Here is a 144,179-nt window from a genome sequence, read left to right on the forward strand (position 1 = left end):
TATGCAGGGATAAGAAGTCTATGTCTGAACGTTACATCTTAATAAAGACTGATTTTGAGCAATTATATGCATATGTGCCTTGTTTATTAATTTCCATTAAGTCTATGTATCTTCACTCAATGATCTATTTTGTGTGACTTAATGCTTTATTTTTGCACGAAATGTATAGATCTATAATATTTATGCACGATAAGTATAGTTAACCACCTTCACGGAGATTGAGAAGTTGTTAAATAGATCTGCTATAGTTAACTGTTTGAAAAGGGTAAATCTACGTGATGACAGATCTAGGTCGTAAGGGCTTTTAAATATATAGTTTACTCCATGAAAGTAGTAAATTTGTCTCTTTTATGCATGTTAAGTACAAGTAAATACCTCTAGGAAGATCTAAAGGTCTATTCGATAAAGTTGCAGTAGCAGACAATTAGAAGGAATAGGTCTACACAAAGGAAAATCTAAACTATAAGGACTTTGAGAAGGCCATCACACAGGCCTCTCGATGCAGAAACCTAGTTCTTGCATCCCCCAATACTGCTTCGGGTGAGAGTGTAGCTAACGACATGTAGGTTGTTGTTGAAAGGGCCAGTAGTTAAGTTTTTGTTGGTTGGCATGAATAACTCTGAACTTGGGTCAGGTCCCCTTAAGCCAACAAATAGTTCTATTGCCGAGACTAGGATCAATCTGAGGAATGTGTGATGTCGAATAAGTGATTCCCTACCAAGAAATAAATTGAGAAGTGGCTTGATCGAAAGGAAAATGCATTTGCAGCTAAGGAGAACATAAATCCACGGTTATCCAAGGAGCAGTGGTTGAATAAATACCTATACTCAGACGAAACTGAGAACTTCTTTTGTTTCTTCCCTTGCAAATTGCATGAGCGGCTATCTAGATTGGCATACAGTCATGGTATGTGGAGACTTGACGACCATATAGTGTGGAATCCAGAGCTGGTAAGGCACTTGGAGGCTTCACAGAATAACATCGCGTGCTTGTTGATCACTGGATTGATCGAGCACTCAGATCATTTGTGACTGAGCTCACGATTGATACAACTATCAGTTACAGTGAAGCAGAGCATAGGCTCTTCAAAGGACCATGAGGTAAGTTCTTACGATCTCTGAAAACTTGGATTAAGATGTTTTTGTCTGAAAAACAGGTTATGCCATTACTTTTATGTTTAGGACTATGCAAAGTGGGAAACCTTTCAAAAGCAATGGAGAATCATGTTCTAAATATAGTCTGCTATTGGGATCCTCATCAAGTGATGACGAGGGAGCTATTTTGAATACACCGTGAAGTGCGTTACGGTTGGTATGTCAAGGTATTCTATGGATACCTCATCCATCCACTCTGCCTCCACCTCCACCTCCAACGCATACACCTACACCTTCAACTCCACCTCCGCCTCCACCTCCACCATTCGACATGGCGAACACAGGCAAAATGCCAGTCTTCAAAGGGGTAGGGAGCAAAGAACTCTAACAGTTCTGGTTCATTTCATATGTTGGGTGGAACACGCAACAGATCACTGGTGATATATAAAGAAAGCACAACTAGTCACAGCACTACAGGATAGAGTGCTAACCTGGTATATCAAGTACTCTCAAGATCACCCTGTCGTGATGTATACAGATACTAAGCAAGCATTGAATTGTGAGTTTAAGAAGCCTAAATCTCAGGCATTGTCTGTTACAGATTTTAAGGAGATAAATAAAGTGGTGAATGAATACTCGTAGGATTTCAATAAAAGGTTAAAATGTATGATCTGGTAACCTAATATGAACATCACAGACGAGCAACACAAATATTGGTACATTTCTTCATTGTTGCCCCACTTAATATTACCATTGTCACAGGAGAAGATAACAACACATGCAGAAGCTCTGCAAATATCAATGAGGTTGGAAGCTTCATCAATACAGGATATGAATATTGGAGTACGACATATTCACTGGCAATTGGAAAATCTGCACCTCAAGTTGGAGATCTTGAAGAAGGGAAAGGAAGCCTAGCTTGAGGTGCACACTAAAGTTTGGTGCTTGAAATGCAAGGGACATGGATATGATATGGACCATTTCCTAATTTATCAGAACTATCTTATTGGGGGGGGAATTGTCCCCCGGAAGCTGGAAATTACCGATGGGATGAGCATGGGAGAAGTGCCATGGTGCGTTATTTGTCAGGTTATAGGACATGATGTGATAGACAGTTGTCATCTACTACAGAAGTTTGTACATACCCCTCAATTTTTTTTTTGTAATTTCTGCAAGTTTGTATGTCATGATGAGTGCCATTTTCAAAGTTATGAATTAATAATGGATAAGAACCCTACCTATCAAATGCAGGCAGAAACTCGACCTCAGGATCAGGGTGTGGGTGCAGCGCATAGAGGATTCCAAGGCTGTGGAAGAGGATGAGACAGAGGGGCTGGTAGAGGTCATGGAAAAGTGATCTATTATAATTATGGTGAAGCTGGACATTTTGCACGTGACTGTGAGAACCTAATGCATTCGTCTTATCGGTATTGCAGACAATTCGACTATGTGATAGAATATTACCTGATCCTTATAGCAAATATGCAAGAAAAGAAGACGTTGACCAAAAAACCTACACAAATTATCCAGATGATGAGGGTGGAGCCTCGCGAAGAAGATCATAATGTCAATATCATAACGTGTAGTGGTATGGCCACAGGTGTAGATAAAGGAAAGCAATTAGAGACCGAGGGATGGGTGCACAAGGCTACTGAAAAGGAAGTCAGATTTGACCTCAATTGGGCTAAAGAAAATTTTATGGAGGCCAAAAATAATTTTGTTGAAGCTTCTACATCCGCGAGTCAAGAGAAATCAATCAGGAACAATGAAGTGCAAGATGTGGATCCTTTGCTGTTAGCCACTTTCCTAAAGACCTGTATTTACTGTGTGATAAGAAGGTAGCAGAAGGGCTCGAAGAGCTAATAGTTAATTGTATGGGTAAGGTTAAGGTCCCTTCAGAACAATGTGCTGTAAGGAGGCTAGGTAAGCATAAGAAGCAGACAGGGTGCGAGATGAGGCTAACCACGCAGATAAGAGAGTATGAAATGAACCAAGTAATCTTGGATCTGGGTTCGAATGCAAATGTGCTGCCTAAAAAAACTTGGGAAAGGATGGGGAGACCTGTGCTGCAATGGTCTCCCATACAACTACTTATGGCCAATCAGCAGAAGATTATTCCCATGGGGCGCCTGTATGGGGTAACAGTTGATATTGAAGGAGCAAGTGCTCTCGTGGATTTTGAAGTAATAGAAGTAATATATGACAACAATCCGTATCCTGCGCTACAAGGAATTTATTGGGCCTTTAACATGGATGAGGTGATTAACTTGGAAAAGAGGAAGATGACATTTGAGAGGAGGGCACTCAGGGTTATTGTGCCACTATACCCTGCTGAAGGAGCACGCTATACTGAGCCTGTTCATGACTTTGTGGAGGATGATGATGATCTAGACTAGATATATAAGATCATGGTGTGAGATGAATATTGGATCAATCCTATGGCTGATGGACGAATTACGTGGGTTAAGGATAGTTCCTATACCTTGGACTTGGATCAAGATCTCAAGCACTGGCATTATCGGTTGCATGAAGTATCTACATTGTGTTGCAATATGATGACCAAATATCTACAGTGCATTTTTTCTGAGGTAAGAAAGATTCCATATTATGATGGCTTAAATGATGTTAATATATTTTTGGATGAACTTGAAAGGGAGGTTCCCGAGAAACACTGATTCTAGGCACTTGGATTGGCACTGTGCGCTACGCCTACCCGATGGTTGGGTACGCATAAGGAAAGCTTCACCGATTGGAAGGAATACAAATGGATGATGAAGCTAAGGTTTGGGTATTCTAATACCCAGATGAATGCATAGTATAGTGGGAAGGATGACCCACGCGAACATCTGGCATGGTGGACTAAATCTTGGGGAGAAGAGTCACAGCGAGAGTGGGTGCATATTTTCTGCCATACCTTAGACAATGTTCCCATGAATTGGTATTTGGAAACAAAGCTACACCATGGAACGACTGAATGGGATATTCTGCGGGAGAGTTTCTTACTAACCTTCAGTTTTGAGGACGAATTTGAACGAATTGATGAAGAGCTATAAGAGATTAAGGTCATTATCTTTAGAATGCCTAAAGAACCGGTAGAATGGGTACAACCGGATTGGAGTACAAAGTTGTGCCATGGACTGGAATCCTACAATATGACTGCTAAAGAAGAGGATGATGATCCAAGAAAAATCAACATTCCCTAAACTGAAGGGCAGTGCGAGGTTGAAGGACCTTAGGTAGAGAACCCTGATGCAACAAATTCGTTGAAAACTAGGAAAGTAAAAATTGGATATGAGGTAGAGCCTAGTTCGTGAAGATAGGAGACTATTGGGATGAAGATATAGTCGATAAGGTGGCCGAATTGCTGCGTGAATACTAGGATCTATTCCCAACGAAGTTGTCAAACCTAAAGGATATTGTAGGAGACTTGGGTGTCATGAAAATTACTTTGAAACTTGATGTGAAGCTCGTCAAGCAGAGACCTTATCGGCTCAATCCGAAGTATAAAGAAAAGGTGTGCAAAGGCCTTGATAAGATGCTGGAGGCTGGAATTATTGAACCAGTTGAAGAATATCATTGGGTGAGCCCCATGGTGGTTCAGGAAAAGAACCAGTGGGGTGAAATTAGGATATGCGTAGATTTGAGGAAGTTGAATGATGCAAGTGTGCATGATCCATTTCTGACACCATTTATAGATGAAGTGTTATAGAATGTTGGAGGACAGGAGGCTTATTCATTCATTGATGGGTTCTCAAGATACCATCATATTAAGATCACTCCATAGGATTGCAACAAGACAACCTTTGCAACAGAGTGGGGTTTCTTTAAGTATACAATAATGCCATTCTGATTGAAGAATGCACCCACAATCTTCTCCAGGGTAGTAATGGTGACATTTAAGGAATTTTTTCATGAATTCTTAGAGGTATATTTTGATGACTAGATTGTGTTCGGATTGGTAAAGCGCCATGTTGCAAGTTTGTGCCTTATGCTAGATGCATGTTGCAGATACCAAATCACGCTAAACTTGAAGAAATGTATATTATATGTGCCTTTTGGAAATTTTATAGGCCATTTAGTATGCAAGAAGGGATTGATGGTAGACCCTATGAAGATAACAGTGATTGTGAATTTAGAAGCTTCCAAGAATGTTAAACAGTTGCGTGCAATGTTGGTCCACACATGATATTATAGGAAGTTTATCAAGTCTTATGCGTAGATAACTACGCCAATGGAGAAAATCTTAAAGAAGGATGTTACTATTTGTTGGGATGAGGAGTGTCAAAAGAGTTTAGATGTGTTAAAGGACAAGATGGTGACTCCGCCCATCTTAGTATTTCTAGATTGGAAGAAAGAGTTCCATGTGCATGTGGATGCCTCATGTATTTATTTGGGTGAGGTATTGATCCATCCAGGCAAAGGTGATATTGATCATCCAATAGAATTTGCTAGTAGGAAACTATCAAAAATCTGAAAAGAACTATTCCACTACAGAGCACAAAGGGTTGGCGATGGTCTACACACTGCAAAATTTTCGACATTATTTGTTGGGTGCACACTTCAAAATGTACACAGATCACTCCGCTCTCAAATACCTGGTCAACAAGCCTGTGTTGTTCCTATCTCCAGAATATAATTTTGAAGTGATTGTGAAGCCTAGATGGTTGAATGCAGGACCAAATCATCTATCTAGGATTGAGACAAGTGAAGAACCAACCAATTTGGAAGAGGGATTTCCAGATGTGCAGCTCTTCACTGTGCACATTGCGGATGATCATTTTGCAGATATAATTTATTTTCTAACTAATGGAACAACTTCGGAAGGATATTATACTTAATAGAACAAGGAGCTAGTGGTCCGCGTTGCTGATTTCTCTGTTATAGTGAGACATTTGCATAAGATGGGAAAAAATGACATATTGCACTGCTATGTTCCAAAGTTTGAGCATGCTAGTATCCTTGCCGAGGCACATGAAGGTATGATGGGAAGACACTATGCATGTAGAGAAACCGTACAAAAGATTTTGTGTGGAGGGCTGTGGTGGCCAACAATGCATAAATACTCTAAGGTGTTTTTTAAAGCATGTCATGCTTGTCAAAGGATGGGCAAGCCTTCATGAAGAGATGAACTGCCCTTAAACCCTCAGGTTTCATTACAAGTATTTGAAAAATGGGAAATTAACTTTGTAGGCTTGATACACCCACCAGGAAGGAATACAAGTGCACGATATATTATTACTGCAATAGATTACTTAACCAGATTGGTAGAAGCACAGTTGGTCAAGCATTTTACAATTGCTACTGCTATGAAGTTCTGGGTTGAATACATCTTAACGCAGTTTGGGTGCCCTAAAGTATTGATGAGTGATATGGGTAGTCATTTCCTGAACGAAACAATTAGCGTGATGCATGAAGAATTCTAGGTATTCCATCAAAAGAGTATGCCCTATCATCCCCAAGCCAATGGTATAGTGGAAGTGTTCAATAAGATTCTCGAGAGTGCATTGACAATGGTTCACAACACAAAGAGAAACGATTGGGATGTATGCATCCTGGTGGTTCTATGGGCATATAGGATGAGGTGCAAAAAGCTGACAGGCCAAACTCCATTTAGGTTGGTCTATGGGATCGAGGCAGTGATTCCCATGGAATATATTTTTCCAAGCCTACGTATTGCGGCTTTAACATATATGATAGATTGCAAGGCCTTGGAGGAATGGCTCACATAGTTGATGGAGTGGGAATAAGATTGATTTCTTATAGGATTTCACCAACGAGTACAAAAGGAATGTGAGAAGGCCTAGCATGATAGGCATATTAAGTTGTGTAGGTTTAAGGTGAACGATTTGGTTCTACTCTACGATAGTAAGCTCACAAAGTTTCCGGGTAAATTTCAAGTGCATTAGTTGGGACCCTATGTAGTCAAGGAAATCATGGATGGTGGCACAGTTCAGCTCACGAACCTGAATGGAGAATTGTTCCCTCGAAGGGTGAATGGAAGTCGACTGAGGTTGTATAGAGGGGATCCTACCCCTGCGCAATGACTACATGGTAGAAGGATAGTCTTAGCACTCTAGGTGGTTGCAAAGAATTATCCTTGAACAAATTTTTGCGCTAGTAAGTTCTGAAGCTGCTTGTAGGTTTTAACCCCATACAGAAATTACCTGCATACGAATTCTAAAACACAGAAAATAAATAATGCGAGCACAGAACACATAAAACACATATACACAAATATTTTCCCCTAGATCCCAAAACCGGGACTACCAGCTTGATTTTTCATTATGTTCCTTTCAATGTTATAATACATATTTATACATGTTGAAGCATCCAATAGCATGGACTGAAAACCATCGCGTCTAATACCATGGACCAAAAACCATCATGTCCAAAAAACATGTGTGAAAATCATGCACAAAACCATAGGTCGGTCCGCCCAACCTAACATAGGGTCCAAAACCAAAATTTTCTGGGGCGCTACCACGGACCCCATAAAATGGGGTTACAGGTGCCCCTCAAACCCCCTGTTAACTATGTGGAAAGAATATAACACAACCCAACATTCTCCCACCTGTTGTTTTCTTTCCATAGGGGGCCACAAGAGAGCTTAGTCCTTTTTCCAGCCTTGAAATACCCATTGTCTCTCTACACCAAGAGAACTTTTCAGATCTCACAGATTTTGTCAATGCATCTGTAGTATTCTTCAAAGTGTCCACCTTTACCAGCAACACCTTTTTGTCTTCTATCATATCCCTCACAAAGTGATATTGATCATCAATGTGCTTTGTCTTTGAATGATATTGTTGTGGGGAAAAGTATCCGATGCGGATGACCCTATCCCTACTCTAAAGGTGACAGTCTTTAGCAACAACTGAAAGTAAAGTTTTGATGATTTCCTTTATGAAAGTACAGAGAGAATGAAGAAAGATTAACCAACCTGGTGTCTTTCGCTTAGTCGATCCTTGTCCTCTCTCTTTGTCTCTTGTTCCCAGCTCCTTGCTCTCTTTGCCAGTCCAGCTACACACAGATCCTGCACAAAACAAGAGAGCAAACTACAAGATACATGTACTCATAACTGAAGCATGGATTAGGATGAATCAAATATACATGTAAATACAATACATCAATGCAATACAAGTATATAGGAGAACATGCAAAACTTTATTGATAGAAGTAACAGGGTTCTGAGAAGGTTACAACCAATGATGGCTCCAATCCAGCAGCACCTCCCCAGCAGCAAGAACTCTCCTCTTCACCTCTAGTAAAACAATCACCCAATAGCTCTAACTGTAAACCAAAAGCACCTCCTTGCTTTACACAAAATTCCAGCCTCCTTAGACCTCATAGAAGAGCTCTATATATAGGAGAGAAGAAGAGAGGATGAGTCAGCTTGAGACTGACATGAAGCTGCCTTGTGTCCTCTCCCTCTTCAGTTAAACTTCAGTCCTTGAGTCCACTTGGAGATCCTTGCTTACACATGGTGATCAAGTACCTCTTACTCATCACAGGGCGAATCTCATGAACCAAGTGTCAGTTTGGAAGCTTCCTGGGCAGTTGACACCTTGCAGGATGACTGTGCCACTTGGCCAATCTCGCCCAACGCAGGTAGCCTTCATTAAATTTGACTTCCAGCGCAGGTACAAGGAGGGACAGTTGCATTCCAGCGCAGAAGCTCAGTGGAGCAGCTGACATGATCCAAAATAAGCCTGTTTTGAAGTGTTTCCAGGTGGAGAACTGATTGGAAGTGCTGTTGTTTGATGACCTTGTTCTTTTAGGGGTAAGAACAACATGTTTAGGGACTGAGGATCCCTGTGATTATTGACATTTCATGCTCCATCATGTGAGGCACAAAAATGTCTATAACAGTTGCCCCCTAAAGTATGAGGCCGTTTATCGGGTGAAATGCTTTATCTAGAGGGTCCGAAGTTCATTCCAGTGCTGAGGAGGCGCCCTGTAATACAATACAATACAATACATTATTTTTCATTCTATTTTCATGATCTAGCTGAGGCGGGCATTCCCATGCTCAGCTTCTATAAATACATTTTGGTACATATGACAGACGATCGTCTGAAGGTAGACTGATAATTTTCTGCTGAAATTATCATCCTTTGAATAGGATGATCATCTGTTGCAATGATGTACATGACAAATGCTTTTATATTTCCTGAATATATATCGCAGCCCGGATGGATGAAACTAGATCCGGGGTCTTCAAACTCGTTCGATCTTCACTCTAAGTACAAGTCGATCCATGTGAGAATTGCGCTGAAGTCGAACATGGAAAGACATCGCTTGATTACTGGTCAATAATGAAAACCGTTAACAAGCGCGAGAGGAATCACCAATAATGACGATGACCCTCAAGGTACTGCAGTACAATTCACGTGGCGTGAATAAAGGACTTGGCGTCGAACGCCACGCAAAATCTTCTGGTCGAAGGTCATTGATGTATACCTGTCGCCGGAAGTGAGAAACTTGCCATTGAGGCATGCAAGCTTCAAAGTACTGATGGGGGTGTTCCTAGATCAACTTCTTGGATAATGAGCTGAAGTCGACAAGAAGCGATCCGTCAAAGGAGGGCCTTAATGAATCCCACAACAATGACACGGAACGGAGCTAATGACTTTAGTGGAGGTGAAAACAAACTGTGACATGTGATTCAGGGTGGCGATCATGAATGGATGAAGGATAATGTATGGCAGTGGATGGGACACGGTTGACACTTTCAGAATGACCCCTCTTGAACATATAACGACACTGATGCGATGGATCGGTAGCATTACCCCAAATGTGGATGGTTTGGCGAAGACCATGGCGATGAGACCGGTGAATGAAACAACCCAACCCGATGTGGTACGGAGGAAAAGTGTCATGTTCAAGAGTGACTTGCTACCATTAAATTTTGATGTTCTCCCAATTTTTCCCCAGTCATTTCTGACCAGTACCTCTTTATTTTTGTCAAGCTTGAGGAGGATAACATATGCTTGTTCTATAACCTGCCCTTCGGGCAAGCCCATCGCTATGATTTAACGAGCCTAGCGATAGGGAAACTCGTTCTCGTCTAAAGACAAGTTTGTCGCTATTTAATCATTTTAACGAGTCTAACGACAAAGAAAACTCGGTCCTTTTCATTTTTAGAGAGTCTGAAAAGGTACGGAAAGTCAACTCCATAATTCCTTTTTCGTCAGCAAATCCCTTAAGTCCGAAAAAGTATAAAACAATACAGAAGGGATGGCTGTTCGGTACTTTTAACGAGCCGAACAAGACAAGCGCTCGATCCTTTTGTGCAATAATTCCTCAGGTCCAAAAAGATTAAAATTTAGAGGAGGGATAGCGTTCCGGTCATTTAACGAGCTGGAAGGCCAAAACTCGGCAAACTTTTCATATTTTACGAGTCAGTGAAAAGAGCTGAAAGAAGACTCGTCTTTTGAGGAACGAGTGATAAACAGGGATAGCAATTGATTCCAGGTACAAATTGGAATTTTCCAATCACGGCAGTGTTACGAGGATGGCTAGGTGGAATCACTCTTCGCAGCTGTTTCTCAAAAGAGGTAAACACACAAATGGAAGTGAATGATCGGCCAAATGAACGGTGGAGGTGATGGATGACAACACGATCAAGGCTCTTATGGCTGATGAATTCGCGATCTCAAAAGGTTATTTACCGGTTCATTTTTTCCATGAGCTTGAACTCTGGGGGAAACTTTTGCTCACACTTTTCTATTTTTTAACGAGCATAAATTCAGTCATAAAACTGCTCGGACTTGCGTTTATTTTTTAACGAGCATGAACTATATGCTAAAACTGCTCGATATACCAGTCATATGAAGAACGCCTCTCGTAAGGACCAATTTTTTATAGAGCTTATGCCTTACCACAGCTATGCTCTAATTTTGGCAAATTTTACTTCTGCCCCACAGGCTTCCTTCATGCAAGTTTGGAAACGGCTAATCTTAAAACCAGATAAATAACCGCCCCTAGCTTGCACTCCAGAAGGTTTGCATGCCCCCAGGTATAGGGTAGAATTTCGAGACTGCCTCTTTATCAACGAGGTTTGTCTCTTTCTTATTATTCGAAGAGGGTTCAATTTTGCTGCCGCAAATCAATCCCTTCCTTCGGCGATGTCTATCATTGGGTTGTCCAAAGATGGTTACCCTCTGTCACAACAATATAGTCCCCTTCTTTGTAGGCTGCCCCTGCTTATCCTTCAAAACACATGTTTCGATGGGCGAGGCTTGAATTCAAAGATGTTCACTACTTGTTGCAATAAGGGAATTCCTACTCGGGCATTGCCCACTTTTTTAGACAAAGGTGAATGATTCCCAGACACATAACTTTAACAAAAGATTATTATTCCAGAACAACCCCACTTCCTTCCACGGACGGGGTACGGACTAGTCATATTCTTTTGCGGAAATTCTTCCTTATACCCGGGGTTTCTTCTGCCCGAAGCAGACCAGGGTGCATGCCCCCTGGGTTCCAGTCTTTCTTTCCGAATCACTCGCACTCATCGGGAAGAAGGACTGGGGGTGGAGGTGAATCTTGAGTGAACAGACCATTTAGGAATGGTATTTGACTATTTGCGAGACCATTTAGGAATGGTATTTGACTATTTGCGATGCGAGATCCCGGAAACGAAAGTTGGTCTACGAGCTTGACCACCCTTCCTTCGTGTGGAAAACACATTACTCTAAAGAGTGAGGAGACTAATGCTCCCATGCAATAAATATAGTCCCACCCAAGGAGTAGGTTATAATCCAAAGGTCCTTGGATGACCATCACGTTCATCTCGACGGTCTTCCCTTTCAATGTAACAGGTACATTGGGGAGGATCCCTAATGGTCGACTGGTTCCTTTATCAAAACCTGAGAGATTTCTCAACTCAGGTAAAAGCGCTGGGGAACCCAGTGCTTTCCAAGCAACAGAGGAAAGGATACTCACAGACGCCCCTTCATCAATGATAGTACCAGCCATAATCATTCTATAGATCTGGACAATGATTCTGAATGGTACACTGGCTGGTAACCGGGGTCTGCCTAGTTGATTCCAATCAAAGGATACAACCAGGTTGCTTGGTGGTGGGACCGAATATACGGCCGGATATGACTCTGATGATGTTCCTTCCTGCGATAAAGGAATGGGCGCATTGCCCTGACGCTCATCGGAGTCGGTGCTGATGAAAAGAACCTGGATGGTGTCATCCTTATTCTCTTCAGTGAGGGTGTCGCATGAAGACGACTCTTCGGCGACGGTGTCATTTGAAGACGGGTCTTCAATGACGGAGTCATTGGACGATAGAACCTCTGAAGGAAGAACCGGGTCAACTGCCATTTCGACCTTTAGACTTTCGTCTGGTCTGGATTCAGTAGGTTCATTCTCAATGACCGACACTTCAGCTGACCACTTGAGCGGGCCAGCTGGATTTTCAACTATCGAGGGATTAGGCACGAGTTTTTGGTATCCAGGAGGAAGTCGTAACGGTGATACCGGACGATCTTCCAAAACTCTCTTTGCCTCATCTAAGAATGGACATTTGTGGATGGCATGATTGTCTTCACACAATAGACAGGGTGATCTTGGTCCCCTTCTTCGTCCTTCACTCTCATTAGTCGACGGATTGCAATCAACATGACAACCAGAGGTTGATGCTACCGGATTGTGCAACCTTGGGGACCAGTCCCTTAGTATCCGGGGAATACAAGGACAATCCCGATGGAAGTGGATCCCTTTGCAAATGACACATGGCGATTTAGGCCCGGTCGGTGCAGTGTGTGGGTTTTTGTCAGCTTTCTTCTGCTTGCCCCCAGTCGCCTTCGCCAGAGGCTCCTTCTGCTTCTTTTCTCTCTTCTTCTTTTCCTTCTTCTCCTTGGGAGGCTGACTTTTGCCAGCTCTACCTTGGGAAGATGAAGGATCAGAGGAAGTATCATAAGAAGTGGAAGGCTGGTGGGTAGTTCTAGATTGTTCTGACTGTTGATTCGACTGCTCAGGATTAGTGGCGATCTGGACTACATTAGTTGAAAAGAGCCATACAGGGAGGCCGATTGTCAATCCTGGAAGTGACAATGTAGCCATATGAGGCGCACCAACATCTCCCCAAGAGGAGAAGGGATTTGGACTTCCGCCAAGGTTACTTCCTTGGTTGGTGGGCTCCATACTTTTCAACTGAAAGATCAACGTGGGAATAACAGGTGATTATGTTCTGCTTAAAATAAATTTTATTAACGACGCTTTTAGACACAAACTTGCTTTTTCATGTTTTAAGAGTCGAGAAAAAGCTAAAGATGACTCTAGTCGCCTTCGATGTTTTAACGAGCCCGAAGTGACAAATGCTCAGTTGGACTTTTTCAGTTATAGAGTTTGAAAAATGCCAAAAGAAACTGCTCTGGAGATCTAGGCAGAGGGTGTGCCAAACCTTTCGCGAAACCACAGAATACGTTTTACGGTACGGGTGGTCGATCTTCGTGAATGCTGTGTTCACTGCATCGCGATCAGTAGGGCAGCCGACACGGTTTCCTAAGGATAAAGGATAAAAGCCTATAGGGGTCTCCCAATATACGCGACGGTATGCGGGAGCTCAAGTCCGTGTTAGTGCCACTGACTCTCAGGAGGAATCACCCACCTTCGTAGAGATCGACAGTCACTATGTTTAACGACGCCGGAACACGTCTCTACCTAGACCTCTAGATGTTTGCGTTAAATTCCAAAGCGTTGTTATGTAAATTGAGTTTATTTTAATGTTGATCTTTCTTAACAGTTTGCCTTTCAGGTTCACCACGAGATGTATATATACAACTTCCTATATGAAATCTAAGAATGAGAAGCAAATCTTTTCAATCTTTCAACTTTGAAAACCTTAATCTACTTGAGGGAAAAGAAAGACACAACTTTTTCCACAGATCAAAGAACACACACTAAAATGCACATCTTCCTAAATCGTCAAGCATACAGTCAAATGCAAAATGCACAATGCATGTATTTCTTTTCGTTATCCTTAATGTTGATGCTAGACAGAAAGGAAACTGTTGTATAATTTTGAATCTAATTTCAAGTAGAAATAAACAAGCTTGTCCACAATCAAAAAGACACCTTATGATAGACTTGTTTAACACACAGGAAATGTATAGATTCAAACCATGAAATGAAAAGCAAACAAACTCAAACAGCCATGAACAGTAATAAAACTAGCTCATAAGATCACAAAGACACTTTTACAGTTCAGGATCTAAGAGGCCACAGCTATACTGGTTTGCTTTTCACAATGGGAAACTGTAACTGAAGCAAGAAATACTGAAAGAACATTCACAGTTTCATCACACAACTGAGGCGGAATAATGTCAAGGAGAAGTGGTTTACAGCAAGTACAATGACCAGCAAGCAATCAGCAAAAAATCAGTGAAAACAGGGCTCAGACACAATGGGAAAACTGAGCAAGACAATGGCTAACTGGACCAGCGCAGGTTCTAGTCTGCCAGTTTGACTCTCAGCGCAGTTCCCGAAGGGAGCACCTGCGCTGTAATGCAGACTGCCTGTGGACAGCCTGCACTGACTCACGAGAGTTTCGTCTACAAAGAATTCCGGGTCATAAAAAGCTCAAAAATGCACTGTTTTTGCTGAAATAAAAAGCTATAGGTCAAGTACAGGCTAAGGGATGATCAAGAGGATGAAAAGCTATCACAAAGAGTAAAGAGTCTTTTGTAGATAAGCTCTTCAAATCTTGAATTTGCTCAGCAAATGAGCAAGAGTAATAGACCCTCTACTTCGCTTTTGATATAGTCAAAAGCTTTTCGATTTGGTACTCTTTTCTTCAAGAAATGAATAGCAAAATACTACAAACACCAACAAGATACTAGGCTCCCCAGCGGAGTCGCCAGTTTGTTGTGGGGAAAAGTATCCGATGCGGATGACCCTATCCCTACTCTAAAGGTGACAGTCTTTAGCAACAACTAAAAGTAAAGTTTTGATGATTTCCTTTATGAAAGTACAGAGAGAATGAAGAAAGATTAACCAACCTGGTGTCTTTCGCTTAGTCGATCCTTGTCCTCTCTCTTTGTCTCTTGTTCCCAGCTCCTTGCTCTCTTTGCCGGTCCAGCTACACACAGATCCTGCACAAAACAAGAGAGCAAACTACAAGATACATGTACTTATAACTGAAGCATGGATTAGGATGAATCAAATATACATGTAAATACAATACATCAATGCAATACAAGTATATAGGAGAACATGCAAAACTTTATTGATAGAAGTAACAGGGTTCTGAGAAGGTTACAACCAATGATGGCTCCAATCCAGCAGCACCTCCCCAGCAGCAAGAACTCTCCTCTTCACCTCTAGTAAAACAATCAGCCAATAGCTCTAACTGTAAACCAACAGCACCTCCTTGCTTTACACAAAATTCCAGCCTCCTTAGACCTCATAGAAGAGCTCTATATATAGGAGAGAAGAAGAGAGGATGAGTCAGCTTGAGACTGACATGAAGCTGCCTTGTGTCCTCTCCCTCTTCAGTTAAACTTTAGTCCTTGAGTCCACTTGGAGATCCTTGCTTACACATGGTGATCAAGTACCTCTTACTCATCACAGGGCGAATCTCATGAACCAAGTGTCAGTTTGGAAGCTTCCTGGGCAGTTGACACCTTGCAGGATGACTGTGCCACTTGGCCAATCTCGCCCAGCGCAGGTAGCCTTCATTAAATTTGACTTCCAGCGTAGGTACAAGGAGGGACAGTTGCATTCCAGCGCAGAAGCTCAGTGGAGCAGCTGACATGATCCAAAATAAGCCTGTTTTGAAGTGTTTTCAGGTGGAGAACTGATTGGAAGTGCTGTTGTTTGATGACCTTGTTCTTTTAGGGGTAAGAACAACATGTTTAGGGACTGAGGATCCCTGTGATTATTGACATTTCATGCTCCATGATGTGAGGCACAAAAATGTCTATAACAGATATGCTGGGTCCTTTGCCAAGAAAAATTCACTTTAGCTGTCATAGTCTATCCTTATAGCTTCCTGTACTAACCCCATACTTGAACACAATCTCTGCAACCAAATTGTTTCCTTTCTTGCATGAGTGGCTGCCTTGTATTCTGCCTCTGTAGTTGACAATGCCACTACAAATTGTTTCTTACTCATCCAACTGACTGCACCTCCAAATAGGTTAAACAAATACCCACTTGTAGATCTTCTCTGATCCAGATCTCTAGCCCAGTCTTCATCAACAAAGCCATGAATATCCAACACTCTGTCCAATCTTGGTCTTCGTTGGTAGCAAAAACCATAATCACTAATTCCATGTAAATACCTGAAAACCCGCTTCACTGCTATCCAATGCTCCTTCCCTGGTTTTGACATAAACCTGCTCAATACTCCAACTGCATGTGCAATGTCTGGTCTAGTACAGACCATTTCATACATCAGGCTACCGACTGCACTTGCGTATGGAACATGGGACATGTCCTCTTCCTCTTCTTGTGTCTTGGGACACTGTTTAGTAGATAACCCCACACCTACAGGAATAGGAACCTTCATCAGTTTACTATCCCGCATATTAAACCTCTGTAATACTGTCTCAACATACTTCCTCTGGTTTAACCAGAGCTTCCTCTTTGCCTGATCTATTTTAATTTCCATGCCCAAAATATAGTTTGCAGCACCAAGATCTTTCATGTCGAATTTGGAGGACAATTTGGTCTTCAAATCCTGGATAACTTCTTTGTCATTTCCAACAAACAACATATCATCCACCTACAAGACCAGATGAATAACACGATCACCAATTAATTTAAAATACACATAGTGATTTTCTTTGCTTCTGGTGAAGCCAAGTCCTCGTATAAATGTATCAAATTTCTGATACCACATCCTTGGTGACTATTTTAACCCATATATAGACTTCTTTAACTTACAAGCTAGTTCTTTCTTACCCTTCACCACAAAGCCTTCAGGTTGCTTCATGTAGATCTCCTCTTACAGATCCCGCGAAGAAATGTTGTCTTCACATCCATCTGTTCTACCTCAAAATCAAAAGCAGTAGCAACAGATAAAAGTAATCTAATAGAAGTTACCTTGGCAACAAGAGAAAAAATATCACGAAAATCAATTCCCGACACCTGGGAATAACCTTTTTCTACCAACTGAGCTTTGTATTTCTCCACTTTTCCTTTTGCATTTGTCTTCTGTTTGAACACCCATTTGCTGCCAATGGGTTTCCTTCTAGCTAGAAACTCCACCAGATCCCAAGCCTCATTTTTGTGCAAAGATGTCATTTCATCAACCATGGCCTCTTTCAAGAGTTTTCCATCCTCTAAATCCACTGCTTCCTTCACAGTTATGGGATCATCATCAGTAACAGACAAAGAAAAATTTGAATAGAAAGTAAATCGACTATACCTTTCTGGCTGCCTTCTTTCTCGAATTGATCTTCTCACAGCCGGAGTTTGTGGCTCTTCATCTTCTGATTCCTCCTCTGCTATAGAGTTTGATTCTTCCTCCTTTAGCTCAAACTCTATCTTCTCAGGTTCCTTTGGTTGGACTTCATGTTTAATGACATCTTTCACCTCTCTGAACACCAGATCTTGGCTGTACATAACCTTCCTTATTACTAGGTTCCAAATCTTATAACCCTTTAAACCATCCTTATACCTAATAAAGATGCACTTTTTAGATTTACTATCCAACTTTGTTCTTTTCTCCTTTGGAACATGCACATATGCATCACATCCGAATACCCTCAGATGTGAAAGAGAGGGTTTCTTACCATTCCATACCTCTTTTCGAGTCTTATCCTCCAATGCTGATGAAGGTGACTTGTTGACCAGGTAACATGCAGTATCCATCGCCTTTGCCCAGGATTCCTGTCCTAACCCGACACCACTGAGCATGTTTCTTACCCTTTCCATCAATGTCTTGTTCATTCTTTTTGAAACTCCATTTTGCTGAGGTGTATATGGAGTAGTCTTCTATCGTGATATACCACACTTCTTGCAAAATTCTTCAAATTCCTTACTGCAAAACTCTCCACCATTATCTATCCTCAACACATTTATCTTCTTCTTTGTCTGGTTTTCCGCTAGAGCCTTAAACTCTTTAAACCTATCAAAGACTTTAGATTTCTCCTTAAGGAAATATATCCATGTATTCCTTGAGAAGTCATCTATAAATGATACATATTACACAGACTTACCCAGTGATGGAACCTTCATAGGTCCAAACACATCACTGTGCACAAGCTCTAATATATGTTTCGCCCTCTTACCACCAGAGGGGAAACTCACCCAATTCTGCTTCCCATATACACAATTTTCACAGAAATCAAAATCCAGAAAGCTATTACTCATACCTTCTACCATACCTTTACCATGAAGTATTCGAAGGCCCTTCTCTCCATTATGTCCAAGCCTTTGATGCCACAACATGGTCTTTTCTCTAGAGACCACTAGATTTTCTGCTCCACTTTCAAGAATCACGGAACTATTGCACCCATCAACAATAGTGCTACCTTGCGGCTTGTACAGAGTTCCAATCTAAACTCCCTGCATCAATACTAGTGCTCCCCGAACCATCTTGCAGGTATCTTTCTCGAACACTGTTTTTACACCTACATCATCCAGCTTACTAAGAGAAATTAGATTTCTGGCTAATGCAGGAATATGCAGAACACCCGGAAGTGTTCTAACCCTTCCACCTTGCAGCTTCAACTTTACTTTTCCATGACCAATGATTCTAGCCTTCCTTTCATCCCCCAAGAAGACATCACCACCATCATATTTCTCATACTCACAGAACCACTCTCTATGGGGAGTGAAGTGAATGGATGCACCTGAGTCAATCAACCATGCCTCATGATCTACATGTGTACTTGAAGAAGCCAAGTACACATCCCCACCTTCATCTGAGGTGGTTTTCGCCTCTACAGAAGGAGCCTCATTAGATCCCTTTACTTTGTCAGGAGCTTTAGATTTACAGTCCCTTTTGAAGTGGCCTTCCTTTCCACATTTCCAGCACACCACCTTTACGGGTTTTCCTGGAGATTTATATCTCCCTCTAGATTTAGATCTCCCACTAAATGACTTATTTTTGTTTCTATTCTGAAACCGTCCCCATACAGACAAGGCATCACCTTTTTGGCTCTCCATATTTTTCCGTCTCATCTCCTCTCAGCAAGGTTGAGACTATTTCATCAAGCTGCAAGGGAGTTGCATTGTTACCTATTGCAATAACCAGACTATCCCACGAATCTAGTAGAGAACACAACAAACTGATGCACTTATCTTCATCTAAAATTTTAATATCAATAGATGCTAACTGACTTACCATAGTATTAAATGCATTCAAATGCTCTGTCACTGAGTCTCCATCTTTCATCCTCAGGTTATACAGCTTTCTTCGCAGGAACAGTTTATTCACTAGAGACTTAGATTGGTACAAAGTCCCTAACTTGTCCCGCAAAGCCTTTGTTGTAGCTTCCCCTGATACATTCGGCAATACTAAATCTGAGACACACAATCGTATTGTGCTCTTTGCCTTCTGATCCAACTTCTTCCATTCTTCATCGGACACTCCCATTGGTTTAGTACCTGGATCTACCATGATCCACTGATCTTTATCCACCAACAGATCCTCCATCTTGAGTTTCCACAACTCAAAACTCTGACCATTAAATTTTTCGATCTCTATCTTTCCACTGCTCACCATCTTCTTTCACCACCAGAATTGATCTCGTAGATCTCCCATTGAACAAGGTCTACCACAGGCCTGAGTGAAACCCCTTAGCAACAAAGACGTCCCCTTGAAGCCAAATCTTCTCTGATACCAAAAGTAGGTTTTAACCCCGTACAAAAATTACCTCCATACAAATTCTAAAACACAGAAAATAAATAATGCGAGAGCAGAAAACATAAAACACATATACACAGATATTTTCCCCTGGATCCAAAAACCGAGACTACCAGCTTGATTTTTCATTATGTTCCTTTCAATGTTGTAATACATATTTATACATACCGAAGCATCCAATACCATGGATTGAAAACCATTGCGTCCAATACCATGGAGCGAAAACCATCGCATCCAAAAAACATGTGCGAAAATCATGCACAAAACCATAGGTGGGTCCGCCTAACCTAGCATAGGGTCCAAAACCAAAATTTTTCCCCTCAAACCCCCTGTTAACTATGTGGAAAGAATATAACACAACACAACACTGCTATCTCTCAAGCAGAGGCCCCTAAATTTATGCAAACGGAAGCTATGCCATCTGTGCCTACAACGCTGAGGTTGCCTAGGCCAAAGAAATCAGCTGCTAAGGAGAAGCATAAGAAACCAAAACCTGTACTCGTGAGGCAGTCATTGAGGAAAAACCCCATGGAGGTTCAAGAAAATGAGAGGAAGGACAAGGCAAAGAAGTCGAAGGAACCCGTGGATTTGGATGCAGAAGAACTCCATGATGGAGTTGAGGAATTGGATGTTTATGACAGTGAGCCTATGACTAGGCTATATCCCTCAACAGAAAGGGAAATAAAAGGTAACGAAGGACCTGTATTTAGGAAAATTCATGGTATGTACACCACTACTTCTAGAAGAAGTGGTGTTTGAAGGCATTCTCTTGGCATGTATCCCATTGTTAAAATTGGAGGATTTGGATCTCGCCGACCACAAGAAATTTCCTCATTTGGACACCAATAAATACATGACCAAGATTTACTATGAAGAGATTGGGGTCACAAGGCTATAACCGATGAAATGGGTAAAAGGTGTCGAACAGTCCAGGTTGCTCCATATGCTGTGTGTGCCACACTTTCACAGATCAATTATCAATACTGTCTGTGTGCGCAAATTTCTCGTGCTGGTGCATGATGGGTGTTTGTGGTTAGGTGAACCCATCCTAATAACATATATGTTGATCGATAGAATTATGAAGTACCCCTATAAAGGGGCAGATCCAACCAAGGGATTTGGAGGCAAAAGCAAGGAGAAGGAACTTATGGATAAATGAAAACTAAATATGGATTGATCAAGAAGTCATGCAGATACTCTATCTGCTCTATTGCAGACCTAGTGGTGTAGTTTGCTACTCAAATTATGGTCAGGAAGGTCATGAGAAAAGTTCGCATGGATGAGTTTCCTGTGCTAGTGATTTCGTTGGTTGCACAGTGTGCAAAGGGGTGTAGTACAACTAGGTGTTGTACCTCTGTAAGGAATTTATAGGTAATTTCCATGAAGCATAGGAGGAAAGAAAGGAATTTCACTATGCCTGGATCTTGCTACTGATTGTACTAGTTTCATGGTAACTACCAGAGGATAGTTAGTTCCCTCCATAGGAAGATGATTTACTAGAGGTAGCAAAGTTCGCTTCGCTGTGGGAAACGAAGGATCTGGAGAGGATCATGGAGTCAAAATTTTTCTGGATATTGGTCGAGATGGACCTCTGCACAGTGATAAGTTAGAGGCCAAGGTTGTCTCCAACCTTGTTTGAGCAGCTGCGGGCCTTCATGGAATTTAAGGTCGACTTTCATAATGTATCCATCTACGCAAGGTGAGACCCTAAGAAGATCTGGCACAAGTTGTCATACCAAGTTTCGGAGACAGATGTATAGGAAATTGTGGGTCGCTAGCCAGTGAAGTGGAAACAACCCATAGAACTTGGCGTAGGTACCAGAAGATGCATAGAAAGCTCTTTCACGTAGACGATAGCTATGAAAAGTGGAAAGAAGAAACACAGGCAGTGGTGTGGGAATTGGCTGAGAAGAAGAAGAAAGAAGTTTCTCCTAAGGTAGTTACTGATAAAGAGCACGCTAAAAAAGAGGCCACAGGAGAAGTCGAAGCTTCAACTTCCCCACATACTAAAGAGTAGGAATAGTTCAGGCATGAAGGAGGAAGGGATGACCTACAGAGCACTCCCTTCAGGTTGTCAAATCAACAAAAGGAGAACACTACCAGACCAAGGAAAAATAAAAAATTAGATAAACAGGCACACACAGATCTAATGGTCCTCACTGAAGGGGACTTGGATGAGATCAGGGACAAGGTTCGAGATACAACAATAGACCTATGGTAACAGTTCAAGCAACAATATATGTAGACGCTTGGGAGAATCTAGAAGGATCTACATGAGTTGCATATTCAAACATGAAGAATTCAAGCGAGCGGAGTTCAAGTGAGCATGAAGCAAGCAACCGTGAGTGTAATGGAACCAGAATGGACTCTGGACCTCAGATCCATTTCCTTTCTAGAAGGAAAATTGCACGCAGAGTCAGAGGAATATAACACCCACCTTGGAAAGATCAAGGGAATGGGTAAGAATTTTGTGTGCTACCCCTTCAGACCCTCCACTCGCTACATCAGGGGGTCTCAGATGAGCTTTGGATTAGAGAACATCATGCACTATTGGTGATTAGTGAATTTAAAACAAAAATTGAGCATATATTCGGTGAAAAGGTTTAGGTTCTAAAGGAAAAATAAGAGCTAGCATCTCGAAGCCAAATGCTAGAAGCAACAATTACACAAGCGTGTAATTTAGTATCGGAGCTACACATTCCAAAGGATGTAGCTGCTTCAAGAAAAGTTCTCCAATTGGCTGTTATAGTGCGATAGTCTAAGGAAGAGGGAGGCTGAGCTACCTTTGACTTTTAGATGAAGATCTCAGAACTACAATTGAAACTGCAGTCGACTACTTTGCCAGAGGTCAAGGAGCAGCACGATGCAACCATTGGGGAACACATGACTACCTTGGATAGTGCAGTGATAGGCCCCAATTGACTCTTTGAACATGCAATAGAGCTATGGAATACTTTGTAGGAGGACTCAAACTTGCATATATTGGGTATAAAGATCAAAGAGACACAACAAAATTATGATGAGATCAGGGCAACTACGCGCACTTTGGTTCTAGTCTAGCAGTTCATGCGCTTACAAGAGATGAACGTGCTATAGGCACAGGTTGAGGAGTTGCAGCACAAAGAACAACTGTTGAAAGCTCAGATTCAACCATGGATAGAGGAAGAAAGCAAGGTTACTCTGGCTATCCAAGAGAAGCTGAAGACTTTCCAGTAGACACAGAGGACCATGCGCCTCGCGATAGAGGGCCCAACAACAGAGAAGATCATCGAAGAAGTGTAGGAGGTCACCGTACAGAGCATAACAGACCTTGAAGTCTTGAAGATGGAGTTCAACAAACTTCGTCACAAAGTGGAGAAGCCAACTGAGTGACTAAAGGGTGAGTCACCATATTTGTGTTGGGGGCATGTTGGGATGGGATCCCTAGGGTCAATTTTTTTCAGTAAAGTCAAGTTTTGTAATAGTTTCTGTGAAAGAATGTAAATTGTTCATGACATGAGGAAGTGAGCGTGAAGCTAAGTAAAAGTTAAAGGGGCATTAGTCCCTTGTATGGGTAGGTGATAGGTCGGTTTTGAGACTCACCCATGGTCTGCAGGCCATAGTATTGTAATGAAAAGGCTATATATAGTTGAGTCTTAGAGAGTCTTAGATAATAATTTTTGATAGAGAATCATTGTAAGGGCAAGGTGCTAACACAAGAAAAGTCTATTTCATGTACTTAGGCGAAACGGGAAGGCTCCTGTAGATGAGTGCACGGAGACCTTGGTAAGTCTGCAACTATGTGTGCTGGCCCCTGCAGTTGAATGCGCTGGGATTTGTATCTGAACATTACATATTAATAAAGACTAATTTTGAGAAATTATGTGAATTTGTGCCTTGTTTATTTAGTTTTGTTAAGTCTATGTATCTTTGCTCAGTGATCTGTTTTACGTGACTTAATGCTTTATTTCTATGAGAAATGGATAGCTTTGTAAAATTTATGCATGATAATTATAGTTAACTGTTACACTAAAAAATGTCACCATGACTATTTACAGTTAGGATGACTCTATCAACAGTCATGCTACCCTCTTAGGCAAGTCTTATGCCTCTGCTTTCCATGTCAAACTCCAAAAAAGAGAGAGAGTCTTTCTAAATGTATTTATCTCTGGGGACGCAGGTTCTCTCAACCTTACCTGCAGGGACGCACCCAATGTTCACAAAAACTGCGTCTTTAGATGCTCTGTATGTAAAGGTGCAAGTGCGTCCCCCTGAAAAGGTTAAAATACGCAAGTTTCATCTTTAAAAAGTCACTTGTGGTCATTTCTAGAGCATTCTAGAAGGTTGTTCGACGTGTATTGAGCGCCTCCAGATGGTTCATGCACTCCTACCAAAGAGGAACTTATCCCATCAATAGGGAGCTATCCCATCCAAAGAGGGGATTATCCCATTGATGGTGGACCTGATTAACTTCCTCTTGAGCACTATAAATACAGGCATTGGGCCAGAAGGAGAGGAGGTTGAAAGCTATACATTTCTAAGGGTAAATGCTGCAGGAATTAGGACTCCCATTTAGAAGCTTGTGAGGAGAGATTGCCATCTTTGCTTGTTCTATTTGGAAGTGGGTGAGCTTTGTCAAAGTAAAGGAGAACTCTTGATGGACCCTGGGAGGGACTTGCACAACACCAAGGCTCAGGTTGTATTTGTTCCTTTTGTTACCTATTAATGCAAATGAGTCCATTCTTCTCAATAACTTGTTATTTATGAGTTGTTTCATGTACTCCTTGGTCTATGTGTTAAATATGTTTTATTCTATGAGATTATCAAGTGCTATTTAATCGTTTGATTGTTAGTGTATCCAGGTTTCAAAGTGAAGGAGGAGCTCATCCGGATCAGTGGAGCTGGACTGCTACAACAACGTTGGATTACAGGTAGGATCTAAACACTTGATTTCCCGTATAGTAAATGCATGTTTAGAGAAGGATTGCTCTTGTTTGTCTTGTTTGTCACTAGAGAGTCTTAGGCTCCTAGGGAGGTTGGTTGTGTCCGCACAATCGACTCTTTCCGCCTGACAAATTGGCGACTCCACTGGGGATTCCATTGATGTGAAAAGTCTTTTCCTTTGTGTGAACTTTGCTCTGAGAAAATTGGTTTATTTTTCTGGTTTTGGCTCTGTGACTTTGTCTTTGGGTGGGTTAGCTTAGGATTAGATTCATTTTGGTTTTTCTTGAGTTTTTCAGTAGGACGCACCCTCTGAGTGTTGCACAGTGCGTCCCTGGACGCACTGTCGCTGTGTGCACAGAGCGGGCCCGCACCTGTGCTAACGGGTCGCCTGCGTCCCCTGCTAAAATTTGAGAAAATTCCATTTTTTGCATTTTTGCTCTTAGATTTTGTTTTTTCTTAGTTTTTACTGCCCAGATTCATTAGTCCCTTGTCAAAGATCTTCACCTGAACTTGTTTCGATAGCATTGAGTGTTTTAGTGGATTTCATCGAAGTTTAAGCCCTAGGGTTTGATTTTTGAGTAGGTCTTGTAGTGACTTTGGCGGTAGAAGTTGTCAAGCCTTAGATCTCTCTGGTTTTGTCAGCATTCTAAGAAGTCAGACCTGTCATAAAGTCTACCTGTGAGAGCAACTTACCATTGAGTTGTCTCTTTGGGCAAATTTCGAAGTGCTTGTTGATTAAGTCTTGAATTCCATTTTACAAAAAGAACAAAAAGATTTGAGTTTTGTTTTGACTAGTCTTTTGATTCTGCATTAGCTGGTCCTTGATTTGATTTTGGTCAAGTAAAACAACCTAGAATCATCTTTGTGAGCTTTTGCCTTGTTAGGTTTGCTTAGAGTAATTTCCCTTTTGATTTGCTTGTGAGTCAAGTTTTCATAGATTTTATAGCTTTTGAGATTGTTTTTTGTTAAGATAGGTTTATATGCTTTATTAAAAAGAGAAAATACAAAAACATCTCCTTTGAAAAGTTTTGTTTCAAGTAGCTTTGAAAAGTTTTGAAAGAAAAAGAGTTTTTTCGTGCACGTAAGGAGTGGTCATGTTTGTATGCTTGAAAAGATAAAGAGAATTGTTTCTTTGATTGTCTTTTCTAAGGAAGTTGTTTTCTATAAAATTTGCATCTCTCAACTCTCTTAGTTAAGAATTTCATTGAAAAAGGAAAGTAGCGTAAATCATCTTAGGTGCATCTTTGTAGTGGTTTGAGTCGAGTCTACACACCATTGGTTTCACTTCCGCTACCTTTTGTCTTTAAGAAAAACCATAAAATTAACGCTTAAAGTAAAATCGACGTAGTAACTTTTATTTACTAGGGCTCTGAAACACCAATTTAGATCAGGCTAGTGTCTTGGAGTAGGTGAGTAATTAACTCTCCAAGACAACAAAACCAAACAAGTAGCTTATCTTGTGATAGAATAAATCCAATTGTCTCACTTGTACTCTGGGAAAGCTCCTCTTAAAGGAGAAGCACGAGCTCGTGTCCGAACCAGTGAGGGGATCAATCCCCCCTCGTTGGGAACGACGCCAGACACGCACGTATTACAAACGGTAAACCTCGGATTAACCATTGTCGAGGAGCCAGGGGTCACTTGTCGGTAAACCTTGGATTATTGTCAAGGAGCCGGCAAGGGGATTGAGCTTGCTACTCTGCCCTTGCGTGCTGTCGGAGTTTAGACTGTTCCCCCAGGTGCATTTGTTGCGGTTGGTAACCTTAGTGACCATTATCTTTAGGATTCTACCGAGGTGACGGTGGAGGGAAGGTCCCACTGTACCTGGAGCAGACGTCGGCTAGACTCACTTGGATTTTCTGGGGGGTTCACTTCACTCGAGACGGTTAAAGTGGAGGAACTTGGTCCAGTCTATTCATTAAGCAGGTTGCCGGGGTAACTGTTCCACCCGCCACTTCTGTACTGAATCCAGCGATGTTGGGCTTCATCACCAACTAGCGCTTTCGGTCTGGAAGGCTACTGTTTGTGTTTGGTTTGACGCCCTAGATTCTTTAGGCGTGTGATTCAAATTTGTTTGGTTCTTTAGAGACTTTAGGTGGTTTGATTTGAAATTTTATTTTGTTTTCGTGTGTAGTAGTTAAAAGTTTTTAGCTGTGGCGGAATTACCGAGACAGTCCCGTAGACTTCGGGGCAAGTCTCCTGAAATTGTTACCGGAACAGATTTGTTAAGAAAACTCCGTAGATCGCGGGGTGGATCTCCTGAAGACGTTCCGGGTCAGTACGAAGGGTTGAAGGTCCTTGTAACTCCTCCTAGTGGCAGTAGAGTAGGTTCACCTGAAGAAGGAGAATCTTCCTTGGTAGTCCATCCAGATTACCAAAGTTTAGAGACAGGTTATAATCCCGAAGCTGTTACAGTTTCTGAGCTTGTTGGTAGTTTTTCGTCTGCTAGTGATACAGGCGAAGAACCAGAAATATCTGAACCTGTTACTCCGACTTCTAGTGTTCCTGATTCACCGAGAATAGAAAGAATTATCACCGAAAATCTTCCTACTGGTTTGATTGCTATCGAAGAACTTGCTCCAGAGGAAGAAATAGGCGTCTCTAATCCTGAAGATCAACTTACTATTGATCTAAGGGAGCGTGAATCTATCTTTTACAGTCCTCCTAGAAGTACTACTTGGTACCTTTCGTTAACCAATTATTTAGACAACTTTGGGCTAGGTTTTTCTACACCTCGTACTCCTTTTCCACCTGGAGGTATTCATACTCCTGTAAATATGTCTGGTCAGTCGTCCGTGTTTACTCAAAGTCCTGAATCTTTCTTACATGGCGGTCCTTCTGTTCCCACTGGGTATCAATCTCTTTCTGGTACCTTTGCGGGGGCATCTCCTCAACCCGTTGATCATGGGTTATTAGTTGGAAACAGTGGTAATGTACCATTGGGTGTAGGAGACATTTACATGATGTCAGGTTCAGTTCCCGTTTCCCAACCTCAAGGTGGCCAATTACCGCCTGGGGGGCAGCCTCAGTTAATGCCTGGGGGGCAACCTCAAGGTACATCATTTGTGTCTGGGGGGCAACCTCAAGGTCAGTACGCACCTATGGGGCAATACATACCTCAAGGTCAACCCCAGCCTCAATATGTACCCCAAGGTCAACCTCAGTATCAATATCAACCTCAAGGATGGCAACCTCAAGGATGGCAACCCCAAGGGTATCAACCCCAAGGGTATCAACCTCAAGGGTACCAACCTCAAGGTCAAGGTCAACCCCAGTATCCGTATTTACCTCAAGGTTATCAACCTCAAGGTCAATACTCAGGTCAAGGTTATCAACCACCTCAAGGTCAATCATATGGTCAAGGTATGGGAACTGCACCTTACAATTATCAATCCTATCCTCAATCCGGCTATGGATCTCAGTATCCTCAACCTGTTACGGGTCAATACCCTGGAATGTTAGTGTGGGATCCATCACAGGGTCAACAGGTGTTGCAGCCAAGTATACAGTTGGTACCTCAAGCTGGACAACCCGTAGTTTCTGGTCCACCCCAGCAACCGCAACCTGTCCAGTCAAGTGTTCAAACTTCTGTAACTTCGGTAGTTACTCAGCCGCCAATTGCACCTAGTACTCCATCTCAAACGGCTGCTGCAACTACCGCCACATCTACCATACTTACTTCTGGAGTATCGACGGCTCCGGTTTCTACTGTCTCTGTAACCACTCCTCAGACATCTTTACCGTTGTCTGGATCTACGATTCAAACCACGGTCCAGATGCCTGTAGGTCAGCCTGGTATAAGTACGGTTGTCACTACTCAACCTCAATTTGTTCACCAACCGTACCAGGGACAGTACCAACCTGGGCAAGCTGTCCAACAACCGGTTTACCAGTATCAACCGTATCCTGGGTACACTTATCAACAACCTCAACAACCCCAGTACGGTCCGGTTAATCCTGGTTTTCCAGGAGGATATAATATCCCAAATGCGACTCCTGTTCCTAGTTATCCTGGATATCCTCCTCCTGGGGCCGGTATTGTGACCCAGAGTTTTAGAGATCCTAACCGGCAGTTACCGTTTATCGCAACTTTGGATTTACCAGACTTGACGCGCCTAACGAACGATCCAATTCAATATCTTCCGTTCTGGCCGCCAATGCCAAATAAGTTGCCCAGCGATATACCCAAGTTCGAAGGTAAGTCTGGAGAGGATCCGTCCAATCACGTGATGACTTACCACCTCTGGTGTGCTTCAAATTCTATCTCGGATGATTCGATCCGCTTACGTCTTTTCCAGCGTACACTCATTGGTCTCGCGGCCAAGTGGTACATTGAGTTACCACGGGCCTCTTTTTACAATTTTAGCCAGTTAGCTACCTCGTTCTTAACTCACTTTCAGTTGCCGGTCAGATACGATAACGGCACGGAGTTATTAACTTCACTAAAACAATCAACGTCCACGTATATTTCTGATCACATTCATGAGTGGAGACGTCGAAGAAGGCTAGTGAAAGTTTTTATCCCGGACCAAATCTTAGCTGAATGGTTTGTTAAATCATTATTACCGAAGATTACTGAAGATGTAGCTAAGGCCGGAGTAGTTACTGAGGAGCAAGTCATTGCTCAGGCGCAATACCTTGACTTAGTTTACACTCAGTCGGGTACGTTACACGAGAAGATTCCGGATCTTCCAAAGTCGAATCAAATCGCTGCTGCTCCTTCGGGATCTCATGCCGCTGATGGTATGATTGGTATCGTGAATACAAAGAGCAAGAAGAAGTCTTCCAAGGCTTCAACTACTCCTATTATCACTTTGCCCGATTCCCCGACAGGAGAGTCTTCTCCTGAACTTACCGCCGATATTCACGCTGTAGAGTCATCTACGGCCAAATCAAAAAACGGTGGAAAGAAGAAAGGAAAGAAGAAGGCTAAAGCAGACAAGGCTCCGAAGGAGAAAACGGAAAAGTCGGAAACCAATGACGAAAAGCGCAAACCTCGATATCCTTGTCTTATTTGTGAAGAGGATCATTTTACGAGAGATTGCCCTCATCGGGCCGAGGTTGTGAAAATAGTCAAAGGTTCTCCCACTCCTGCTGTGTTAAAAAATCCATTTCCGGAGCAGGAGAATAAGATGATAGGTTCTTCCTCGAATGCCAGTGAAGAACCCATTTTGATGATGTCTCATGTGAGGATTGCGACTCGATCGCAAGATTATGGTAGTAAGAATCCTGTTGATGGTAAGGAAGCAGAATCTTCTCACTCTAACCCATCAACCTCAGCTCCTGGTTCCGATCCACTACAGATCGAGAAACCTAACCCGGACTTAGTAATTAAACCGCCCGCCAAGGGTGTACTTCGAAGGTCTGCTTTCAATCCACATGCGAGAGCAGCCCAGAATTACAACATTGTTGAGGACTTAGCTGTTTCACCCTCAGCAATGTCGGCGTTAGAAGTGCTGCAATCATGCCCAGCACAACGAAAATTACTTTTGTCGGCTATAGGAGCTGTTGATGTTCAGGACCCGAATCTAATAATCTTCGATCTAGAAAATAGTACACCGCGTCTCCCCCATCAAATGGCTTTCCAAATTCCAGTGATAGTCAAAAACAGGCCTATTCATCGGACTGTGATTGATGAGGGAGCTTCTACGTGTATTATGTCGATTCAATGTTGGAGATCCCTTGGTTCTCCTTCGTTGAACCAATCCCCCACCATCCTTAAGGCCTTTGATGGCCGTGGGTTCCGTCCGTTTGGTATTCTACAGGAATTGCCTATAGGGGTAGAAGGTAAAACCGTTAGTCTGGATGTGGAAGTGGTTGATGCCCCTCTAGACTACAACCTTCTTTTGGGTCGAAGTTGGTCATATGCTATGACAGCGGTCGTTTCATCGGTCTTCAGAGTAATTAAGTTTCCACATAACGGTAAGATCGTGACTATTGATCAGCTGACATACTTTTCATCCGACCCAGCCTCTTCAGAGAGTATCCAGCATGTCGGTAAGACGACAATCCCTTATAGGGACGTTGGTGTAGGTTTAGTTAAGGATTCCGGTTTACTGGGAACTTTTCCTCTCCCTCCACTCAGCGTAGAACCTTCATTTGCAACAATTCATATGATTACATCAGAAAACATTATTTATGATGATCCTTGGATTGTCCCATCTGACTCTGAGATAGACTCATTCGGTGATGCTATGCCTTTGAGTCCATATGAAATTGCTTATGAAGCTGTCATGTCTTTTACCGACTCTCATTCAACCGAGATCGACCAAATGAATGTGGTCAGTGAAGAATCACTTTTCACCTCAACCTTAGAACGGATAGCGTTTCCCGAAGTCGTGTCATCTGACGAACAACTTCGCGAAATCCTAAGTGTAGACGATCTACCATGGGAGGATCTCCATCACAGATCTTCGTTTTTACCTAAGGATGATGCATTTGAAAATGATTTTTCATCTATCTTTACCGCTGAATATGTCAAAGACGCTCAGGATCCAACGAAACATTCTGATTCAGAGTTGAATTTAGGGAATATTTCTCGTACTATTCCCATTGATATTTCAGTGAAGCCCGGAATTGAGGAGAACATTCATATAGGTGCCGCATGTACAGAAGATGAAATCCAAACTTACAAGGCCCTATTCCAAGAATTCCGCGATGTGTTTGCCTGGTCTTACGAGGAAATGCCGGGAATCGATCCTGCCATTGTTGTTCATGAAATAAAGACCTACCCGGATGCTAAACCCGTCCGGCAACGGTTGCGTCAGATTCACCCTCGAAAAGCGGCTGCGATTAAAGCAGAAGTCGAAAAGCTGTTGAAAGCAGGTTTCATTTATCCGATCCCGTTAACGGATTGGGTATCGAATATTGTTCCGGTCAACAAGAAACAAGGAACAATAAGAATCTGTATCGACTATAGGGATATCAATCGAGCTTGTCCAAAAGACAACTATCCTACGCCTTATATCGATCAAATTATTGATGATTGTGCCGGAAGTGAAATGTTTTCCTTCATGGATGGTTTTTCGGGCTATAATCAAATCAATATTCTACCTGCCGACCAACCAAAAACGGCATTCATTTGTCCATGGGGGACATTTGCTTATTGCAAATTACCTTTTGGGCTTAAGAATGCCGGGGCCACTTTTCAACGGGCGATGTCTTACGCATTTCATGACATCAAGCACATTGTGCAACCGTATCTCGATGATTTGCCTGCTCATTCTTTACATCGAGCTGATCACCTTGTCCACCTACGAGCAATCTTTATGAGGTGTAGGCATTATCGAATTCGGTTGAATCCCCACAAGTGTGTTTTCTGTATAGAAACAGGTCGATTGCTGGGATTTGTTGTTTCAAAAGCCGGCATTCGCGTCGATCCCTCGAAAGTCGAAGCTATCATCAAATTGCCTCCTCCTTCGAGTTTGCGCCAACTCCAAAGTTTGCAAGGGAAAGCGAACTTTTTACGCCGATTCATCCCAAACTACGCCGAGGTCACTAAAGGTTTTACACGGTTGTTGAAACAGAACGCTCAATTCTTTTGGGACGAGATTGCCCAACAATCTTTTGATGCACTTAAACACGCGTTGACCCATGCACCGTTGTTGCATCCTCCCAACTACAACCAGGACTACTTCTTATACCTCGCAGCTTCGCATTCCACCATTGGAATGGTGTTAGTTCAAGAAGATGAATTCGGAGCGGAACATGTGATATATTATCTCAGTAGGACCTTAAATCCCACTGAGCTAAAATATTCGCATGTGGAGAAATTGGCCCTGGCAGCCGTTCAAGCTGTCCAGCGTTTTCGTCACTACATTCTTCTCCGTAAAACTACAGTTATTTCGGATTGCAACCCTATGATTTACATTTTGACAAAACAACTGCTAGGGGGCAAGTACTCTAAATGGATCGTTATCCTGCAAGAGTTCGACTTGGAGTTCGAGAAGTCCAAGTCTAAGAAATCCTTAGTTTTTGCGGAATTGATGTGTGATTTCCCGCGTGCTGACACAGAGACTGTGGCAGAGGAGTCCATTGCGGACGAATCTTTGTTTCTTATCAGTACTTTAGATCCGTGGTACGGGGATATAATCATCTATCTCCAAACCCAAACCTTTCGGCCTGAAGCTTCAAAGGCGGAACGTCGAAAAATTCGGTTTCAATCCCAGCAATACAAAATTATTGGAGATACACTTTATCGCCGGGGGGCAGACTTAGTTTTTCGACGTTGTTTAACTCACGAAGAGGCTGAGAGGGTTTTGAATGATTGTCACTCTGGAGCATGTGGCGGTCATATGTCTGGGTATGCCACAGCTCAGAAGGTGTTGCGCGCTGGCTACTTCTGGCCATCTATGTTTAAAGATTGTATCATTGCAGTCCGGAAGTGCCACAACTGCCAAGTGTTTGATCGAAAGATGCGCGCACCACCTGCTCCTCTCCACCCTATAATTGCCGTTGGTCCATTCGCCAAATGGGGTATCGACTTTATTACTTGTAACCCTCACTCGGCCGGGGGGCATGCGTATATCATCCTCGCGGTTGATTATTTCACTAAATGGGCCGAGGCGATGCCTACATTCGACGCAAGCGGCAAAACAGCTGCAGTTTTCGTATTCAATCATATTATAACTAGGTTTGGTGTCCCACAAGCAATCATTACTGACCATGGGAGCCATTTTCGAAACATCATGATGACTGAGCTTACAAGCCAGCTTGGTTTGCGCCACGATAGCTCTACTCCTTATTATCCGCAAGCCAACGGTTTGGTTGAGTCTATCAACAAAGTTCTGGTTATCATGATCCGACGAACCATTGGTATTCATCGGTCGAATTGGCACAACATGTTATTTTCGGCGCTATGGGCATACCGAACCTCAGTGAAAACTTCAACAGGGTTCACTCCTTTCCAGCTAGTTTATGGCTTGGAAGCTGTGTTACCCATTGAATGCGAAATCCCATCACTTCAAATGGCTGTCGAATTACTCCCAGCTACTTCCGAAGAGGAGAAACGTTTATTGTACTTAGCTAAATTAGATGAGACTCGACGTGACGCTGCATTGGCAATCGAGACTCACGCGAAGCGAATGAAAGCTCAGTATGATAGAAATGTGACCCCTCGAAGTTTTTCGGAGGGAGACCTAGTGCTATTATATGATCAAGCTAACGATAAGCTAGGTGCTGGAAAATTCGTTCCTATGTGGCATGGACCCTATATTGTAAAGCGAAAGCTAGCAAAAGGGGCTTATGAGCTGGTAGATTTTGATGGGGACTCTTTGGGTAAACCCAGAAATGGACTTTACCTAAAGAGGTATTATGCTTAAATGGTGGGTATGGAGAATTTTTAGTTAGGTTAGGTTTTCTTTCTAGCTAGTATGTTTGTTAGTTAGTCAGTGTGCTTAGCTTAGAGAGTGTGTTTTTCGTCGTTATTCTGGCTTATCTTGGTTTTACTCTTGATATTGCAGATGTCGACGCCTCTCCAAACATACATTGGATTTGCTGATGGTGCTTGTCGTAGTACACGGAATATCTCTTCCGCAGCTTGGGTTATCTATTCACCCTCTGACGAGTTAGTTTCTATGCATGGGGTAAGCCTCGGTCAAACAACGAACAACATTGCAGAATACAGTGCAGTGGTTGAATTATTATCCGAATCTATTTCATTTGGAATTCGACGTTTGATAGTGAGGTTAGATTCTGAACTTGTTGTATTACAGCTTAATAGAGTTTATGCCATTAGAAATCCTGTGTTATTAAGGTTGTTTTTGAGAGTGCGTCTCTTGGAACGTGAATTTGATTACATTGAATATCAGCATATTCCAAGGTCTTTAAATACATTAGCAGATGCAATTGCTTCTCGAGTGTTGGACAGACATTTACGATAATCATGCAAGTAAATTTAAAAACATTTCATCACATATGTTAAACAAGATAAGCCGGTAATAGTGATATATATATAGATAGGAGTGTGTCAAAAAATATACATCGTCTTCGATCATAGGTTGAAAAACACCTTATGATCGGCAAAAATGATAAAGTACAAAAAGTCAAAAATGTCACATGTGTCTACAAAGTGACTAGCCAATCACTGGTGGTGCTCCCTATACGACACCACTGCACGGGCTACCTTACGCAAAAATCTCCTAAACGGTCCAGGGACTGCGACTACATAGCGCTGAAGTCTGATAGGAATATCATCCATAGTAGTCTCAGGCATATCCGCCGTCAGACGCTCTAGATCATGCTCCAACTCAGCTAGTACCTCTGCAGCCGCCGCGTCCTGTGGGGCCGGTACCGGTGCAACTGGATGTCTCCTCTCAAAAGGCCGGAGGTTGGCTGGGCGCTGTGGACCAACATCTGCATTTTGAAAATTTTACTGTCAGTTTTGAGACGATATATATAAAAAAAAAAAAAAATACATAATTTGAAAACTTGTGAAAAATAAAGTACCTCTGTCATCCCATTGTTCTCCCTGTGGAAGAACCATGTCCGGATCACCTCGAAAATCTACTCCGGCATACGGAAAGTCCTGGATCGAGAAAACCTGGTCCTCTAACCAGTGAAAGTAACTATCAGAAAATCGAACAACTGCCGCGCCCTCGTCAGGATGCCGGGCCATCACCGCAACCCATCGTACCAGCTTTGGCTCCCGAGGACCCAAGATATCAACAGTGAGTTGCTGAGGGATCAGCATCGGAACTCTCTCTAAGGCAAAGCTCACGACTAAAGGCCCATATCCAAAAGTTTTCAGTCGTCCGTTCTTTGCCTTAGTCAGTTGGCTCTTCATATTAGCCGACACAGCATCACACCAGTTGAAAATGGTGCCTTGGTAACAGTCAATTGCCATCCGCATTTGGGACCCGGAAGCAATGTGTAAAGCGGCTGCGCCGCAAATTCTGGTAACCGTGAACGCTATAACTTTGAGTTCACGCAGAGAGATGTGTTTGATCTCCACGCCTTTCGAATGGTGTGCACCAGGTGTGCACCAATCTTCCCGGAGACTAACAAGGGATTGGCCACCCGGCCTAGTCCCGGCTAGATTGAGTTGCTCGCCTCTATTTGGCAAGCCAGTGAGAAAGTATACATCAGAGGGCTCTATCTCGAGCTGGTGCCCTCCTATGTAAAAGCATTGCTCTTGAACGTTCCATCTCTCAACCAGCCATTCTAAGAATCTCACCTGAGCCCTCATGCCAGGTATGGCCCAGTATTTATATAGCCCGCATGCTTTTAGGGCATCAATGGAAGGTTGATGTTCAATTGCAGCTAAATCAACGTCCTCGTGCTCTCTTTCTCTCCAATCCAACATGGTGAGTGCCCTACACACCAAGAAACAATGATTAGAATTGATTTGGGGAAATTTGAATGGTTATTTGTGGAGATTGGGGTTTCAAAATCCGCCTTTCACGGAGGACGCACCCCGCGTTTAGAACACAGGGCGTCCGGACGCAGCTGGCCTGAAGGTGGGCTGCGTCCCCCGACCATTTTCCTGTATAGGAAAAAGTCGGGGGACGCAGGTCACCCGAAGGGCACCTGCGTCCACCGAGGAGCGCATTTTGAAACCTAAACCCCCCCAAAAAACAAAACTAAAACCTAAAATACAATTTTAATCGGATGAAATTGAAGAGTAGGATGTTGTAAAATACCTGGAAGAGACGGCGTTCGATTCTGACGGTCGGATTTTCCGCAGCGACCACGGGAAGTTTCTTGCCAAAAGCCCTTTTTTCAACCTCAACAGTAAAATGGTAAAAATGACATGGTAAAAAGTCTTTTTATAGGTTTTTTGGATGAATTTGTTCATTTTTCACCATGGAAAGATGTTTTTCGATGTATTTTTGCCTATCTTAAACAGGTATGAGTAATGTGTTGCTTTTGTGCAGGACAAAGGGACTTAGAGGGAAAATTGTCATTTTTCACGAACCAAAATATCAGAGTCATCTTTTAAGCCCTTTTCTGACTCCTAAAAAATGAAAAGATTGCCGAGCGTTTCTTTTACACTCGTTAAAACGGAATTAAAAGACGGTCCCCTTATAGCTCTTTTCTGACCGTAAAATCAGGAAAAGATTGCCGGGTTTTTGTCGTTTCAAACTCGATACGGAAATAAAACGACGTGTCCTTGATCGCTTTTTACTTTTCAGGTCAGTGACACTAATTATGAAAGTACTCCTTGGTCGCAAGATCAAGCGGTTCCCCCAGGTATTATTTTATACTTTTTCGGGCTTGAGGGACACAAATCTACGAAAAAGTTCAACTTGGAGTCTTCTTAAGTTTTTCAGACTCTCTAAAATTGAAAAACGCCGAGTTTCTCCTATACTGGGCTCGTTAAACATTTCACAGTAAAGGACCTGTTCAATTACAAACAGGAACGAACCACTCCTTCCTAGGGTTCGAATCAAAACTAGGTTGGACTCATCCGAAGGATGAGCTTATAATCAAGCATATGTTATCCTCCTCAAGCTTGTTAAAAATAAAGAGGTACTTGCCAGAAATGGTGGGGGAAAAGAGAGAAGAATGAGCCTATTTGTTACCTTTTGTCTCAGAAGAAACTTTATTACCACTCTTGAACACGACACTTTTCATTCACCTGGGTTGGGAAATCCTTTACCTCACAGTTGATCAAACCACTTTGAAAGTCTTCAGCCGGGTTCCGGGGATTAACTTTGAGTTATTCAGCACCAAGCCATCTGTCGTGTCGTTATGTGTTCAAGAGGTCTGCAAGCAAAACTTTCATCTGCAAAATACTTGTCATCCATTTGACCATCCCTGAGTCAGTCCTTACAGCAACATTTCTTCAACTTGAACAATGATTTCGTGTTGCGGGCTTGCCTGCAACGGGTCGCTTTCTATCGACATCAGCACATTATCTAGAGAGATGACTTAGAAATCGTCAGTACCTTGAAGTCTGCATGCATCAATGGCAGGTTTCTCGCCTTTGACGTCAGTTTACATCATTGACTTTCGATCGAAGGATTCCGTGAAATGTTCGACATCAACTCATTCATTCACATCTCATGGATTGTACTGGGTACTTTGAGAACCATTGACATTACTGGTGGTCTCTCTCACACTTGTTAACAGTTTACATCATCGACTGGTAATCAAGTGGTTTCTACCATGTTCGACATCAACTCATTTATTCGCATGGCTAGAATCGTACCAATTCGAGAAGTAGAAATGAAGACCCTGGATCTAGTTTCCACCATCCAGGCTGCGAGGAGTTTTGTATTCATTATCTAAGTAGACTAATCATAAACAGATGGCTGCGCCCATACTGTGTCTACAAAAGTCTATGATTATGATGTACTGCAAGATCATTCCTGTATCAGAGTAGTTAGTCTGTTAGTTAAAGTTTTAATCTGAGTATGGGAATGCCTACCTCAGTGATGATATAATCTTATACATGTATTTTGTGTTGAAAATTGCAGGTTCTGACCAGGCTCTCCACGAGATAATCCTTGAAATGATAAAGCGCTTCACCCTTCCTAGATAATACAAAACCCTAATCTATTTCAGGCTTCGCACTTTAGGGGGCAATCTGTTACACTAAAAAATGTCACCATGACTATTTACAGTTAGGATGACTCTATCAACAGTCATGCTACCCTCTTAGGCAAGTCTTATGCCTCTGCTTTCCATGTCAAACTCCAAAAAAGAGAGAAAGTCTTTCTAAATGTATTTATCTCTAGGGACGCAGGTTCTCTCAACCTTACCTGCAGGGACGCACCCAATGTTCAAAAAAACTGCGTCTTTAGATGCTCTGTATGTAAAGGTGTAGGTGCGTCCCCCTGAAAAGGTTAAAATGCGCAAGTTTCATCTTTAAAAAGTCACTTGTGGTCATTTCTAGAGCATTCTAGAAGGTTGTTCGACGTGTATTGAGCGCCTCCAGATGGTTCATGCACTCCTACCAAAGAGGAACTTATCCCATCAATAGGGGAGCTATCCCATCCAAAGAGGGGATTATCCCATTGATGGTGGACCTGATTAACTTCCTCTTGAGCACTATAAATACAGGCATTGGGCCAGAAGGAGAGGAGGTTGAAAGCTATACATTTCTAAGGGTAAATGCTGCAGGAATTAGGACTCCCATTTAGAAGCTTGTGAGGAGAGATTGCCATCTTTGCTTGTTCTATTTGGAAGTGGGTGAGCTTTGTCAAAGTAAAGGAGAACTCTTGATGGACCCTGGGAGGGACTTGCACAACACCAAGGCTCAGGTTGTATTTGTTCCTTTTGTTACCTATTAATGCAAATGAGTCCATTCTTCTCAATAACTTGTTATTTATGAGTTGTTTCATGTACTCCTTGGTCTATGTGTTAAATATGTTTTATTCTATGAGATTATCAAGTCCTATTTAATCATTTGATTGTTAGTGTATGCAGGTTTCAAAGTGAAGGAGGAGCTCATCCGGATCAGTGGAGCTGGACTGCTACAACAGCGTTGGATTACAGGTAGGATCTAAACACTTGATTTCCCGTATAGTAAATGCATGTTTAGAGAAGGATTGCTCTTGTTTGTCTTGTTTGTCACTAGAGAGTCTTAGGCTCCTAGGGAGGTTGGTTGTGTCCGCACAATCGACTCTTTCCGCCTGACATTAACGACCTTCGCGGAGCTCGGGAAGTTGTTAAATAGATCTGCTATAGTTAACTATTCAGAAAGGGTAAATCTGCGCGATGGAAGATTTGGGTCGTAAGGGCTTTTAAATATATAGTTTATTGCGTGAAAGTAGTAAATCTATCTCTTTTATGCATGTTAAGTGAAAGTAAGTAAATACCTTTGAGAAGATCTGAAGGTATATTTGATAATGTTGCAGTAGTAGACAGTCAGAAGGAATAGGTTTGCACGAAGGTAGATCTAAGCTATAAGGACTTTGGGAAGACCATCACAAAGGCCTCTTGACGCAGAAACCTGGTTCTAGCATCCCCTAATACTGCTTCAAGTGAGACTACAACTTGTGCAACACAGGTTGTTGCCGAAAGGGCCAACAGTTAGAGTTTTGTTGGTTGGTGTGAATAACTTTGAACCTGGGTCAGGCCCCCTTAAGCCAACAAATGGTTCTATTGCTAAGAACATGAACAATTTGAGGAATGTGTGATGTTGAATAAGTGGTTCCTTACCAAGAAAAAAATTGAGAAGTGGCTCAATCGAAAGGAACACAAGATTGTAGCTCAGGAGAACAGAAATCTGCGGTTATCCAAGGAGCAGTGGTTGAATAGATACCTATACTCAGATGAAACCAAGAACTTCTTATATTTCTTCCCTTGCTAATTTCATGAGTGGCTTTCTATATTGGCAGATAGTCAAGGTACATGGAGACTTGACGACCCTATAGTGTGGAATCCAGAGATGGTAAGGTGCTTGGAATCTTTAGAGAACAACATCGCACTGGCTGTTGATCACTGGATTGATTGAACACTCGGATCATTTTTGTCTGAGTTTGTGAACAATACAACTACCTTTTGCAGTGAAGCAGAGTGAAAGCTCTTCAATGGACCACGAAGTAAGTACTTATGATCTCTTAAAACTTGGATTAAGATGTTGTTGTGTGAAAAATGGGTTATGCCATTACCTTGATGTTCGGGACTACACAAAGCAGGAAACCTTTTATAAGGAACAAAGAATCAATTTGTGAATACAATCTGTTATTGGGATCCTCGTCAAGTGATAATGAGGGAACTATTTTGAATACACCACGAAGTGTGTTGTAGTTGGTATGTCAGGGTATTCTATGGATATATAATCCATCCACTCTGCCTCCACCTCCATCTCCACTACATACACCTACACCTTGATCTCCACCTCCATCTCCACCTCCACCATTCAACATGGTGAACGCAATGAAAATTTAAATCTTCAAAGGGGTATGGAATGAAGACCCTAAACAATTATGTTTCATTGCAAATGATGTGTGGATTGCGCAACAGATCACCGATGATAATCTAAATAAATCACAACTAATCACAGTGCTACAGGATAGAGCACTGACTTGGTATATCAAGTACTGTCAAGATCACCCTGTTGCGACGTTGGTAGATACTCAACAAGCATTGAATCACGAGTTTAAGAAGCATAAATCTCAGGTGAAATATGTTACAAAGTTTAAGGAGATAAATAAAGTGGTGAATGAATCCTCGTGGGATTTTGATCAAAGGTTAAAATGTCTGATCCGATAGGCTAATATGAACATTACAGATGAGCAACACAAATATTGGTACATTTCTTCGTTGTTGCCCCAATTAATATTACCATTGTCACAGCAGAAAATAGTAACACAAGAAGAAGCTCTGGAAATCACAATGAGGTTGGAAGCCTCGCCAATACAAGATATGAATATTGGAGTACAATAGATTCACTCGCAGTTGGAAAATATACAACTGGAGTTGCAGAGCTTGAAGAAGGGAAAGGAAGTCCATCCTGAGGTGCGCATTGAAGTTTGGTGCTTGAAATGCAAGGGCCATGGGCTCGATAAGGACCATTTCCCAGTTTATTAAAACTATCTTATTGGGGGGGGGGGGGGGGGGTTTGTCCCACTACAAATGGAAATTACTACTGGGTCGAGCAAATGAGTAGCCCCATGGTGCACTATTTGTTAGGTTACAGTATAGCATGCAAAAAACAATTTTCATCTACTACAAAAGTTTGTACAGACCCCTTAGCAGTTGTTTTACAATTTCTGCAAGCCTGTAGATCGAAGAAATAGGATAAGAATCTTGTCGACCCTCAACAAGAAATTGAACAAATCAGAGACAATGAGGAATAAGCAGAGAAAGTGGAAATCGAAATGGATGGTGCAACATTTCCATTGCCTCTACCACCATATATCCTACCTAGAAAACCAAATTCCCTATTGCCAGAGTCAGTACCATTTACTGGAGAATTCCTTGGGAAAATTTTGGAGCTAAAGTTCGCGGACTACGATTTCAACAACAGGAAGAAATATCCATAGTTCACACCAGATAGATACTTAAAGAAAGTACACTACCCTAGAAGTGGTGTGATGAGGTTAGAACTGTAGCAGTGGGTGGCTGGGCTAGCACAACTAGGGTTACTGAGCATGTTGAATGTGTTGTACTTTGGCAGAAGTCCATGGAGCACAACTTGTGTGAGACACTGCTCGTGCTGGTGCACGATCTATGCCTATCATGGGAAGGGGATCCATATAAAACAAATTCTCATATGGAGAATAACAAAGACTAATGTATCAAGGGCAAAACCCCATAGAAGAATTTCTTGGAAAAGATCAGGACCGTGCCATAGATGAAAGCATGAAGAAGAAGTTCAAAATGATGAGGGAAGCAAGGGTATGACATCAAATTTTTCAGTGACTAGGGAGTTTTATTTGCAACACACATACTGGCTGGGAAGATCATGAGGAAGTTCCAGGCTAATGAAGTAATTGCATCAGTGGTTTCATTAGCTGCGTAATGCACTAATGGGGTTTAGTACAACTAGGCCACATATCTATGGCAAGAGTTTCTGGACGATTGCCATGAGGTTCAGGAGAAAGGTGCCACATTTCATTATGCATGGTTGATTTTAATAATTGTGATGCTAGCATGGAAAAAGATGAAGGATTCATAGTTCCCTCCAGTGGCTTTAGATGTTTGTGAAGCTGCATGGTATTCCTCGCTATGGTATACCACTGAAGCGTCACGAGCACAGGAGAACATGATGTTCTTTGTATTATATAATATGGACTTACATATGTTAGTGAACCATCATCCTTGCCTTTCACCAAGCTTATATGAGTAGTATAGCTTTGTTGAGAAGTTTAAGACTGATTTCTACAAAGTGTATATATAGGCTCACAAGGACACAAAGAAGAAGTGGCATCCCCTACCATATTTGGTAACAAAAGATTACCTCTTAACACAAGTACAACAATGGCTTGTAGAATAGATGACTGTGCTAGAAACATAGGAAGAAGATGGTGCAATGGAGGAGGACACATCGCAACATGGCGAAGCGAGTGGAAAGGACAAGGATAAGGACTAGGATGAAGACAAATTAAAAGAAGAGGAGCAACATGATGAAGGTCACCAGGATCCTCCTGAAGGTGATGAATAAAATAAAGATTCTGAAAAGACAAAAACAAAACAAGTTGTCATAGAAAAGAGGAAGACATAGGGCGAAGCTACCACTAAGAGAAAGAAGGAGAAGAAGGCAGATAAGACAAAGGATATCACGCCAATGGTCCTTACTGATGGGGACCTAGATCAGATTGGGGATAGGATTTAGGAGTTGGAAAAAAAATCATGGAATAAGTTGGAATATCACTAGGACACACTTCTAATAAGCATGTAGGAGTGCATCACAAAACTCAAAATATTGGTGCAAACAGTTAGACAGTAAACATAGGTAGTGGAGAAGATTGGAGAAGAAAGAAAAATAGAGCCTACACTTGCAATGTGGATAACATCGATACCTGCTGGAGCCTTACAGTTTGACTCCACCAAGGTTCAACAACAAGCTAAGGAATGGAGGAGTGTCAACATGAGCATCATAGCAGTACCATTGCAGATATTACACAAGCTACACTTGGAAATCATAAATGAGTTGAAGCTGCATGGACAACACACCTCGTAGTTGAACATTTAGGTAGAAAGAAAGCAACCTTTGTTGTAATAGAAACTTGACCAGGAGATCTAGGAAAGGGATCAAGAAGTTAAACAACAAAAAAATATTAAGGAGGTAGTTGAAGAAACATGTCGAGAGATTTTGAACCTTGATGTCTGAGAAGAAGAGCCAGTAGAGGACAAGGTCACGAAGCTCGGCCTTGCAATAAAAGGGTACAAGGAGAAATTTGTGGAAGTGAAATTCTCATATGAGATGAAGACCAGTGAGCTACAGATGAGGCTACAACCAATCACACTACATGAAGTGTGGGAGTAGCGGGATATTGACCTGAAGGCTGCAATGGCCAACATCTCCGTGGTAGTGGCAGACTATGGGAAACTTTTGGAGGAGAGTTTACAAATTTGGACTTCGTTGTAGGAAGATCCAAATGTGTGGAAACTATAGGAAGACATTTAGAAAAGGTAAGAGTAGCTGGAAGAGATTCATGCATCTTCGAAGACCTTACCAATCTCGCAGAAGCTCCCTAAGATCAATGAGGGAAATTCCCTCCAAAAAAAGATTGAGGAGCTAAGTAAGGAAGAATAAGTTTTGACAGAGAGAACTTAGCCATGGCAAGATGAGGCTCTCCAAATATCACAAGAAGTGGATGAGAAGCTTCAAGAGATTCAACAGAGTGAGAAAACAACGGTATAGAAGGCTATGGAACATGTGACAAAATCACTACTGGAGGGAGTGCACAATGAAGAAAAGCAAGTCACAGAGATTCTACAGGAGTTCAACAGTGCCTACAACAACATAGTAGCAAAGATCAGAGGAAAAATGGTTGAGTGACTTAGGATGAGTCACATGTGAGTGTTGGGGACATTTTGGGAACAACCCAACTTAGCCTAGATTTTGGCAAAGAATCTGCATTTGGTGGAGTGGAGTTCGCAATGGAGAATGTTGCGGAGCACAAAGTGGACCACACATTATATATACCGTGCAATATGGGGGATTTGGGGTGGGTCAAAGCCCCCAATTTTTGTAAAAGCACACTATTTTTATAAAGGATCAATGGGTTTTGGGACCATAACTGCTTTTTTTAGGGAGTCCATGGTATTTGGACCATGGTATTGTAATGAGGTGACCCTTCGATTTAATAGTATATATAGGGTGAAGTAATAAGAAAAGAATAATCAATAAATTGAATTGATCTAGATCAGTATTATGGTTGAATTATTTTGATCTGTAGTTTTGTAGCAATGGAGAGGCTCTACAACTGAGTGCACAAAGGCTTGAGTTTGCATCTACGCGTGGAGACAACCTATAGCTTAGTGTGTAGGCCAAGAAATATTTGTTGTACAAGATTTATTATATTAAATAATGGTTCTCGCGGACATAGCCCCACATTGGGGTGAACCATGGTACATCAATGTTTCATGTATATCTGCTTATTATTTGTTGCAGCGTAACAATTAATACAATTGTATTTTACTTTCAACACAATAATGGTTTATGGTTTTATATGATACGCTTAAGTGATTAATGTAATGTGGTGAAGTGATTTATGAATGTTAGGAATAAAAGAACCTAATAATACCACATCTCCACATCCTTCAAGGCTACAGAAACCTAGTCCTGCATCCTCCCATAGTCACTTCGGGTGGGACTATGACCTGCTTGCAAGTTGTTGCCAAAAGGGAAAGTGATTGAGGGTTTTGTTGGTGCGTAGTATAGATTGAACTTGGGTCAACCCAAACCAAGTCAACATTAGTGGTGCATTGATGACCTCGACCTGAACAAAGATCATTTCCTCTCCTGGCTCTATAGATAAAGTAGAAAATACCCCTTGAAGCTACACATTATTCCCATCATAAGCCTTAAGTGCTAATCTAGGTGTAGGTAACATTGGGGAACCAAGATATTTCCAGCACTTCGATGACATAATGCAAGTCGACGCCCCCTCATCCAAAATTATCCTATGAATGAATTGTACAAATGGAAAAAACATAGACCATTTTTATGAATTCTAGATGATGTGGAAGATGGGGTTTCCAAAAATAAGGAGAAAAGGTAATGATATTCAAATCTAAGGGATCCACCCCACTAATAGTATACAAAAGTTCCTTGAACTGTGTTGGGTAATTTTGCATCACTTTTAATGCAGACATAACAACTAGAGCTTGGGACAGATCCTCAACAACATTATAGTTGTGAGATTCCTTTGAATTATAATTATGCATAGTATTTCGAAGGGAACCCTTAGGTGGGTGTGACATAATGTTTAGTGATCGATTTTCAAAATGAAGTTAACAATCCAGTGGAAGTTGGGTCATGGGCTCTGAGGTAGAAGTTCCATTCTCAATATTCTCATAATTATCCACTCTAGTTGGAAAATGGATGCTTGAATTAACCATAAGGATATCTTATGTAGAAGATGAGGCATTAAAAGAGTTTCCCCCATGACCCCCTTGTTGAGGTGGTGGAGGATTTGCAACCATGTGTTGTCACTAGGCTATAAAAGGATTAGTCAAGATAGTTGATTAATGAGTAGGATGTTGTGAGAAATACCGATGAATCTCATCATAGTCAGGTACTCATGAGTAAGATATTCATCCCCACAAATCTTGCAAGGAAAGATATTCTTCTTCTTCTTCTCTTTGGTACCACTCTAATGTTGCCTTAGGTTTTTGATGCCCCTTGTTCCTCAGTTGAAGTCTTAGATTTAATTATTTTTTCTTATCACCTCTTGGTTGCTAAGGATTCTTATTCAAGGTGGATTGAATATAATTGACCTCACAGGTGGGAATAGGGATATGAGAAGTTTGAGTAGCGGGTTTACCAATTGGGGTACTAGAGGATATGTTCATTTGAGCCATTTGAGAGGCTAGTTGGCATATTTTTCTAGAAGATATAGAGCCCATGAATCCATCAATTTGGTTTCCATATTTTTGAGTTGAAGGATCAATCAATGATCGAGGAGAATTTAGAATACAATGATACAAGGTTCCTACTTGAGAATACATCAAGTCAAGTTGGTGGGAACATGGGATAACTTGCTCAGTTTGGGCCCCACCATTTTTTGTATCTTCAAAAATTTGAGTCGACAAAGACTAAATGAACCACTCACAAAGAAAGTCACCAGGAAGCTTGGTTCGGGGAAAGTCTCATCTTCTCCTCCACTCATGAATATGATTACAAGTGTACGTGGAGTTATCCTAACAGAAGTTAGTGAGAATATCTGTACCAAACTCATATCTAATAGGAAATCGATATTGATTAACAAAATTTAGTGATAAATATAGGAAGGGTTATTGAAAGGATTAGGATCCCATGGATTATACATATAAAATGTGTTTTTCCCCTTAAATAAATTCCATGGATAAGATCTGTGACCCTGAAAGGTAGATCCTCCAAGCAGTTGGCTCCTAAAATAATTTGTGGATCCACTAGAAATGAACATACCTCTAATGCTGCTAGAGGATGTCATGGCTATACTGAAAGGATCCCAACCATATGGAAACCCATGATTGGGTATTTTCATACTTCTTATTAAGATACTAGAACCCATCATGGGGCCCATGAAACCATATGTGAAAGAGAAGTTAAACCCTCCAAGATTGGACATAGGGATACTAGACACGATAGAACTAGAACCTACACTCAATGTAAAGGGAGATGTAAAGTTTTCTAATGTTGAGTCACTCATATTGCATGTGCCAAGTGGTGTAATTCCATGAATATTATTCTAGAATGAGGAGAAAGAGTCATTAAAGGATGTAGTGTGGAAGGGATCCGTGGTTAAAGGTGTTATAGGTCATTTTGTCACATATGCTCAAATGGCCTGGAAACTAGATCAATCAAAATCCTTGATACCTTGCAATCATCCCGTTGAAAATCATTAAAGCATTATTTCTCCAAAAAGTCCAAGTTTTTTGGGTTAATCAAGTTACTCAAAAACCTAGTTTTTGACCCCATCACACTTTCTCTTCTAGCAACCTGCACTATTTCATGTTGCATAATTGAGAAACTGCATTGACCAACACATGTTTCCTTCACTAAAAATGTGATGCTTCTATAATTTCAGAAAAAACAAAAAATTATTTTGAATCTTCTCTTTCCAAAAGCTTTTAAGGTGGTTTTAACTATTTACTATTGATTAGGTCTCAGAGCAGAGTTCCTTTTCTTTTGTCAAACTCAGTAAAAAATGAAATCAGGTTCCCATATTAGAGTTCCTCTTATTGTGTCAAGCGCATTAAAACATGAAACAAGGTCCATTGAGCATAGTTCTTTTCCTATGTCAAGCTCATTGAAAAATGAAACAAATCCCCTTCCAATTCAAGTCTTTGACTAGATCTTGTAGATGTCGAGTCAAGTCTTTCATTTGATGTCATAAATAAAACTTCATTCCATCTGCCTATTAGTAACCAGTAGTCTACTTAGGTGAAGGAAATGAATCTTGGGGGGCATGCACCTAAAATTATGTTATTATGTTAGGGGCATGAAAACCAATATCAAGCATAGTTTTCCTTTTTTCAAGATTTTGTAAAGATGAAACCAATTTCAAGCATAGTTTCCCATGTTTCAAGCTTGTGTAAAAATGAAACCGTTCTCATCCTATCCATTGTGATTACCATTTTTATCAGTCTTTTTCTGCTAAATGAGCCTTCATCTATTTTTACTAAATGAGCCTTTGTTCTCTCATTCCATCGTCATCATTTTCTTGGATGATCATTCACTTTCACTTGGTGTTTTACCCTTTCGTAAGGAACCATTGTGATGGGTGGTCTTCTTAGCCTGCCTCTTAACCTCTATATGTTTTGAACAGTTCCATCACGACCGAAAATATTTTCTACCCTTTATACCACTCATTCCTCCAGGAGGAGTCCTCTTTGAACTCTTTTCAGACTCCTAAAACATGTAAAGATTATTGAGAACTTGTCTCTTCGAAATATTTAAAGTAAATGAAAATATGTCTGCCCAACATAAGTATAACCCTTTTCTGGTCTCGAATGGACTATTACAAAAAAGGAATACTTTAGTTGAACATGAATAAAGGCTTCTCTTTGGTATTATTTGATGCCTTTTCGGGACCAAGAGACTAAATTTATGAAAACAAACATCTTGGATTTTATTTTTTGCCTCTTTTTCAAACTCTCTAAACATGAAAAGGAAGTTGAGCTACACTTTTGCCAAACTCGTAAAAATTGTTTAACAACATTGGAACTGTTAAACATGATGAGACTAGACCACTCCTACTATGGGTTCATTAAAAATACTCAGAAGGATTCATTCAAAGGATGAACTTATAGATCAAGCATATGTTATTCTCCTCAAGTGTGTCAAAAATAAATAGGTACTGGCGAGAAATGGTTGGGAAGTTGGGAAAATAGGACACCATACCTATTAATGATAGTGATTCACAAGAACATAATTAAAGATAAGAGCATTAAACACAAGTAAAAACACGCAATCATTCAACACAAGAGACACAAATATTTATGGTGGAAAACCCTCCTCTTGGGTTAAACAACATCTTTGTTGTTGTTGCGCTGCTTAATAAATTTTACTATGTTAAGAAAATTCTTTACATAGAGATTCATCTGGCTACTATCAAATGGATATAGATTTCTCATATGGATCTTAGTACTACCATCTACTAAAGGCCAGCATGACCAACAATCCTCACCCAATTACTTCTAAACTATCAAATCACTCTAAAGACTCCTATCTACCGGAAGCCACCATGGCCAACGAGCCTCGCCCAAATTCTTTTGAACTTTCCAAATACCATTGGATTGAGAAAACTACTCACTTATATTGATTTCACTAGAGTCCTCCAACTCCACTCCTCTATGTGGTTCTCATTACATACATTTTCATGCTGGAATCGAGAACTACTCAACATGAGCACTGCAACAACATATCATCAAAGAACACAATCAAAAACCAAATCTGCATCACAATCTCACCAACACTACATAAGATAATTTGTAGAATACTTTAGCAAAAACCCTTTGCAATATTAAATCTGCTCACAAATAACTAATGTAAACAACCAAAAAACTAGTGAATAAAAAAGCTGCTACCAAACACCAAGAATATCTACAATCATCTCTACTTCATCTCCTCATTCTCTGCTCAAAATGCTAGTTGAAAAATGGTTCAACTAACTTCGCAACACCTGCAAACTACTTCAAAAAATATACATCACACAGCGCTCACACAACTTTCACACAATCCTCCAATATCTCACTCACTCATCATATCAAGAGAATCAACCATACTATCTTTGAGCTTCCTTCAAATATATAGATGAAATGAGGTGCTCAACTCAATAATTACCAAGAACTAATGAGCTCTAGAAACTCTTTTCATATGCTTGATTTGTTTTGGATTGAACTCATTAACTTGATCAAGCCACTCAATCCACTTCATAAAATATATTTTCAATGTTAATCAATTTCTAGATGCTCCTTCGCCTTTTTCGACCTTCACATGAAAAATTTCAAAAATACAAAGATGGAAAAACCATAAATTAACTTGAGATGCATGAGGAATATGGAGAAAAACACTTCCAGGATGTATACACAACTCTTTTGAAGTAAACCTATGTATATTCCTGGGTATACATGACTATTGTGAAGGAAACCAATTTATATCCCTTAAAACTCAAGTTTTACATCTGTTGAAGTCACCACTTGGAGCTGATCTATAGGAGTAAGTTGGGGACACCATGGCAGACCTCCACACACACTTTGACACCATGAAAACATGCATAAAGCTCAGAACAAAACATCAACATGACCAACATCTATAGCTCCTCAATAATAATAACCTGTCCAAACACCTCCATCAGTTATAACAACATCCCTAGTACCTGTAGTAGCATCTCCAACACCTGCAAAAACAACATCAAGTCATCCAACTGCCTCTAATCATCCAACTTCTTCCAACAACAGTAGAGGCACCTCTAAAAATGTAGCAACATCTCCAATTCTTTGAATACATGTAGAAGCATATGCAACACCTATAGGTGCAATCCAACCCCCTGTAGTAGCAACATATTCAACATGTGTAGCAACAACATCAAGGAATGAAAAGCCATCATATCATGACTTGCAACCATCTCTACTTAGCCTCCCATTTCTGCACTAGGTCATGTCATAATCATGTTGACATTAATGCCAACTAACAACACCATCAAGCTAAACAATGCAACAACCAAACACTCATCACACATCATGAGGACCAGTAATCATCATCAGGTATACATAAGGCATATGATGAACAACACCATGACCATATTAACATCAATTCCAACACCACAATGCCAACATAGAATCATTCTATTAAGTAACGTGGTAGAAGACCCCAGATCTACTTCCATCCATCTGATCTATGCTTTTAGGATTCATGCCAGATCACAAAGTATGATGGCTATGATCACTCATAAAGTCATCCAAGCACGGGTCCACAATTTTTCATCAGTGGAAAAGACTTTTTTATCATTTTAAATGTACTATTGGCTTATAGGTTGAGTATGGGTATTCCTACCTCAGCAATGATATCATGATGATTATATATTGTAACAAATGATTGTCTCAACCAATATTTTCTTGATCTAGACTTGTCACAAAGTAAAGAACTTCAGTCCTCAGCCACTACTTTTGACTTTGAAGTTTAGGGGGAATATGTTACAGGTCATTTTTTGACATATGCTCAAATGGCCTGGAAACTGGATCAATAATTATCCTTGACACCTTGCAATCATCCCCTTTCTAAGCCTTAAACATTATCTCTCCAAAAAGTCCAATTTTTTTGGGTTAATCCACTCAATAACCTAGTTTTTGGACCCATCACAATTTCTCTTCTAACAATCTACACTGTTGCATGTGTTGAGAGATGGCAACACAAAATTCTAGTTTAATTTGTCCTTGAATTAAACTGAGAATTAAAATCGAATTCTATTCTCATAGAAACTTGTAATCAGCGTTAGAAGTTCCTTGAAAACAACAAAAGACCCGGTGGACCCCAAGGATATGAAGGGTGTTTATGTCATCCCATGCTTATTTGGAACTTCTTACAATAGTGAACCAAGTTGTTCTATTAATCAAAGGATTAATGCACATGCTGCCAATATTAAGCATGGAAGGACCCGCTCTTCCACCTTAGCAGAGCATGTTGAGGAAACCAAGCATTAGATATGAATTGAAGAGACTAAGGTCATTGCTAAGATTTTTCAATTTCATCATCGTAAATTTACGGAAGCCATTTAAATTGAGAGGAGGCCGAGTAATCTTAATAGAGAAGACGGTTGGAAAATCAGTAGTTGCTGGATTCTAGCCCTTTCCTCTTAGTTCCTTCCCTTTCTTGTCTCTTTTCCTCTTTTCGGCCTCTCTCCCCTTGAGGTTTTTTATTTTTTATTTTTTACAAGAGAAAAAGAAATGAAAAGGAATTAGAATTAAAATTCATTAATTCATTAATTTATTTATTTTTGATTAATTAATCAAATTAAATTTTTATCTACTATCTATGAAACAAAAATACATAAGTACAATCTAAGAACAAAAAATTAATTAGAATACATTCAAAATTTAATTCATAATTATTCAAAAAAAAATTATACCAAGATAATTATACTAATATGATTAATTTATAAATAAATAATATATATTTTTAATATTATTCGACTTAAATAATTTAATATTATTCGTTTAACTTAATTATTGTTTCATTTGAATAATATTTTTTCGGCTTATAAGGGTCATATTAATTATTTTTATAAACATATTTCATTTATACCAAGATAATTAATTTATAACTAAATAATATATCTATTTAATATTATTTAACTAGATTATCTTAATATTATTTCTTTTACATACTTATTATTTTATTATTAATTATAATAATTTGTCCAATTTTCTTATCCAGTAAAAAATAGATGTTTTTTAGCTTTTTCCCTATAGCTGTTAAAAAATAGTCGTTTCTTAGTTGTTTCCCCTGTAGCTGTTACATGGTCCTGATTCCCTATTTAACCTATAGCTATGATCTAATTATTCATCTTGTCATGATGATGAACCACATTGGTTGGTTCGAAACGCATCGGCCTAATTCTACCAATGTGATTTCTTCTAAAAATGTCTTCAAATAATCGAAATATGGATCAGAGAATCTTGAGTTTAATTAACTTGTAAATAGTTAATTAATTTTAATTAACTTGTAAATAGTTAATTAAGTTTAATTAACTTAATTAGCTTACGAATTTCGAGTTGGAAGTCTTTCTGAAGTCATGTATATGTTATCCCTAAGTTTTAGGGGTCCAGGATGAGTTTATGTTTGAGTTGTAATTAGATAACTCAGTTTACTAAGTTATGTTCAATTAAATTAGTTCCAAACTATTTGTGGAAATAATAGAGAGTTAACAGTCAATTGGTGCACTAGTGCATCCACAAGTGTCACTCTAGTTAATTGAAGATTCCCCCATCAGAACTCATGCATGTCAATTTTGAGAAAGACCTAGTTGAGACTTGAGTGCAGGGACAGTTTACTATCAGTTGTATGATTTATTGAGTTGTAAATATCATGTATGAAATCAGGAGAATGACCTAATTTAGGATTTTTCTATTTTGGAAGAATCAATTCCCTTTAAATATAGGCTATTCATCCTACGAATTACATAAGGAAATAGGAGCTTGGAGAGCTGCAAAATTGGCGAAGTGTTGGCCAAGAGCTTACTTGTGAGCTAAGAGAGTTGAGCATGCTTGTGTAAAATTGTTCTAGTGAGAAAAAGATTTGTATCTTCACTCATATTTCTGATATATGAAATACAAATAGCGGGGTTTTGAGTAGTGGTTTTCCACAGATACATGTTGTGTTATGTGCCATTAATTTATTTTCTTCTTGTAGATATTTTTTTCATCAATCTATTGTCTTCTGTTGGTTGAAAGTAGAAGTAGATTATTGTGTTGTGGTTTTGTAAATTATATGAGCTTGTGAATCTCCGAGATTTTCTACATGGTATCAGAGCTAAGAACAATATACTAGATGAGATTTCGAAGTTTTGAGTTTTGGGTTACAATTGAAATTCGAATTTGCAATACATACTTCAGTATTGACAGATGACTTTCTACGGTTTGCGGCTCGAGTATGCCTTGGAAGGCAACTCAAATTTTATATTCTGGAGGTAGAGAATGGAGGTTGTACTAGAGAATAATGGCTTGAAGGAATTCATTGATCAAGAAATTCCTAAGACAACAACATCAGATGCATAAAATTTGGCCAAATGGAAGAAGTGTGTGGAAAAGGGGAGGAAGATAATCCTTGAGGAAGTTCGAGACCACATTGTCTTGAGTCTCCATGGAAAGGAAACTCCATATTCTATGTGGTAAACATTAATGAAATTGTATCATAACAGCAGTGACCAAAGTAAGTTGGCACTGAAAGAAAAACTTCAAAAAATCAAAATAGAGAAAGGTGAGACAATTCCAAAATACTTAACCATGTTCACTTAGTGTCGTGATGAACTTGGAAGTGTTGGAATCATGGTTTCTGAGGATGATATGGTGAGTCTTTCTCTTCTAGGACGTCCAAAGAGTTCACATAATTATCAGGACTCTATCAATGGTCGGGAGAAGCTTCTGGATTGAGAACGACTGTGGTCGGATTTGATGGATGAGGAGATTAGGAGGAACACTAGGGATTGATATTCATCCAAGCTTGATTATCAAGAGAACTATGCCTTAGTGATTAAGGTGAAGACAGAGAAAGGGAAAGATTCCCATTCCAAATTGGATTCTTATCATGGAGGTAAGAAGAAAGACATGACGAAAGTTAAGTGCTTTCATTGCCATGACCTGGGCCATTTCGCTACAAATTGTCCACTCAAGAAGTCTAAGAAGAAGTCCTCAGGAGGAGCGATGGGTGAGGCTTTGGCCTCTCAATTTGAACTGGAATTTTCCCTCATTGCATGCATGGTGTCATCAATGATGGGAAGTGTATGGTACTTAGACAGTGGAGCTTCATTCCACATGACTAGCGACAAAGAGTTATTCAATGACCTAGAGGAGAAAGATCTCAAGATGCATATCAAGATGGGTGATGATGGGAAGTATAATGTTACAGGATTGGGCACGATTACGTTTGAGAGGGAGCATGGGGCTCCACTCACCTTGAAGATTATTATGTATGTGACAGGGCTAAAGAAGAACTTGGTATTCATTGCCATGCTTGAGGATAGAGGCTATGATGTGATCTTCTCGAAAGGAAAGGTGTTCCTTTAACACATAGCCACGGGTCAAGTAAATAAGATAGGGATTAATATCTATAAGATGGAGGTATAGGAGTGTGATTCTTTGAGCACAAAAGTTGAAAGGGTGTAGAGCCGAGACATTGGTGACTTATGGCACAGGTGATTGGGCCACTTGCATCATGGGGCTTTGAAGATATTGTAGCTGATCTTTACTGGTCTTCCTGTTATGTCCAAAAAATTGATCATCTCACCTAATTTACTAGATGGATCAATGTACACCATGTGAATCCAATTTTACCATAGTAAAATTGCTTTCATTGTGAGAAATTACTTAATAAACCACCTTTGTTAAGTGATTTATAATTAAAACCATGAAGAATAATTAAATAAATCATTATTTATTTGATTTTCTTCTAGGAATAATTAATTAAACCATTGTTCAATTATTATTCCTTGTCAAATTTGGCCCAATTATGAAAAATCAACACATAAATTATTAATTATCTTATTTTTCTCTAGGAATAATTAATTGATCACTAATTAATTATTATTCCTTGTCAAATTTGACTACATCCCTTAGGAATAATTAAATAAATCATTATTTTTTTATTAATCCTTAACCAATTCCTTGAGATGATAAATAAATCATTTATTTATTTATTATTTCTAAATAAAAGTTTAAATACCTTTTCCCTCCTAAACAAATATAATAAAATATTCCAAGTGATTGTTCCATGAATGGGGTTAATAATATTTTATTATTGCTCATTATTCGAGGATAACTCAATATTTTGTTATAAATAGAAGGGGTTTCCATTAATTATTCACTTTTTATTATTGTCATTGTTGCACTCACTGCTGTGACTCTCATTATCTTCATTGTCCACCTCCACGTTTCTTCCATTTGAGTTCCCATTGAGCTCAACATTTCATTTGCTGGGTTTAGATATTATAGAGGAGAGAGACTCTATCAAAAAGTTGAAGACATTTGAGGATAGCCAAGAACCCATCCCATAGAGGGGAAATGGTAACATTTATTTGTTCCCTTATAAAAACTATTCTTTGTATATCTGGTTTCCATTGGATGATTGGAGTTATTACTGTTTCTTTTGGCTGTTTGACTATGATTGTGGCATGTATCAGGACATTGGTAGGTTTTGTTTCTATCAGTTGCTGCAGATCTACAATGTTTAACAACCATTTATATTGTTGAGATTGTTTGTCATCCACAATCTTAAGTGGGTTTTTTTCGTACATCTTTGAGAAGAAAACACTACGACAAAATTGACGACTCCACTAGTTTTATACTTTAGATCCAAAAACCTGGGTGACCTTCGGTTTTGAGCTTAGGTTTTTTTTCTTAGTCTTTTAATGTTTCCTAGATTTTTAATGCCAGATCTGTTAAATTTCTAACTTCTGCAAGTTTTCTGGTCTTTTCCGCAAGTCATAGGAACCATCTGTGACAGAGATGACAATTTTTTCCAAGATTTGAGGATGAGAAATAGCAGTTTTTAGCCCAAAAAGTACGATCTGGAGTCCAAAGTGCACATTTCATCCCAAAAAGTGTGATCCCACTTGAAAACAGGTAAGTACATGTGATTTTAGGGTTTTAAGGATTTTATCAGATTTGTTTCTCGGTTTTTCCAAGAGCTGTCCGATGGGTTGTTTGACCTCTATGTCATCTTGCATAGGCCTTGATTGACTCTGATTTACTCATCAAAGTGGAATTTAGCCCCTTAAGGCTTCTAGTATGCTTCCACCTTTATAGGAGGAGTTTAGCTGAGTAAGTAGTCTGAGTTTCTGCAACACTTTCAACCATAGTTTCTAGATCTGTACCCTTCTATTTTAGATCTATAAAGATAGGTTGTGTCCATCCATAGTTTCATATTAAACCTTGTTTGGTCATTTTCCTTAGGGTCTCAGTGGTTTCCCTAGGTTTTTCACCCATATCCCTATTTTTTTACAACAATCTTCCTCTCTGGTTTTTTGCTATTGTTGCACCAGTTTTCAACAGCCTAGTGTTATTTGATCGTAGTCACACGAAAAATTATATCTCTTGACCCTTTCAATGTGCTTTCCGTCGATTTAGCTGCCAACTAGCACAGTGTATGCAAACCTAGATTGGGTGGGGTTTAGTTAATTTTGTTGTTGTTCATTTTCTGTTGTTAATTTCAGTTTATTTGCAACAAGCTTTTTTTTTTGACGAATATGATCTGGGATTAATCAATAAATTCACTTGTACACACAAGCACACCTTAAGTGAAGGGCACTTGGTTTACACTGCCAAGCCAAGAATTAACATAATAAATTTATCTCCCTTCACTATTTCTATGTCATGTGTGTCATATCACCATTGTGCCACCAAGGAATTTGTCACAGAGAAAATTAGGCCTTCACCCCTAGTTTCGACTTGGGAATATTACCCCTCCTTGCTGAGTTTGAGTTCATAGCTCTCCGAGTCCCCATACTAACTCTTCTCATGGTTCATCTGATTCCTCATCTGATTCTAAGCCTCCTTCACCACATATCATCACCATGTCTGGACCCACAGTTGGTGCAGTAACCCAAGCTGGTGTTGGCTCCGGTTCCATTCTGGTGGTCACATCAAGCATAAAAGTCTCAAGAACCATTCCAGCATCCCCCATGCTCCCTTTTATGGATGGGTTAAGGCTATCGGATTTTAGCCAGTTGATAAACACCCCCATACACCACGATGCTGGTTGGCCTTCTATGCCAACGAAGATTCCCTTAGACATGCCAAAGTTTTAGGGTAATGATGGAGAGGATCCTACCAACCATGTCTGCTCCTTCCACATGTGTTGTTCGTCCAACTCCATTACCGATGACTCCATTCATCTTTGGCTCTTCCAATGCACACTCAATGGAGATGCTGCAAAATGGTATGTAGACTAGCCCACTGCATCTCATTCCATTTTCACGATGCTTGATAAGGCGTTCCTCTCATATTTCTAGTTACCTCTTTGGTATGAAACATTGTACGAAGTTATTGGCCTCATTCCGCCAGTCCTCTGCTACTTGTCTTTTAGACCATGTTCAAGAGTGGCATTGAAGGAGGAGCACATCCCGTGCCCCACCCTTCAAAGACCATGTATATCTAGATTAGTTTCTTAGGAGCCTTTTAACACCCATTGGAAAATATGTCGCGTCCCATTTTCCTTAGACCGAAGAGGAAGCTCTCCAAACCGCTCTAAGATATGACCTGATTTATGCACAATCTGGTTATGTCTATACCGTCATTCCAAACCTTCCCCCTCAGGGTCAAGTGTTTGCGCAGTAGAGTGCGACAAATCCCAAAAATTTTAAGAAAATGAATAAGGGGAAGGGTAATAAGGGTAACTAGGGTAATCAAGGTAATCAACCTAGTGAACCCCAGGGGAACTAGCCTAACACCAACAACCAGCAACAGGGTAGTCATCCCAAGTAGAACAAGGCTATTCATATTAATAAGCCTTGTGCATGTTGTGGTGTACATGGCCATTATACAAATGAGTGTCCTCTCTTACCCTAGATGGGCTAAATGTGGGAAGCTCAAGCATCTTCTAGAGGTCAACAATCACCTCAGAATCATGCGCTATCTCAACTAGCAATGTTTATAAATCCTTTCCCTCAGAAAGGATTTGTTGTTACTCAACCTTAGCCAGGTCAGGCAACTCATCCCCCCCAACCTTCTGGTTCTGGTGACTACCATATCCTTATGATGAATTCTGATGAGGTTAATCCCTCTGATATCAACCTGCAAACTCGATTGCGTCAGAAAAACCATTGACTTCATCTGCCACTGAGTCCAAAACCAAAGCATCTATTGAGCCTCTTATGACACCAAATGGTCTGCTACAGATCCCTAAGCCTAAATTTGAGGCCATTCCAAATATCCCCAAGGGACCATTACACCGTAATGTGGCTTCTAATCGAGTTTCCCATACAGACAATATAATAGACGACTTGGCACAATCAGTTTCTGCCATGTCGATGCCAGAAGTCCTCCAGTTGTGCCCATCTGAAAAGAAATATCTACTAACTTCTTTGGGCATATTATATCCTTCTGACAATTGTTTGATTGTCTTCCCAGTTGATACATTAGAACATCCCCCATTGCCTTCATCCATTGCTTTACAGATACCAATCCGAGTCTGTAATGCCATCTCCCAATGCATTATCAGCAAAGGTGCATCCACCTTTGTGATGTCCGCTACCATTTGGAAGCAACTTAAGTAATCTAAGTTGTCCCCATCTACAATCACTTTACTTGCTTGGGATGAAAACTCCTCCCAGCCTCTTGGCATGTACCGCAACTGTCCAGTGACCATTTCAGGCATGCTTGTCCATGTCAAAATTGAGGTTATCTATGCCCCTTTGGATAACAACATTCTCTTAGGTCGTAGTTACACATATGCCATGTCAGTCATCATATCTGTAGTTTTCGGCAAGATGTGCTTCCCCCATGAAGGGAAGATTGTTAGCATCACTCAGTTGACTTACTATGAGCCAGCATTTGTGACGTCCCCCGAGTCCATTATCTCATCAATGTCAGATATGCAGTCTTAAACTCCTCTCATCAGTGTTTCACCTGGAGTCTACAAAGATTCCTCATTATTGGGTGATTTTCTTGGTCCTCCCCCTCTCATCTTAGAGCCTAACTCTAGGAGTGTTTTCATGTTACAAATGTCATAAGTTGCTCTCAAGCAGTCTGGTACATTCGATCAACAACCAACTCCTCAACACCCTACTATTTCCATCCCAGCTGAGCCCTTCGAATCCACCTCGCCGGGACCTCCTTCGTTTATGGGTTCCTCTCCTATGTTTCCACCAGGAACAGTTCCTCTAGGTCTCAAACATCAAGGAGCTATTCTGCCATGAAATTACCCTACAAGCCACATACCTTTCTTATTCCCCCCTCCGGGAGTATCTTTTTCGCTGTCATGGCTTCACTAGTTCTTGCTAACATGACTTTGGGGATCCCATTATGGTACATCGATCGCCTTGCAAGCATTCCGACTGATTAGCTAAGATCTTATCATGCTTCGATTTTGATTCAACTGGTCCATATGGCCCCTACCGTTGCTTCAGTTCCATCACAACCACAATAGGAATCCACTCCTCTTGTTCAAGAATCTAGATAGGGGGGAAAAGCTAAAAGGAAAGAACCTAAGGACAAGGCTCCTGAAGCTCCTCCAGCCCCTAAGGCCCCAAATTCGTCAGCTCCATGTGCTTTGTGTAAAGTTGTTGGGCATGTCACCAATAATTACCCCGAGCTTCCTCATCTCAAACCTTTGGTTCATGAAATGTTCCCTGAATCAAATATCCCTGAAGTCCATGTTAACTTGCGGGGTCCACCCAAGAAACTCAAAACATTACACAAAAATCACCCTATGCTCGGTGTGATCATCATGGTCACTAGTTCCATTGTTTCCCTCATCTTGATGAATTTCACAATTTCCTTGAAGCACTTCACGAATATGAGGCCACTCGTAATGGAACACCTACTCCTATACCTGTGGATTCTAGTATCGTTAGTAAACCAGAACAGGGGGAATCTAGTCCCACCATCGTGATCCCTCCCCTCGATGTTGAGATGACGGATACCACAGACCATATCCTTTACTTATCGTTAACCTTGAGTTCCTCACAAGAAAACCTTTCTAAGATTTCTGCGCACGATTCTAACGAAAATCTTTCAACAAGATCTGAGGTCTCAACATCCGTAGATCCTCCATGTACCAGATCTTCATCTACCATTCAAGATGATTCATATGTGAACCTTATTTCTCAGGTTGATGCACCAAGTACTGCCACCACATCATGTAGTCAGTATTCCTCCCTTTTTCCCATCTTCCATTTTGATGAGGATGTCATAGAAGCTATGTCTACCCCTGATTACCCTTGCACTTAGGAAAGGAGGCATATTTTTGGAGGATTTTGAAGGCCATCTCCTTCCTAATCCTCCCAATTCACTGTACCTCAAGAACATTTTAGCATAGCATATCCCTTTGATTTGCATGTTTTTATTTCTGCCATGAAGATAGGTAGATTGTATCATCTCATCTGTTTTCTTTTGCACCTTTCAGATGGATCCATCATCCACACCGTATATCGCTCATGTCGATGGTGAAATTTTCTTCTCCAGGAATCTAACCTTGGCAGCCTAGGCCATTTTCACCCCCTTGCATACCTTAGTCCTTTCAAATGATGTGTGCATTGGATCTGCCAACAATAACTAGGCCGAATATGATGCAGTGATAGGTTTGTTAGTTGATACCCTTGCTCATCTCATCCTTCATCTTCATGTTCGTTTAGATTCATTTCTACTTGTCATGCAATTGAATGGTGTGTATCATGTGCATAACCAAGTCCTATTTAGAAAAATCTACAAGCTAAGATGTTGGTACGTGAATTTGAAACCATTACTCTTAGTTCCTAGAGACCAAAATAACTATGTAGATACCATTGAAAATAAAATTCTAGATTGGCATTTATCACATGTATACCATAGAAGACAACCATAAAATAACACATGGCGAACCATCATCGTTATATAAAAATGCATAATCATATTATGTATTATATAAGTGTTTGGATCCCATATATCTAAATACATCTGACATGCCCATAGCATGTTACAAAAATCAAAATGAAAGGGACCCACATGTCCCTATATCTAGTCACTATCTAGAAGACCCTGTGACAAAGGCTTTGCTCCACCTTCACGTAGATCACGTATTGTCCGACTATCCATCGCAGTGCACCGCATGATACCTCGCCACTCTGAAGGTAAGCCAGTACACTCATCTGTGTATCAATAATCTAATTCATTCCATTCGTGCTTTGAAACTATGGTCAAGAGTGCATCACATCTACGACGTAGATTAACGAGTAGTGCACCTTCCTCTCAACCTTGATGTGATGATGATGTTCCCCGTTCTGCAGCCCCAAGTGTTCTGGCTCATCCTATATAGATTGCTGGTTTGATTGGTACTATGTCTGCATACCGCATAAAACATATTTGACACTCAGTACCATATAGATGTAATAAAAGTATTAAATGCACCATAAAAATAACAACTTAACACTTACCGTCTAGTCCCCATGCTCGCTCAGGCAGAAGTGGAAATTCAAGATCTCCCTGATAGTTCATCCCACTATAAGGGTAATAGTCAATGTAGAGGGGCATTTGATCCCAATGTACAAAAAACTCGGGTTGGAACACCCGTTCGACTCCCCCTCCTCCTCTCTATAGTAGCTACCCCGAACGATGCATCCTGGGATCTTATGGCCCCCCATCTTGGATCTATACATGAGGACAGAGAGTGGGTATCTTCTCAAAGAAGAACGCACACAACAATGTACCAAAAGAAAAATCACGGTTCACTTGCCTCATCTATAGAATTAACTATTGTTTCACCGACGTCAAAATCATCTGGGCCCACCCATAGTAGGTCCCAACCAAAACACTCTCAAATAGCATCATCTGCCCACTAGTGATGTGGTGGAATGCCTGACTACCCAAGACCCGTTGCACAACTACAACAACATCCTGTGTCTCTAGTGAGTCTAGATCACCAATCAGGATAGTCATGCCCTTGACACGAACAACCTGTGGACAATGGCGCTCCACAAACTTAGTAATGTTCCTCCGACAAGGCAACACCGGAGAATATATCCCACCACTCCAAGGGGAGGCAATCCCATCAAGAAACAAATATCATGTAATGTGAGCTCAATGTTGTGCCCCTGCATGACAAAGACCTCCTGGTATGGATCTCAATAGCTCACAATTCTTGATAGCAAAGGCTCACCTACCTTCATCAATTGGTTCTCTACCAGCTTGAGAACCCCATAACAAGCCAATGCCCCTCGAACCCCCTGATCCCTCTGAATCTCGGATTGCAAGGTATCCAAGTCTTGTTCACTCCAGTTTGTTTTTAGCTCTTCCATGCCTGCAAAACACCACATGACTTGATAGTTTAGAGAAGAAAACATTGGTCTACGCCGATCAACCTACAACCCCCACTAGGCTGGCAGACCACCCCTCTTTTTTTCCCCAAATCGTAGTTTTCTGCGTAGAAAGTGTGAGCTCGTAGGTTTTCACCTATTTCCTACGAGCCAGATCGCACTTCTAGGCCCAAAAACTGTGATGCAACCGTGAAGAGGAGCAGGGGTCTCCCAGGGAGTTGTCAAGTGCCAAAAATCAAGAAATAAACCACTGAAATTGAAGAGATGTGTAAGTCCACCTACTTTAAAGTCACAGATCTTGATTCTAATGATCGGTTTTTCCACCACTATCTCCATAATATTTAGGGTATCTTCCTCCTCTCCAAATTCACCACGGCTCACTTAGCAAATGAATTCAATTTGGAGGAAAAACATCCTCTCATAGAAAAATCTACAATGTTTTTGTCGCCCATTGCGACTGAATCATAGCTTAGTTTGAAAAACTATTAGCATCATTAGAAAGCTCTCATCAAGTACTATAATGGGTCTTCCTCTATTTTTGATGATTTGACACTTCACTATGAAGTCATTTTTCCAAGAAGGGTCACTTCGTCGCCTCTCAAAATCAAATTTATTCATAAATTAACACTTGTACTTTGAGGTCCACCTCCTCTTAATACTTGTCGTACCACATGTTGATTTTCATCATGAGTAACCATTATTTACTCATGCTTCCATGGTCCCCACTGGGCCTATTCTATGTGGCAGCGTCATTGAATCACCCTTGTTTAGAGCATTTGCGATGAGTCACCCTTGCATCCATGGAGTTTGTTTCGTATCCCATTATATCATATCACATTATTCCATCGATATTTTCATACCATTCATCCTGTATTGTCCATTTTGGCCTGCATTCATATTGTCCCCATCCCCTTCAGAGTTGAGTCAGTTGCTGCCAGGTCAACCATGCACTTTATGCTCTGACAAGGGAAGTTGTTTGTTTGTCCCTCAGTCCCACATTTTCCATTGTCCCTGGTGTCAGTCCATTAGTCACATTACTATTTTCCCTCGTGCCTTAGCTGAGGATCCTCATTGCCTCATCTATCGTGGGCCCTATCCTGTTGACATCAGCTCATTTATTCTAGAAGAATGACCTAGAGGGAAGTGTATCTTGGTTCCATCTTCCATTCTTGTTCAGTGCCTCAGATCGAGCAGAGGGACTCATTATTTCCCTTTGACTTGGTTGTTTCATGTTCATGATTCATACACTTGATGGTCCAGTGATGCAACATATTGTACCAGTGATTCCTGAGTGCGTGTGAGATGTTTCATACCTCTTGAGAGGGTGGCCCTTTAGGTAGCCCCCTACGTGCCCTGATGCATTCCTACTATGCTACAACCTCAGATGTAGTTCTACAAAGTTGATGAGTTTGGTTCCTATTGATCACAATGCTCATAACATGCACGTATCCTTCAGATGATCCATTCATTTTTTCAGAGCCCTTCCCTGTTCAGCAGGGCTTCTCTGGTTGTTTTAACCTCCCTCCCACCCATCTTTTGAGGGAAGGGCCATTATATCTCATGTATTAAGATATTATTGTATTCATTCCTGGCTCATGTTTTTCTAGGTGCATTATGTATATGCGATACATTGTATTATTTTCTGGCTCTGTTATACCAACACGCCATGTACCATTTAGTATGTACTTCATTGCTCATTTTTATGTTTCTGGGCGAACCATTATTTTTGTAATAAGTTATCTTGGTAGGTATGGGTATGCCTCCCCTGCGTCATTAAGGTCCGGTACCACAAAATAAAGGGAGACTTGCATTAATCTCTCCCCCTCTGTTCTTATCCTCGTTCACTTTAGCTTTATTGGTCTCTCTCTCTCTCTCTCTCTCTCTCTCTGACTCCCCTGTGTTGTCTAGTGATTGTGTCTTTACAATGTACTTCGGTCATGCATTTTTCTCCTAACGCTCATACGTTGGGGGAAATCTGTTATCACCAAAAAATTGATCATCTAGCCTAATCGAAGTACACCATGTAAAGCCAATTTTACTATAGTAAAATTGCTTTCACTGTGAGAAATTACTTAATAAACCACCTTTGTTAAGTAATTTATAATTAAACCCATGAAGAATAATTAAATAAATCACTATTTATTTGATTTTCTTCTAGGAATAGTTAATTAAACCTTTGTTCAATTATTATTCCTTGTCATATTTGGCCCAATTATGAAAAATAGACACATAAATTATTAATTATCTTATTTTTCTCTAGAAATAATTAATTAATCACTAATTAATTATTATTCCTTGTCAAATTTGACTAAATCCATTAGGAATAATTAAATAAATCTTTATTTGTTTACTATTTCTTAACCAATTCCTTGAGATGATAAATAAATCATTTATTTATTTATTATTTCTAAATAAAAGTTTAAATAAATTTTCCCTCCTAACCAAATATAATAAAAGATTCCAAGTGGTTATTCTAGGAATTGGGTTAATAATATTTTATTATTGCTCATTATTCGAGGATAGCTAAATATTTTGTTATAAATAGAAGTGTTTTCCATTCATTATTGACTTTTGCTTATTTTCATTGTTGCACTCGCTGTTGTGACTCTGGTTATTTTCGTTGTCCACCACCACTTTTCTTCCATTTGAGTTCCCATTCAACTCAACATTTCATTCGCTGGGTTTGCACATTATAGAGGAGAGAGACTCTAATAAAAAACTAAAGATGTTTGAGGATAGACAAGAACCCATTCCATAGAGGGGGGTTGGTAACAATTATTTGTTCCCTTCATAGGTGTTATAATAAAAACTATTTTTTGTATATCTAGTTTCCATTGGATGATTGGAGTTATTACTATTTCTTTTTGCTGTTTAACTCTGGTTGTAACATAGATCAGGACTTTGGTAGATTTTATTTCTATTAGTTGTTGCAGATCTACAATGTTTAGCAACCATTTATGTTGTTGAGATTGTTTGTCATCCACAATCTTAAGTGGGTTCTTTTCATACATCTTTGAAAAGAAAACACTACAACAAAATTGGCGACTCCACTAGATTTGTACTTCAGATCCAGAAACCTGGGTCACCTTCGGTTTCCAGCTTAGGGGTTTTTTGTTTGTTTTTTGTTTTTGTTTTGTTTTGTTTTATGTTTTTTGTTTTTGTTTTTGTTTTTTTTTTGTTTTGTTTTGTTTCGTTTCGTTTTTTTTTTTTTTGCTTTTGTTTTTGTTTTTGTTTTTGTTTTTTTTTTTTTCGTTTGTTTGTTTGTTCGTTTGTTTTGTTTTATTTTTTGTTTTGTTTTGTTTTTTGTTTTGTTTTGTTTTGTTTTTGTTTTTGTTTTTGTTTTGTTTTGTTTTATTTTTTTGTTTTGTTTTGTTTTTGCTTTTTTGTTTTGTTTTTGTTTTTTGTTTTTGCTTTTGTTTTATTTTTTGTTTTTTCGTTTGTTTTTTTTGTTTGTTTTGTTTTGTTTTGTTTTGTTTTTATGTTTTGTTTTTGTTTTTTTTTTTTGTTTTTGCTTTTGTTTTTGTTTTTTCGTTCATTTGTTTGTTTGTTTTTTTTTTTTGTTTTTGTTTTTTTGTTTTTGTTTTTTTGTTTTGTTTTTGTTTTTGTTTTGTTTTGTTTTTGTTTTTGTTTTTGTTTTTTTTGTTTTTGTTCTTTTTGTTTTTTTTTTTTGTTTTTTGTTTTTTTGTTTTGTTTTTTGTTTTGTTTTTTTGTTTGTTTTCGTTTTTTTTATTTGTTTGCTTTTTTTTTTGTATTTTTTTTAATGTTTCCTAGCTTTTTAACCCTAGATATGTTACATGCCTGACTTCTGCAAATTTTCTGGTATTTTAGGCAGGTCAGAGGAACCAGCCGTGACAGAGACGACAGTTTTTTCTGAGATTTTCCTACCAGGAATCAAGGAGCATAAATCATAGTTTTTAGCCCAAAAAATGCGATCTAGAGTGTAGAGTGCACCTTTCAGCAAAAAAGTGCGATCCCACCTAAAAATAGGTTATTATTTGCGATTTTAGGGTTTTCAGTTTTTTATCAGATCTGTTTCTGGGTTTTGCCGAGAGTTGTTTAATGGGTTTTTTGACGTTTTTCTCATCCTACTTAAGCCTTGATCTACTACTCGTTGAAGTGGAATTTAGCCCCTTCGGGATTTTAGTACGCTTCCACCTTTATAGGAGGAGTTTAGCTGAGTAAGTAGTATGCGTTTCTGCAACATTTTCTGCCATAATTTCCAGATCTGTACCCTTCTGTTTTAGATCTATAAATATAGGTCGTCTCCATCCATCGTTTCATATTAAACCTTGTTTGGTCATTTTCCTTAGGGTCCCATCGGTTGCAAGGTACTCATCGATTAGATCCATATTGGCAATATTAGCACATATTGGTTTGAAGATACATCGGATGGATGTAAAGACAACCTTACTTAATGGCATGATTGAGGAAGAAGTGTGCATAGAGAAGCATGAAGGTTTTGAGACCTTTGACCATGAGTCCCATGTGTGTCAGCTCAAGAGAGCGTTCTATGGGCTGAGGCAAGCACCTCGTGCTTGGTACACCAAGATAGATAGCTACTTCACCAGCTTGGGCTTAACGAAGAGTGAAGTGGATGCGAACATATACCTCATAGTGGTGGAAGGTAAAATATTGATCATTTTACTTTATATTGATGATCTCATACTAACAAGTGATGATCAACTGATCAAATATTTTAAGCAGGACCTTGCAAGATAGTTTGAGATGAAGGACATGGGGATCATGCATTACGCTCTTGGAATGGATGTATGGTAGAGTGATGGGGAGTTTTTTGTGTCTCAAGGAAAGTATGCCAACAAGATACTCAGGAGATTCCGTATGGAGAGTAGAAAACCCATGGAGACTCCTTTATCAGGTAATTAGATGAAGGAGGATGCTACTTCAAGGGAAGTAGTGGAAGCTACCATTTATAGATAACTTATGGGTTCACTCATGTACTTGGTGAAAACATGACTATATATGTGCTGTGAAGTTAACCAACTTAGTCAAGCAATGGTTAGGCCTACCAAGCTGTATTGGAAGGAAAAAAATCCTGGGTTGAGATACCTCAGGGGCATTTATTAGTATGGATTATGGTACAAATGGATAGAGGGAATGAAGCTTCAAGTCTTGACCAATGAAAATTGGGTAGGGAGTCCATCCAACTAGAACAACACATCAGGAGGGATCTTCAATATTGGTTCAACAACAATTTCTTGGTACAATAGGAAACATAGATCAGTTGCACTCAGTTCGGTAGAGGCAGAGTACATGGCTACGAGTCAGGAAGCATGTGAGGCCATCTATATGAGGAAGATCCTGGTTGGTTTCTTTGGTTAGCAGATGGATCCAACTATGATTTACAGTGATAATTAGATTTGTATCAAACTCTTTACAAATCTAGTTTTTCATGATCAGTCCAAGCATATTGATATCTGATATCATCATCTCAGAGATTGTGTATTGAGGCAGATTATGTTGTGAGAGTACATTCTCATGGAGGAGGAAGATGCTGACATTTTGATAAAGGAATTGTCAGGATGTAAATTTGAGTTTCACAGAGACATGAACGGGGTAGCTGATAATCCCTTTCTTGCTGAGAGGGAGTGTTAAGAAATGGCAACAAGAAATTCCAGTCTAATTTGTCCTTGAATTAAACTGAGATTAATATTGAATTCTATTCTCATAACAACTTGTAAATAGTTAATTAAGTTTAATTAACTTAAATAGCTTATGAATTTCTACTTGGAAGACTTTCTGAAGTCATGTATATGTTCTCCCCAAGTTTTAGGGGCCCATTATGAGTTTAATTGTGAGTTGTAATTAGATAACTCAATTTACTGAGTTATGTTCAGTTAAATTAGTTCCAAACTATTTGTGGAACTAATAGAGATTTAATAGTTAGTTGGTGCACTAGTGCATCCACAGGTGTCACTCTAGTTAACTGAAGATTCCGTCATCAGAAACTCATGCATGTCAATTCCGAGAAAGACCCAGTTGAGACTAGAGTGGAGGGACAATGTGCTATCATTTTTATGATTTATTTAGTTTTAAATATCATGCATGAAATCAGGAAAATGATATAATTTAGGATTGCATTATTTTGGAAGAATGAATTCCCTTTAAATACAGACTATTCATTCTAGGAATTACAAAAGGAAATAAGGGCTTGGAGAGCTACAAAATTGACTAAGTGTTGGCAAAGAGCTTCCTTATGAGCTAAGGGAGTTGAGCATACTTGTGTGGAATTGTTCTAGTGAGAACAAGCTTTGTATCTCCACTCATATTTTTTCTATATGCAATACAAATAGCAGGGTTTTGATCAATGGCTTTCCCCAGATACATTTTATGTTGTGCCACTGATTTATCTTCTTCTTGTTCATATTGTTTTTATTGATCTATTGGCTTCCCCTAGTTGAAAGTAGATGTAGATTCTGGTCTCATGCTTTAGTAAATTTCATGAGTTTGTGAAAATAAAAGATTTTCTACAGCATGTTGAATAAATAAGCAACTACATAGACCACCACATGATTTCACTTCAGGTGTGATGGTTCTATAATTTCGGGAAAAGATAAAAATTAATTTTGAATCTTATCTTTCCTAAAGATTCTAATGTGTTTTTAATTATTTATTATTAATTGAATCTAAATTCACTCTCTAGGTGTCTTATCTCTTATCCCTAGAGCTTATCCTCCCTCATATGTGGATCTTTCCTAGATTGGTAAATCTTAAACTACCCTATTTACCCTATAAATTCACTGACTCCCATAGAGCCTGGGATGGATTTTGGAGACTCTTAGATATGCCCTGATGCTTCTTATTTTTTACCTAAGGAAACATTACCATTATTGAGTTGTGATTGGAGGCTTTCTTTGTGGCTAAGGAAGGGAAAGTTAGGTGGTTGACATCTACACGATCAAGATATGTAAAATGGTTGTAATATTCTCCTACATATCATTAATACAAAAATATTTGTTTTCCTATACTTATGTCTTTCAGTGATGCATATGTATTTTAATTCCTTCTTGACTCTTTGATTAGAGATATTAGTCTATGTTATGTGTATCTTGTAGTTCTCGTGTTTGTTATAATTGTTTTGCAGGTTCCATTTATAGCATTTGGAGTTGGAGCTAAAGTTCACAAGCATGGAGAAGAGAACTTGTGTTGGACTCAAGGTAATTCCTTCCTCCATATTCTAATTTCTCTAAGTAAAGCACAAGTTTTTTGTTTTTGTTGTTTCTAGATTAGGCCACTAGATCTAGGGAGTTCACTTATGTTTGCAGAGGATAATTTTCTGTCAAACAAAAGGGATAGATGTATATGTGACATGTGGAAGGCTATCAGTCACTATAGATGTGGATACAATGGGTTTCCATGTAGAAGTATTAAAGATCCATGAAAGACTCGGGAAAGGGACAATGCAAATATCTATATAAGTCAACACCCTCACTTGATGAGATGCTTTCAGAGGTAGGTGATGAGGTAGTAGATTATGGTCAACCACTCAATGATTATATGGTTTAGGCCTTTGAGTATCACCTGAAGTAATCTAAAACATGAATGTACCTATGGTGGAGTTAAGTCTACACCTATAAGGAGGTGGACCCACCTTGTAGGCGGAAAGGGTCACAAGTCTATGGGAATGATAGAAATGAAAATCTACCATGATGGTAGCTAAAGGTGACATAAGCGTGAAGAAAGAAAATTCTTAGGACCACTAATTACAATAAAATAAACAACATGCACTAAAATTTCCTAAATCAACAAACCAAGAAAAATAGAGTGGGAAAGGGATCCTCCTATTGCTGAAGCCCATTTACTCAATGAGGGGGTCAGCGATGAGGAAATGGTTAGGATAGTTATAACAAATAGCTACTTAATAGATCTTACACCCAAGACCAAGTAGTCACACTCAAATATCAGCAGTGGAACACCCTGCAAGGAAAATCAAGTGAGTTTGGAAAAAACCTTCCCCAAGTACACAAGGAACTTCCCCCTAGACATTACCCATGATAATATCCTAAGAAAGGCCACTAAGGTCACCACCAACAATAACACATCATGGATGGATAATTGTTATCTAGAACTACAATCACAAGAAATATATACAACCTAAAGCCTCCTAAAGGAGATCCCTACAAGTACGATGTAGTTCTCATATATAACAACCACCAGTTCCAAACAGAGAGGGGATATCACAATATAGGTCCTAATGTATTCTAGTTCTAAACCCTTGTGTGAGAAGGGCTTCCTAGGTCATGCCACTAGAATTGAATTTATGCTCCTTATCTCAATATTCTATGTATGTTTCTTCATATTTGGGAAGTTAACCTTTCTTCCCTATCCCAAGACCTAGCCTATCTAATGTTGGTGTGCTATCACAGAAAGAAAAAAATGCTGAGTTAATTTTTATTAACGGATGTTATTTTTAAAAGTTATTTGTTAATTAAAAGGTAATGGATGAAACTTTTATGGTGTTGTGACATAGCTGATCCAAAGAAACGACATAAGTAGATGCAAACGAAAAATTCATATTTCAATTAATCCTACCTAAAGAAAGGAAGATATTTTGTTTCTTTTATATGCAAGCATGTACATGTTCCTCACTTCTCTCTCATTCAAGACTCTAATCTATTAGTCAAATTAGAAAAATCAGCTGCAACACTGCATAAAAAGAAACAAAGGAAGCAAGTGAAAATCTACTGAAAACCAAAAATCCTAAGTATACCAACAACAATATTATTAGACATGAACAAATAATTTCAATCAAGTAGCAAGCTCACAAGTAGAAAAACAATACAGGGTTATTAGTACAATGATTCCACAGAGATATCTATACACCAATGTTCTTGATAAGAATGATAACACAAGAGTTAGGTTCAAACCCTAATCAAATAACCAAATATACAAGATTGCATGTCAAGTCAACAAAAGGAACAATAATAAAAGTCCAAAATGACAGATTCAAGTACATACTCTTACAGGGCTTAGAAAGATGCAAAAATATCCTTGAAGATCTGAGTTAGCCCTTAAATTTCTGAAAAAAAAGAGCCTTTAATGCTCTATGTTATGTAACCAACTCACAAATAGATAGATCAACGACTTAAAAATTATCCTCTTTGAGGGGGAAACCTACTTTACATTACATAAATGAACAATTATTGAGTGATTCAAATGAAAAAAAACCCCTTTATATATACAAGAGGCTAAGGGGACACAATATAATTAGAGCCAACATAACAATAATAATGTAAGGGCATAACAACAAAAATAGAGGGCTTCTACGAGGCACACTAATAACAATATGGGGACAACATGGGAACTACATTAACAATAAGGGGGTTACGTTGACAATAAAAATGAGGGAATACACTAGTATTATAGGGACTTAACATGCCCCTATCCTTCAAGAAAGTGTTGTACTTAACACTTGAGTAGTTTTGGATGCTTCTGTATAAAATTCTCATCCTCCCATGTGGAATCTTCAGCAGATAAGTTCTTCCACTTGATGAGTTACTTTGAAATTGATTGGTTTCGTAGCTGTCAAGTTCTTGTTTCTGTGACTGCTTTAGGTTACAATATGATTTTTCCTTCCTCGTTAAGTTCTGGAAATATTAATTGAACAAGCATCTTGTCACCTATAACCTTTTTTAAGCATGAAGCATGGAAAATTGGGTGCACTTGGGAAGGTGCAGGAAGCTCCAATATGTATGCAATAGTAAAAATATTTTGCAACACCTTGTATGAACCATAATACTTTGGTTATAATTTATTATCCTTCTCAGATTTCTTGAGGAGCATTTGTTTATATGGCTGTAGCTATAGAAATACCTCCTACATCAAAACTTCTTTCACTGTGATGTTGATCTGCTTGTTGTTTGATTCTATTATGTGCCAAAGTGAGGTTATCCTTTAAGAGTTGCAGAACTTTTTTTTGATGTTGAATGTGATCTTCGACTGCTTGAACCTTAGAATTTTCTCTTAAATATGATGTGATGGATGATGGATTATATCCAGATAGTGCCATAAGTGGGGTCATTTTTGTTGCAGTATGGAAAGAAGTGTTATACCACCATTTTTCCATATGTAACCACTTGACCCATTATGTCTATTTATCAGATACAAAGAAACGGAGATATCCTTCCAAACGTTTGTTCACTATCTCAGTTTTCCCATTAGATTGAGGATGATAAGATGAGCTATGAGCTAGCTGAGTACCCAGACAAGAAAATAATTCTGTCCAAAATTTCTAGTGAAAATGGGATCTTTGTCGCTTACAATAATCTTTGGGTTTCCATGTAGCTTTTGAATTGTTTCCATAAATGCAGTAGCAACTGTATTGGCTTTAAATGGATTTGATAATGCACACAAGTGTGCATACTTGGTAATTCTATCAACTACCACCATGATGACACTCTTTCCTTCAGATGTGGGTAAACCTATGATAAAATCCATTTAAACCTCTTCCCAACGTTGACTTGGAATGGATAAAGGTTGTAACAGACCCGAGGTCTTAATTGTCTCAACATTATTTTGTTGGAAAACCAAACATTTTGCCACAAACTTTTGAATATCAAATTTAAGGCCATCCCAAAAAAATTCCTTCTTAACACTGTGGTAAGCTTTTAAAAATTTTGAGTGCCCTCCTAAGGGAGAGGTGTGCAATTCTAGAAGAATCTTTTGTTTGAATTGGGAATTCTTACAAAGGTATAACCGATCTTTGTACCATAATGAATCATTTTTCTAGCTAAATGTATCAGATGTACTGGGATCTTGCTGAAATTTTTGAATGAGTGCCCACACTTCATCATTCTTCCATTCATCCCTTTCTTTGATAATCTGATTGGATAATAGAAATGGCACAAAGCAATTCTTCCACATCATCATCCTTTCTTGAGAGTGCATCAGCAACAAATTTTTTCTTCCATTTTTTGTAGATGATTTCAAAGTCGTAACCCAACATATTTGTGACCCATTTTTCTGCTCTTCTGAATATAATATTTGTTCTAAAAGGTATTTGAGACTATAATGATCTATTTTTACCTTGAAGTGTCTTCCCATTAGGTAAGGTATCCATTTCTTAAGTGCATGTAGTATTGCCAACATTTCCTTCTGATAAATATCTTTGTGTAAATACTTTCCTTCGATTGGATGACTTTCAAAAGAAATGGGTCTTGATTCTTTCATTAAAACATCACCAATTCCATTTCCCTAGGCATCACATTCTACAATAAATGTTTTTGTGAAGTATGGTGTAGCTAAGACCAGTGCTTGGCACATTACCTCTTTAAGATGTTCAAAGGCACTAGTTTCTTCTAGAGTACAAGAAAATGCATCTTTCTTAGTAATGTTGTTAGAGGTGCTGCTATTCTACCATAATTATTAACAAACTTCAGATAATACTCTATGAACCCAAGAAATCCTCACAGATGCTTTATGGATGTGGGGATTTTCCATTCCTTAATGGATTTAATTTTGCTAGGTATACCTTAACACCTTCACGAGATACAAATGACCTAGATATTCCACTTATTGTACTCCAAAGAAACATTTGGAGGTTTTCAATATAATTTTTTCTCCTCCAATAGTTTCAGAACCCTGTCAACATGTTGAACATGACCCTTGCAAGACTTATTGTAGATTAGTATATCATTAAAAATTACTAACACAAATTTTATAAGGAAGGGTTTGAAAATGGAATTCATCAAACCTTGAAATGTAGAAGGTGCATTGGTAAGGCCAAAAGGCATGACCAAAAATTATTATGGCCTCATGGGTTCTAAATGTTGTTTTCAGAATCTCTTCAATCTTCATTCTGATTCGACAATATCCTAAACAGAGATCCAACTTGGTGAAGTAAATTTCTCCATGTAATTCATCCAATAATTCATCAATAATAGGAATGGGTAATTTATCTTTAATAGTGAGCTTGTCGAGCTCCCTATAATCCAGACACATGCACCATTATCCATCCCTCTTGTGTAGCAATATTACTAGAGCAGAGGAAGAACTTTGACTAGGTTGAATTATACCAGCCTCTAGCATTTCTACAACCATACATTTCATTTCACTCTTTTGGGCATAGAGATATCTGTAAGACCTGATGTTTAGAGGAATACTTCCTGGAATCAAATGAATAACATGATGATGAACAAGAATAGGTGGGAGGCATTTGGGAGTCTCAAATACCTTGGAATGATTTTCCAAGACATTTTGGAGATCTGGAGAAATATATTATTTCAATGTGGGAACCTCTAGTGAACATAATTGTGCAATTACACCCATTTATTATTTATTTAGGATATTTTTCATGCTATTAGAGATGATTATATTTCCTAGTTTCCTTGTGATATCCCTTAATTCAACTCCTTTCCTTCCCAAAAAAATTTGAAGAAAAGTTCTTGAAAATTAAAAGTTATCTTACCCAATGATTGTAACCATTGGACCCCTAGTACAAAATCAACACCACCCATTGGAATGGAAAGAATTGGATTATTCAATACATATTATCCCATGGATATCTTGATATTATGGAACTTTCGAGAGAAGTTTATGGTTCCTCCATTTTCAACCATCACTTGACACTCTCATACTGGATATAGGAATCAATTCAATTCCTTGGCTATCTTACAATGAATAAAATTATTGGTGCTACCTGAATCAATCAACACTATTACCTTTTTCTTCTTTTTCTTCTTGAGAGTCTGAGGAGTGGTAATTCCTATCAATGCATTCCAAGATATGGTCGGATTCATTTCTTCTTTATCTGGGGTTGGTTCCTGGTGTATATCCTATTCTTTTGACGTTTCTTATTCTCTTTCTTCCTCTTCTTCACAATCTATGTAAAATAATTTCATCTCAACACATTTATAACCTTTAGTGTATTTTCTATCAATAGAAAATCCATTTTTCTTTTTTTTCTTCCAATTGTTGTGGTGTCAACCTTGTAGGTTATGGAAGGCTAGGGACAACACCACTTCCATCTTTATAGTTGTGAGTGGTAGGCTTTCTGCTTTCTTAATAGGTGTTTCCATTTTCTTGCTTCGAGTCATTTTGAAATCAAACAATGATATCTATGCTTCACTATGCCATTTGAATCACTTCAAACTAATTTTTCAAATAACAATTATGCAATTAAAAAAAAAAATACATTTTTTATTTTATTTTATTTATTTTTATTTTTTTGCTTTGTAGGAGCTCTATATTGAATCTATTGTACCTCTACAATTTTGGATCCTCAAGGTCTAAAATGTCATTCTATAATGTCCCTCTGAGTCCTCTTTGCAACCCCACAAGTCTGATCGATATTGGATTCTTCAATAAATAGGTATGCTCAATCTCCCATGATGGCCTGATTATAGATTGGTTCGGTAGAGATAACTTGTACGGAGTGCCACATGTCACTGTTTCAACCGTTGGCACTGAAAATTGTACCCAACAAAATACAACACTTCCCCTTTCTACCACTTTTTATGAAATTTAAATCCAATGCTCACAGAGAAGGTTATGATGATTTTCCCAAGGTGACCCATTTGAGATGGAATTCTGGAGCTTGCAAAAATCCTAACTTCCACAGATCATATCTCTGAAAATATAGCGAGACAAGATCTGAAATTCATACATGAGGTTCATTAATATTTTCGTTCCACGAGATTTCAATTTTAGCTTCTGAAGCTTTGTAGAAAAAAAATATATAGAAAAAATTCCACGATGACATGTTTGAAGCAAAGAAACCCTAGAATTCAAAGCTCTGATACCAAATGTTATGCAACCAGCTCACAAACAGATAGATCAACGACTTAAAATTTTTCCTATTTGAGGTGTAAGCCTCCTTTCCATTACATAAATGAACAATTCTTGGATGATTCAAATGAAGAAACCTCCTTTCTATATATAGGAATATAAGTGTTCACAATATAATCAGAGCTGACATAACAATAATAATATAAGGGCAAAACAATAACAATAGTGGGATTCTATGGGGCACACTAATAACAATATGGGGACAACATGGGAACTATAATAAAAATAAGGGGGCTACACTGAAAAATAAAAATGAGGGAATACACTTGTGCTATAGGGACTTTCCACTCTACCACTAAAGGATTTTTGAAATAGAGCAGTTATCAATGATTTTAGATAATGCAAACCCTAAAACTGAGGGCCTCTAATGTCGTGGTTTGAATTTCATGCCCAAAAAAAGTGGAAAAATAAGATATAGGGGCTTTTTGGACCTAGGTTTTGAATATAAGGTTTTAGGAAGACTATAGACCATTCTAAAACACTAAGGAACTATAAGATCTCCATGAAAATGAAGTACAATAGGCTAAAAAAATACACTTACTGGGAGCTCCCCAGTATGGTTGCTATTTTTGGTTAATGGAAAATTTCAATTGCAGTGACAAGTTACTTTAAACCCAACAAGATTTTTCGAAGGCCTGCCTATACAATGTGTGTGTGTGTATAGAGAAGTGATGCTAATATAACAAGCAATCCCATGCATTAAAAGTCATAAGGAGAAAGTGAACAAGTTACCTCTTATCACGCAAATCTAGTCTTTTCTATTGAAGCCAACTTGGGGAAGATCTCCTTAATACCTTTGATCCTAAATATTCCTTGTGACCTTCACACAATGAAGAAAAAAAATTCATATTCTCTTGCAAAAAAAATGTTAGCACATACACAATAGATCAACCATATAAAACATGAGAATACATGGAAGTAAAATGTGGGGAAAGTCTTTTATTACTATAACATCAATGCTGAACAAAAGTACATCAATGAGTCCTCACATCCCCTACATTTGGTCTTTCTCTTAACCTATATTCTCACTGGTGTATGCACCTGTATGCACAAGTTTATATCAGAAATGGTATGACAACATTTTGGAATAAGTTCATTTCTTCTCCCTTGTAACTAGTGAAGAGCTTGGCTTTTATAGATTTTCCTCATGATTGGTCTCATTAAACCTAGACACTTTCTTGATTGTATCATAGGTTATGATTAAACTAGGTCAAATCAATGATTATTTTTACCAAACTAGTTAAATGGGACCAAATCAATGCTTATCCACTTCAAATTTTGCTTTGTTTCAGAATTGCAGTGGAGAGAGGGTGTTGTCGAGATTCTTTGTTGGCCTCAACACTAGCAAAGGGAATTGATAAGCCTTATGTTTTAGGCCCATAACTGACTAAGAGCATTGGATACTCAAAAGTGCATGTTTTTATTGTTCCACTAATCACACATTGACCCTTTGACTTGGCAAGAGTTGTGATTTTCTCTTAGACCCTATGGGGTGACTTTTTTAGATATAACAAATAAATAGGAGGAAGCAATGTGATGTCCTCTACAGTAGCGTAAATGAAGCAAAATCCCTAAAATGGAATAAATCCATGATACAAGGTGGATAGGTTGAGGTCAACCCAAAAGACTTGCCTCATCAATGAGTAAAAGATGCTAAAAATGATAAACATCCATCATAAACACCCTCCAAAAGTGTCTGAGTTAGTGAGTGAAATAAGCATGATTTCATCCAAAGTGGTGTATAATTTTCCACAAGTGATGTATATCCATAAAATAGTGCAATAACTCATCAAATTTCATATCTTATAATCCAAAACTCACATCTCATCATCAAAAGGTACCAAGTATATCCTTATCATGTAGGCCAACATCCAAAGTAGTGAAAACAAAGTTACCAATCAAATGAGAGCTATTACCTCAAAACAAGAACTCTAGCAATAAAACCCCCCAAAAAACATGAAAAAATAGGCTGAAACGAAAAGGATTGAGGTTAGAATAATGTATTTTTTTAGGGTAAATTTGCAACATTTTTTAATAGTGGCATTAAAGATAAAATATGATGACTCTGAAATTTTTTAAATTTCCAACAATTTTCAAGCATGACATTAAAGATAAAATATCATGTCTTTGAAAAGCCTTAAAATTCCAACAAGTTTTAGGCATGACATTAAATATAAAATATCATGCCTTTGAAAAACCTTAAAATTCTAACAATTTTTAGCTATGCTGCTAAAGAAAAAATACTTATACCTATTTTCAACCATAACATTAAAGATAAAATATCATGACTTAGAAAAACATTAAAATCTTGACAAATTTTCAACCATAGAATTAAAAGCAAAGATTATGACTACAAAAAAACCTTAAGTTTTCAAAATATTTCAAACATGACATTATGAAGATTTTTTATGACTAAACAAACTTTAAAAATGAACACTTGAATGAAGGAGTTATTATACCAAGAGTAATTTATTTTTTAAATGCTAAATGTATAGCAGTTTTAAAATCTTAGCATAAGACAACTTGATACATTGCAACAAAAATTTAAAACTCAATCATCAAATTGACATGCAATGTAAGTGAACTTGACCCGTTGTAATGAAAAATTAAAGACCAACCACAAAATTGACACATTGTGGGGGCAAACTCGATTCACTATAACAAAAAATTTAAAATCAACTATCAAATTACACATAGTGGGATCAGGTTACTAGTCGAGCATCGACATAGACCTTGCAGAATAATAATAATAATAATAATAAATGTATAAGTAAATAAAAATGAAAAAAACAAAACAAAAATTCAAAGACTGAAAAAAAATAAAAACAATGGAAAAAACACAATTTAAAAAAAAATAATAAGTGATAAAACTTTTTTTTGAAAAACATAGCAAAAAAAAATGGAATTGTCTTTAGTGCTACTTTTTGGACTTTCCGGTGCCGGAATCTGACAAAATTTTTTGAGGTGAAATCTTGATTTGTGTTATTTAAACTGGTTTTTTGACTGTATATATGGATTCAACACCCTAAAAAACCCCAGGGCACTACCCATCAAGCTTGTAATTTCAATAAATTCCTCCCGGATTTTAGAAAAAAATCGGGAGGTCACAGGGTCGAATCCACCCGAAGCCCTTGGGGTCAGGTCTTGCAGTAGGCCGAGGGGAGATTTAGCCTAGCTATCGTCCAGATTTTTCCGTGGACGTAGCGATCACTCACTAACCAGGGTGCTCGTGAACCACAACCAAATATATATATATATATATATATATATATATATATATATATATATATATATATATATATATATATATATATATATATATATGGAAAAGATAAAAAAATGAGGAAAATATTTCAAAAAAACACATAATTTAAAAAAAAATAAACATCATTTTTTTTTATTAAAGTTAAAAAAATTAAATTAAAAAAGAAACCACATAATTGAAAAGTTGATCTCTAGTGGCTAATCCCGTCTCTCTGTTCTGTACTGGCTGCCTCCTGACTGCTCACCAAACCATTGATTCAATTTCTCAGCTAACCTGCTCCAGAAATTAAACTGACTGGTCTCCCTTAGTGTGTTCTCCAAGTGACCCTCAAGCCTCCTCTTATACTTTTCTCGTTGACAAATCAACGGTTGAAATTAAGTCCCTAATCAACGACTAAGATTAGATCTGGCTAGCTCCATGACTTTTGGACCATTCTAACACAGTTTTATATTAATTCACATTAATATTTTATTTTCACTAAGTTTGGACTTAGGGAAAAATAAAAAGAAAAATAAAACAAATTAAAAAATTAAAATATACAAAAAAATAAAGAACTAAAAAATTGGAAAAAGAAAATTACAAAATAAAAAATAATAATAAAAAAATTGCCATCATCCATGGCCATGGGGCCTCATGCTTGGGTGGGGTAGGGCAGCACAACACCACCTCATCCAGGTTCGAGGCCTCACAACCTTGGGTGACCATGGCCTTGCTCGGCCATGGTTGTGAGGCCTCAGGCCTAGGCAAGGTGGTACAATAGCCCCACCTCGAGGCCCCGCAGCCTTGGGCATCCAAGGCTGAGCTTGGCCTTGGCTGCCTTGGGTCGCAAGGCCTCAGGCCTGGGCGGGGCAAGGTTGTGCAGCCCCCCCACCGAGGCCTGAGGCCCTATGGCCATGGGCGACCATGGTCAAGGACAACCTAGGTTGATTCACATAATATATTTGGCTAGGCGGCCTTGGGTGGCTAGGTCAATTCTGGTAACCGACATAGGCTTCCCGGAGGGCAATTTTTATTTTTATTTTTTTTGCTTTTTTGCTTTTTAAAATTTTTTTAAGTTTCTTTTTTAATTTTTTAATTTATATATATATATATATATATATATATATATATATATATTAATTATGCGATTTTTATTTTATTTTATCTTGTTAACTTAAAAAAAATGCTTTTGATTGTTTTTTTTGTTACTTTGTATTTTTTTCTTAAATTATATATTTATTTGAAATATTTTCCCTTTATTTATTTATCTTTTAATATTTTTTGTTCAAATTATTTATTTTATTTATTTATTTTTTAAAATTTTTTGTTTAAATTCTTTATTTTTACAAGTTGATTTCTTTTTTTACATTTTTATGGTTTTTTAAAATTTATTTTCTTTTTATTTTATATATATTTTTATATTTGAATTTTTTTTATCATGTTCTTTATTTTCTTTTATGTTTTATTACCAATACGAAAATCACCAACATTTAAAAAAAATATCGACACTTAATACATTAGAAAATTTAAAGTGTCAAAAATATGCTAAAAAAATGTGTATTATGAATCACCACTTTTCAAAATTAGGTGATCTTTTCGCTACCTCAAAAAATGGGTAATCGGTAATTTTCTCGTTTGATTAGTAACTATACTTCAAACATCATCATTAAGTGAACTATTCTATCATAAGTACAATACCCTTAAGCTTGGGCATGATGTCATAAAGGGAGAAGGTGTGATGACCCCTTGAAAGGGTGTGCTATTGTCATCATACCCATCATCATGAAGAGAAGGCTCAAAATCCATCAAGAAGGTACAATGCATCATTGTGGTTTCATGCCCTCTCCAAGGGGCATAGGACACCAAGTATCCTAATGTCCTAAATAATGGTTCATATAATCATCAAAATAGGAGGAAATCCTCAAGAATCATGGAAGGAGAGTATAGTCATCATCATCATGGTAATAAGGTGATCTCCATCATGGTGTACCATCATCTTCATGAGTTCATTAATCATACATATAAGGAAGACACTTCCAAAACAACATAAAAGTGTGTCATGTCACATACAAGTGTCCCTAATTTATATCAGAAAAAAAAAATCCCCATCAAACTTCATAGTAGCTCAATATTCAATAGAATTTACCAAATCTATATATTATACAACCATCACCTACACCTATCACATAGAACACAACACACAAAAGGAAATATATCATAGAAATACTAGTATCAAGGGGTATGTAAGTGTAACATGAATATGGTAAAGGGTTAATAGAAAGGGTTCATTGGTTGTCTTGGATAGTCAAGTAAGTTGAATGAATATTCATTGCATGAACACCTATGTGAAGGATTTCTTTGATGAATTGGGTTACCCTTGTGTTGGGCATGGAATCCCCTCGAGGCATGTCTTGGGGCTCAAAGCCCATATTTTGATCGAATAATGTTGTAAATCCCCGTGACCCGTGAATTGCAGGCGTGGAAGTATGTTAGAGTCATAGGGTTGTCTGCCCTAGTTTGTAATGTAATGTCGGCCTACCCATGGTCTACGGACCATGGGATTGTATAAATAGAGAGAGGCTCTAAGTGTAAAGAGAGAAGAAGTCTAAGGGATTGAGTCATAAGTGTCTAAGTGTGTCTTTGGGTCGTAGAGTAGGAGAAGGCTCTGCAACTGAGTGCGTAGAGGCCTAGTTGTCTGCAGCTAAGTGCACGGACCCCTACAGTTGAGTGTGCAGGACGGAGTCAAGTCTATAACCGAAGAAGAGAATAATAAAGAGAAGTTTTATCCAAATTATGTGTATCTGTTCTTGATTTATTACATGTTTGATATCAATTGCAAATATACTATTTATTTACTGCGTGCACTTGTATGAATGACTTATATTGCTAAGTATAATTTACACATGAAAGTAAGCTAAGTTAATAAACTAATAGTAGAATACTAGTAATGACTTAGGTAACAACAAAGTTCGGCCCCCAAGTAGGGCTGTGTGAAGGCAACATCTCAGGTTGCGAGGTACACGTAAGTGTGCATAGCGACGTGTGCGCAGGGTCGAACCGCGAACCACTTGAACTCATCAGACATCTCCAGGGTGTGTAAACATGGTTCTAGAACCCTCCCATACTACTTCGGGTGAGACCTCAGTCTGTGCTCCATGGAATATTGCCAAAAGGTCTAGTAGTACCAGGATTTGTTTGGCTAAATCACCTTGAAACTTGGGTCACGCCCCAACAAGTCAACAAATGGTTCTATTGCCGGCACTGGAATCTGCATAAGGGATGTCTGATGTCATGTCACTGGAATCTGACAAAGAAAGAAATTGAAGGGTGGGTGGACAGAAAAATTCATGAGTTCACGGCGCAGGAAAATAGGAATCCACGAGTATCGAAGGAACAGTGGTTAGAGCACTACTTATATATAGAAGTTCACGAAATTTTCTTTGCGTCCTTCCCCTTGAAGTTGTATGAGTGGCTCGCGAAGCTAGCGGATAGTCAAGGAATGTGTAGGCTCGACAAACCAATTGTGTGGACTCCAGAGTTAGTGCACAGACTAGAAGCCTCAGAAGATAAGATCCGTGTGCTGTGGACCATTGGCTCGATTGAATTATAGGAGGGTTTATCACCAAATTCGTGGTAGACACATCAATCAGCTACAATGAGGCAGAATGACGCTTCCTCAAAGGACCGCGAGGTAAGTACGTTAAATCTTTGAACACTTGGATTAAAATGATACTGTGTGAAAAGCAGGTTATGCGAATAAATTGATGTTTGGGGCTACACGAGGTGGGAGGATCTATAGAAACGAAGGTAGCGCAGAGATAGAGAATAACCCCTTGATTTCGCCTCAGTGAGAAAGCGAGGAAGAGCTCGCAAAAGTTTCACCAAGAAGTGTGATCAGTCTGATAAGGCAACAAATTCCACGCATACCACCTTCACCTACACCACCACCAGTTTCACTATCTTCACCCCCATCGCCAAAAGCATGTTAATGTGTCTCATTATATGGCAAAAGCAACAAAGTACTCAAATGAAAAAAGATAAAAAAAAATAATATAAAAATATCAATTAAATGAGTTGAGTTTCATACTTGTTAATTATAAAAAATAAATGCTAAATTTGTAACGAAGCTAACTCACAATAAATTTTGGTAAAAGCTATAGTGAACCTATTTATTGGGTTTAGAAAATATAAATAATATTATAAAAAGTAAATACTAAATTTGCAAATAAGTCAACTCATAGTAAATATTGGTAAAAGCTATGGTTAATCACTCACAAAAGATAAATAACTTTATGTAAAGTTAAATGAAATGCTAAAACTCTTTAAAAATATATATAAAAATAGAAGTAGAATTTCTAAACAAATAATTTTCTATATTATATTTTGAATAATATAAAATACGTTATTATAATCATAATTAAAAAATTTATTATAAAAAATATAAAATATATTTTAAAATTTTTCAAAAAATAATTTTAACATTTTGTTATATGTTATTTTCAAATTTCTATTAAAAAATTGATTTTATAAACTTGAAAGGGTAGTTTCTTGGGTCACGGTTTTATATATACGAAAATATGATCATTTTTACTAGTATTTTAATAATAATTAAAAAATATGCTTATTTTTTATTTTTAAATTTGTTTAGCAATCTTTAGAATGTTTACAACACATCTCTTAAAGAAATTGGAATTAAAAAACATAAATCAATAGAGAAATGGGGGGTCGCGGTTTTGTCACTACTTAAAAATTTATGTAAAATATTAATGACACCTTTTAAAGAAAATGAATAAATTAGATAAAAATTATATATTAAATTTTAGAAAAAATATGACATGAGATTGAATTTAAATTGACATGTTTTGTCTTCTTTTACCACCACCTAGTTTTTGATGATTTTGTAATTTTAAGAGTAAACATTCCAACTCCATTTATTTTTATAAAACTTCTTTGCCACAAAAAGGGAAAAAGTGATACACATTAACATGCTTTTACCCACCACCTTCACCACCATCATAGTTCAAAATGGCGAGTGCAATAAAGTTGTCCGTATTCAAAGGAGTAGGGAATGAAGATCCAGACCAATTTTGGTTCGTGGTAAAGGCTATATGGGAAGCACAAGGAGTCATAGATGACAAGATAAATAAGGCAATGTCGGTAAGCGCATTGTAGGATCGTGCACTGACATGGTACATTAAGCATTATAATGACAATCGAAACATAGGGATCACGGATATCCAAGCCACGCTAAATAAAGAATTTAACATGCCAAAATCGAAGACACAATTGATTATCGGGTTTAAGGAAATCACGATGCTTCTTGGCGAGACCCCTTGGGAGCTGGATCAGGGAGTGAAGGGTATGATTTGTGAAGTTAACATGACCATGATGGATGGGAAACACCACGCATGGTTTGTGGCGTCACTAACGCTGCATCAAAGGATGATGTTGTTGCAACATGAGTTATCCACCCAGGCCGAAGATTTGGAGATTACAATGAGACTACAAAAGACCCCAATACAAGATCCTAGCCTGGGAGTCCAAAAAATCCACGTGCAACTAAAAAATTTGTGTCTGGAAATGTAGAGTTTGAAGTAGGACAGGAAAACTCGTCTAGAGGTGCACAGGGAGGTATGGTGCATAAAGTGAAAAGCCCAGGGACATGATAAGGACCATTGTCTGGTATTTGCGAACTACTTGGCAGGAGGATGGCCGATGCCATTGAGACTAGAGGCACAAGCAAGACTGAGCGTGGCACCTGCATTATGGTGCGTGATTTTTCAGATAGGAGGGAAGCACGGTATAGATATCTGTCACCTATTACAGAAGTATATACAGATGTCCCAATAGTTGTTTTTTATTTTTTGCAGGCCATGATGAATGCACCTGTATAAGTTATGAACTAATGATGGATCAGACTCCTACCTACAGAGTTCAGACCCAAACGTGAGCCCTCGATCAAAATGCAAGGATGGCGCGCACTAGATTTCAGGGGCGCAGATGAGGTCGAGGTGGAATGGGACCAAGAAGCAGTCGCGGACAACTTATTTGTTACAATTGCATAGGGCTAGGGCATTATGCCCACGATTGTACAAATCCCATGAGAGAATCATGTTTATATTGTACCCAGTTTGTTCATGAGATGGAGGATTTCCCTACATTGATAGTTAGGTTGCGCGATAAAGGAATACTCCAGCCTCCCTCAAATTAGAACCTACAAATGATGAGGTCTGAGCCATGCGAAGAGGACTTGAATGTAAACATAGTTCTCCAAATTGGTATCATGACAAGAGATGACAAGGGCAAGCAACCCGAAGAGAGTGCTTGGGTTCGCAAGGCTCCTATCAGCCGGATAAATCGTTCTTACGGACAAGACTGATCTCCTTAGTATCAACTGATATTTAGCGACAAGCAGAACAAGAAAATCTACCTTTCTCTAAATATTGTGATTTATAAATAAAAACCAAGAGGTGTTTTAGACCCTACCTTAAGTCCAACGCTAGTTTGTGGTAGCCATGCTTCGATCATCTGAATGAGTTTCCTTTCAAGAACCTGCAAACAGAAACAAGCGCACATCAAATAACATGTACATAGCCAATATAATAAACCATATTCATCATGGTGATCAAGGAATCCATGAAATAAACCATAAGAGACAGCTTATTGAGAAAAATAAACTTGATTGTATTAACTTTAAACAAAGAAGAACTTTACAACCTTGGTGCCTTGATGTTGTACAAGCTCCTCCCAGGGTCCAAGCAAGAATCTCCTCTACTTTGACAAGCTTCACACTCTTCCCAATGAGATCAAAAGGTATGTAATCTCTCCTCTCAAGGTCAATTAGGAAGTATAAATTCCAACAGCATTTACCCTAAAAAATATTCAGCTTTCAACCTCCTTAGTAACCAGCCCAATGCCTCATTTTATAGTGCAGAGGGAGGAAGTTATAGGTCCACCTATGAAGGGATAGAGTCCTCCTTCAAAGGGATAAGCTCCTCACATCAAGGGGTTAGCTCCTTTAGTTATGGGATGCATGAACCTCAAAGGAGCAAACTTGCCACCTCAAAATTCCCTCTAGAAGATTCCAGAAATAACCCAAAGTGAGTTTTTAAAAATGTACTTGCGCCTTTTTTACTTTTATAGGGGTTTGCACCCTTTACACAGAAACAGAGCGGGCAGGTCCGCAAGGGACATGACCAGGGGGTGCGGGATCGCAGGTAATGCTAAGAGAAAGTGCAGAACCATAGTTTTAGAGATTTTTAAGGACCTTCTCTCATTTTTCAAGGCTTGACATGAAGAACTGTGGTTTAAGACTTGCAAAGGAGGAAAGTATGAGTGGTGATAGACTCACACTGATTGCAGAATGTCATGGTGACAATATTTTGTGCAACGGATTGCCCTCTAAAGTGTGAAGTCTGTAATAGATAGTATTTGTCATCTAAGAAGAGTGAAGTACTTTATCTATTCGAGGATCATCTTGTGGAGAGCCTGGTTGGAACCTGTAAAAACATTCAATACAAAATATATATATGTGATGATATCATTGCTGAGGTAGGCATTCCAATACTCAGATCAAAACTGACTAGAAAACTAACTAAACTTCTATGATATAAGAATGATTCCGTAATACATCATAAGTATAGACATATGTAGACATAGTATGGGCGCAACCATCTGTTTATGAATAGTCCATTGTATAATGAATAACAAAATTCCTCGCAGCCTGGATGGTGGAAACTAGATCTAGGGTCTTGATTTCTACTTCTCGAAAGGACTACGATTCTATCCATGTGAATGAATGTGTCGAAGTCAAACACGGTAGAAACCACTTGATTACCAGTCAATGATGTAAACTATTAACAAGTGTGAGAGAAACCACCAGTAATGTCAATGGCTCTCAAAGTACTCAATACAATCCATGAAATGTGAGTAGATGAGTTGATGTCGAACATGTCAGGAATCCTTTGATCGAAGGTAAATGATGCAACCTGTTGTTGAAGGCAAGAAACCTACCATTGAGGCATGCATATTCCAAGGCACTGACGATTTCTAGATCATATTTCTAGATAATGAGCTAAAGTCGATAGAAAGCGATCCGTCGTAGGCAAGCCCACAACACGAAATCATAGATCAAGTTTTGAAGAAATATATTTGCAAGGACTGACTCAGGGATGGTCAAGATGGATGATAGATATTTTGTAGATGAATGGTTTATTTGCACTGACCTCTTGAACACATAACGACACTGCAGATGGTTTAGTAACGATTGACCCAAAGTTCATACCTAGAAACTGGCTGAAGAATTTCAATATGGTTTGATTAACTGTTAGGCAAAGGATTTCCCAACCCAGGTGAACAAAAAGTGTCGTGTTCAAGAGTGGCTGATTTCTTTTCTGAGACACAAAGTATAACAAACAGGTTCATGTTTCTCTCTTTTCTCCTACCATTTCTGGCAAGCACCTCTTTATTTTTTGACAAGCTTGAGGAGGATAACATTTGCTTGGTTATAAGCTCATCCTTCGGATGAGTTCAACTTAGTTTAAAATTCGAACCCTAAGAAGGAGTGGTCTGTTCCTGTTTGTAATTGAACGGGTCCTTTACTGTTAAATTTTAACAAGTCCAGTATCGGAGAAACTCGCATTTTTCAATTTTAGGGAGTCAGAAGAAAAACTTAAGAGAACTCCATGGTTGTCCTTTTTCTTAAATTTGTGTCTCCCAAGCCCGGAAAAGTATAAAATAATACTTGAGAGAACCGCTTGACCATTACGATCAAGGAGTACTTTTCATAATTAGTGTCTCTAATCTGAAAAGGTAAAAAAGCGATCAACGACACGTCATTTTATAACCAATATCGAACTTGAAACGACAAAAGCCTGGCAATCTTTTCATGTTTATACGGTCAGAAAAGTGTTGTAAGTGGACCGTCTTTTTAATTCTGTTTTAACAAGCTTAAAAAGAAAAACTCGACAATTTTTTCATATTTTAGGAGTCAGAAAAGAACTTAAAGATGACTCTAATGTTTTTTTTGAAAATGATCAATTTTGCTTGAAAAATCCGATATTCTACACAAAAACTCAGACATTACTCATACCTGTTTAAAATAAATAAAAATGCATCAAAATTTTACCTTTTTAAAGTAAAAAATAAACAAATTAAAAATTCATTTATTCAAAAAAGCTTATAAAAAGGGCTTTTGTAAATTCATTTTTACCGTTTGACTTTAGAGTGAGAAAAGAGAGCTTTTGGGTAAGAAACTTCCTATGAAGATTGCAGAAAATCCGTCCATTGGAATCGAAAATCATCACCTCCAGGTAATCCACATCACTTTAATCTTGCATTTCAACAGTTTGAATTTTGTTTTTACGCTTCTATTTTGATTTTTAGGAAAAATTTAGTTTAAAAGACTGCTTGCAGGGGTCCGCAGGCGCAGCATGCGAAACCTGTAGACCCCGAATTTTTCCTACAAAGGAAAGAGCCAGGGGCCCGCACTTGGTGTGTGGGCAGAGTGCGAACCTACGCACTATCCCTAACTGGAGAGTGCGGACCCCGTGACATAGGTTTTACAACTTCAATTTTTTCAATTTCCGCCCAAAAACTTTGAATTAAAATGTTCTAATCCACCTTTTCTTTCAATGTAGGATATACACAATGCTCAGTTGGTGGGAACGAGAGCACGAAGATGTGGACCTTGCCGCAATTAATCATCAACCTTCAATAGATGCATTGAAGGCATGCGGGCTATTTAAATTATGGGCCATACCTGGCATGAGGGCCCAAGTAGACTTTTTGCAGTGGCTGGTGGACAGATGGAATATAGAGGACTAGTGTTTCATTATTGGTGGCCACCAGCTCGAAATGGAGCCAGAAGAAATTTACTTCTTGATTGGTTTTCCCAAGAGAGGTGAACAATTGACTCTATTCGGGACTAGACCAGGTGGCCAGTCTGTCGATAGTCTTCGACTAGAGTTTTGTAATGACCAAACAAAGGACAAAGGGATTGATATCAAAACCATCTCCCGTCCTAAACTCAAAGTGATTGAATTTACTGTCACCAGAATCTGTGAAATCACAACAGTGCATGTAGCCACCGGATCCCATATGCGAATGGTAGTAGACTGTTATCGAGGCACCATCTTCAACTGGTGCGAAGCTGTGTTGGCTAATGTAAAAGGCCAAATGACTAGAGAAAAGAACGGACAACTAAAAAACTTTCGATATGGTTTCTTAGTTGTGAGCTTTGGTCTACAGAGGGTCCCGATGTTGGTCCCACAACATCTTTCCATTGGAGCTGGACTTCCCCGAGAGCCCAAGCTGATGTGTTGGGTTGCAGTTATGGTCTGTCATCCCGAGGAGGGTTTAGAGGTTGTTCGATTTCCTCTTGAGTATTTTCATTGGTTGGAGAACCAAGTTTTTGTGATTCAGGATTTTCCTTATGTTGGGATGGATTATCGTGGTGACCCAGACATGACTCTTCCACTAGGAGAGAAGTGGGATGACTCAGGTAAAATCATTCTCAACATTTTCTATTTTTTTGTTTTGTTTTTAAATCGCCCAAAATTGATAGTAAAAATTTTCAAATGAAGATGTAGGTCCACAACGACCAGCCACTCTCTGGACCTATGAGAGGAGACACCTAGCCACAACAGTACCAGCCCCACGAGACGAATCTACAGAGACCTGGCCGAATTGGAAAATAATCTAGAGCGTTTGACAACAGACATTGCAGAGACTAGCATAGATGATATTCCTCTTAGGTTACAGCGCTATGTGATTGGGTCCCAGGACCTTTCAGGAGGTTCGTTTGTAGGGTGGCCCGAGCAGTGGTTTCTTATCGTGATCATCACCAGTGATAGGATGATCACCTTTTGTAGACTGATATGACATTTTTGATTTTTGTACTATCATTTTTGCCGATCATAAGGTGTTTTTCAACCTATGATTGAAGACGATGTATATTTGACACACTTCTATGCTATGCTATATCACTATTACTGGCTATCTTGTAAAAAATGTTATGGAATGTTTTTAAATTTACTGTTTGATTATTGCAAATGTCTACTTAACATTCGAGAAGAAATTACATCTCCCAATGTATTTAAATATATTGGAATATGCTGATATTAAATATAGTCAAATTCACATTCCAAGAGATGAACTCTCAAAAATAATCTTAATAACACTGGATTTCTAATGGCATAAACTGTATTAAGTTGCAATACAACAAGTTCAGAATCTAACCTCACAATCAAACTCCGAATCCCAAATTAGATGGATTCAGATAATAACTCAATCACTGCACTATACTCTGCAATGTTGTTTGTTGTTTGACCGAGGCTTACCCCATGCATAGATACCAACTCATCAGTGGGTGAATATATAACCCAAGTTGCGGAAGAAATGTTACGTGTATTATGACAAGAACCATCAGCGAAACCAATGTATGTTTGAAGAGACGTCGACATCTGCAATATCAAGAGTAAAATCAAGATAAGCAGGAATAATGATAAAAACACTCTCTAAACTAAGCACACTTTTCTAATCTAAAACACACTGGCTAGAAAGAAACTAATCTAACTAAAATATCCACACCCAGATTTAAGCATAATATCTCTTTAGATAAAGACCATTTCTGGGCTTACCTAAAGAGACACTGTCAACATATAGCAATTCATAGGCCCCTTTTTCCAGGTTTCGCTTAACAACATAAGGACCATGCCACATAGGTACAAATTTTCTAGCCCCTAGCTTATCATTTGCTTGATCGTATAGTAAGACTAGGTCTCCTTCTGAAAAATTAAGAGGTGTAACATTTCAATCATACTGAGCTTTAATTCGTTTAGCATGAGTTTTGATTGCTAGTGCAGCATCACGTCGATTCTCATCTAGCTGAGCCAAGTACAAAAAACATTTTTCCTCATTAGAAGTGGCTGGAAGTAATTCTATGGCTATTTGCAATGACGGGATTTCACATTCAATGGGTAACACAGCTTCCAAACCAAAACCAGTTGGAAAGGATTGAAACCAATTGATGTTTTTACTGAGGTTCGATATGCCCAAAGCACTGAAAATAACATGTTATGCCAATTCAACCTATGAATACCAATGATTCGTCGGATCATAATGACTATAACTTTGTTGATGGCTTCAACCATACCATTAGCGTGTGGGTAATATGGAGTAGAACTATCGTGACGCAGGCCAAGTTGATCGTTAGTTCAGTCATCATGATGTTTCGGAAATGACGCCCATGATTAGTGATAATCGCTTGTGGAATACCGAATCTAGTAATTATATGATTGAAAACGAAAATTGCAGCAGTTTTGCCATCTGTCGAAAATGTAGGCATCGCCTCGGCCCACTTGGTAAAATGATCTACCACAAGGATGATATACGCATGCCCCCCAGTCGAGTGAGGGTTACATGTAATAAAGTCAATACCCCACTTTGCAAAAGGACCGATGGCAATTATAGGGTGGAGAGGAGCAAGTGGAGCACGCATCTTTCGATCAAAAATTTGACAATTGTGGCATTTTCGGACCGTGTAAATACAATCTTTAAAAAAGAAGGCCAGAAATAGCCACCACACAATATATTTTGCGTTGTGGCATACCCAGACATATGACCGCCACACGCTCCAGAGTGAAAATCATTTAAAACCTTTTCAGCTTCTTCATGAGTTAAACAACGTCAGAAAACAGAGTTTGCCCCACGACGATAGAGTGTATCTCCAATAATCTTGTATTCTTGGGATTGGAAACGTATTTCTGTCGCTGAGATCGTGAAATTTCAAGTCGTAAGGATTGGGTTTGGAGATAAACTATGATATCTCCATACCATGGATCAAGAGTGCTGATAAGAAACAAGGATTCGTCCACAATGGGCTCTTCCACCACAGTTTCAGTATCAACACACGGGAAGTCACACATCAACTCTGCAAAAACTAAAGATTTCTTTGACTTGGATTTTTCAAATTCCAAGTCAAATTCCTATAGGATAACAATCCATTTGGAATGCTTGCCCCGTTTTGTCAAAATATAGGTCATAGGGTTACAGTCAGAAATTACAATAGTTTTGCGTAGTAAGATGTAATGACGAAATCTTTGGATAGCTTGAACAGCTACCAAGGCCAATTTCTCCACATGTGAATATTTTAACTCAGTCGGATTCAAAGTTTGACTAAGATAGTAGATCACATGTTCACTACTAAATTCATCTTCCTGAACTAACACCATCCTAATGGTGGAATGAGAAGCGGCTAGGTACAAGAAGTAATCCTGGTTGTAGTTGGGAGGATACGATAACAGTGCATGGGTCAATGCATGTTTAAGTGCATCAAAATATTTGTCAGCTATCTCATCCCAAAAGAATGGAGTATTATGTTTCAACGACCTGGTTAAACCCTTTGTTATCTTGGCGTAGTTAGGAATGAATTGGCATAAAAAGTCTGCTTTCCCTTGCAAACTTTGGAGTTGGCGAAGAGTCGAAGGAGGAGGCAATTTGACAATAGATTCAATCTTCGAGGGATCGACACGAATGCTGGCTTTCGAAACAACAAATCCCAGTAAGCGACCCATTTCTATATAGAAAACACATTTTTGTGGATTCAACCTAATTCGATAATTCCTACATCTCATAAAGATCGCTCGTAAATGAGTGAGATGATCGGCTCTACGTAATGAATGGGCAGGTAATTCATCGAGATAAGGTTTCACAATGTGCTTGATGTCATGAAACATGTAAGACATAGCTCTTTGAAAAGTTTCTTCGGTGTTTTTCAACCCAAAAGGTAATTTGCATTAAGCAAATGTCCCCCATGGACAAATAAAAGCCATTTTTGGTTGATCAGCAGGTAGAATGTTGAGTTGATTGTAACCTGAAAAACCATCCATAAAGGAGAAAATTTCACTGCCGGCACAATCATCAATGATTTGATCGATATAGGGAGTTGGGTAATTGTCTTTGGGACAAGCTCGATTAATATCCCTATAATCGATACATATTCTTATCGCTCCTTGCTTTTTGTTAACATGAACAATATTCGATACCCAATCCATTAAGGGAATTGGATAAATGAAACCTGCTTTAAGTAATTTCTCAACTTCTTCTTTAATAGTAGCATCTTTTCGCAGGTGGATCTGACACAAATGTTGCTGGACGGGTTTAGTATCGAAGTAAGTTTTGATTTCATGAAAAATAATTGCTGGATCAATTCCAGGCATTTCTTCATATGACCAGGCAAACACATCGCGGAATTCTTGAAATAGGGCCTTATAAGTTTGGAGGTCATTTTCCATACAGGAGGCACCTATATGAATGTTTTCAACAATTCTAGGTTTAACTGAAATGTCAATAGGAACCGTTTGAGAAATATTTCCCAAATTTAACTCAGAATTAGGATTTTGCAATGGATTTTGGGGTTCTTTGACATAATCAGTAGTAAAAATAGATGAAAAATCATTCTCAAAGTGATCAAGCTTAGGTAATAATGAAGATCTATGATGAAGATCTTCCCATGGTAAATCATCAACAAACAAAATTTCAGGAATTTGCTCATCAGTATGAACAATCTCGGAAAAAGTTGTTGAATCTGAGTTTGATGTTGAAAGTGATTCTCCATGGACCACATTCATTAGATCAATTTTGGTTGAAGAAGGGTCGCAAAACAACTGTACAGCTTGATACGCAATTTCATAGGGATTCAAAGGCATTGCATCACCAAATGAATCCACCGCAGATTCGGAAGGTACGATCCAAGGATCATCATAAACAATAGTGTCTGATGAAATCATATGAATGGTTGCGGTAGAAGGTGATACGTTAGGAGGAGGAAAGGAAAGAGTTCCTAGTAAACCAAAATCTTTAACTAATCCTACCCCAACATCCTTATAAGGGATAATTGTTTTACTGACATGCTAGATACATTCAGAAGAGGTTGGGTTGGATGAAAAGTAAGTTAGCTGGTCTATAGTTATGATCTTTCCGTTATGAGGAAACTTTATAAGCTGACAGACCGATGAAACAACAACAATCATAGTGTAAGACCAACTACAACCCAAGAGAAGGTTGTAATCTAGAGGGGCATCAACCACTTCCACATCTCGATTAATTTTTTTGCCTTCAACCCCTATAGGTAAATCCTATAGAATGCCTAAAGGATAGAACCCACAGCCATCAAAAGCCTTTATAATTGTCAGGGATTGATTGAGTGTAGGAGAAGCAAGCGATCTCCAACACTGAATCGACATAATACACATAGAAGCTCCCTCATCAATTACAGTTCTAAAGCAAGGTCTGTTTTTTACTAACACTGGAATCTAGAAAGCCATTTGCTGAGGTAAGAGAGGTGTACTATTTTCTAAATCGAATATTATAAGGTTCGAGTCCTGAATATCAACAGCTCCTATAGCCGACAATAGCAATTTACGCTGTGTTGGACATGATTGCAACACCTCCAAAGCTGACATTGCTGAAGGGGAAATAGCTAAATCTTCAATAATGTTATACTTCTGAGTAGCTCTCGCATGCGGATTAGAAGTTGACTTTCGAAAAATACCTTTAGCAGGCAGTTTGATTACTAATTCTAGGTTAGGTTTCTCGATCTGTAGCGGATTAGAACCAGGAGTTGAACATGATGGGTTCGAATTAGAAGATTCTACTTCCTTACCACCAACAGGACTTTTACTTCCATAATCTTGCGATTGTGTTGCAATCCTAACATGGGACATCATCATTATGGGTTCTTCCGAGGCATTTGAGGAAGAACCTATCATCTTACTCTCTTGACTAGGAAAAGGATCCTTCAAGACAACAGGCGTTGGAGAACCTTTGACGATTTTCGCAACCTTAGCGCGATGAGGGCAGTCTCTTGTAAAATGCTCTTCATCACAAATGAGACAAGGATAGCGAGGTTTACATTTCTCATTAGTAGATTCAGTTTTATCTAATTTCTCTTTCGAATTTTGTTTATTTTTCTTCTTCCCCTTCTTTTTACCACCAGATTTTGATTTAGCCATAGATGATTCTATGACATGATAATGGCAGGAATTTCAGCAAAAGAGTCTCCTGTCAGGGAATCTGGTAAAGTTATAATAGGAGAAGAATTATTTGAAGATTTATTCTTACTTTTGTTGTTATAGCGGCATGAGACACTAAAGGAGCTGCAGTTATTTGATTTTGTTTCGGGAGGTCAGGGATTTTCTCGTGTAAAGTACCCGACTACATATAAACAAGGTCAAGGTACTAAGCTTGAGAAATTAATTTCTCTTCTATAACAACTCCTGCCTTGGCTACATCTTCATTGATTTTAGGTAATAATGATTTAACAAACCATTCTACTAAGATTTGATCCGGAATAAAAACTTTCACTAAACACCGTTGACATCTCCATTCATGAATGTGATCTGAAATGTATGTTGACGTTGACTTTTTTAATGAAGTTAATAATTATGTGCCATTGTCATATCTGACAGGCAACTAAAAATGAGTTAAGAAGGAAGTGGCTAGCTGACTAAAGTTATAAAAAAAGCTCGCGGTAACTCATTGTACCACTTGGCCGCAAGACCAATCATAGTGCATTGAAAAAGACGTAAACAAATTGAATCATCTATAATGGAGTTAGATGCACACTAGAGGTGATAAGTCATCACATGGTTTGACGGATCCTCTCCTGATTTACCTTCAGAATTTCGGATATCACTGGGCAACTTATTCGGCATTGGCAGCCAAAATGGAAGATAATTAATCAGATCGTTCGTAAGGCACGACAAATCAGGCAAGTCCAAAGTTGCAGTGAACGGTAACTAACGATTAGGGTCTCGAAAACCCTGGGTCATAAGACCGGCCCCAGGAAGAGGATATCCAGGATAACTTGGAATTGGAATTACAATTGGGATATTATATCCTCTCGGAAAACCAGGATGAACCAGACCGTACTAGGGTTGTTGAGGTTGCTGATAAGTATATCCAGGGTACAGTTGATACTGGTAGACTGGGCTTTGAACAGCAGGACCGAATTAGTATTGTCCTTGGTACGGTTGATAAGTAAATTGAGGTTAACTTGTGACAAACGTACTTGGACCAGGTTGTCCTGCAGGCATCTAAACCAAAGTCTGAATTGTGGGTCCAGACTGAGGTAAATATGCTTGAGGAGTTGATGTAGGAACAGTAGAAACCGGAGCTGTCGATACTCAAGAAGTAGGTGGGGTAGATTGAACAGAAGCTGCAGTAGTCGCAACAATTGTTTGAGGTGGAGTTCGAGGTGAACTAGGCCCAAACTGATGAGCTACACTAGGTGTAGAAGTTAGAATAGTAGGCTGGACAGGCTGCTGGATCGAACCAGAAACTAAAGGTTGTCTAGATTGAGATGACAACTATACATTTGGTTGCAAGATCTGTTGAGATTGAGATGGATCCCACACCATGTTCATTTCGGGGTATGGACCCATAGAAGGTTGAGCATATTGAGGACCATAACCGGATTGAGGGTAGCGTTGATAATTCAAAGGTACATTTCCAGCTCCTTGGACAAATGATTGACCTGAAGGTGGTTGGAAACCTTGGGTTGGGTACTAACCTTGAGGTTTATGACCTTGAGGTTTATAACCTTGAGGCAGGTATTGAAACTGGGGTTGACCTTGAGGTATATATTGATACTGGGGTTGACCTTGAGGTACGTACTGAGTCTGGGGTTGACCTTGAGGAATGTACTGTCCCGAAGGTATGTATTGTCCTTGAGGTTTCCCCCCAGGCGGTAACTGGTTACATTGAGGTTGCCCCCCAGGCGATAATTGAGTAACCTGAGGTTGCCCCGCAGGCAGTAACTGACTACATTGAGGTTGTGGATTTGGAATGGTACCTGACATCATAAGAATATATTCTACACTCAACGGTTTAGTTCCGTTATTACCAGTTGACAGCCCATGTTCAATGGGTTAAGGAGATGCTCCTGAAAAAGTACCAGTAAATGAATGATACCTAGAAGGAACAGAAGGACCGCCATACAAAAATGTTTCCAGAGATTGGGAAAACATGGATGACTGTCTCGACATATTCAATGGAGGATAATAACATCTAGGTGTCGGGTGAAAAGGAATACGAGGTGGTGAAAAAATAAGACTCGGATTTTCTAAAAAGTTGGTCAATGAAAGATACCAAGTGTCCCTGCTAGGTGGACTGTAGAAAATTAATTCACGCTCCCTAAGTTCTAAAGTTGGTTGATTTTCAGGGATATATATACCTTCTTCTGGATTAACAAGTTCTTCAATAGCAATGAGTCCAGAAGGAAGATTTTGGGTAATGATCCTTCCAACCCTAGGTGAACCAGGACCACTGGAAGTTGGAGAAGAAAATCTTGACAATGGAGTAGCAGCAGGTTCGATTTTAGGCTCAGAAATTTCAGGTTCTTCGGCTAATTCACTAGTAGAAGAAACACTACCAGTAACTTCAGAAAATGAAATTGGTTCAGAAATATACTCTGTTGCTTGAACTTGATAATCAGGATGAATAACTAAATAAGATTCTCTTTCTTTCGCTGACCCAACTCTACTGTCACTAGGAGTTACAAGAGCTCGAAACCCTTTAAGCTGGCTTAGTGAATAATGGACAGGTTGCCCCCGAAGTCTATGGGATTATCTTGGTAATTCAGCCACGATTAAATATTTTAATTACTTCACACGCAAACAAAGAAAAATCTCAATAAAACCACCTAAGTCTCTAAAGAACCAAACAATTTGAATCGCACACCTAAAAAATATAGGAGTTCAAACCACACACAAACAGTGACTTTCCGTACTGAAAACACTGATTGGTGATGAAATCCAACGTCGCAAAATTCAATACAGAAAGGGTGGTTGGAACAGTTACCCTGACAACTTGCTTAATGAAACAGACTGGCACAAGTCTCTTCACTAAACCATCTCGAGTGAAGAGAAACCCAGAGAGTCCAAGTGAGTCTAGTCAATGTCTTCTCCAGGTACAGTGGGATCTTCCCTCCACTGTCACCTTAGGAAAGAATCCTATAGATTATGGTCACTATGGTTACCAACAGAAACAAATATACCTGGGGGAACAGTCTGCGATCTGATACACACGCAAGGGCAGAGTAACAAAGCTGAATCCCCTTGAAGGCTCCTTGACATAATCCAAGGTTTACCAACAAGTGACCCCAGGGTCCTCGACAATGGTTAATCTGGGGTTTACCGTTTTTAATATGTGTATATCTTCTATCATTCCCAATAGGGAAGGATTGATTACCCCACTGGTTCAGATATGATCTCGTACTTGACTCATTTAAGAGGAGCTTCCTAGAGCATAGATGTAACAATTGGAATTTATTTCCTACCACAAGATATAGATACTTGTTTTTTTTAACTATCTTGGAGAGTTAATTACTCCCTACTCCAAGATACTAGCCTAAGCTATGTTGGTGATAAAGAGCCCTAGAAATAAAACGATTGCTAGATAAATTTTACTTTAAGCGTTATTTTTATGGTTGTTTCTTAAGTCAAAAGGTGTGGAGATGAACCTTTATGGTGTGAAGACTTGACTCCAAAACACTAAAAATGCACCTAAGATGATAAACAATTCTTTTTCTTCAATGAATTTCTAGCTAAAGAAAGAATTGATAATGCACTGCTTTGAAAACAAATCTTTCTTCAACATATAAATGAAAAGAAAATCTTTTTTGTCTTTTTCAACAAACTCAAAATGAGACTACTAATTATGCTCATGAAAAATATTCCTTTCTTTTCAACACTCAAAAACTAAAAAAAAAACAATTTCTTTCAAAAGAGATTCTAAAATTTCTAGAAAACACTCAAAACTATGAAAAATCTAATCTTGAGATCTACAACTTCGAAAAACCTAGTTGAAGTAAAATCTTACAAAAGTTATTTTTGGGGACGTTTTACTTAGTTATTCAACAAACTAAGGACTAATTCATTCAGAATAACAAATTAATCAAAAAACACCCAGCTTATGTTTTCTTTTTTAAAAATGAAATTCAAAACTTTCAAAACAAGTTCTTTCAAAGCTTTGCAAAGAGAAAACGAGATCTACTTCTCATCAAGGGAAGATTTGACAAATTGGTTAGACTCATCAAGAAGACCACAAAGACCAAGGTAATCTGAGGTTGCGTAGGCTTCTAATCTCTGAGTTACTACAAAGACCAAACGAAAATCAAACCAAGCACACAAAACTTCTAGAAAATCACCTAAAACCAAAATTCCAATGGAACTCACTTACAAGAAATTTCTGACAAGACACATGTAGATCTGGGCAGAGGCTAAGAAACATAAACAAATCCTAACTTTTAACTAGATGAAAAAATTTAGGTTTTTCAAAAATTTGACAGGGTCCGCAGGCTTCTGGTATAACCAGATGCTGTACCTTTCTGAGTAGTAAAGCAACAGTGCGGTGATGTCTGCACTGTGTTACAAACAAAACATGCGGTCCTCTTTCAAAAACGTGAAAAACAAAAAACAATTCCAAATCTAAAAAACTACCCAATCCCACACACATCAAGCAAAAACCAGAAACAGAGAAAAAGTTTCTCAAGTCAAAGTAAAAGTAAAGGCAAAAAACCAAAATTCAAGTCCCCAGGGATGTCGCCATTTTGTCGGTTGGATAAATCGTTCTTGCAGACAAGACCGATCTCCCTAGTATCAACTGATATCTAGCGACAAGCAGAACAAGCAAATCTACCTTTCTCTAAATATTGGGATTCATAAATAAAAACCAAGAGGTGTTTTAGACCCTACCTTAAGTCCAACGCTAGTTTGTGGCAGCCATGCTTCGACCGTCCGATTGAGTTTCCATTTAAGAACGTACAAACACAAACAAGCACACATCAAATAACACCTGCATAGCCAATATAATAAATCATATTCATCATGGTGATCAAGGAATCCATGAAATAAACCATAAGAGACAACTTATTGAGAAAAATAAACTTGATTGTATTAACTTCAAACAAAGAAGAACTTTACAACCTTGGTGCCTTGATGTTGTACAAGCTCCTACCAGGGTCCAAGCAAGAATCTCCTCTAAGAAGAGCTTCACGGAGGCCTCCACTTCAGGTAATAAAGACAAACTAGAACCAGAGATGGACCCATCAATGCTTACTACCTTTCTGGAGACATGCATGAAGCTGCTGTGCGACAGCAGGGTTGTAAAGGGACTGCAGGAACTCATCACTAGGTGCGCCAGGTTAGGAGAACTGCACGTAGTCCAGAAGCTTGCGAAACACAAAACGCGAATAGGAAGGGAGATGAGATTGACTACGCAAATCAGGGAATATGAAATGGATCAAGTGATTCTAGATCTAGGATCAGACGTGAACATACTACCAAAACATACATGGGAGCGCATGGGCAGGCCCATGTTGCAACGGTCTCCTATTCAATTATGAATGGCCAACCAATAAATGATCCTACCGATGGGAAGATTTCAAGGAATAATGGTAGATATCTAAGGTGCGAGCGCACTTGCAGGTTTCAAAGTGATAGAGATTGTCGATGACAACAAACCCTATCCCGTGCTACTAGGAATAGATTGGGCCACTAATATGAACAGAGTGATAAATCTAAAGTAGCACAAAATGATTTTTGAGAAAAAGTCACTACGCGTAGTGGTACCTTTAGACCCTGCAGAAGGATCGTGCTACACAAAGCCAGTGTTCAATGACAATCTAGACTGTATCTACAAGATAACTGCTTAGGAGCAAGACTGGGTGAATCCAAAAGCATATGGTAGGATTTCGTAGGAGTGTGAAAGCTCGTGCATCTCAGATTCAGATGAGGAAATAGAATGATGGCAGAACCGACTACACAAGGTAACCACGCTCAATTGCAAAATGATGGTAAGATCGCTGCATTGCGTGACAACAGAGGTAAGGAATATGCCTATGAATGACAGGTTAGGCGAAGTGTGTGAATTCCTGAACAAATTTGAAAGTGAGGAGCCAGAACATGTTAGGGTCCAACCCTAACCCCCTTATATATGTAATAGGATCGAGTCATAGTTATAGTTAAGTAAAGAGTCAATAAAGCCCATATTAATAATTGTAAGTGCTTAACCCACATTTAATGAAGGGACCACAATTAGCTGCAAATGGGCCATGGTACTAGATAGATGGTATTAATAAGAAGCATGGTATTGCCCCATGGTACTGCATGTATGAATCCTATATAAAGGATAAAGACTCCCCTCGAGGAGAATCATGTCTTATTTTGTAATTGAGCTCAACTCTATTGGAGGTTGCCCCCTCGAAGAGGCAAGTGAACATTTCTTTCTGAATAATAAAATACTTGCTATTATTTATCATTGTTCTATGTTCTGGGTATATTTCTTCGCATATTTGGTATTCAGGTATCGCCTTGCATGTTAAGAGCATAAAAAGTGGTATTAGAGCACTTTCCAGGGCCAGTGGGATCTCCAATTTTTAGCAATTTTTTTTTTTTTTAGCTAGAGACGTGTTCCAGCATATTTAAACCACAGGAGGCATGCATGTAGGAAATACAAGAGGTGTTCACACTTGTTGGACTCCCTTGTAACCCCTATGGGTGCCCCTTCGAGTAGTAGCGCATTAGACAGAACCGCACATGGACTATCTTCCAAGTACCCTCTAGGTATATCAGAAGCCCCCTAGCTCCCTTGAAACCTCACCATAGATAAACCATCAGCTGTCTTGCTGCTACAGTACATTGAGAACAACACTTGGGGAGATTACTTGCGTGTACGATAGGGTAGTCAGGTTGTATGGCTAAGGTTATGGTTGATCCTCCTTAGTTAGTGCCCTGAAAGATTGGGCTGAGTACTACTATCAGACCCTTATGTATGTTGCAATCTATAGCACCTGACACACCTGGAGACCATAGTTCATTTCTATATCTCTGGATCACACATCACCTTCTCCAGATCAAATCTTGCAAATGGGGTTTTGTCGCAGCAGCAGCAATCAGTTCCGCCTTTCAAATCTATCAGATTAACCATTCAGATCTATTAGATCCATCAGATCCACCATCTAGTTCTAGCAGTTTGGGCTCTGTTGCTGTCACAATAATCAGATCCGCCATTCAGATTTGATTAATTGTGTGGGTTCCTATACCTGGGTGTGATGTTTGTAGAACTTTGGGCAGCATTGAATTTTCCGGGATTCGGCCACTGCAGTATTCCTAAGCAAGGAGTAAAACTCCGTTAGAAGTAAAAAAAAAATCTGAGACCCCCTGGGACACTTATTGGAGACTTAGCCCATAAGAATTAGGTCGACGCGCTGAGCAAGGTGGTACCATTCTACCAAAATTTTTTGATGGTCCCAAATTTCGAGCACATCAGATCGGTGCATGGTACAAACTAGAGCTCAAGCTATGGCCAATGAGAGGATTGACAACCTTGAATCACAATTGAAAGATGTGCTGTTGCAGCTGAAGAACTTAAATGAAACACTCTCAAAGCGCAAGATGGGGGAACGCGTAGAGGCATATATTGGCAATGAAAACATTGAGGGCGAGTCTAGCTAGTCTCTTCACCTCTTTGGCACCCACCAACAATCCCATCCTCGACCACCCAAGCTGGACATGTACAAATTTGATGGCTCTCACCCGGCCACATGGAGATCACAAATGGAGCAATATTTCACACTCACTCACATCATGGATGATGCAACTAAGCTTAGTGTGGGTAGCATGTACTTGGACAATGAAAGATGACAATGGTGACAATGGCATCAACATTGCTATGGAAGGCCCTTGACTTGGCAGACATTTAAAACATCTCTTACGGATCGCTTTGACCATGAATCTAACTTTTTGGGTCGTCTCACTAAGCTCCAATAGATAGGAATAGTGAATGAATATATTATAGCCTTTGAAGCCTTAGCCTTTTTCATAGGAGGTCTACACGATCAGTTCTACTTGGAATGTTTTGTTAGTGGTCTCAAAGAAGCCATACAGGCCCATGTCCAACTACAACACCCTATCTCATGGCTCGATGCTTGCAAGATAGCTCGTGAAGTAGAACGTGTGTTAGCGGCCCAGGCCAATCACCCAAATTTCATAGCCAAGGGTCACCCCACCCAGGCTCAAAGCACTACCCAAACACTCAAGGTTCAAAAGGTGTCACCAGCAGAAATGGTGGAAAGAAGAAAGAAAGGATTGTGTTACTACTGTGACGAGAAATACTCCCCCGGGCATAAATGCAAGGAGCCCAAATTCTTTCAAATTGATGCTACTAATCATAGTTCATCGAAGGAAGCCCCATCACTTGAGGAACCAGAGGAGGAAGAAGAGGACAACCAGCAAGACAATGTACCTAAAGAACTAGTTATCTCACTGCATGCTTTTGCCGGGATTACTTCTCCTCAAACTCTCAAAATCAGAGGTTTTATTAAGCATGACCCAGTAGCAGTCTTGATTGATAGTGGCAATACACATAACTTTATCCATCAAAGAGTCGCGGAAGCAGTGCATTATTTTTTTCGAGCAGTTTTTAACTTCCAGGTCCAAATTGTTGATGGGGGGACAATGAAATGTGAAGGTCACTATGAAAGTGTCAAACTTCAAATGGGGGATTATCAGTTAAAGACCCACATTTTTATCATACACATGGGAGGGTGCGACATTGTCTTAGGTGCTGAATGGCTTCACACACTTGTCCCAATCACAATGGATTTATAGGAGTTATATATGAGCTTTAAGCAGAACAACCACACACATACCCTCTGCGGACTCCAGGTGGGAGCTCCCTCTATCATCAGCTCACATTGAATGGAAAAAATGTTAAAAAAGGGCCACCATGGAGTTATAGCCCAATTTAATGCCATCCATGCCTTCGAATCCAATTCTCTTCATATTCATCCTGAGATGCAACAGATATTAAACAACCATCTTCCAGTCTTTGACAAGCCTCATGAGCTTCCACCCTCAAGAGGGGAACATGATCATAGCATTACTTTGGTCCCACGGGCCCAACCACCAATGTGTGCCCATATAGATATCTGTTCGCCCAAAGGAATGAAATTGAAAAAATCATCAAGGAACTCTTGGAAGCAGGTGTCATTCATCCTAGCATTAGTCCTTATTCATCGCCGGTGGTCATGGTGCTCAAGAAAGATGGGGAATGACATATGTGTCTAGACTTCAGGGCCCTCAATAAGTTGACGATCAAAGATAAATTTCCCATCCTGGTTGTTGATGATTTGCTGGATGAACTAAATGGGGCTCAATTCTTTACTAAGCTCGACCTTTGCTTGGGCTATCACCAAATTCCCATGAAAGATGTAGACATTCCAAAGACTATTTTCCGAACTCATGAAGGCCATTATGAGTTCCTGGTCATGCCATTTGATGTTTGTAATGCCCCATCCACTTTTCAAAGGCTTATGAACCACCTGCTCAAACCATATCTTAGAAAATTTGTCCTTGTTTTCTTTGATGACATCCTCATCTACAGTCTCACCTAGGCCACACATCTTCTGCATGTAGATATGCTCTTGCAACTACTCCCCAAGCATAAATTATTTGTCAAGATGTCCAAGTGCTCTTTTGGCATGGAAGAAGTTGAGTATTTGGGCCATATTGTGGGGCATGAAGGTGTCAGGGTGGACCCTAAAAAGATCCAGGCAATGCAGGATTGGCCTCAAACAAAGACCTTGAAGAGCTTGAGAGGATTTTTGGGTCTCACAGGCTACGATCGAAAATTTTTCTACAATTATGGTCGCATTTCTAGGCCCCTCACTTAACTCCTCAAGAAAAATTCATTCCTCTGGAATGATGAAGCACAACAGGCCTTTATAGCTCTCAAACATGCCATGTGTTCAACTCCAGTCTTAGCATTACCCAACTTCATCAAATATTTTGTGATTGAGTGTGATGCTTCTGGTATGGGTATTGGGGCGGTCTTAATGTAGGAAGGTCAACCCTTGGCCTTCACGAGCCAACAAATAAGTGGGTAGAATCTGGGACAATCTACCTATGAGAAGGAGATGATGGCCATCTTACATGCAGTAGATACCTGGAGACCATACTTGTTAGGGTGACATTTCCAAATCTGCACATACCTTCAAAGCCTTAAATATTTTTTGGAGCAACGCCTATCCCCACCACAACAAAATAAATGGCTCGCCAAAATGCTGGGATATGATTATGAGATAATTTACAAGAAAGGGCACGAAAATATTGTAGCAGATGCATTATCCCGCAAATTTGAGGAGGAAAGTACCCTGCTCGCAATTTCCCTTCCCATTCTATAATGTATTGAGGAGGCTCGCAAGGAATGGTTTTCACATCCATGGCTCTCCCAACTCATTAATCAACTATAGGCAGATACAAATTCCACAGCGGGCTACTCGTGGTAGGATGAGATTCTTCATTACAAGGACAAAGTCGTAATATCACCAACATCCACCCTCAAAAGCCGCATTTTAGCGGAGTTGCACACATCTCCCATTGTAGGACTTTTAGGCTTTTAGAAGACATATTCTCACACTCGAAGATCATTTTTCTGGACAGGCATGAAAAATGAAATTCTTACTTTTGTAGCTGAATGTGACATCTGTCAGCACCACAAAGGAGAAACAGTCAAATCCCTAGGCACATTACAGCCATTGCCCATCCCAACCTCAATCTGGACAGAGGTTTCTATGGATTTCATTACGGGTCTTCCAAAGTCAGGAAACAGATTAATCATCATGGTGGTTGCGGACAGACTTTCTAAGTATGCTCATTTTTGCACCCTACCCCACCCTTTTACACCGACTTTGGTCACTCAATCTTTCATGGATCGGGTCTTCAAATTGCATGGCATGCCCACTTCCATTGTGTCTGATCATGACCCGATCTTCACCAGTAACTTTTGGCAGGAACTTTTCCATCTACAAGGTACCCAACTACAACTCAGTACTTCCTATGATCCACAAACTAATGGTAAAATTGAAGCAGTCAACAAATGTCTAGAGACCTATCTTGGGTGTTTCACTTCAGAAAAGAAACATCTCTGGGTACATTGGTTACCTCTAGCCAAATGGTGGTATAACACCAACTATCATGCCACTGCCAAAATGACTCCATATGAAGCAGTTTATGGTAAAATCCCTCCTTCCCCTACTTCTTATATCAAGGGATGCTCAAAGGTACAACAAGTGGATGAAATCCTACAGAACCGCACAACCATGCTGGCCAACCTTAGAGAGAATCTTCATCAAGCCCAAAACCGCACGAAGAAATAGGCATATCAACATTGCTCATAACGACAATTTCAAGAAGGGGATCAGGTATTTTTTAGGCTGCAACCATATAAGAAAACATCACTCAAAGACAAGGGTTGTTAGAAATTATCTCCAAAATTCTATGGACTGTATCAAGTACTTCAGCGCATTGGAGAAGTCGCCTACAAGCTAGCATTGCCAGCCACTACAAAAATCCATTCAGTCTTCCATGTCTCATGCCTCAATAAAGTGATTGGGAACCATTTCAGAATTCAAACCAATCTACATGAAGTGTATGAAGAAGGGTCAATCTGGCTCCAACCTGAATAGGTTCTTGACACATGAGAGTGGCACCTACGTGGCCACACGATCAAGGAAGTCCTAGTCAAGTGGAAAGACACCTCTCCGGAAGATGCAACCTGGGAACCAACTACTATCCTTCAGCAGTTTCCACAGCTTCAACCTTGAGGACAAGGCTATTCTTATGGGGGAGGGCATGTTAGGGTCCAACCCTAACCCCTTTATTTATGTAATAGGATTGATTCATAGTTATAGTTATGTAAAGGGTCAATAAAGCCCATATAAATAATTGTAAGTGGTTAACCCACATTTAATAAAGGGATCACAGTTAGTTGCAAATGGGCCATGGTATTAGATAGATGGTATTATTAAGAACCATGGTATTTCCCCATGGTATTGCATGTATGAATCCTATATAAAGGATAGAGACTCCCCTCAAGGAGCATTGTGTCTTATTTTGTAATTGAGCTCAGCTCTATTGGAGGTTGCCCCTTGAAGAGGCAAGTGAACATTGCTTTCTGAATAATAAAATACTTGCTGTTATTTCTCACTGTTCTATGCTCTGGGTATATTTCTTCACATATTTGGTATTCAGGTATCGTCTTGCAGGTTAAGAGCATAACAAAATAATAGTGGTTCAATGCTCTAAAATGGGCATTGAGCGCTACGCTCGCAAGGTGGTGTGGTATGCGCCAACAACATTTTGAGGACTAGCGTGAATGCATAAAGGTGATGCTTATATGGTCTGGGAAGCATCAGCTGTGGATGGAAGCTAGGTATGATGGATGAAACAACTTGTGTGCCCACCTCTCCAGATGGGTATAGGCGTATGGTACGCAACCTGCACAAACGCACACTGTCCTCACAATAGTAAATAGGAACAACAAGCAAGAGCAGGTAAGATGAGGGCAAGAATGAAAAAGTATGGTAAGACCATGTGTGCCAAATATTATCCATGTGCGAAGTGCTGAACATGGTCCACCACATGAGATGCACTGACTGGGACCTGTGCGTACAAGCGGTTCTATGGGCTTATAGGACCATGTGAAAAACCCTAACCACACAAGCACTTCCGAAGCTAAAGAATGAAGTAGGGGCTATAATCCCTATGGAGCATGCAAAGCTTAGTCCGCACATGACAACAACCATAGATACAATGGTTCACACAGCTCAGAAAGAAAGAATCACACAGTTGTAGGAGGCAGAACACATAGGACTTAAGGAAGAAATTCGACCGGGAAACTTTAGACTCCACGAACTTGAAAAAGAAAAGGTACGGTTAAGAGAGGAAAGTGCTTTGATGGATGCAGAGGTTAAGAAGCTATAGGATGAGATAAAGGAAGAGCTCCTCACCAAGAGAACTAGGATGATAAGGCAAGGTGCATATGATCATGCTAACAAATTTGAGAACTATCGCCATAAATTGGTTAGTCTGCTGCCTTGGCTTGGACCGCATATCACTAAACGTAGTGACCAGGGTAGCGTGTTGCAAGTAGTAAAGTGCGCGAGGCTGACCACAACAATGGAAGGTGGGGATTCTCTTCGAGCCATGATGGAGGATGGGATGGAGCCCCACATAGGTGGTGCGGCCACCTGACTAGCCACGAGAAGGACTGTCTTCGTGCTCTAGGTAGTTGAAAGCGAGCGCGGGACTATAAACTATTCTGCTGGGGAGATGCACGATATTGGGAATGTGCACAGAAGTAGAGCGTCATAGGGTCCGTTTCCATGCATGGAGGGCTACACTACTGTGTGGATTGGCCAGAAAGTGACCATTGAGGTCACTATTCATGATGGGATGTGCAACTTTAGGCCAAATGGAGTGGGCAGCGGGCATTTAAGATGCAATTTATGGGAAAGATTTGGGAAAATCTACTGCCAAGAAAGCATTAATGGACTGAAATTAGGGGGAATGGTCAAATTCGAATTCAAAAGGCACTATAAAACACAAAGGGCTGCCCAGCAAACAACACTTGGTAAATTGAGAATTGAGCAATTGTGCATAGCACTGAGCATTGAGAGCCGAGTGATAATTGAGCCCCTAAGTTCGCGAGTAATAGAATACAGCCTAGATACGATGACAACAACTAAGGATGGGTTGGGAATTGAAGAGGTAACTGCCGACGAGGCTGCGCAGACGCCAATGGTGGAGGATGTTCCAGAAGGCACGGGGTTGTCGCAGAAATCCCTAAATCACCACGAATACTGAGGCCGAAGAAAGATAAACAATCAATGGCCCCTGTACACGTGTCTGCCAGGAACCCACTACATAGAAAGCTATCAATGGCAGAAAAATGGAAAGCTATTATGATCGACACAGATGAGGAAGAAGAAGATTTTCAGGCCCTGACCATCGCAGAGGAAGAAGACGAAGGCATGGAGGAGGATATTCCACCTACACACTCTACAACAAAACTACCCACATATTTCCCTCTATGGAAAGGGAAGACCAAAGTGCCAAAGGACCTGGACGAAACCAAGAGTTCACTCTAGACCCCTCTCCTCCCAGATGGCATAGTGTTTGAAGGCACGCACCTAGGCCGCGTACCAACCATGGAGTTTGAAGATTGGGACCTCGCTGTCCACCAAAAGTTCCCTCATCTAGAGACCAGGAACCTCATGAAGCAGAACACTAAAGGAGTGGTGACAACGTTAAAGCCATGGAAGTGGCTGAGCAGTGTGGAAAAGGCCAGGTTTCTGCACTTACTATGGGTATTGCATTTCCATTGTGCATCCATAACCATTTTCATCATCAGGAAGCTGCTTTGCTTGGTGCATGATGGGTATCTATGGCTAGAGGAGCCTATCCCCATCACGACATATCTAATCCATTGCATTTCTCGGCTCCCCTACAAAGGAAAGGACTTCGCAACCATAGCCGAAGGAAAAGGTAGTGATTTGGCCCTTATAGAAGCCATGAGGACAAAATACAAGTTGGAGAAGAAGAAGAGGGGCTATGCCATCTCCAACATCAAGGACAAAGGGGTACATGTAGCAACCCAAATACTGTCCAGCAAAGTTATTAAGAAGTGTTGCGTCGATGAGGTACCAGCGCCAGTGGTCACACTAGTTGAGTAGTGTGTGGAGGGGGTCTATTTCAATTGGTCTGAATTCCTCTGTGAGGAATTTTTGAAGAACTGTCGCAAAGCCCAGGAGCAGGGTGAAACCTTCCACTATGCATGGTTTGTTGTTATCCATAATGATTGTAGTGGGGGAACTACCGGAGGACAGTCAATTCCCCAACATTGACAGAGAATTATCAGAGGCTGTGAAGTACACTTCGCTCTGGGCCATAAAGGACGCGACATGGATACGCAACAACAAAATCTTCTAGGTGCTCATGGAGATGAGCATCCGGATGTGGATCAATCGGAGGCCATGCCTGTCACCCATAGTGTACAACAGTCTGCAAATTTTTTATGACATTAAAGATGATATGTACAACATTTTTATCAGGGCACGTAAGGATCTGGTGAAGCAGTGGATGAAGCTACCTTTTGTAGCCACTGACGATGTTATTTTTACTATCTTGGAGACATGGCCTTCGGAATGGTGCACCGTAGATCTGGCAGAAATTGAGAGGGCAACAACGTAGAAGAAGAAGGATGTTGCCAAGCTGTGCCTCACACAATTCACCGAGAAAAGGTGGACAGAAACAACAACAGCTAAGGAAAAGGCAGCACGGGAAGCGACACAGAAATCCGCTAAGGAGAAAAAGGTTGTAGAAGCAGCAACAATAGCACAGGCAACAGAAGAAGCAACAGTGAAGGCAGATGAGGACCAAGCATCGTCCTCAAAAGGGTAGGAGGTAGAGAAAGTAGAAACAACAGAAGGGAGTGCAGACCCAAGGACCATGTCCACGCAGCTGAAGCGCCCACACATGGTAGAGAAAGCAGGACCGAGGAAGAAGATCAAGGCCTTGAAGTTTGCCATTGACCCGATCACCTTAATCAAAGGTGATCTCCATGACATCGGTAAGATGGTTTGCGATGTCACTAATGAGGCCCTTCGAGATTTTATGAAAGAGCACCAGACTGTGTCGGGGACCCTCAGGGCGTAGCTACAGGAGTTACAGGTGTGGCCCCCTTAGGTGGGTACCCTTTCGACCCACCTCGTACTAGGATCCTCAGAAGCAGAGTAGATGCTACACACACAGATGGAAAACACAATAGTGTTACTGGAAGGGGCCCTAGTAGCAGCGAATGAGACCGATAGATTTGTGGTTAACATGATCAAAGACCTTGGCCTTAATTTGGCTACCCTTCCATGAGAGACACTGTAACTACTACAAGATGGGATAACGACAGAGCTACGCGGTAGGGAGAGCCGCGCTATCCAAGTTCTCAACAAATAAAAGATAAATATGGAAAAACTCAGTTTGCAGTGTGATGAATTGGTGTCACAATACCAACAGTTGGTGTAGGTGGTAGACGATTCTTGCCGATGCGTCCTGGAGTTGGCCATCCTAGTAGATCTACCAGTAGAGGTGTGGATCCATAGGTTGGAAACCAGAGTCTGCGAGGCTAGAGAAGAAACAACCAAGGTTTAGCTGGAGCTGAATCTTCATATTGCTAAGATGTGGTTAAATGCACAACCTTCCACTCCCCCAGAGATCCGAGAACAACATGTTAGTGCTATTGCAATGGAATTGGAAGAAATTGGAGGTGTAGTGAAAGACTGTACTGCTTTGTTGGAGCAAGCACTTGAGGTACTCAAAACTCTGAAGGACGACCCCAACATCCAGTGCCTAGAGACAGAGGCATGAGAACTTCAACAACAATACGTTAGTGTCAAAGGAACTGCACAGACAATAGTCCTCACTCAGTGACTTGTGAGCATGTAGTAAGCGAAGGCACTTAAGGAGTAGGTGGACGTGGTGCGACACAAGGAGGAAGTTCTCAAAGTGCACGTCCAGCCATGAATCGACAAGGCTTTCACTATCATAGCAAACATTGAAGGGAATCTCATGCAAATAAAGGGGATGCACACATTAATGCAGAGAAGCACCCCATACACAGAGGTCTCAGAATAGAGGATGCAACAGATTCAGCAAGCAGTGGCGCAGTGCGCTGCTGACATAAGCATAGTTTGGCGACAGTTGGAGGAACTCTGTGCCAAGATCACCGCACCGACAGAGTGACTCATGGGTGAGTCACGATGTTTGTGTTGGGGGCTTATTGGGCATGGAATTCCACCGAGGCATGTTTTGGGGCTCAAAGCCAATGTTTTGACCGAATAATGTTGTAAAGCCCTGCGAATTACGGGCACGGAAGTATGTTAGAGTCATAGGGTTGTCCACCCTAGTTTGTAATGTAATGTCGGCCTACCCATGGTCTGTAGACCATGGGATTGTATAAATAGAGCGAGGCTCTAAGTGTAAAGAGAGAAGAAGTCTAATGGATTGAGTCCTAAGTGCCTAAGTGTGTCTTTAGGTCGTAGAGTAGGAGAAGGCTCTGTAGCTTAGTGCGTAGAGGCCTAGTTGTCTGCAGCTGAGTGCGCGGACCCCTGCAGCTGAGTGTGAAGGGTGTAGTTGAGTCTGTAATTGAATAAGAGAATAATAAAGAGAAGTTCTCTCCAAATTTTGTGTATTTGTTCTTAAGTTATTACATGTTTGATATGAATTGCAAATATACTGTTTATTTATTGCGTGCACTTGTATTAATGATTTATATTGCTAAGAATACTTTATACATGCAAGTAATCTAAGTTAATCAACTAATATTGGAATACTAGTAAGGACTAGGGTAATAATAGTGTTTGGCTCCCAAGTAGGGCTGCACGAAGGCAACATCTCAGGTTGCGAGGTATAGGTAAGCGTGCATAGTGACATGCACACAGGGTCAAACTGCAGACCACTTGAACTCATCAAACATCTCTAGGGTGTGGAAACCTAGTTCTAGCACCATCACATACTACTTTGGGTGAAACCTCAGTCTGCGCTTTGTGGACTGTTGCCGAAAGGGCCAGTAGTACTAGGATTTGTTTGGCTAAATCACCTCTAAACCTGGGTTAGGATCCAACAACCCAACACCTTGCCTCAACACTATATCTTTCCAACTCTTTACTTTTACTTTTAACTTTCTTCACTCTTCCTCAATATTTGATTGGAGCATCATACTATTCATTTCATAATGATTGGATATAAACATACATTTACAATATGGTTTAGAGGGACCACTATTTATATGCATTTTATCACATGGACACTGGGATACTTCATTAGTCCTCTTTTGGAAGATACATTAAATGCATAGGACTAGGGGTAATGGCCTCTTATGAGGGGAAATTACTTAAGTTTTTTTGGAATTATCTATCTCTTTTATTATTCTTTTGTATTTTGACATTTTATAATTTGTTTTAAATTTCTTTTCATTAGAATTATCCTCTAGCCTCTTCTTTTCATGGGATTATTGAAAGGTGGGCATTAATGTGGAACATGTACAAATCAACCATGAAAGAGAGTATGAGGGAAATATGGAAATATTATGACTGGTGGGGATACAGGGATGATAGCCCTTTTAGATCACTCTCAAGTAAGACATTGAACCCCAATAAATGACACGCTTTACTAGAAGAGGGTGATTACCTCCAACTAAAAAATAAAATAAGGTAAAAAGAAAAATAAAGAGTCTGACTAGGTTTGTAACTCCAAATCAAATTGTGTTTTTCATTAGGAGAGAATATGATTATATCATTAGGAGAGAATATGATTATATACAAGGAGAGGGAGACTACTTAGTTTCATCTCTCAATGTATCTTCATCTTCCAAGTTCTTTTGCTATTTATCCCCCCCTTAATCTGAAGGGATGTTGGAGAGTCCAAACATCATTGTGCATCTTTCAAACTTTTCCCTTGCAAGTGCTTTGTTGAAGATGTTTGCAATCTACTCACTTGTGGAACAATGTTGTAGATGGATTGTCTTGAAGCTATTGATGTGCTTCATTCTGTAGAAATTATGGTGTATATTTTAAACTTCTCATGAAGTTTTAATAAAAATCACAAGACACAAACCTACTCTATTGATATGCGGAAGTTAATTCAAAATTTAGAACAAAAATTTCAGGCATGCAATAAGAAATAACACACATGCACACAATATTTTTTATGGGGAAAGCAATTTTCTAAAAACCCCAATGCTTGCTTGCATTAATATGATGAATATATATGTATTACAATTGATTTGCTTCACTGATCACTACTTTCAAGTGAATAACATATCTCTCTACTCACTGAGAAGCTTTGACCCAGAATTAGTCAATTTCTACCTCTGCTTGAACCCCTATTTCCTTGTGCTATTTCTTGAGAAATTAGGCCCCTAATATTTAGGAATTTCTCCAAAATGGATTATGAAATTCCTTAGGCTAATCATCTCACTGCATGCAACACCTGTACACTCAAGCGTAGTCTACAACTAATGTTACACTATGTTAGAATCTACACCAAGCCGGGGAACTCAAATTCTCTACATGTAGTAGCAATTTTGGGCTAGTTGATCAGTTAAGTGGATGATAAATGAGTTTGAATGAACTCCCACTACTTAACTAACCCTCCACTAGTTCCTTCAATAGTTAGAACTAGTTTAACTAAAAACAACCTTAGATAACTGACTTTGATTACTGCAACTTAGAAATCACACATGCTTAACAAAACTCTAACTCCTCCAACTCAAATTTACTGGGTGGAATGGGTGACACAAGCCATGTCACACAAGTTAACTACATCCAAGTTGTCTACTAATGTGGAAATTCGAATTTTCTCAATTTGGCCAAGGAAAAATTAAATTGAGATTTTTTTGTTGCCTTTTTCAACTATCCCTCTCAATAATCTAGTTTTTATCAACCACCCCTATCCTACACCTATGGAACTTGAACTTCCCTCTTAATAAGACCTTTGTCAAAATATCAACATCTTGTTCCTCTGTCAAAATGTATTGCAACAAAATTATTTTCTTTTGCACATAGTCCCGCAAATGGTGGTACCAGATATATATATGCTTGGATCGATCGTGAAAAATAAGATTCTTAGATATATTGATGCAACTTTGATTATCACAATATATTACAATTGGATCCATCATCTGACCAAACAATCCAACAAGTATCTTTCTCAACGAAATTTCCTCACATGCTTCTTGAATTTCAACCATGTATTCTGATTTTGTTGAGCTGAGTGCCATAGATATTTTCTTCCTGCTATACCAAGAAACCACTGCAGACCCATAAACTGAAAATTCCACCTAATGTACTCTTTTAGTCTGATGGACTCCCCACTCAATCTACATCTGTAATGACACACAACTTCACTCCCTCTATCCGTCTGTACCATAGTCGACAATGGGTGGTACCTCTATGGTACTGTAAAACATACTTAACTCCCTTTCAAAATAATTTGGTTTGCCTAACCATGGCTTGGCTCAGCTGATTGACATTATAGCACATATATAGTCGTGTGTTCAAAAGGTACATCAGTGAACCCACTAGCTGCTGATAAATGGTAGCATCCACTTCTTCTCCTGAAGTGGCATCCTCCTTCTTCCAATCAGTCACTAGGGGTGTCTCCATGGGTTTGCAACTCTCCATGCATAATATTTATAGTATCTTATTTGCATACTTGCCTTGAGATACAAACAGTTCCCCATTGCCTTGCCATAATTCCAATCTGAGGAAGTAGTGCATGAGACCCATGTCCTTCATTTTAAATTCTCTTGCAAGGTCCTCCTTACAAGATATGATCAATTGTTCATCACTAATTAAAATAAATTCTTCAACATATAAGATAATAATCAACAATTTACCTTCTACCAATATGTGATAGAGGTTTGCATCCGCTTCACTTTTGGTGAAGTCCAAACTGGTGAGACATATACCGATCCTACTGTACCAAGTGTGGGGTGGTCGTTTTAGACTATACAATGCTCGCTTAATTCTCCACACATGAGACTCCCAATCAAAAGTCTCAAAGGCTTCTGGTTTCTCGATGTACACATCCTCCTCAATACCTCCATTGAGGAATGATGTTTTCACATCCATATAGTGGATCTTCCACCCCATCTGTGCAACGAGATCAATAATTGATCAAATGGATGAGTACCTTGCTACAAGAGAAAAGGTATTCTCATAGTCAATTCCCTCAACTTCAAAGTACCCCTTGGCCACAAAAATGGCCTTGTACTTCTCTATGGTTTCGTCTGTTGCCTGCTTTACCTTGAAGATCCATCTAGAACCCATTATCAATTTATCTACCAGTCTTGGGACCACTTCCCAAACATTTTTTTTTACAATGGATTCATATTCCTCCACCATTGCATCAACCCATACAAGTTGATATAATTCATCCTTGAAAGAGGATGGCTCAATCCCTACAAGCTCAGTCATAGAGCCATGTAGAAAGTGTACCAATCAGGTGACCTTCTTTCCCTATGAAAATTTGAAGGAGCACCCACAGTATCCCTCACATTTTGCACAAGTCTCTCAGCTTCCCTAGTTCCTTTCCTTGCTTCTCTGGACGGTTTAGCTTGAGTGGCTGTCTCCACTCTCTGCTCCTCAATTAGTGGCTTCTACACAACTTCTTGAGGCTCCTCCTTTGGAGCTAAAAGCTCTTGCTCATCAAAATTTACATCCCTTCACACAACTATCATCCTGAGGGATGGAAAGTACACATCGTAGTTGTGGGGAGTTTTTGTGTAACCCACAAATACCCCCAATTCTATGGTCGATAGTAACTTCTTCCTTGATTCTTTGGAGATAGGGTAGTAAAAAGGGGCTCCAAAATATTGAAGTTCGACACATCCTACTTTCTCCCTGAGAAAGCCTCCTCTAGTGTAATCACACAAAGAGCCCAATGAGGACTCTGGTTCTACAAATAGACTATTTTGTTGCATGTTTAAACCCACAAATGCATAGGTAGGCCTTGGTCATGCAACATTTCTCTTACTGCTCCCACAATGCTATGGTTCTTTCTCTCAGGTACCCCATTTTGCTGTGGGTTGTGGGGTGATGTCAACTCTCATTGAATGCCTTATTTCAGACATAATTTTTTAAGTTCATTCGACATGTACCAACCTCCATTATCACTCCTAAGAGGCTTCACCTTCTTGATGGTTTCTCTCTCAGTTAGTTCCTTGAATTATATAAACTTGGAGAATGTCTCATATTTCTTCTGCATGAGAAATCATCAATAAAAATGACAAAGTATTTTTATCTTGCAGTGGAGGTTATCGAGAGAGGTCCACATACATTATAGCGGATCCTTTCTAGGGTTGCATGCATGTTTTTGTCCCAATCATGGAAAATGCATTTTATGTACTTCCCTAATGTACATCCCTTGCATACATCTTATTACTCAGGTTATCCTTTGGGGAGGCATGTGGTTATTTGCTGCATAATCTTTAGGGTGTCGTGATACAAATGGTCGAGTCTTTTATGCCAAAGTTCAACGACATCACGACTCTGCGCCTTCTCCACCATAGTGCTAAAGTCAACAAAGTCTTCCACATTTAGCTTATACAGGACTTTCACATGAACTCTGGTCTGATTCACCTATCCCATGGCTATGTGTCTCAGGAATGTGTTTCCTTTGTTGAAGATCACGTCATAACCATGGTCTTCCAAAACTGCAACGGAAATGAGATTTTTCTTTAGTCCGACATGAAACATGACATCCTTGAGCATGAGGGGGGATCCAGACTCCTTTTGAAAGGTGACCATACCAACCTCGGTTGCACTATATCTTCGGTCGCCCCCCATCTCGATGTGAACATGCAAATATTTCTCTTCTAGGTCACTAAAAAAGTCTCTGCACCCTGTCATATGGAACGATGCACTTGAGTCCAAGTGTCACATGCTCCTCGTCATTGTGATGGCCATGCATGCAATGAGGGTAAATTCAAGCTTGAAATGTGAAGCCAAAGCTTCACCTGATTCTCCTCCTAATGTCTTATTGATTGCCTTTTTATGTGGACACTTAGGGGCATAGTGTCTGGATTCATGACAATGGAAGCAATTAATGTTAGACAAATCTTTCTTCTTGCCCCCTTGGTTGGATTCTGGTTTGGATTGAGATTTTTTCCATTTTTCCTTATTTTCCTTTCCATCCTGTGCAAAATTTTCTTCATACTCACCCTTGAATGAAGTCCCATCTCTGGTATTCTTCCTTATTTCCTCATGTACCAAATTAGACCATAAGTTCTCCCAATTCGGTAGTTTCTTCCTCTCGTTCACTGAATCTTCATAGCTATGCCAACTCTTGGGAAGGCCCATAAAGGTTAGTATTACCAAGTATTATTAAGGACCACTAACACCAACCCTAGCAAGTTCATCATGACATTGTGTGAGCTTGCTAAGATACTGTGGAATAGTGTCTTTCTTCTACATCTTGATACTTCAAAGTTTATCCTTGAACACTAACTTCCTGTGGTCACTTTTGTTCTTGAAAAATTATGTCATTGCTTTCCACATTGCGAACAAATTTTCTTTTCCATGGATATTGGAGACAATGTGATCCTATACTCCCTCCAATATTATTCTCCTCGCCTTGGCTACATATTTCTTCCACTGATCAAGGTTCTGGGCATTAGATTCTGATGGCTTTTCAGCATCTATCTTGATATATTATAGCAATCCATTATCATCTAACACTTCCTCCATGCGATCCTTCCATGAAACAAAATTAGAGGTGTCATCCAAGGCATATTGTAGCCTCAGTCCCTTTAAGGCCATATTCTTAGGTTTGAAGAGATCCGACTACATTGAACTCCAAATTTGAACCTACTGAGAAACAACTTCAAAATTTTTACTCTAATATGAATCCTTCTTTGATACCATGTAGAAATTATCGTGTAGATTTGAAACTGATCATGAATTTTTATCAAAATCACAAGACACAAACCTACTCTATTGCTCTACAAAATTTAATTCACTATTTAGAACAAGAATTTTAGACATGCAATAAGATATAACACACATGCACACAATATGTTTCTTGGGGAAAGTAATATGCTAAAAACCCCAATGTCTTCTTGCGTTAATATGATGAATGTTGATCTAAAGATGATATGAGGTTGTCATTGATGTCAACCCAAGAAGCACCAAGGATGAACCTAAAATTCCATGGCACATTGGGCATCATTATTCATGGTTTCTCATCTCATAACCATTATAGGAATACTCTACTCAAAAATATCTTTCTATCGGTATATAGCTCTCCTCATAATTCCTCATGGTTTGTAAGTTATTCAAGATTGAATTCAGTAACCTAAATTAGTGGGCTAAGACCCCATGGGGTTGTGGCATGGAATTTATCATTGATTTTGGTCATTGAATAGTAAATAGTTAATAATTTTTTAAGCTCCTAAAATCCCTCCAACATTCTCTATAGAAGCCCCTCCCAACTCTATAAAATGAAATCTCATATATCCTCCAAAAGTAGTGATCATGGAATTTTCGCTATAACTTTATTTCTGCATAGTCTTAGATGCTAAAATTGAAGCCCATTTTAGATGAAATACTGGTGAACTTAGTGACCAAATTTCATATCTTGGTTCACTATATTTTCGGAGATATGATATGCGGAATTTAGGGTTTTTGTAGGATCCCGAATTTCATCTCAAAGAGGTGACCTTGGGAACATCATCATCACTCTATCTTTGAGAAGCAGATTGGAATTATGTAAAATGTGGTGGATAGTGAATGGGCTTTAGTTTGATGTGTATCAATTTAAGAGCCGAAGGAGGAAACATTAGCACGTGGCATGCCGTACAAGTTCGCTCTACTGAACTAGTCTATAATTAGGTCATTGTAAGAGATTGGGCATAACTTTGCCTTGAAGAATCCAAATTGGGTTAGACATGTGGCATTGGAAAGAAGACTCAGAGGGCTACTACAAGACTGAAGATCACATATTGGATCTGAAATCATAGAGATACATCAGATTCAATATTGTTCTCCTAGAAGGCAAGAAAAAACTAGATCAAGTGCTGTCAAGGGGTGCAAAGGACCAAACTTTCTAGGGAAGCAAAGAGAAAGGTGCAACAAAATGATGCAGTAGAGGTAAGCTCCAAGTAATTATATTCTGTATATGCATGTTCATCTCTTAACTGCATTAGTTTCTTTGTATTCTAATTTGTTGTTTTTGTTTAGCACTGACATATGCCCTGCAGGATGAGGTAAGTTTTGCTATTATCATGTCATGGGTATTTCCTTAAAGACTTTTGCAGGTATTATATATTTATCAAGAGAATACTCAATGCATAATCTAATTTTCTAAAGAGTGAGAAAGGGTAGCATGACAAGAGCAACAATCAAGGTGCAAATCAACAGCAAGAAGTTCACTACATTAAGCCTTCAAGCGGGCAACACTGCATACAGTCATTGTAAAAGTATCATTGTACAAAGTCATTGTAAAAGCATCATTGTAAAAGCATCATTGTAAAAGTTGTACAAGTTTCTATCTCCCAAGAGTTGAAGAGGTAGTGTTGGGAGGTCTAGGATCATCATTAGGTGGTTGTGTCATAGTTGGGGTTATGGTCTAGTGTGTCTTCTTCTTCTACATCATTCTATATCATTGTAAAGTGGATCACTTTCGTTGGTACGGGAGTCCATTCTTCTTTTATTCTTCTATAGGGTGGTAGGGTGGTGCTAGGCTGGTGCATGAGGTCACCAACAGGTTCAAGCCTGTGTAAAATTTAGGGTGGTAGGGTGGTGCTAGGGTGAGTTGTAGATCATTGGGTGTTGGGGCATCTGTTCAGTTGAATAGTAAAGGATCTCGGGCTTTAGAGCATCCATCCAGTGGGAGCTAGAGAAGAATGATTTTCTAGATTCTAGGAAGTTGGAGCTTTATTTTCAATTGGATTTGAAGATAAAAGAATTATTAGAAAAGCGTTCAGGTGGTTTTTGTCTCGGAGGGGGTTTCCACCTTAAAAACTGCGTGCATTTGTGTTCCTTTTGTTTACTTCTATCATTGTACAAACACTGTTAATAATTTAATATTAAATAATTCTTTGAAAGATTAATAATAATACTAATTGAAAGGAATACTGATTCACCCCCCACCCCTCAGTATTTCCAACAATGAATACATATGTATTACAATTTCTTTGTTCAACTGAGCACAACCTGTAAGTGAATAGCCTATCTCTCTGCTCATTGAGTATATCTGACCAAGACATAATAAATTTATACCTCTACCTGAGCCCCTATTTCCTTGATTTTTTCCTTGAGAAATTAGGCCCCTATTGTTTAGGAATTTCTCCAAAATGGATTGTGCAATTCCTTAGGATGATCATATGACTGCATGCAACACATGTACACTCAAGACTAGTCTACAATTGATGTTACACTACGTTGGAATCTCCACCAATCTCGTGGAACTTGAATTCTCTGCATGCACTAGATATTTGGTTTGATTGATCAGTTAATTGGATGATCACTGAGTTTGACTGAATTCCCACTACTTAACTGACCCTCCACTAGTTCCTTCAATAGTTAGCACTAGTTTAAATGAAAACAACCTTAGATAACTATTGATTGCTACAAATTAGAAATCACAAATGCTTAACTGAACTCTAACTCCTCTAAAACAAATTTACTCAGTAAACTGGGTGACACAAGCCATTTCACACAACTTAACTGCATCCAAGGTGTTTGTTGATGTGAAAATTTGAATTTTCTCAATTTAACTAAGGCAAAATCAAATTGAGAATTTCTTGCTGCATTTTTCAACATGTTCGATCATGTAACTTTGGGTTCTTAGCGAACTTTATTGCAAAAGTGTTATCAATCAAAAAAGGAGTCAAATTCACGTGTTTCTCCCGCAAACGTTACAAAATTTTCCTAATCCACACAATTTCATTTGTTTCTTTAGTCTCTACCACGTATTATCTCTCAGTTGTGGAATTTGTTGGAATTTACTATCTGTATTACCTCCTAGAGACAACTCCTGATCCAAGACTCATAACATAACCTGAAGGAGATAATTTGGTTTCTTTATCTCCATCAAAATATGAATAAAATTATCCAATCAAGATGAAGTCATCCACCCATGTATACTTGAGCTCAAAGTCTTGAGTTCCCTTCAAGTCGTTTAGAACTCTTTTAGTACCAGACCAATTACTCTCACAAGGATTTTGCATAAACCCAAATAGGATTCTAGCAAAAAATGAAATTCCTAGTCTAGTAGTAGTCAGGTAGTTGAGACTTCCTACGAGCTATCTACAATTTGTTGCATACTCATATTATTTTCCTCAAGTGGATGTTAGCTTTAATTTATGTTCCATTGGAGTGGTCAAAGGATTGCACTCAACCATGCCAAATGTGTTCAACATATCTCTAATTTACTTCTTCTGAGAGAGGAATACAAAACTTGGATGTTGAGTGAATTTAATACCAATATAGTAGTGAACATTGCCCAAATCTGTCATTTCAAAACCTTTCGCCAGTTCTTTCTTTATGGATCCAATGTAGTTATCATTGGTTCCCTGTCATAAGAAGATCATCTACATACACCACAACATATAAAACTATTTTTCCAAATTTCTTGACAAAAAAAATTGCATCATCAAGATCATAATGTTTGAAATTGATTTTTATAATATGCTCAGACAATTTCTCATACCAGGATTGAGGTGCTAGCTTGAGGTTGTATAAGTATTTATAAACTAGATTTCATACTTTGTGTTCTTGACCCTTCACAAGAAATTCTTTTGATTGCAACATAAAAAATTTTTGTTTAAGATCTCAATTCAAGAAAGAAAATTTTACATCCATTTTATGGATTTTCCAACCGCTCTGAGCTACCACAGAAAAGAGTGTTCGGATGGTAGCCCATTTTACTACGAGGGAAAAATTATCCTCATAATCGACCCCTTCCTTCTGTACAAAACATTTTTCCACAAGCTTGGATTTATGCTTGTCAAGTGAGCCATTTTCTTTATACTTATTCTTGAAGACCCACTTGCAATGTATTGGTTTGGTTCCCAATAGAGGATCAACTAGCTTCCAGGTGCCATTCTTTATTAAAGCAACATATTCTTTTTGCATTGCTTCTTTCCATTCATCATGAGAAGCAACTTATTTGAAGGAATTTAGTTGAAAATAAGTAGACACATTTAGTTCACATTTATATAAAACATCCATATCAACCTATGAATCAGGATTGTCTACATCACCTGCAATTTGTCTAAAAGAGCTGCGTGTTCATGTCTTTCCAACCTCATCAGCACAAACACTTTCAAGTTTATTTGTTAGCCATTTTGGAGGACCTTTCCAATATGGCATAGGCTGCTCAGTTGATATAGATGGGGATGACTCAATATTTAGCCTCCCAATTCTGTTAAATACATCACTCAAAGTTTCATCTTGATCAATGGCTAGAGCTTGATGAGGGGGAGAGATTGATTTATAAGAAGAATCCACTAATTTATCCAGTACAGGGATCCCACCTTCAAGATGTGGAATCTCATTATAAAACTCTTCAAAAGGCTTTGCATGTCTGAATCTATCCAAGTAATCAAGCTACTGATCAACAACATTGTCAATCTTGGAGGATTCAAGAAAGATCACATCTCTAGATATTATAGACTTCTTATTCACTTCACCATAGAGATAGTATGCTTTGGAGGTATTTAAGTACCCCTAAGAAGATACATTTGTGACTCGTTGCACCGTGTTTGCTTCTGTGGTCCTTATTATCAAGGCATAACATGTGGAACCAAAAATCTTGAGATGCCTCACCAAAGAAATGTGGCCATACCACATTTCATAGGGAGTATTGTTTTAAATAGCATGATATGGACACCTATTATTTGTATGCACATCACATAGAACTTCATCAACACAAATCATCAACTTAACATTCTTGAAAAACATCATCAAACATGCCATATTTAAGATTGTCATGTTCATTCTATCAGCTACTCCATTCTGTTGGGGGTTATAAGGCACATTTGTTTGATGTTTGATCCCATGTTGGCGAAGATAGTTTTCGAATTCATTTGAAGTATATTATTTTCCATTATCAATATGAATAGAGCCAATATGAGATTGTGCATTGTTTGCAATCCATTCATGAAAGTTATTGAATATTGAAGATTTGTCCTTCAATAAATAAACCCAACACATTTTGGTGTAGTCATCAATAAATGTCATCATATATTTATTACCATTTGTATAAGGAAAAAGTATTGGGCCACATAAATCAGAATGAATGAGTTCAAGTTTTCTATGTGCTCTGGAATGAAAATCATGAAAATACTATTTGTTGTGCTTTCATAAGGTACAAGCATCACATTGCTTAAGTTTCCTAAGGATAGTTGGAAAACTGATAAAAGCACTTTTCTTCAACAAATGAAGGTTGTCATATTTCAAGTGTCCAAATCTAGTATGCCGTAAAAGACTTCATGGAAGTGTACCTTCATCATAGTGAGAACTGTATGAAAAGTTCTTTGCATGAGCATATGTTCCTTGCAGCTTCAATATTCATTCTTCTTCTATCCCAATCATGACAAGTGAGTGATATGATGCATTTCTAGCCTCAACGTCACCATAAAATATGTGAATGGAGTGTCCTTGCTGGTGGATGTGGACCAAAGACAACAAGTTTCTCCTCAATTCTAAGAGACATGGAACATCATGTAGAAGAAAGTTTGGAAGGCTAAGTAGTTTGAGCATGATAGTGTCAAGCCCTGATTGCTTGAGTTCTGACTTGTCTGTGAAGTAAAGTGCCCCAGCAACATTTTTATTAAATTATTAAAAAAAATCTCTTATGAAAGTCATGCGACAAGTTACTCCTGAATCAAGAAACCAATCATATTTCCATGAAGTAGGCGAAGCATTAAATAAGTCTTTAGTTATTCCAATTTTGCAATGTTAGACAACATAATGAGTGGATTGATTTGCTTTTCCTTTCCCTTTACTAGGTGTTTTACCATTTTCTTCATTTCCTTCTTGCTCAATTCTATGCCAAGGAAGCTTACATGTGGAATCATCATGTCCATTTCTATTGCAATGTATACAATGAAGATCAGACTTTTATCCTTGGAAATATCTCCCCCCTTTGCCTCTAAAATTCTTCATTCCTCTTCCTCTTCAGCCACCTCTTCCTTTAGAAGAATCCTTTTCCTGATTATTCTCTTTCTGTGCAAGGCACACAAATTATTCAGAAGACTGAGGAGCTGCCTTTTTCCCACAATCCTTCTCTCTTCAAGCAAACTTCGTCTTAAGGGAGTCAAAAGAAGTCTCCTTAAATTTACCACTTGCTTGCAATGACTCAAGATAATGTGAAAAGTGGGATATAGTGCCTTGACATAGACAATGATAAGAACATCTATTTTAACATGAGTGGATTTTATGTCATGTGTTATCACTGACAAAATTTCAATGCCAAATGTCTTACATTTGTTTGATGGTAAAACACATAAATCATTTTTAGCAGTTTCGCAACGCAACATCTTTTAGGTGATTTCGTAGCGCGCTGCGAAACCCCTGTAGCAGCCTGTTTCAGCTGAAGAAACTCTGTTTTCTGCTTTTACTAGTCAATTTCTAAAAGCTTTATTGAGCAGCTGAGAACTTAATTTTGCAAACTGAAAGAGGATTTTCTTCCTAGCATGCTGCAATACCAAAACCTCTTTCAGTTCCTTCAAATTCGTTCTGAGGTGGGAGGAATTTATGGTTAAACTTGCGCTACAAAACTGCAGAAAGTCAAGATTTGTCTACTGGTTTTAGTAGTGTTTTTCAAAATCAGTTTCTGGTCACATGAAAGGCTATCTTGGAATTCTGAAGGATGTTTCTCTTCATAACATGTCCAGCTACAATAACCTATCTCACTTTATTCGTATGTATTTTCAGTTGGAAGATAAGAAGCTTTCATTGAGACCCTAATTTCAGAAAACGGATTTTTCCCTGTTTGCCACGTTTTTTGCAAGGACAGTTTCTGGACAGCGGGAGAAATATTTTCAAAAACCAGGAGAGGTTTTTGTTCTAGACAACATGGGCTACAAAAACCTCCTTCAGTTTCGTAAAATGTGTCATGGATGAAGAGATAAAGGCTCTGCAATTTTCAAGGATCTAACCCTAAAAACAGGGAAACATGTTCCCTAATTTCTAGGGTTTCTCATCAGCAGTTGGGTGACCACGTGGGAGGCTTCATCAAATTCGACCTCATGGAGTGTTAGGTGTCAAATAATGCTTTAAATGTTTATATAAGTTTGTTGTAATCATAATAAGGAGTTACACTCCTAGTTGTATTAGGTCTCTAGGACTCCTAGTTAGCTGTCCTTTGCATTTAATAGTTAGTTTTGAGTGTCATTAGGTGTCAAATTAGGAGGAATTCGAATTCCCCTCATGCTGGAGGAAGGAATCTACATGAACTCTATATATGGGTGAAGAACTGATGTACAAAGGGTTGGAAAATGTTAGAGAAAAAGACTACTTTTGTAAATGCTATGCAGGGATTGATATATACAAAAGCAGTTGGACTTTTCTGAAGCTGAGATTCTTAGTGTACTTCAGTGAGCTTCATCTTTCATCTTTTATATGCTTTACTTCCATAGTCTTAATGCTTATTACTCAAAATTCATGGAGGAACATGCTCTGACTTCCTTTAAGTGTTAAACTATGGTGAATTGAGTTTTTGAGTCCTATCTTTGGATGTTTTTCTTCAATGTTTTAATACTTATTACTCAGAATTCATGGTTACTCATGCTCTGACTTCCTTTAGGTATTAAACTCTGATATATCACTTTAAATTCTCTCCTTTTAAATACCTTGATGTATCATTATTCAAAATTCATGCCCACATGCTCTGACTCCTATGAACTTCAAGTTATTTGAGACTTTCTTGAATGTGTCACTCTTTCATTGAAGTATATACAAGCCTCAGTTTTATAAGAAGAGCCATTTGTTATCCTTATCTCTGTCACTGACTCCATAGCCCAATGGTAGCAAGTCTCCATCTTCCAATCTACAAACATATAAAATCACAAATCATAGAGTTAGCCATCTATCCATATCTTTAATCAATATCATTAACCCTTTGAGAGAGCCCTCTCAGGCTAAGGAGGCTAAGCCTTAGTCTAAAGCCTGGTTTGAAATAGTTGCATGAGATCTTGCTAAGTAGCAGCCCTTAGTACACGATTTTGTGATAACATCATGCATAATGGATCTTATTTCTTATGCTAATGCAAGAGGGTGATCATTTTTCAACTCAAGATTGAACAAATTAATCATCAATTGAGAAACTTCAACCTCAGAATGTGAGTCATATAATTACTTCAACTTCTTTAAAAATTGATAGGCATTTGAAAATTTTGAAATATGGTGACTCACCTCTTCATTTACTGATGTTGCAATCAATGCAGAGGCCTTGTTGTTATTTTTTTCCAAATGAAAAGCTCCTTGTCTGAAGTGGGATTTTCATGTGCATTGTCTCCTTCTCCTTCACAGACCCCTTTCCATAACTCATTACAAATTAAGGTGTGCTTTATCTTCTTGGACCACTCATGATAGTTATCTTTTCTAGAGAGAAATACTCTCACAATGGAGATGAGTATATGCATCATAAAATATGAATTGGCCTCAAAATACTTAAAAAAAACTATTATGTCTACAAAAAATTTTCAACTAAAAATATAGGCTCTCAATATACCTTCATGCCATATGACATAATGCTCACACACCCTACTACATACCACATATGATCTTTATAAAGTAAAGGGTGCATGAATTTTTGTATGGTAAATATATATTATATATATACCATAGTGTTTATAAAAACTCATTAAAGAACTCCACATAACATATCATAATACACCCCTCAAAACACTTTAAAAAGGGAACTCAACGTATTCCATACCACAAGAACTCAATGCATTTCACACCATATATTTTCATATGCCATGATACCATATACCATACTCCTTAAGGTCTTCATAAAAATTTAGCTCTCAAAGGAAGAGACAAAATGTACCATAGTTATGGATCCACCAATATTCATCCACACTATCACCCAACCAAATTTTTCAATGTAACGACTTTTCTATCCAATGATCAATTCATTTTTTGTTTGCTTTAACAATTCAATCACCAACATACAATATGACACACTTTGTACATACCAGGATTGTTTTCAGCAAAGTGTATGAATAGGTGAGGCTCCAACCACATTCACGAATTTCACCATATGATATTGAGTCACGCATCGGAGTCTTCAACACCCATACTCAACATTGCTTCAATGCACAGGGTTCAACGATAAGCTTCACAGTATCAACATTCAACACATAGAGATGAACTAATAAACCATATGCTATTGCCTTCAACACATATGAACCAACACACATGCTTCACACATATACATAGCAACAATGACCAATTCAACACAATAATAACTCTTTCAATGAAGCAACGACCCTTAGACAACACCATTATATGAATAGGGCAACATACTATAACGTATAATTTCAATGTGTAGAGATTAAAGGCATCATCAACACTTCAAAAATATTTAGTTCACAACAAATCTTCAAGTTTTAATTTAACACAAACCCTCCAAACACATTAAATGCACCAATTGTCACAAAAATTTCAATGCATAAAGCAATCTTTGTTTAATGAGCGAACTCCGAGTTAATGCATTGTTTGGAATTAATTTAAAGATAGATAGAAACAAAGGATAGAGTATAATGGTATGAAAATAGGAGTTACATAGTAGAAAATATGCTAAAAAGGGACATGTCTGCTCTGATAACATGTCAGGCCAGGTTTGTAACTCCGAATCAAATTATGTTTTTCATTAAGAGAGCATATGACTATATACAAGGAGAGGGCGACTATTGGATTTCATCTCCTAATGTCTCTTCATCTTCCAACTTCTTTTATTTTGATATTTCTAATATTTACATAGGTTTTACTAATCCCAAATATTAGGTGTCAACACTTGATACATTCAAAAAATGTCCCAATGATCATTGGGATGACATCTATATATATATTTAAATAGAACCCATTATGAAGAATGGGAATAATATATCTCATAAGTATGTGGAAACATAATCGTGTGACTTGAAAGAGAGTCAAGCAAGTAATGGTTGAAGTTGGATAAAAAGGATTTGAAACTTGTCTAATTGGCTATGCCATTGATGTGAAAAGTTATAGGATTTGGGATCCTATGGTTGGAAATGCTTTTTGTAGAAATAATTTTAAATTTTGGAGAAGTTAAGCCTTCCCCCATTATGATATTTCTAAAAGAGGATGAGAAGAAGTTAGTGGTTCAACTACCACCGAAGATAGAGAAGGATAAACCAAAAAATGAATAAGAATTTCATGATAGACTTGATGAAGAGAACGATTTAAAGATTTTAGAAAAGGAGGAAGAAACTATACTTCAAATTATAAATAGGTTCACTTAGAAAAAAAGGAAACTACACATGTATAACTATACTTTGTTTAATTTTAGATGTATATTTTCTTTATTTTTTAGCATAAATGGGAATATAACTATGAAAGAGATAATCGTTGGAAAATATACATATTTTTGGTCTTTATAATTGTCTTTGTACTCATGTCAATGTGTATATCTTATGTTACAAGAAAAAGAAGAAAGAATAATTTATTTTAATCATGGATTTCATGCTTCATTTTATTGGTTATCTAAGTCAAGCATGCATTTCATGCTCCTAGGGATTTTCATGTCAAAAGAATATTTTTCTTGAGTCAAGAGATTCCTTGTCAATTGTATAAGACCATGTTAGGCAAGGTGTAACATGTAAAAGATATTATTTTGAGTGTAGAAAGGCCTTATGAGCCTGCAATAACAAGTCGACTATACTAGCAAAAACTCAACCTAGATATGGGTAATCAACCTCATAAAAAGCCTATATATAGAAGAAACCTCGACCTCTCTTACCACAAATTTGATCTACAACAAGAAGATTTTGATATCAAGAAAGAAAAGGAGTGAATAAATATAAAAGACAAGGAAGAATATCAATGTGAAGAAAGGAGACCTAGATTCTATCTATTTTTTTCTACACGTGTGAGGGTTAGGGTTCAGGATGAAAATTACATGTCCGAGTTGCAGGAGGTTGAAAATTTCAGATTCAAGTTGCAGGAGGGTTGAAACACTATTTTGTCCTAGCTTTTACTTTCGTTGATTTTGGAGACATTGACTTTCTTGAGGAAGGAATTCTTATAATATTGGCATGTTCCAAAAAGAAGGATCTCTATTATTCCAAAGGACTGAAATTGTAGATCTGAAGTAGTAGGTTGAAATTTTGAACTAAAGCAGATTTAAAGAGGTTTGACTTTTGTTGACTTGGTCAAAATTTGACATGATTGGAAGAGATACTTGGATGGTTGAATTGGTGCTTAGAAGAGGATGTGGTCTAGGGTTTTGTGTCTTGGCTTTCTCATTTGAAGTAGATTATATAAGAATATAAGAGAATTTTCCTGTGTTCTCCCCTTGGAGGGGTTTTTCCATGGCTTGGAGCCTACTTCTTGTGTCCATTGTAATTTTTTTTTTTAGCTTGAAAATTTTTTGATGAAAATATATAATGTAGAAACATAAGAATATAACCGAAGTTCACAAGAAATTATTAAGGTTAAGGAGAATTTGTTTTAATATATGCCCTACTACATTATCCAACATGGAATCAAATCTAAGGTCAAGAAAGATAATACAACTTGAAGATCGTCTTGTTGACATAAGAAGAGCTTGCTTGTCAAGGGGATCATTTGCAAAATAACACAAGGAAAGAAGAAGCAATATTACTACATCAAGCTTTTGTTAAAGATCTTGTCATCTTAAGAAGGATCAAGCTCTCATTGAAGGGAGGAAGGATAAGCCTTTGTTGAAATATCTCTAGTGCATCATCTTGAAGAAAAGGAAGTATCAAAGAATATTGGGATCATTATCCTCACATTGAAGTTGTTTTAAGATACTACCATTGAAGGGATCTTAGAAGCCATCATTCTAGGGCATCTTTGAAATCTCTTTGAAGGTCTTGAAAGCATTAAGATAATCGAAGACATCATCAAGAAGGAGGACTCTTGCTTGAAAATTAAGTGTCATTTTTTCTTCTATGTATCAATATATAGATCATATGGCTATATTTTGCAAGGAAAGAAACAAGGTCGTTGGATCAACAAAATTCCTAGCATGGAAGAAGAGGATTGACTTAACCCTCACAAAAAATGAAGTCATGGAATATGTTCTTGGTGAAGTTGATGAACCATACAAAGAGGAGACTCAAGAATTAGAAAAATAAAAGAAGGGATAAGTGAGGGAACAAATAATCTTTTTTGAGTCTCTTAAAGATCATATTGTTCCCTTCGTTGCTGATTTAAAGACATCCAAGGATATGTATGATAAGTTGGTAAAGTTGTACTCTATAAGTACATTAGGTCAAAATATATCATTAAGGAATCAAATATATAGAATAAGTAAGTAAAAGGATGAAGACATGTCCACTTATATTATGAATATATCACAAATAAGGGATCAATTGAAAGGGCTTGGGAAAGTTTCTTTTGGTTCATAAATGATTATTTGTGTATTAAATGATCTACCATCTGAATGGAGCAATTTCTCAACTAGTATCTACTCTAAGAAGGATACTAGACCTTTTTATGGGTTATGGGCTCAATGTATCTTGGAAGAATCTAGGATAAAGGAAAAGGATGAAACCAAATCAAGAAAAAGGTCTCGAGCCTTTATTGCAAGGTCCAAGAAGAAGAAGAAAGGGAAGTTTTCAAAATCCAAAGGAAATACATATATGTCCAAGATTCAATTCTTTGAATGCAATGAGTATGGACACTTTAAGAGGTAATTTCCAAATAATAAAAACAAAAGAAAGGATAAGTGAAGCTCACATAACTGAAGAAAAGGAAGAACATGGGAACAAATCGAAAGGAGAATATCACAAAGATATTTACTATTAAAGAAAGATCCATATATACTAGGGTCTTTATGAAATTTGTCTTTATTTTTATTAAGTATAAAGTAGAGTAACATGAATTATTGTATTCTCTATAAGAGTCTTGATTTTTGTAAAGCATGGAATCATAGAAAGAAGCATATGATAATAGAATTATAGTTCTACATAATTGTGTTTCTTTGGTATGAATCGTGTATCTTATAGAAATGAGAAGATTGGGAACACATTGCATATTATAGTTCATCCAAACATTTTCTAACATACGGCTAGAGGTAGTCATTTTGAAAAGAAGGATCATCAAGATCCTATAAGAACCATCATTTTGGAAGGTTCTTGGAAGGAGCATTATGAAATTACTATCATATATTCCATCTAGTATGGAAATAATACTCTTCAAGGATGAAACAATTGAAATGATGAAGTTTTAGTATAAAAGGCATATGAAAGTCTTTCTTAAGGTCCTATCTTTAACAAAAAAAAAGCAATATCTTTCAATAAAGACTGGCTATATTGGTGTATGGAAGCAAAGGTATGTAGTAACTATCTCTGTTAGGCCCCTATACTACTAGTGTTACCCCTTATTGTTATTAGTACAACCCACTTATTATATTGATGTACCCATGTAGTGCCCATATTGTTACTATTGTGCCCCATAGAAGCCCACTATTGTTATTATTGTGCCCTTACATTATTATTGTTATGTCGGCTCTGATTATGTTATGACCCCTTAGACTCCTATATTAGAAAGGAGGTCTTTTAATTTGTATCATCGAAGAATTGTTCATTTGTGTAATGTAAAGGAGGTTGCCCCCTCGAAGAGGCTGAATTCTAAGGTGTTGATCTCTCTTTTCTATATTTTTATAAGCTGGTTTCATAACATTTGGGATCAGAGCTTTGGATTCTAGGGTTTCGCTTCTCCAAACAGGTAATCGCGGCATTTTCGCTATAATTTTTTTTCTATGATGTTTAAGAAGCTAAAAAAAAAAACCCACTTGAGAAGAAATCGCATTGAATCTTGGGTCCAAATTTCAGATCTTTTTGTGCTATACTTGTCGAGATATGATCTAAAGCAGTTGGTCTTTTTGAAGACTCCTGAATTAAATTCCAAACAAGTGACCTAGGGAAAATCGTCATAACTCTCTCTGAGCATAAGATTGAAATTTTGTAAGAAGTTATAGAAAGAGGATGGACTACAGTTTCTTGTATATATTTTTCAGTGCCAAAGGTCGAAACAGTGACACGTGGCACTTCATACAAGTTCGCTCTTCTGGAAAGGTTTATAATCATGTCATCTTGGGAGATTCTGCATAACTCTTTCTTGGAGAATCCAATTTGGATCAGACTGGTGGCATTGGAAAGAGGACATAGAGGGCTACTACAGGCTACAATTTCAGAACTTAAAGATCCAAAAGTACAGAGTTATAGTCGTTTCAAGATCAAGCTCCTAAAATGAAGAAAAAGCAAGATGAGGAAGTTTGATGGTAAGGATCCAGTAAATTGGATACTAAGATGGAGCAATATTTTGATCTACATGGTGTACCACTATTACAAAAGGTATGTATTGCATCTTCATATTTAGAACTGAATCAATTTTTATGGTATGAAGGGCTTTGTTCTCGTAAACAACTTGTTACGTGGTCAATTTTCACGGAGGAAATGAAAGCACATTATGAGGATACAAAGAGCAACACCTTCTTTAGAGCAACACCAAAACAATTGGAAAGAGTAAAATGGATTTGTGACATAGTGGAAAGCAAAATTATGGAAACCAGGAAGCATACCCCTCACAACTATAAAGATGGAAGTGTTGTTTCTCCTAGCCTTCCACAACCTACAAGGGTTACACCACAACAATTGGAAGAAAAAAGAGAAAAAGGGCTTTGTTACAATTGTGATAGCAAATGCACTAAAGGTCATAAGTGTGCTGAGAAGAAATTATTTTACATAGAATATGAAGAGGAGGAAGAAAAGGATCAAGAAACATTAAAAGAAGAAGATATACGCTAGGACCCCACCCCAGAAAAAGAAGAAATGAATCAGACTATATCTTGTAAAGCATTGGCAAGATTTACCACTCCCCAAACTCTCAAGATAGAAGGACATATCAAGAAGAAAAAGGTGCAAGAAGTGAAAGATCACATCGAGAAAGAAGAAATGAATCCAACCATATCTTGTAATTCATTGGTCGAAATTACCACTCCTCAAACTATCAAGCTAGAAGGACATATCAAGGAGAAAAATGTTCAAGAAGTGAAAGATCACATCGAGCATCAAGAAATGAATCCAACCATATCTTGTAACGCATTGGAAGAAATTACCACTCCTAAAACTCTAGAGATAGAATGACATCTCAAGAAGAAAAAGGTTCAAGAAGTGAAAGATCACATTGAGTATCAACAACAAGTTCTCCAACTTTTAAAGGATAATGCCACTTCGGTGCAAAATCAAATGAAACAATAGGTAGATCAACATCGTAGTGAAAAATGTTTTGATGTAGGTGATTGGGTATTTTTACTGCTACATCTCAAGCAAGCTATTTATGAGAAGGAACTGTTGGCAATACTACATGCAGTTAAAAAATGGCGACCTTACCGAATGGGAAGACTCTTCAAGGATGAGGATGTGGAAGCATTTTTTTGTGCTATTTCTATTATCCAACCAAATTGGATAAATGAAGCAAGGGATGAATGGAAGAAGGATGAAGAAGTATGGCTACTTATTCAAAAGTTGCAAAAGATCCCAATTCAAACAATATTTCCAGAAATTGAAGAGGAAGGAAAAATCATATTGGAACCTAGAGCAGTCACAGAAACAAGAACCTGACAGCTACGAAATCGATCAATTTCAGAGTATCTCATCAAGTGGAAGAACTTACCCGCTGAAGATTCCACATGGGAGGATAAGAATTTTATACAGAAGCATCAAGAACTACTCAAGCGTTGAGGACAATGCTTTTTGAAGGAGGCGGGCATGTTAGGCCCCTATACTACTAGTGTAACCCCTTATTGTTATTAGTACGACCCACTTATTATATTGATGTACCCATGTAGTGGCCATATTGTTACTATTGTGCCCCATAGAAGCCCACTATTTTTATTATTTTACCCTTACATTATTATTGTTATGTCGGCTCTGATTATGTTATGACCCCTTAGACTCCTATATATACAAAGGAGGTCTTTTTGTTTGTATCATCGAGGAATTGTTCATTTGTGTAATGTAAAGGAGGTTGCCCCCTCGAAGAGGCAGAATTCTAAGGCGTTGATCTATCTTTTTCTATGCTGGTTTCATAACAATCTCTAAGGTAGGATTCATATCTACAAGAATCTTGTAGAAAGAGCTGGTTATAAAAGTGTGCTTGGTAAGAATTCCATATGGTTACATGATGCTTGAAATAAGAAATTTGACATGGCTAAAGATCAAGACTCTCACATAAGATAGAATGGAATAAACATAATGATCAACATCAATTATGATCTCCAAAACAAATAAAGTGAGTTGATGATAACTTGAAACAAGATATTGTAACTTGCTAATCAAGCACGATCCATAGGTAACCTAATTGAAATTAAATACATGGAGGATGACTCTTGTATGAAACATATGGAAGGATGTTGATCTCAAAGGATTCAAATAAGCAAATACTTTGATGAAAGCGCCATCATGATAAGGTAAGTTTGATATTGATATTTTGGTATTGGTTATCTTATTAACATATTGTTTTGATACCTGGAAGGATATTTCCAAAATCCACAATGACAATTGTGGAAAGTTTAACTGTTTTTGTTCAAATTGATTCGAAGAACATACAAATTAGGTGAATGGTTTGGGTAACCATTAAAGGATTATATATCCAATATGTTTACATAATCATTTTTGGATTGAAAGGTAGAAGTGCAAGATGATAAAATGATGCTAAAGAAGATCAATTTCATAGAGGGAGATATGATTAACTTCATTTTTTATAGGCTCGATATAATGGCTTCAATAATGATGGCCAAAGGATAGTGATATGTAAGTTTTATGGCCTAAAACCTATCACAAGATTAAATGAAGAGGTTGGCTCCATAATATCTAGGAAGGTAGAATCTTAATATGATTTGATATAATAAGAATTTGTCAAGTTAAGGCCTTACTATGTTGACAATGTTGGTCATAATATTGATGCTTAAATATGGATTAAGATAACGACTCTTCTTATGAGAACTCTTCAATTTGATAGTATCCTTGTACTAGGTGTACAATTAGGAATAACTCCCTAGTCAAGAGGGAGTGTTGGAAAATGTAACTAGTTATAGTATTCATTATTTTCTTTGTACTCATGTTAATATGTATATCTTATGTTACAAGAAAAAAGAAAAAAGAAAATTATTATTTTTAAGCATGGGTTTCATGCTTCATTTTATTGGTCATCTAGGTCAAGCATGCATTTCATGCTCCTATGGGTTGTCATGTCATTTTTTTTCTTGAGTCAAGAGAGTCCTTGTTAACTGTATAAGACCCAATTGGGGAAGATGTAACATGTAAAATATATTATTTTGAGTCTAGAATGTCCTTATGAGCCTCCAAGCACAAGTTTCCCTTACCAGTAAGAAATCAACCTAGAGAGGGGTAATCAACCTTATGGAAAGCCTATATATAGAAGCAACTCTGACCTCTCTTACCACCAATTTTATCTGCAATAAGAATATTTCTATATCAAGCAAGAAAAGGAGCAAAGAAATCTAGAATACAAGGAAGAATATCAAAGAGAAGAAAGGAGACTTATGTTCTTTCTATTTCTATTCACATGTGTGAGGGTTAGGGTTTTTGCAGGATGATAATTCCAGGTTCGAGTTGCAGGAGGTTGATAATTTTAGATTTAAGTTGCAAGAGGGTAGAAACATTGTCTTGACCCAAATTTGACTCGTTGACTTTGGAGACAACGCCTTTCTTAAGGAAGGAATTCCTATAAGATTGATACGTGCCAGAAACAAGGATCTCTACTATTCCAAGAGATCAAAATTTCAAATATAAAGTTGTAGGTCAAAAGTCTAAAGTAAATCATATTTGAAGAGGTTTGACTTTTATTGACTTGGTCAAAATTTGACTTGTTTGGAATAGGTACCTGGAGGGATGACTTGGTTCTTAGAGGAGGACTTGGTCTAGGGTTTTGGGTCTTGGTTTTCTCATATGAAGTAAATTCTATAGGAAGAGAAGAGATTCTTTCTGAGTGTTCCCCTTGGTGGGGTTTTTCCATGGCTTGGAGCCTACTTCTTGTATCCATTATCTTTATTATTTTTTTCTCTTAATAATTGTTTGATGAAACTGTATAATAAAGAAACATAAGAAGATAAATGAAGTTCATGAGCAATTATTAAGGTTAAGGAGAATTTTTTTTAATACCTAACCTACCACATTGTCCAACAATAATTGAGATGGAAGATAATGAGTCTTGGAGATCATCATAGATGAGGAAATGGATAAACTTAGAAATAATGATACATGGGACTTTGTAATGAAAACATCTCACAAGAAGATAGAAAAGATAGATGAACGCCTTAGAAATAAACCTCTTCGAGGGGGCAGCCTCCTTTACATTACAAAAATGAATAATTCTTGGGTGATACAAATGACTAAACCTCCCTTCTATATATAGGAGTCTAAGGGGTCATAATATAATCAACCCAACATAACAGTGATAACATAATGGAACAAAAATAACAATAGTGGGTTTCTTTGGGGCATACTAATAACACTATGGGGACAATAGGGGCACAATAATAACAATAATGGATACAATGACAATATTAATGGGGGAGTCACTAGTATTATAGGGACCTAACATGCCCCTCTCCTTCCAAAAAGCGTTGTCCTCAATGCTTGAGTAGTTCTGGATGCGTCTGTATAAAATTCTCATCCTCCCATGTGGAATCTTCAGTGGATAAGTTCTTCCACTTGATGAGATACTCCGAAATTGATCTATTTCGTAGTTGTTGAGTTCTTATTTCTATGGCTGCTTCCAGTTCCAATATGATTTTTCCTTCCTGGTCAAGTTTTGGCAATATTGTTCGAACTAGGAGCTTGTCACCTATAACCTTCTTTAAACATGAAACATGGAAAACTGGGTGCACTCGGGATGCTACAAGAAGCTCCAATTTGTATGCCATAGTACCAATATTTTGCAACACCTTGTACGGACCATAATACTTTGGTGATAATTTATCATCCTTCTTAGCTTACTTGATGGACATTTGTTTATATGGTTTTAGCTGTAGGAATACCTAGTCACCTACCTCAAAACTTCTTTCACTGTGATGTTCATTTGCCCATTGTTTCATTCTATTTTGTACCAACATGAGGTTATCCTTTAAGAGTTGGAAAACTTATTGTTGATGCTCTATGTGATGTTCCACTACTTGAACCTTAGAATTTTCTCTTAAATATGATGTGATGGATGGTGGATGATATCCATAAAGTGCCATAAATGGGGTCATTTTTGCTGCAGTATGGAAGGAAGTGTTATACCACCATTTAGCCAGAGGAAACCATTTGACCCAATGTGTTTTTTTATCAAATACAAAGCAATGAAGATATCCTTCCAAAAATTTCTACCGAGACAAGAAAATAATTATGTCCAAAAATTTCTAGTGAAAATGGGATCTCTGTTGCTTACAATAATCTTTGGGTTTCCATGTAGCTTTTGAATTGTTTCCATAAATGCAGTAGAAACTGTACTGGCTTTAAATGGATGTGATAATGCACAAAAGTGTGCATACTTGGTAAGTCTGTCAACTACCACCATGATGACACTCTTTCCTTTGGACTTGGGTAAACCTGTAATAAAATCCATTGAAACCTCCTCCCAACGTTGGCTTGGAATGGATAAAGGTTGTAATAGACCTGGGGTCTTAATTGTCTCAACTTTTTTTGTTGGCAAACCAAACATTCCGCCACAAACTTTTGAATATCCGATTTAAAGCCATCCCAAAAAAATTGCTTCTTAACCCTATGGTAAGTTTTTAAAAATCATGAGTGCCCTCCTAAGGGAGAAGTGTGCAATTCCATAAGAATATTTTGTTTGAGTTGGGAATTCTTACATAGGTATAAGCAATATTTGTACCATAACGAATCATTTTTCCAGCTAAATGTATCAGATGTACTAGGATCTTATTGTAACTTTCAAATGAGTGCCCACACTTCTTCATCATTATTCCATTCCTCCCTTGCTTTGTTTATCCAATCTGGTTGGATAATAGAAATGGTGCACAACAATGCTTCCACATCCTCATCCTTCCTTGAGAGTTCATCTGCCACAACATTTTTCTTCCCTCTTTTATAGATGATTTCAAAGTCATAACCCAACATCTTTGTGACCCATTTTTGTTGCTCTTCAGAGGATAATATTTGTTCAAAAAATTATTTAAGACTATCATGATCCGTTTTTACCTTGAAGTGTCTTCCCATTAGGTAGAGTCGTCATTTCTTAAGTGCATGTAGTATTGCCAACATTTCCTTCTCATAAATAGCTTTTTGTAAATACTTTCCTTTGATTGGGTGACTTTCAAAAGAAATGGACCTTTCATCTTGCATTAAAAGAACACCAATTCCATTCTCTGAAGCATCACATTCCACATTAAAGGTTTTTGTGAAGTCTGGCATAGCTAAGACCAGTGCTTGGCACATTGCCTCTTTAAGATGTTCAAAGTCCTTTGTTGCTTCTGGAGTCCACTAAAATGCATCTTTATTCAATAATGTTGTTAGAGGTGCTGCTATTTTCCCATAATCCTTAACAAACTTTCGATAATACCCTGTCAACCCGAGAAATCCTCGTAGATGCTTTATGGATGTGGGGATTTTCCATTCCTTAATGGCTTTAATTTTGCTAGGGTCTACCTTAACACCTTCATGAGATACAATATGACCCAGATATTCCACCTCTTGTACTCCAAAGAAACATTTGGAGCTTTTTGCATATAATTGTTTCTCCTCTAATAGTTTGAGCACCCTGTCAACATGTTCAACATGGTCCTTCCAAGACTTGTTGTGGATTAGTATATCATAAAGAAATACTAACACAAATTTTCTAAGGAAGGGTTTGAAAATGGAATTCATCAAACCTTGAAATGTAGAAGGTGCATTGGTAAGGCCAAAAGACATGACCAAAAATTCATAATGTCCCTCATGAGTTATCAATGCTATTTTTGGAATGTCTTCAGTCTTCATTTTGATTTGATGATATCCTGAATGAAGATCCAACTTGGTGAAGTAAATTGATCCATGTAATTCATCCAATAATTCATTAATGACAGGAATGGGAAATTTATCTTTAATAGTGAGCTTGTTCAGCTCCCTATAATCTGGACACATGCACCATGATCCATCCTTCTTGTGCACCAATACTACTGAAGTAGAGAAAGAACTTTGACTAAGTTGAATTATACCAGCCTCTAGCATTTCTGCAACCATACGTTCAATTTCACTTTTTTGGGCATAGGGATATCTGTACGACCTGATGTTTGGAGGAACACTTCCTGGAATCAAATGAATAGCATGATCATAATCACGAATAGGTGGGAGACCTTTGGTAGTCTCAAATACCTTGGAATGATTATCCAAGACCTTTTGGAGATCTAGAGAAATAGATGATTTCGATGTGGGAACCTCTAGTGAACATAATTGTGCAATTACACCTCATTGTTCCTTCTTTAGAAGCTTTGTCATACCGTTAGAGCTAATTATCTTTCTTGGTTTCCCTGCAATATCCCTTAATTCAACTTCCTTTCCTTCTGCACAAAATTTCATGAAATGTTCTTGAAAATTAAAAGCTAGTGTACCCAAGGATTGTAGCCATTGGCCTCATAGTACAACATCAACACCACCCATTGGAATTGAAAGCATTGGGCTATTCAATACATATTCTCCCATGGATAGCTTGATATTATGGCACTTTCCAGAGATATTTATGGTTCCTTCACTTGCAACCATCACTTGACACTCTGGTGCTACATATAGGAAGCAATTCAATTCCTTTACTATCTTACAATGAATAAAATTATGGGTACTTCCCGAATTGATCAACACTATTACCTTTTTCTTCTTGATATGTCCTTCTATCTTGATAGTTTGAGGAGTGGTAATTCCAACCAATGAATTACAAGATATGGTTGGATTCATTTCTTGTTTATCTAGGGTTTGTTCCTGGAGTATATCCTCTTATTTTGACATTTCTTGTTCCTTTTCTTCCTCCTCTTCACAATCTATGTAGAATAATTTCTTTTCAGCACACTTATGACCTTTAGTGTATTTGTTATCACAACTATAACAAAGCCCTTTTTCTATTTTTTCTTCCAATTGTTGTGGTGTCAACCTTGTAGGTTGTGTAAAGCTAGGGGAAATAACACTTCCATATTTATAGTTGTGAGGGGTAGGCTTCCTGGTTGCCTTAATTTTGCTTTCCATTTTTCTTGCTAACCTAAATTCCTTCTTCAATGAGTCAGGTTCCCAAAGGTGAACCTCATGTTGGATATTATCCTTTAAAGTCCCTATGAACACATCAACCCTATGCTCCTTTGGAATATCTTTTACCCTTATGTTCAATTTTTGGAAGTCCTCAATGTGCTCCATCATTGAACACTTTTGTTTGACTTTTATCAATTGGCTAAAAAAGGTGTTGCTTTTTGTATCCTCATAATGTGCTATCATTTCTTCTGTAAAAATTGCCCAAGTGAAAATTTGTTTACGAGAGCAAAGCCATTGATACCATACAAACTGATTTGGTTCCAAATATAAAGTTGCAATACGTACCTTTTGTGTGTTTTGCACATTATGGAGATCAAAAAATTGCTCCATATGTAGTATCCGTGTTCTGGGATCCTTGCCATCAAAATTAATCATATCGATGTTTAGAACATGGTGGGTCTTCAATCCAACATTAGAGTCTATGAAATCATGATTAACATTTCTTTTGTTCTCATCATGAGTTTCCTTTACTACCTTTTCACCATTAGTGACCATTTCTTTGGGCAACTTATTCAAATTTATCTTCAATTCTTCCATCTTGTCATCCATGTCATTCATCTTAGCATCCATGCCATTCATCTTAGCTTCCATGCCATCCATCTTAGCTTCCACGCCATTTATCTTAGCTTCCACACCATCCATCTTAGCTTCCATGCTGTCCATCTTAGCTTCCACGTCATTCATCTTAGCTTCTATGCCTTTCTTTAAATCATCCATATTAGCTTATACATCTTTCTTTAAACCATCCATATTATTTTTTGTTACTTTTTGTGCGAGTGAAATTTGTTGCACTTGGTCTCGTAATTTTGATATATCATGTTGCATTTCTTCCTCTTCTTCATGAGTCATGGTAGAGCTTTTAGGTTGCTTACTAGGTGTTTCCATTTTATTTCTTCGGGGCATCAATTACCAATAATAATGTTTCAATATGCCCTTTTAATTCCTTCAAACTAATTTTTCAAACCAAGCTTATGCAAAAATATAAAAAAACTACACACCTTTTTTCACTTTGTAGGAGCTCGATATTGAATTTGATGTATCTCTGTAATTTTGGATCTCCCAAGTATGAAATTTCTTCCTGCGGTAATCCTCTGAGCAATATTTCTAACCCCGCAAGTCTTATCAATATTGGATTCTCCAATGAAGAGTTATGCCAAATCTCCCACGATGACCTGAGTATAGACTAGTTCAGTAGAGCGAGCTTGTACAACGCGTCGCGGGTCACTGTTTCAACCTTAGGTTCTGAAAATTATACCCAAAAAAACTACAGTCTGTCCTCTTTCTACAACTTCTTATGAAAATTCAATCTAATTCCCAGAGAGAAAGTTATCACGATTTTCCCAAGGTGACCTTTTTGGAATGTAATTTGGGGGTCTATAAAAACCCTAACTTCCTCAGATTATATCTCCGAAACTATAGCGAGAAAGGATCTGAAATTCAGACTGGAGGTTCAATGCGATTTCATCTCAAATGTGTTTTTTTTTAGTTTATGAACCATCGCAGAAAAAAGTTATTACGAAAATTCCACAATGACCTGTTTGGAGTAGCGAAACCCTAGAATCCAAAGCTTGGATACCAAATGTTATGAAACTAGCTCACAAGAAGATAGAAAAATTAGATGAACACCATAGAAATAAGCCTCTTCGAGGGAGAAACCTCCTTTACATTACACAAATGAACAATTCTTGGATGATACAAATGAATAAACCTTCCTTCTATATAGAGGAGTCTAAGGGGTCACAATATAATCAAGCCGACATAATAGTAATAACATAAGGGCACAAAAATAACAATAGTGGGTTTCTTTGGGGCATACTAATAACACTATGGGGACAATAGGGGCACAATAATAAAAATAATGGATACCATGACAATAGTAATGGGGGAGTCACTAGTATTATAGGGGCCTAACAGACTTGGTAACATTTTCTAATGGAATGAAACCCATTTGGTGCAAATGGATGTTCAAAAAGAAGATTAGTTTAGATGGAAATATTGAAAATAAAAAGGAAAGGTTGGATATAAAAGGATCTTCCCAAGACAAGGGGATAGAATTTAGTAAGATATCAATTGCAAAGTTAAGAAAAGAGAAACGACGAAAGGAACAATTGTTGTTCCCTAGAGACAGAACAACATAAACCAACAAAGTAAGAATGAGGCGCATCAGTTGCGGTCAGGTCGGAGAACAAATCAGGAGGATCAACGCTAAATATGAAGGGTGTCAGGAGATAGCATTTAGTTGCAAATCCCTCAGGATCTCCCGATCTTGAGGGATCACATTTATCTTTTACCTCTTTCTAACTATAAAAGCAAAAGACTGCACGAGGAAAGGGGATCAATCTCTGTTTATTTCAAATTGTAATTTTAATTTACAGACTTGTGCTGTTGGAGGAACAAGACCATATTGTAATGAGACTTCAGTTCAATGATTAATATATAATCTACGTTGTTGTTCATTCATATTCTTTGAAGTAGCCCAGCAGTATTCGCTGGGGGCTAAGGGCCCGACCTCTGGTGGATCGAACTGCTATCCTTTGTGTTATATATTTCTAATTCACTCAAGTTTGTATGGTTTGATATTTTTCCCATTT

The sequence above is a fragment of the Pinus tabuliformis genome, chromosome 5_2 (genome assembly GCF_031772625.1).
Source record: "Pinus tabuliformis cultivar Carrire ecotype Pingquan chromosome 5_2, CPIR1, whole genome shotgun sequence".
NCBI classification, from domain to species: domain Eukaryota; kingdom Viridiplantae; phylum Streptophyta; class Pinopsida; order Pinales; family Pinaceae; genus Pinus; species Pinus tabuliformis.